We start from the raw sequence: 141,901 nt of genomic DNA, 5'->3' as shown, positions 1-141,901 counted from the left end.
TCCGGCTTTGGGGGCCCCCACGGAGCTCAGGGCGCCCCAGGGGATTAGCAGGGGAGGGGACCTGGCACCTGTTGGCACCTGTTTCTTTGTGGAAGGGACAGGGCAGCCCACTAGGGCTTGGAATTTTTCCAACAAAGGTCGTAGCTTCCCCTCCCCAGCCCCACAGAATACCCTAGGTAAGTTGTCTTCCTCCGATTGGCTCTGGTGCACGAATCAGCTCCCCTGAGTTCCAGCAGCCTTCCTCCTGGTTGCTGCCCCCTCCTGTGACAACCTCTCCCTTTGAAGATCATTTCTTCCAAGTGGAGCAGGCCCTGTAGGAATGAGGTCACTTGAGCCCAGAGGAGTTTTCGTCTCTTCCTCACTAGGAAGGGGATGTGCCCCAGGACAGGGTGTGTTAATCTAGTTTTATAAAATTTGGGGTAAATCTAAACTAGATAAACTTCACACCAAAATGTTAGTGGGCCTGTGGTTTTGGGGAAGCAATAGAAAAAAGGACGTTGAATAAAAATAATCACCCAGCCTTAACTTTGTATTGATGATGAAGAGAAATAACATATAAGGGAAGGAAAGCTCATAAAATTTGTTATATGTATTTCTGTTTACGTTTTAGTGAAACGAGATCTAGAAATTGGTAAGTGTCATTTTCTTCCCTCAGAAGAAATTTTTTGTACACAATTGGATCCCCCTGTAGGAGGGTAATAGAGTCATCGGTGGGTTAGGTAGCCTAGTGGTTAACACACTTAGTGCCCCCACCCTGTGGGCAGGTCTTTCAGTTCTGGCCCTCTTTTAATGAGAGGGGCAGGGAGGTGGGTTTATTTAGTCTGGAGAAGAGAAGACTGCGGGTGGACATGATAACAGTTTTCAAGTATATGCAAAAATTGTTACAAGGAGGAGGGAGGTAAATTGTTGTCATTAACCTCTCAGGATAGGACAAGAAGCAAGGGGCTTAAATTGCAGTGAGGGAGGTTTACGCTGGAAAAACTTCCTAACAGGAAGAGTAGGGAATAAATGGAATAAAGGAGGATGTAGAATCGTCTTCACTGGAGTTTTTTAAGAGGAGGTTAGACAAACACCTGTGGTGGTGGTCTAGATAATATTTAGTCCTGCCACGAGTGCGAGGGATTAGACTTCTATTATTCTAATAGAATCACAGAGTTTATGACCAGAAGAGATGACCAGATCATCGAGTCTGACATCCTTAAGAGGAAGCTGAATAGAAATACTTTCTAAACCTTAATTATATTGATGATCATGAGAAATAAAACAAAAGAAAAGGGAAACTCCTAATATACAATATGTGTATTTCTGTTTAATTTTTAGGCAAACGAGATATAGAAATTGGTAAGTGTCATTTCCCGTCTTCTGACATGTGGGAGTTTGTTTAATTGTTGTGGAATTGTTCACTTTTCAGTTTAACTTTTACACTTCTGTTGCAATATTTAGCCTGATTTTGTTTGTTTACATGTTTGCTTTTTTTATAATTGTTTCTTTTTGGTTGGGGGATTACAGTAACTTGATAAAATATGAGAAAGCACTAAATTGGATAGATTTCACACCAAAGTCTAATTTGAAAAACTGATAAGCAAGAGAGTCACAGAGTTTAAGACCGGAAGGGAGCTGATCCTCTTATCTGATGTCCGGAAGAGGATGTTGATTTCTCTCAGCCTTTACTCTTGTATTGATGATAAAGAGAAATAAAACATAAGAAAATGTAAATGCCTAACAAAAATATATATTTATTTCTCTTTAATTTTTTAGACAAATGAGATAAAGAAATACGTACGTGTGATTGTCCTTCCTCTGATAAGAAATTTTTGTACCAATTTGGATCCTCATGTGGCAGTTTGTTTAATTATGGTGGAGGTGTTTGTTTTCAAATGTAACTTTTAAAATTGTTGCAATATGAAATCTTTTAAGTTTGTTTGCTTCCTTTTTATTATTACTATAATTCTTGTTAGGGTTTATAGGGGTTTGTTTTGAAATGTAATTTTATAAAACGTGGGGAAAGATTAAAATGGATTAATTTCACAGCGAAAGCTCATGTGAAAAATTGATAAGCAATAGAGTCACAGAATCATAGAATCATAGAATATCAGGGTTGGAAGGGACCTCAGGAGGTCATCTAGTCCAACCCCCTGCTCAAAGCAGGACCAATCCCCAACTAAATCATCCCAGCCAGGGCTTTGTCAAGCCTGACCTTAAAAACTTCTAAGGATGGAGATTCCACCACCTCCCTAGGTAACGCATTCCAGTGTTTCACCACCCTCCTAGTGAAACAGTTTTTCCTAATATCCAACCTAAACCTCCCCCACTGCAATTTGAGAACATTACTCCTTGTTCTGTCATCAGCTACCACTGAGAACAGTCTAGATCCATCCTCTTTGGAACCACCTTTCAGGTAGTTGAAAGCAGCTATCAAATCCCCCATCATTCTTCTCTTCCGCAGACTAAACAATCCCAGTTCCCTCAGCCTTTCCTCATAACTCATATGTTCCAGTCCCCTAATCATTTTTGTTGCTCTCCGCTGGACTCTTTCCAATTTTTCCACATCCTTCTTGTAGTGAGGGGCCCAAAACTGGACACAGTACTCCAGATGAGGCCTCACCAATGTCGAATAGAGGGGAACAATCACGTCCCTCGATCTGCTGGCAATGCCCCTACATATACATCCCAAAATGCCTTTGGCCTTCTTGGCAACAAGGGCACACTGTTGACTCATATCCAGCTTCTCGTCCACTGTAACCGCTAGGTCCTTTTCTGCAGAACTGCTGCCTAGCCATTCGGTCCCTAGTCTGTAGCGATGCATGGGATTCTTCCGTCCTAAGTGCAGGACTCTGCACTTGTCCTTGTTGAACCTCATCAGATTTCTTTTGGCCCAATCCTCTAATTTTTCTAGGGCCCTCTGTATCCTATCCCTACCCTCCAGCGTATCTACCTCTCCTCCCAGTTTAGTGTCATCTGCAAACTTGCTGAGGGTGCAATCCACACCATCCTCCAGATCATTTATGAAGATATTGAACAAAACCGGCCCGAGGACCGACCTTTGGGGCACTCCGCTAGATACTGGCTGCCAACTAGACATGGAGCCATTGATCACTACCCGTTGAGCCCGACAATCTAGCCAGCTTTCTATCCACCTTATAGTCCATTCATCCAGCCCATACTTCTTTAACTTGCTGACAAGAATACTGTGGGAGACCGTGTCAAAAGCTTTGCTAAAGTCAAGGAACAACATGTCCACTGCTTTCCCCTCATCCACAGAGCCAGTTATCTCGTCATAGAAGGTAATTAGGTTAGTCAGGTATGACTTGCCCTTGGTGAAACCATGCTGACTGTTCCTGATCACTTTCCTCTCCTCTAAGTGCTTCAGAATTGATTCCTTGAGGACCTGCTCCATGAATTTTCCAGGGACTGAGGTGAGGCTGACCGGCCTGTAGTTCCCAGGATCCTCCTTCTTCCCTTTTTTAAAGATGGGCACTACATTAGCCTTTTTCCAGTCGTCCGGGACTTCCCCGATCGCCATGAGTTTTCAAAGATAATGGCCAATGGCTCTGCAGTCACATCCGCCAACTCCTTTAGCATTCTTGGATGCAGCGCATCTGGCCCCATGGATTGTGCTCGTCCAGCTTTTCTAAATAGTCCCGAACCACTTATTTCTCCACAGAGAGCTGGTCACCTCCTCCCCATGCTGTGCTGCCCAGTGCAGCAGTCTGGGAGCTGACCTTGTTCGTGAAGACAAAGGCAAAAAAAGCATTGAGTACATTAGCTTTTTCCACATCCTCTGTCACTAGGTTGCCTCCCTCATTCAGTAAGGGGCCCACACTTTCCTTGACTTTCTTCTTATTGCTAACATACCTGAAGAAACCCTTCTTGTTATTCTTAACATCTCTTGCTAGCTGCAACTCCAGGTGTGATTTGGCCTTCCTGATTTCACTCCTGCATGCCCGAGCAATATTTTTATACTCTTCCCTGGTCATTTGTCCAATCTTCCACTTCTTGTAAGCTTCTTTTTTGTATTTAAGATCAGCAAGGATTTCACTGTTAAGCCAAGCTGGTTGCCTGCCATACTTACTATTCTTTTTATACATCGGGATGGTTTGCCCCTGCAACCTCAATAAGGATTCTTTAAAATACAGCCAGCTCTCCTGGACTCCTTTCCCCCTCATGTTATTCTCCCAGGGGATCCTGCCCATCAGTTCCCTGAGGGAGTCAAAGTCTGCTTTTCTGAAGTCCAGGGTCCGTATTCTGCTGCTCTCCTTTCTTCCCTGTGTCAGGATCCTGAACTCGACCATCTCATGGTCACTGCCTCCCAGGTTCCCATCCACTTTTCCTTCCCCTACTAATTCTTTCTGGTTTGTGAGCAGCAGGTCAAGAAGAGCTCTGCCCCTAGTTGGTTCCTCCAGCACTTGCACCAGGAAATTGTCCCCTACACTTTCCAAAAACTTCCTGGATTGTCTGTGCACCGCTGTATTGCTCTCCCAGCAGATATCAGGGTGATTGAAGTCTCCCATGAGAACCAGGGCCTGAGATCTAGTAACTTCCGTGAGTTGCTGGAAGAAAACCTCATCAACCTCATCCCCCTGGTCCGGTGGTCTATAGCAGACTCCCACCACGACATCACCCTTGTTGCTCACACTTCTGAACTTAATCCAGAGACTCTCAGGTTTTTCTGCAGTTTCATACCGGAGCTCTGAGCAGTCATACTGCTCCCTTACATACAGTGCAACTCCCCCACCTTTTCTGCCCTGCCTGTCCTTCCTGAACAGTTTATATCCATCCATGACAGTACTCCAGTCATGTGAGTTATCCCACCAAGTCTCTGTTATTCCAATCACATCATAATTCCTTGACTGTGGCAGGACTTCCAGTTCTCCCTGCTTGTTTCCCAGGCTTCTTGCATTTGTGTATAGGTACTTGAGATAACTCGCTGATCATCCCTCTTTCTCAGTATGAGGCAGGAGCCCTGCCTTCTCGCGTGCTCCTGCTCGTGCTTCTTCCCGGTGTCCCACTTCCCCACTTACCTCAGGGCTTTGGTCTCCTTACACCGGTGAACCTAGTTTAAAGCCCTCCTCACTAGGTTAGCCAGCCTGCTCGCAAAGATGCTCTTCCCTCTCTTCGTTAGGTGGAGCCCGTCTCTGCCTAGCACTCCTCCTTCTTGGAACACCATCCCATGGTCAAAGAATCCAAAGCCTTCTCTCCGATACCACCTGCATAGCCATTCGTTGACGTCCACGATTTGACGGTCTCTACCCAGGCCTTTTCCTTCCACGGGGAGGATGGACGAGAAGACCACTTGCACCTCAAACTCCTTTATCCTTCTTCCCAGAGCCATGTAGTCTGCAGTGATCCGCTCAAGGTCATTCTTGGCAGTACCATTGGTGCCCATGTGGAGAAGCAGGAAGGGGTAGCGATCCGAGGGGTTGATGAGTCTCGGCAGTCTCTCCGTCACATCGCGAATCCTAGCTCCTGGCGAGCAGCAGACTTCTCGGTTTTCCTGGTCGTGGCGGCAGATAGATGACTCAGTCCCCCTGAGGAGAGCGTCCCTGACCACCACCACCCGCCTCCTTCTCTTGGGAGCGGTGGTCGTGGAACCCCCAACCCTAGGACAGTGCATCTCATGCCTTCCAATCGGCGGAGTCTCCTTCTGTTCCCTTCCCTCAGATGTCTCATCTAGTCCACTCTCCGCATTAGTACCTGTGGAGAGAACATGAAAACGGTTACTTACCTGTATCTGCGTTGTTGGTACATGGATGCTCCCCTTTCTTCTTCTGGAGGTCACATGCTGCCAAATTTCTTCACCGTCCTCCTGTCCCCGCTGCGCAGCCTGCTCTGAATCATCAGAACATTGTGACTGTAGAATCATATCCTGATGTCTATCCAGGAAATCTTCAGTTTCTCTTATTCAACGCAGGGTCGATACCTGTTGCTCCAGAGCTTGAACCTTCTCTTCCAGTTTAAGACCAGAAGGGATGAATGGATCGTTTAGTCTAACCTCCTTAAGAGGAGATTGAGTAGAAATAATAATCTCTCAGCTGTAATTGTATTGATCATAAAGGGAAATGAAACATAAGACAAGGGAATCTCCTAACAAACAATATGTGTCTGTCTGTTTAATTTTTAGGCAAAAGAGATATAGAAATTGGTAAGTGTCATTATCCTTCCTCTGACAAGAAAATTTTAATACTCATGTGGGAGCTGGCTTAATTGTGGTGGAGGTGTTCGCTCTTAAATTTAAGTTTTAAAATTGTTGCAGTAGAGAATGGTTTCAGAGTAGCAGCCGTGTTAGTCTGTATTCGCAAAAAGAAAAGGAGGCCTTGTGGCACCTTAGAGACTAACAAATTTATTAGCGCATAAGCTTTCGTGAGCTACAGCTCACTTCATTGGACGCATCCGATGTAGCTCATGAAAGCTTATGCTCTAATAAATTTGTTAGTCTCTAAGGTGCCACAAGTCCTCCTTTTCTCTTTGCAGTAGAGAACCTTTTTCATTTGTTTGCTTCAAGCTTTTTATTATAGTTGTTATCATTCTTTTCATGGTGTGTGTGGGGGTTTTAAATGAAAGTTCATGAATTGTGGGGAAAGACTAAACTGGATGAATTTCACACTAGAAGCTAATTTGAAAAATTGATAAGCAATGTAATAATAGAATCACAGAGTTTAAGACCAGAAAGGATGACTGGATCCTCTTGTCCAGTGGTCCAAAAGCTGTGGGGTATGCCCTGCTAGGAGTGAACGAAGGAATGTTTGGGGGAGGAGGCGCGTGGCAGGGCCCAGGCCAGCCCCCATTGGGGGTGGGGAGGTAGTGCCACCCATCCCTGCTCTGCCCCAATTCCACCTCTGATCCCACCCCAGCTTCGCTCGGTCCCCTGCTCCACCCCCAGCCCAGGTCTGGCCCCAGCTGCAGCTCCACTCCCCCCCCCCGCCCTGCCCTAGCCCCTGCCATGCTCAGCCCACTAGCCCAGCTCCTGCCCCAGCCACAGTTCCACTCCGCCCCCTGCCCTGCCTCCAGCCCAACTCTGCCCGCAATCCCTCCTCACCCACAGCACAGCTCCACCTCTACTTCCAGCTCCTCCCTTATCCCCAGCTCTGCTTTCAGCCCAAGCTCCTGAACTCAGCCAACCGTGGTGTAATGGAGGAGGAAGGGGGGGCAGAGACTGACTCCATTACTAGTAAGTGGGGGGTGTGACAGGAAAAGTTTGAGCACCACTGGTCTAGTCTGATCTCCGTAAGAGGAGTTTGAACAGAAATAATCTCTCAGTCTTAACTGTCATATTGATGATAAAGAGAAATAAAACATAAGAAAAGGGAAACTCCTAACCAACAATATGGGTATTTCTCTTTAATTTTTAGGTAAACGAGATATAGAAATTGGTAAGTGTCATTATCCACACTCTGAAAAGGATTTTTTTTTTTTTTTTTTGATAATTGGATCTTCATCTGGGAGTTTGTTTAAATGGTTTGGAGTTGTTTGATATTAAATTTAACTTTTACAATTTTGTTGCAATACGAAACCCTTGTTTGTTTACTTGCTTTTTATTATTATTCTTTCTTGTGGGGTTTAATGTAATTGTATAAAATGTGGGGAAGCGCTAAACTGGGTAGATTTCACACCAAAATCTAATGTGAAAAACTGATAAGCAATAGAGTCACAGAGTTTAAGACCAGAAGAGAGCCCTGGATCCTCTTCTCTGATGTCCTGAAAGGGAGGTTGATTTCTCTCAGCCTTCACTGTCATACTGATGATAAAGAGAAATAAAACATAAGGAAAGGGAAACACCTAACAAAAATATCTATTTATTTCTCTCTAATTTTTAGACAAATGAGATAAAGAAATAAGTGTCGTTGTCCTTCCTATGACAAGAAACTTTTTGTACCAGTTTGGATTCTAACGTGGGAGTTTGTGTAGCAGTGGTGGAGGTGTTTGATTTTAAATTTAACTTAACATTGCTGCAGTAGGAAGCCTTTTTAGTTTGCTTACTTTGCTATTAGTATCAGTCTTTTGGGAAGGTGTGTGTGTGTGGGGGGGGGTCAACTTTAATATAGCTTTATAAAACATGGGGAAAGACTAGAGAGGATGAATTTCACACCAGAAGTTAATTTGAAAAATTGAGAAGCAATACAGTTATAGAGTCATAGTGTTTAAGCCCAGAAGGGATGACTGGATCCTCTAGTTCAGAGGTCTTCAGACTGTGGGGCAGGCCCCTAGGAGGAATGTTCAAGCGGGTGCAGGTCCGCAATTAACTCTTCTGGGGGCCTGGGACTATTAGAGTTTGTGGGGCCCCCTAGGCTCCGGGGTACGGCCAAAAATGAGGGATTCAGAGTGCAGGAGGGGGCTGTGGATTGGGGCAGGGTGTGGGTGTGGAAGGGGGTGAGGGCTCTGACTAGGGTTGTGGACTCTAGGGTGTGGCTGGGGATGAGGGCTTTCAGATGCAGGAGGGGGCTCCAGGCTGGCGCCAAGGAGATTGGAGTGTGGGAGAGGGCTCAGGGCAGGAGGTTGGAAGTGTGGGGTCTGGGAGGGAGTTAGGGTGCAGGAGAGGGCTCAGGGCTGGGCAGGTTGTGGTGCGGGACGCTTACCTGGGACAGCTCCCCTTTGGTGGTGCAGGCCCTGGGGAGGGGGGGCACGTGGCTCCATGCTCTGTCCTGTGCTCGCCTGCAGGCACCACCCCACATAGCTCCCATTGACTGTGATTCCTGGCCAATGGGAGCTGCGGGGACGGTGTCTGCAAGTCAAGGAAGCCTGTGGGACTGAGCTTCCCGGCACGCGCAGCTCCAGCCCAGCGGAGGGGGGAATGACATGCCAGCGTGCAGAGCCACCTCCCCGCCAACGCCAGGCTGGGCCGGAATGCAGGGGCTTCAGTGGCTGCAGCCCACAGCCCTGGGCTAAGGCGGCCCTGCAAAAAGATCTGCATTTTTGGCAGTCTGGAGATCTTTTTGCAGGAGCCCCCCTTTGCCTGCAGCCCTTAAATCCCCTCTCTTAAACCAGCCCTGAACAGGTGCAAGGCAGGGTCCCTGCCAGCCCTCATGGGGAGAGGGGAGGGAGCCCCACCCAGCCCCGCTCTGCCCCCAGCCCAGATCCTATCCCATCTGCAGCTGCTCTCCATCCCCTGCCCCCCCACTAAGCTCCGGCTCCTGCCACAGTTCCAGTCCTCCCCCTGCTCCGCCCCCAGGTCAGTTCCTACCAAATTCCCTCCCCTCCCCCAGGCCACCTCTGCCTCTAGCCCCAGCTCCTCCCCCATCCCCAGTTCCGCCCCCAGCTCCCCCTTCAGCCCAAGCACCTCTGCTGAGTCAACTGTGCAGTAACGGAAGGGGGGGCGCCGACAGATTTCATTACTGCAAGGGGGGAGTGATCGGAAAAGTTTGGGCACCACTGGTCTTGTCTGATTTCCTGAAGAAGAGATTGAATAGAAATAATCCATCTTACCTGTCACAGTGATGATAAAGAGAAATAAACCATAAAAAAAGCAAAACACCTAACAAACATTATGTGTCTGTTTAATTTTTAGGCAAACGAGATATAGAAATCGGTAAGTGTCATTATCCACACTCTGAAAAGGATTTTTTTTTTGGCGGGGGCCGGGAATTGGATCTTCATGTGGGAGTTTGTTTAAATGGTTTGGAGTTATTTGATATTAAATTTAACTTTTACAATTTTGTTGCAATACAAACGCCCTTGTTTGCTTACTTGCTTTTTATTATTATTCTTTCTTGTGGGGTTTAATGTAATTGTATATAATGTGGGGAAGTGCTAAATTGGGTAGATTTCACACCAAAATCTAATTTGAAAAACTGATAAGCAATAGAGTCACTGAGTTTAAGAGCAGAAGAGAGCTCTGGATCCTCTTCTCTGATGTCCTGAAAAGGAGGTTGATTTCTCTCAGCCTTCACTGTCATATTGATGATAAAGAGAAATAAAACATAAGGAAAGGGAAACACCTAACAAAAATATCTATTTATTTCTCTCTCATTTTTAGACAAACGAGATAAAGAAATAAGTAAGTGTCATTATCCTTCCTATGACAAGAAACTTCTTGTACCTCTTTGGATTCTAACGTGGGAATTTGTGTAGCAGTGGTGGAGGTGTTTGATTTTAAATTTAACTTAACATTGCTGCAGTACGAAGCCTTTTAGTTTGCTTACTTGGTTATTATCAGTCTTTTGGGAAGATGTGGGGGGAGGGGGCGGGGGTCAACTTTAATATACTTTATAAAACATGGGGAAAGACTAGAGAGGATGAATTTCACACCAAAAGTTAATTTGAAAAATTGATAAGCAATACAGTTAAAGAGTCTTACTGTTTAAGACCAGAAGGGATGACTGGATCCTCTAGTTCAGAGGTCTTCAGACTGTGGGGCAGGCTCCTAGGGGCACGTGGAGGAAATTCAAGTGGGCACAGGTCCGCAATTAACTCTTCTGGGGGCCTGGGACTATTAGAGTTTGTGGGGCCCCCTAGGCTCTGGGGTAGGGCCAAAAATGAGGGATTCAGAGTGCAGGAGGGGGCTGTGGATTGGGGCAGGGTGAGGGCTCTGACTAGGGTTGTGGACTCTAGGGTGTGGCTGGGGATGAGGGCTTTCAGATTCAGGAGCGGGCTCCAGGCTGGCACCAAGGGGACTGGAGTGTGGGAAGGTGCTCAGGGCAGGAGGTTGGGGGTGTGGGGTCTGGGAGGGAGTTAAGGTGCAGGAGGGGGCTCAGGGCAGGAGGTTGGAGGTGTGGGGTGTGGGAGGGAGTTAGGATGCAGGAGGGGGCTCAGGGCTGGGGTGGGGATGGGGTCTGGGAGGGAGTTAAGGCGTGGGAAGGGGCTCAGGGCAGGAGGTTGCGAGTGTGGGGTCTGGGAGGGAGTTAGGGTGCAGGAGAGGGCTCAGGGCTGGGGCAGGAGGTTGTGGTGCGGGACGCTTACCTGGGACAGCTCCCCTTTGGTGGTGCAGGCCCTGGGGAGGGGGGGCACGTGGCTCCATGCTCTGTCCTGTGCTCGCCTGCAGGCACCACCCCACATAGCTCCCATTGACTGTGATTCCTGGCCAATGGGAGCTGCGGGGACGGTGTCTGCAAGTCAAGGAAGCCTGTGGGACTGAGCTTCCCGGCACGCGCAGCTCCAGCCCAGCGGAGGGGGGAATGACATGCCAGCGTGCAGAGCCACCTCCCCGCCAACGCCAGGCTGGGCCGGAATGCAGGGGCTTCAGTGGCTGCAGCCCACAGCCCTGGGCTAAGGCGGCCCTGAAAAAAGATCTGCACTTTTGGCAATCTGGAGATCTTTTCGCGGGAGCCCCCCTTTGCCTGCAGCCCTTAAATCCCCTCTCTTAAACCAGCCCTGAACAGGTGCAAGGCAGGGTCCCTGCCAGCCCTCATGGGGAGAGGGGAGGGAGCCCCACCCAGCCCCGCTCTGCCCCCAGCCCAGATCCTATCCCATCTGCAGCTGCGCTTCGCCCCGTGCCCCCCACTAAGCTCCGGCTCCTGCCACAGTTCCAGTCCTCCCCCTGCTCCACCCCCAGGTCAGTTCCTACCAAATTCCCTCCCCTCCCCCAGGCCAGCTCTGCCTCTAGCCCCAGCTCCTCCCCCATCCCCAGTTCCGCCCCCAGCTCCCCCTTCAGCCCAAGCACCTCTGCTGAGTCAACTGTGCAGTAACGGAAGGGGGGGCGCAGACAGCTTCCATTACTGCAAGGGGGCAGTGATCGGAAAAGTTTGGGCACCACTGGTCTTGTCTGATTTCCTGAAGAAGAGATTGAATAGAAATAATCCGTCTTACCTGTCACAGTGATGATAAAGAGAAATAAACCATAAAAAAAGCAAAACACCTAACAAACATTATGTGTCTGTTTAATTTTTAGGCAAACGAGATATAGAAATCGGTAAGTGTCATTATCCACACTCTGAAAAGGATTTTTTTTTTTGGCAGGGGCCGGGAATTGGATCTTCATGTGGGAGTTTGTTTAAATGGTTTGGAGTTATTTGATATTAAATTTAACTTTTACAATTTTGTTGCAATACAAACGCCCTTGTTTGCTTACTTGCTTTTTATTATTATTCTTTCTTGTGGGGTTTAATGTAATTGTATATAATGTGGGGAAGTGCTAAATTGGGTAGATTTCACACCAAAATCTAATTTGAAAAACTGATAAGCAATAGAGTCACTGAGTTTAAGAGCAGAAGAGAGCTCTGGATCCTCTTCTCTGATGTCCTGAAAAGGAGGTTGATTTCTCTCAGCCTTCACTGTCATATTGATGATAAAGAGAAATAAAACATAAGGAAAGGGAAACACCTAACAAAAATATCTATTTATTTCTCTCTCATTTTTAGACAAACGAGATAAAGAAATAAGTAAGTGTCATTATCCTTCCTATGACAAGAAACTTCTTGTACCTCTTTGGATTCTAACGTGGGAATTTGTGTAGCAGTGGTGGAGGTGTTTGATTTTAAATTTAACTTAACATTGCTGCAGTACGAAGCCTTTTAGTTTGCTTACTTGGTTATTATTATCAGTCTTTTGGGAAGATGTGGGGGGAGGGGGCGGGGGTCAACTTTAATATACTTTATAAAACATGGGGAAAGACTAGAGAGGATGAATTTCACACCAAAAGTTAATTTGAAAAATTGATAAGCAATACAGTTAAAGAGTCTTACTGTTTAAGACCAGAAGGGATGACTGGATCCTCTAGTTCAGAGGTCTTCAGACTGTGGGGCAGGCTCCTAGGGGCACGTGGAGGAAATTCAAGTGGGCACAGGTCCGCAATTAACTCTTCTGGGGGCCTGGGACTATTAGAGTTTGTGGGGCCCCCTAGGCTCTGGGGTAGGGCCAAAAATGAGGGATTCAGAGTGCAGGAGGGGGCTGTGGATTGGGGCAGGGTGAGGGCTCTGACTAGGGTTGTGGACTCTAGGGTGTGGCTGGGGATGAGGGCTTTCAGATTCAGGAGCGGGCTCCAGGCTGGCACCAAGGGGACTGGAGTGTGGGAAGGTGCTCAGGGCAGGAGGTTGGGGGTGTGGGGTCTGGGAGGGAGTTAAGGTGCAGGAGGGGGCTCAGGGCAGGAGGTTGGGGGTGTGGGGTGTGGGAGGGAGTTAGGATGCAGGAGGGGGCTCAGGGCTGGGGTGGGGATGGGGTCTGGGAGGGAGTTAAGGCGTGGGAAGGGGCTCAGGGCAGGAGGTTGCGAGTGTGGGGTCTGGGAGGGAGTTAGGGTGCAGGAGAGGGCTCAGGGCTGGGGCAGGAGGTTGTGGTGCGGGGCGCTTACCTGGGACAGCTCCCCTTTGGTGGTGCAGGCCCTGGGGAGGGGGGCCACGTGGCTCCATGCTCTGTCCTGTGCTCGCCTGCAGGCACCACCCCACATAGCTCCCATTGACTGTGATTCCTGGCCAATGGGAGCTGCGGGGACGGTGTCTGCAAGTCAAGGAAGCCTGTGGGACTGAGCTTCCCGGCACGCGCAGCTCCAGCCCAGCGGAGGGGGGAATGACATGCCAGCGTGCAGAGCCACCTCCCCGCCAACGCCAGGCTGGGCCGGAATGCAGGGGCTTCAGTGGCTGCAGCCCACAGCCCTGGGCTAAGGCGGCCCTGAAAAAAGATCTGCACTTTTGGCAGTCTGGAGATCTTTTCGCGGGAGCCCCCCTTTGCCTGCAGCCCTTAAATCCCCTCTCTTAAACCAGCCCTGAACAGGTGCAAGGCAGGGTCCCTGCCAGCCCTCATGGGGAGAGGGGAGGGAGCCCCACCCAGCCCCGCTCTGCCCCCAGCCCAGATCCTATCCCATCTGCAGCTGCGCTTCGCCCCGTGCCCCCCACTAAGCTCCGGCTCCTGCCACAGTTCCAGTCCTCCCCCTGCTCCACCCCCAGGTCAGTTCCTACCAAATTCCCTCCCCTCCCCCAGGCCAGCTCTGCCTCTAGCCCCAGCTCCTCCCCCATCCCCAGTTCCGCCCCCAGCTCCCCCTTCAGCCCAAGCACCTCTGCTGAGTCAACTGTGCAGTAACGGAAGGGGGGGGCGCAGACAGATTTCATTACTGCAAGGGGGCAGTGATCGGAAAAGTTTGGGCACCACTGGTCTTGTCTGATTTCCTGAAGAAGAGATTGAATAGAAATAATCCGTCTTACCTGTCACAGTGATGATAAACAGAAATAAACCATAAAAAAAGCAAAACACCTAACAAACATTATGTGTCTGTCTGTTTAATTTTTAGGCAAACGAGATAGAGAAATTGATAAGTGTCATTATCCACACTCTGAAAAGGATTTTTTTTTTGTAATTGGATCTTCATGGGGCAGTTTGTTAAAATGTTGTGGAGTTCACTGTAAAATTTAACTTCTACAATTGTGTTGTAATATGAAACCTTTTTTTGTTTACTTGCTTTTTATTATTATTCTTTTGTGGAACGGTTAGTGTGATTGTATAAAATACGGGGAACCACTAAAGCGGAGAGATTTCATACCAAAAGCTAATTTGAAAAACTGAGATGTAATAGAGTCACATGTGTGTGAGACCAGAAGGGACCACTGGATTCTCTTGTCTGATGTCCTGAAGAAGATGTTGATTTCTCTCAGCCTTTACTGTCCTATCGATGATAAAGAAAAATAAAACATAAGAAAAGGGAAATGCCTAAAAAAATTCGATTTCTTTCTCTTTCCTTTTCAGAGAAACGAGATAACGAGATAAGTAAGTATCATTATCCTTCCTCTGAAATGAAACTTTTTGTACCATTTTAGACTCATGTGGCTGTTTGTTTAATTGTGGTGGGGTTGTTTGCTTTTAAATTTAAATTTTAAAATTGTTGCAATAGGAAACCTTTTTAGTTATTTGTTTGCTTTTTTATCATCATCATCATCATCATCATTCTTTTGGGGTTTGTTTGTTAATGTAACTTTATAAAATGTGGGGAAAGACTAAACTAGATGAATTTCACACCAAAAGCTAATTTGAAAAATTGATAAGCAATACAGTAGTAAAGTAGGTAATGGCCAAAAAACTATGGCCCAGGAGGGATTGTGTGAAGGCCCTGGTGGATTATCAGCACCTGAGATGATTATCTTCCCTCCACACTGCAGAGTAGGCATGTAACCAACCTGAAGTAAAGTGATACCTGGGCTCTAGCTTCTACCCAAAGTCTTGCCAGCTAACCTGGGTGCAAAGCACCATCAAACTTGAGTCAGAGTTTTTGTGCTTGCGCATTAAACAGGTTGGGGCAACGGCCAGGTAAGATTCTGGACTAACTGCAGTGAAGATCCACCCTGGGAGAGACACACTCATGCAGTCTAGTGGAGGTTCTGATGAACTTATAACTTTCTTTTCCCCTCAGTGTATTAGTTTGTACAATATTGGATTATGCAATACGTGTTCAGATCTGCACTCCTCTCTAATTATGTTGCTGGTTTTAGGGTGGAGAAGATTGGTGGCACCTATAGAAGAAGGTAATTGAAGATCATATTTTATCAATGTCCAAATATCTGTTCCCATGAGGCAATGTGCCCCTTTTTCTTTGTATATGGGAGTGGACGTGATAGTTCAGGGCAGACCTCCCCAGCACCCTTCATTTCACGGCGCATCACAAGGTGAGGTGAGGTTTGTGCCTATGTCCTACCACACCATACTGAATCCATCGCATATTGCATCTACGCTTCCTGCCCCTCCACCGCTCGCATGTGCACTGCACCCTGCAGAGATCTGTGCCAGCCGCTGCCACCCCTTGTACGGAACCAGTGGGACAATCACCTCCACAGCCACTTCTCCAGGGGGAGTTTGTTCTGTCTCCCTGTGCTGATGTCTGATCTCCAGTGTCCCTTTGTTTCTTCCTTCATCTTTTCCCCCATGAAGAAAGCCAGGAGCTCTGCAGTGACCCCACACTGACTGGGTGAGCAGGGACTGTGTCTGTGTGAGACCCTTGCTCCTGTCTCAAGCAGAGGACCTGAGCCTTGATCACAGACAGGGGCTCCCCTGGCTCCATTATACAGGTCTGGGAAGCTCCTGTGATCACCGCTGGGAGCTTGTGTCTTTTCTCCTCTCTCCATCCACCATGACCCCAGCATGGTCCCGTCTCTGGTAAACAGGACGTCAAGTCAGCCTTCCCATTACTGGCATGACCCGCCCCCTCTTTCCACCAGCCACCTATTCCGTACCTCCTCCCTAGTGGCGGATTTGCCACTGGGCCAATGTGGCCTATGCCCAGGAGCCCCAGAAAAATGGGCGCCTCTGTGCCCCAACCCGCTCTGCCTGCCCAGTGCTCCTGCCAGAGAGTGGGGTCAGGGCTCGGGGGGCTTGCCCCACTCCATCCGCCCAGAACTCCAGCCAGAGAATGGCGTCGGGGTGCGGGGTCTTGCCCTGCTCTGCAGCTGGAGCACCAGGTGGTCAGAGCAGGGCACGCCCCTGCACCCCGGCCCCATTTCCCCAGCAGGAGTGTGGGGAGTGGGGGTTCTGCAGGCAGAAGGGGTGGGAAGGGGCCTTCACTTGCTGTGGCCCAGGGCCTCACAAAACCTTAATCTGTCCTGGCCCCGCCGACATTCATAGCTTCCACCATGAACCCCCTTCCCTTGTTTAGCCCCCTCACTCCCTGCCCCAGGCTAATGTACTTGGGTGCTGCGACTGCTGCTGAGCAGTGACATTCTGGGCAGGTTCAATTATGGTACCGTGTGGCCTGTTGCTGTCCGAGCTGTGACATTTCAGAGCAGGCCGGGTGCAGTGGGGAGGCCCCACAGCAAAGTCCAGCACAGGGGCAGCTGGGACACAGTGAGAGTGAAGGTGGGGTGGGGGGAAGCGCTGTCAATATTCACTGAGTTGTACCATCTGCTGGGGCTGCCAGAGTCTCTAGTCCCCTCCCCGGGCAGAGGTGGGGGCAGGAGGGGAAAGATTCTGAGTCCCAGGCCTGGCCCAGCTGCTTCTTTCACTGTCACTGACCCGTCTCTGTCAGGGGAGTGACTCTCCCCAGCCCGGTGCTGAGATCAATGGGTAAATCCTGGAGGAAGGAGATTCCCTGAGTCACTCCCCAACTGGGGCAGATTCTGTCACTGACGCCATCAAACCCTCCCCCAGGGCCGAGCTCTGCCCCTCACGCTCTGATTCTCTCTCCCCAGCGAATGTGACTCTGGATCCAGACACGGCTCATCCCCAACTCGTCCTGTCTGAGGATGGGAAAAGTGTGAGAGGGGGAGACACGCGGCAGCAACTGCCCGACAACCCTGGGAGATTTGACACTGAGCGCTATGTGCTGGGCTGTGAGGGATTCACCGCGGGGAGACATTGCTGGGAGGTGGAGGTGGGGGGTGGGCGATTCTGGGCTGTGGGGGTGGCCAGAGAGTCTGTGGGGAGGAAGGGACGGATCAGCTGTAGCCCTGAGGGGGGGATCTGGGCTGTGCAGTGGTGGTGGGATCAGTTCCGGGCTCTCAGCTCCCCTGCGACCCCCCTGCCCCTGAGCCGGGCCCCCAGCAGGATCCGGGTTTGTCTGGACTGTGGCCGGGGGCAGGTGACATTTATCGATGCTGGTGCCGAGGCCCCGATCTTCACTTTCCCGCCGGGCTCCGTCCCTGGGGAGAGAATCCGCCCCTGGCTCTGGGTGGGGTGGGGATCCCGGCTCCGACTGTGTCCCTGAGACCCACAGCAGAGGGGGGAACCGGAAATCAGCCTCTCTAGGCTCACAGACCCCAATCTCTATGACCTTGGAGGACTCCCATCTACCCAGCCCGTGGCGCCTTTTCTCTATGACCCCTGGAAGCTCCTCCCCCTTCTTCCCTGCAGCCCCAGGCACGGGAGGGGGAGGGGAAGGAACCCCTGGGGCTGCAGGAGGGGCAGAGGGGCCCTGAGGGGCAGAGGTGGGGGCTGGGCAGGGGGCAGAACTAACAGCCGGGCTGGGGACAGGCAGAGGTGGGGGCTGGGCAGGGACCCAGCATGAATCAATCAGGGTTTGGGGGGCTGGGGAGAAGCAGCAGCAGCAGGGAGCGGTTTGTGCAGATGTGTCCTTAGATCCCATTGGGGTCTCCCAGCCTGGGCTCAGCAATTGTGGAAGGGATAAAATCAGGGAAAGAAGAGAGCAGCCAAGGGGGATGATCTGTGACAGGGAGGAGAGACACAGGAAAATAACCAGGGCTGCAAAGTGAGGCTAGAACAATAATGAATAGAAAAGGACAGTATGAAAAGAAAGGGAATGTGGGCGGGACGGGGAGATTTATGACGTGTTGCTGAAAGTGAGACTGTCACTCATTAATTCCCTAGATTAATTCCTGGCCATTGGTGCTATTTTAGTGCCATTAAGAAAACTGTTCTCAGTAGCTGGGGATCTCCTGGCCAGGCTCCTGCGGTCATTAAAGCTCCTTCTTAGCTCCTTTTACTTTGCTATTTTGCAGCTACTTACTGTAAATAAACCATTACAAACAATTCTTCTTGTTTGTTCCACTTTAATGTCCGAGCTGCAGTTGCTGGGGGCAGCGTCATGGGATTTGCTTCCCAACTTGGTTGTGTCCTCTCAACCCCGACAGGGAATGTCGCACCTCCTGGAAGAGAGTTCGGATTTTACTGTGTGATGTGTCACTCTCCAGCCTGTGCTGGGTCTCTGTCCTGTGCACACCCGTGTCAATCAGGAATTGCTCAGCTGTGCTCTGCGGAGAGGTGACTGATTACACAGGGGGCAATCCATGAAGGAACTCGAGTGTTGCAATGCTGAGCGTCACAGTGAGTAATTTTTATGCAGTGAGACAATCACAGGAACAGCAGCACTGTGACCCTCAGAGCTGAGTCAAGGGCCTAAACTCCCGAGATAATGCATGGGCAACACAGGCACCTTACAGTGGGATTCAAAAAAGCCAGCTCAGTAGGTGGGGAGCCATGTAAGGTAACCAATGGGAGATGCCGACAAGGGAGGAAGGGGTGTCCTGAGCCACACCCCTCTCATGAATAGGTGCGTAAATCTGGGATGCAGAGGGATGTCTGTCTCTGCTTAGCAACCCACAAACAGGAACCCACCCCCTGACATCCAGGGCCTCCAGTCGCGGCTGCTGCCAATGCCTGGTAGTGCTGGTGGCAGCTGGCTGCCCCGGGCCCTTTGAAATCGCCCCAGCAGGCTGCAGGGCTCCTCGGCGCACGCGCTGGAAGGGTGCAGTGGCACATTAGGGGAAGGAAACACCCCGCGTCAGGAGCCACGCTGGGCGGGGTGGGGGGAAAGAAGAAGTCCATGACCGCAGAAGAAGGTGCAGGGCTGAAGCCCTGACCCCCCTGTATGCGGAGCTGGCCTGAGCCCCTCCCTCTCCCGTGCCCCCTGCAGGGAGCTGCCTGTCACTATCAGGCTGTGGAGAAATTCAGCCCAAATCTACTCACTTTGGTATCTCCATTTCCCCCATCACCACACAGCCATGAAGGGATTCAGCCTAGGAGGCAGGGTCAGCAGTAGCATCATTTGGCAGGTGGGATCTAGGGCACCCAGAGGTGAAGTGACTTTCCCAAGACTAAGCAGGGAGTCAGTGGCAGAGCAGAGAACCAAACCCAGGACACCCCTTGAGCCCCAAGCTTGTGCCTGAACCACTAGGCCACCCTTCCTACCCGAGGAGGGGGAACCTCCTCTGCGGGCACTAGACAGAGCCACCAGGATGTGGGGAGCAGAGAGAGATGGGTAAATGGACATGGATGGGAAGCAAGGAATGGGAAACACCAGGAAGGGGAGGGAGCAAGGACTTAGAGAAGAAATAAGAGGGAGGGAAAGGGGCAGGGAGAGTGATAGGAAGGGAGGGGAGAAAAGAAGAAGGGAGAGGGGAAAGACTCCCCACTGCTTGTGCCTCCCATCCACCTTCTTCCCACAGCCAACAGGGGTGTTACTGAAGACAGCTTGTAACTGAGTGTAAGGATTTTAATACGCTGTAATTCATGATAACGTAATGATGTCGTTCGTTTCTATTTTAATAATGATGACATTGTTAGGATACCAATGATAGACACACATTCAATAACTAGAATATGAAGGAAGTTTGTGTATAAATATGCTGAAAATTGTCAGTTTTGGGGGGAGGCTGGGCCAAACACACACACTTCTCACGCTTAAGGCAAGAGAGGGCAGAAAGGAGTGAGCAGTGTGCAGGAGTCACTCGGGGAAGGGGATCTAGGGGGAGGGGGCAGAGCGGGGGCAGGAAGAGGTGGAGTGGGGCAAAGTGGGGGCTTGGCCTTGGGGAAGGGAGTGGAGCCGGGATGCGGCACTCACCAGCACAACCAAAAGCCAGCACCTATGGTGTGTGGGGTGGTATCGGTTATGGCGAAGGCAGCCGGGTGGGCATGTGGAATCCCTGGCCATGCCGGAAGAGCGCCCCCCGCAGGGCAGCCGGCATCTCGCTGGGCACCAGCCAGCAAAGGTGCAGCACTACCCAAATATCCAGCGGATGGAATCCATGTGGGCGCAGCTTGTGCATGCGGGTACCAGCACCGGCCCATTGACTGTTCTGCCCTGGGGCCCGGAATTGCCTGGGGGGACTGCGCTCATGTCCCGCTTGGGGCCTACAGCCCGGCTCCATGTGCATTCCCATAGCTTGTCCTCTCTGTCCATTTCCCTGTCAGCTCACTGTACTGTTTTAGATAAATGATGGCACTCATTTAGGGGGCTTCCCTTGGGTAACTGATAGAGATTTATGATGTGAATTCTCACTGGCACAGTACTTTAAAAATCTTAAGCAGGCCAGCCCCCCCCCCCCAAATTATGAGATTTAATAATAATAATAATAATAAATAGTAAATATTTGTATTATTTTATTTGCCTTTTGGTGTCTCAGAGGTTTATACTGCACTGGGGTGAAATTTTTAAGTGTTTCTCTGCAACAAAGAAAGCTAGATGCTTCCTTTGTTTAGAAAACAAAAGCCGAGAGTCTCACCTCCTCACATGCTTCCAGGAGCTGGGGCTTCATCAGACATACCAAATATTGCAAGACTCGTGATAAAATCATGAAAGTAGTTGATGCTGCAGCCCCTTTCCACTGAGCCAAAGCAGCATTAGTGTAAATGAGAATTGGGTCTTGAAAACACTGATTCCAGCTTAACCAAGCTTTTAGCCTCTGAGTTTATTATCACAAGGCTTGGAAGGATGAGCTTTTATTCATAAATGTTGGCAAACCTTGCTTTTGCTGTCTACACACAGACCAATGAAAAAATATTTCAATTGATAATAAATGATAATTACAGATATGCAAAGTAAGAACAAGGCTGCTTGAGAACTTATTCGAGTTTGATTGAAGGCGAGTGACTCTGCAAAGATGTGACCATCTGTGTTTTCATGGTTGTAAAGCTTCAACTTTTTGAATCTCGGTGTCTAGGGGCATTAGATCACTGTGCTCTGACTCGCTATTGACGTATCCCTCCATAATTTCCCGCAACTGTGAAAACTGAAATGGAGAACAATTGGAAAGAAATGCTAAAACCGAAATTTTTGTGCAATTGTCAAAATTTAACTCAATAAATAAGGAAAAAAATGCTTAAAACTAGCTGTAATGCTATCCATTAATATTCTATACATATATCTCAGTGATTTCTGCCAAGCCTGACTATCCCTCCTTAGACACTCAGACTCTGGTCCTTCAAGGGCATCGCCCTCGGGGGACGCCCACCCGCCACAGGGCCCGAGGGGCCCATGTCACAGCGACGCCTGCAGGCTGGCATGTTCCCCGTGGGCTGCTCCCCGCCCAGCAGCAGCCGAGTCAGCGCCAGGAAGGGAAACCCCCGGTTCCGGCTGCAGGAGCGGCCCAGGCAGACCCCGGCCGGCCTCACTCGGCTTCTCTCCTGCAGTTCATGTGGCCGGTTCCGTCCTGGGAGGAGCCTGGTGCGTGACCTGGGGCGGGCCCCTGGGGGCGGGGCTTCTGCCTTGTTTGGTGGGTTGGGTTTTAATTTCCCTCCCGAGAGCGCGATTGGCTCCCGGTTCCCCAATCGGCTTTAAAAAAAGCTGTAAAGGCTCGTTACTGCGCCTGTGCGAGGTTTGGTTTCGCTTTCGGGATCCCCCGGGTGCTGCTGATCCCACTTCTCCTGCAGCGCCACGTGGCTGCAGGCGCCGGGCTCGGGTGCAGGGGCCTTGACTTGTTCGTATGGGGGTGGGGGCTACTGGCTGCCTCAATCCTGCGCTCCCCACCCCCACGTGGCTGCGCCTGGCTCACTGCAGGGGGGTTCTTGGTTGGGGGGGGAACAGCAGTAGCTGCAGTGGGGCAGTATCGATTTACCTGCCTTTGCCCTGCTCCCCTGGCAGTTGCAGTGCACCTGGGGGGGACACACAGGCTTTGTGGGGGCGGGAGGACACACAGGCTTTGTGACGGGGGGGGGCAGGCGGAGGTTGCAGCAGGGTTCGGGGGAGTTGGAGGGATTGGCCCAGCTGGGCTGGGGACAGGGTGGGTGGCCACACTGGGCTGGGGAGGGGAGTGGCACCCAGTGTCCTCTGCTAATTGTTGGTCAGTGTTAGGGCGTCTGAGGTGCCCCAGCTGGGGGTGGGGTCTAGTGGGGGTCTGCTCCAGTTGTGAAATGGCTCTCTGTGTGCTAGGTCAGTTCAGAGTGGGGATGCTTTATAAATATGGAAGCAGGAAATCTGTCCCCATAGAGAATATCCTGCCCTAGGAGGAGAGTTTGGGGTTTACTGGGATGTGTCACTCCCCAGCCTGTGCAGCTCCTGGCCACAGGTATCTGGTTAAAGCCACCAGCTGCTCCATCCTGCCCTCAGAGAACGGTGGAAGATGTGGAACAGGAGACAACCTCTCCCCTGCCCAGGAAGAACCATTAATAGAAACCTTCCCACCCCAAGGCAAAGGAAGGAGGAGGTGGCAGCCTTGGAGGTAGAGCCTCTCCCTAAATACAGAAACAGGGAGAAGCATCCAGGAAAGAGCCTCCCTCAGCCCAAGGCAAAGGGATATGACAGCCCTGAGGGGGAGATCTCTTCATTCATATCTTTGAATTTAATATTTCAGACATGTAGAAATATTCACCAGAACCCACATGGTCAGAGTTAAGGATGTTTGGATGCTGGGCCATGAGAAGGTTTCTGTTTACTGGTGTGTGTGTGTGTGTGTGTGTGTGTGTGTATCCCAGACCTGGTTAGGTGCCAGTGGACTGTTGTAAGGGGAATGCAAGCATCTGAGCCCTAGGATCTGCAGAGAAGTCAAGCCTCTGGGACCGGAACAGAGCCCACCCACTGCCCCAATCTTGGGGTCCCTGGGCACATTCTTTAGGGACTCTACCCCTATCTCAGCTGTGAAACCCACTGCCTAATCCCCTGGTGTAGAGCTGACCCTCCAGACTGTCGCATGCTTAAACACGCATCTCCCAAACTCCACGCCAAGGGGAGAGCATGCTGGTTTCAGCTGAACTCTCTCTGGAGGCACGCAGTAGTTGTGAAGCATTTCACACACAGAGACAGACTCTTTGCACAATCTAACACACTATTGCTCTTTCACTTCGCCAGATAAAGCCCAAGAGAGTTCAGATCACATAGCACAAAATAATCAACCTAACTGCAGTGTCCCTCACCAGCTCATCCTTCTCTTAGGAGTCCTGGGGGCCATCTGGGACCAGGAAAGCAGGCAGGGCCCCTGGCCTCATGAGGCTGCTGCATGCTGGAGGACTTTGCTCTCTCCTTATTTGGAGACAAAGAGTGAGATCCGTGAAGGGACTCAGGTATTACAATGCTGAATGTCACTGCGTCTAAACTAGCTGTCTAGAAAATCACTGGAATGACACTGTGAGCCAGAAAGCCTGAGTTATGGGGCGATGTAAGTGTCTTAGAATAGGTTACACAAAAGCCAGCATATTAGGCAGGGAGCTGCCTAAGGTAGCCATTTGGAGATGCTGAGCATAGGGGAATTGCATGGGGAATCTAGGCCCCTCACTCAGCTTTGTGGATTGCAGAGCTGTTCCTGTGACTCTCTGGAGCCCGCTGTCTCTTGATAAATTTTGTTTGTGAGGTAAATTCCCCAAAATACAGAAAATTCAGAAGCCATTTTTCTCTTCTAAGCCCTGGTCTACACTAGGACTTTAGGTCGAATTTAGCAGTGTTAAATGGATGTAAACCTGCACCCGTCCACACGATGAAGCCCTTTTTTCGACTTAAAGGGCTCTTAAAATCGATTTCCTTACTCCACCCCTGACAAGTGGATTAGCGCTTAAATCGGCCTTGCCGGTTCGAATTTGGGGTACTGTGGACACAATTAGATGGTATTGGCCTCCGGGAGCTATCCCAGAGTGCTCCATTGTGACCGCTCTGGACAGCACTCTCAACTCAGATGCACTGGCCAGGTAGACAGGAAAAGGCCCACGAACTTTTGAATCTCATTTCCTGTTTGGCCAGCATGGCAAGCTGCAGATGACCATGCAGAGCTCATCAGCAGAGGTGACCATGATGGAGTCCCAGAATCGCAAAAGAGCTCCAGCCTGGACCGAACGGGAGGTACAGGATCTGATCACTGTATGGGGAGAGGAATCCGTGCTATCAGAACTCCGTTCCAGTTTTCGAAATGCCAAAACCTTTGTCAAAATCTCCCAGGGCATGAAGGACAGAGGCCATAACAGGGACCCGAAGCAGTGCCGCGTGAAACTTAAGGAGCTGAGGCAAGCCTACCAGAAAACCAGAGAGGCGAATGGCCGCTTCGGGTCAGAGCCCCAAATATGCCGCTTCTATGATGAGCTGCATGCCATTTTAGGGGGTTCAGCCACCACTACCCCAGCCGTGTTGTTTGACTCCTTCAATGGAGATGGAGGCAATACGGAAGCAGGTTTTGGGGATGAAGAAGATGATGATGATGAGGTTGTAGATAGCTCACAGCAAGCAAGCGGAGAAACCGGTTTTCCCAACAGCCAGGAACTGTTTCTCATCCTGGACCTGAAGCCAGTACCCCCCGAACCCACCCAAGGCTGCCTCCTGGACCCGGCAGGTGGAGAAGGGACCTCCGGTGAGTGTACCTTTTAAAATACTATACATGGTTTAAAAGCAAGCATGTGTAATGATTAATTTGCCCTGGCATTCGCGGCTCTCCTGGATGTACTCCCAAAGCCTTTGCAAAAGGTTTCTGGGGAGGGCAGCCTTATTCCACCCACCATGGTAGGACACTTTACAACTCCAGGCCAGTAACACGTACTCGGGAATCATTGTAGAACAAAGCATTGCAGTGTATGTTTGCTGGCGTTCAAACAACATCCGTTCTTTATCTCTCTGTGTTATCCTCAGGAGAGTGATATCATTCATGGTCACCTGGTTGAAATAGGGTGCTTTTCTTCAGGGGATACTCAGAGGTGCCCGTTCCTGCTGGGCTGTTTGCCTGTGGCTGAACAGAAATGTTCCCCGCTGTTAGCCACGGGGAGGGGGGAAGGTTGAGGGGGTAGCCACGTGGTGGGGGGAGGCAAAATGCGACCTTGTAACGAAAGCACATGTGCTGTGTATGTAATGTTAACAGCAAGGTTTACCCTGAAAGAGTGTAGCCATTGTTCTATAAAATGTGTCTTTTTAAATACCACTGTCCCTTTTTTTTTCTCCACCAGCTGCATGTGTTTCAATGATCACAGGATCTTCCCCTTCCCAGAGGCTAGCGAAGATTAGAAGGCGAAAAAAACGCACTCACGATGAAATGTTCTCTGAGCTCATGCTGTCCGCCCACACTGACAGAGCACAGACGAATGCGTGGAGGCAAATCATGTCAGAGTGCAGGAAAGCACAAAATGACTGGGAGGAGAGGTGGCGGGCTGAAGAGAGTAAGTGGTGGGCTGAAGAGAGAGCTGAAGCTAAAAGGTGGTGGCAGCATGATGAGAGGAGGCAGGATTCAATGCTGAGGCTGCTGGAGTATCAAAGTAATATGCTCCAGTGTATGGTTGAGCTGCAGCAAAGGCAGCTGGAGCACAGACTGCCACTACAGCCCCTGTGTAACCAACCGCCCTCCTCCCCAAGTTCCATAGCCTCCACACCCAGACGCCCAAAAACGCGGTGTGATAAATGAATAAAGAATGCATGAATGTGAAGCACCAATGCCTTTATTGCCTCTGCAAGTGGTGATCGAAGGGAGGAGGGGAGGGTGGTTTGCTTACAGGGAAGTAGAGTGAACCAAGGGGTGGGGGGTTTCATCAAGGAGAAGCAAACAGAACTTTCACACCGTAGCCTGTCCAGTCATGAAACTGGTTTTCAAAGCTTCTCTGATGCGCACAGCGCCCTCCTGTGCTCTTCTAACCGCCCTGGTGTCTGGCTGCGCGTAACCAGCAGCCAGGTGATTTGCCTCAACCTCCCACCCCGCCATAAACGTCTCCCCCTTACTCTCACAGATATTGTGGATCGCACAGCAAGCAGTAATAACAGTGGGAATATTGGTTTCGCTGAGGTCCAAGCGAGTCAGTAAACTGCGCCAGCACGCCTTTAAACATCCAAATGCACATTCTACCACCATTCTGCACTTGCTCAGCCTGTAGTTGAACAGCTCCTGACTACTGTCCAGGCTGCCTGTGTACGGCTTCATGAGCCATGGCATTAAGAGGTAGGCTGGGTCCCCAAGGATAACTATAGGCATTTCAACATCCCCAACAATTATTTTCTGGTCTGGGAATAAAGTCCCTTCCTGCAGCTTTTGAAACAGACCAGAGTTCCTGAAGATGCGAGCGTCATGTACCTTTCCCAGCCATCCCACGTTGATGTTGGTGAAACGTCCCTTGTGATCCACCAGAGCTTGCAGCACTATTGAAAAGTACCCCTTGCGGTTTATGTACTCACCGGCTTGGTGCTCTGGTGCCAAGATAGGGATATGGGTTCCCTCTATGGCCCCACCACAGTTAGGGAATCCCATTGCAGCAAAGCCATCCACTATGACCTGCACATTTCCCAGGGTCACTACCCTTGATATCTGCAGATCTTTGATTGCGTGGGCTACTTGCATCACAGCAGCCCCCACAGTAGATTTGCCCACTCCAAATTGATTCCCAACTGACCGGTAGCTGTCTGGCATTGCAAGCTTCCACAGGGCTATTGCCACTCGCTTTTCAACTGTGAGGGCTGCTCTCATCTTGGTATTCATGCGCTTCAGGACAGGGGAAAGCAAGTCACAAAGTTCCATGAAAGTGCCCTTACGCATGCGAAAGTTTCACAGCCGCTGGGAATTGTCCCAGACCTGCAACACTATGCGGTCCCACCAGTCTGTGCTTGATTCCCGAGCCCAGAATCGGCGTTCCACCGCATGAGCCTGCCCCATTAGCACCATGATGCATGCATTGGCAGGGCCCATACTTTCAGAGAAGTCTGTGTCCATGTCCTCATCACTCACGTCACGGTGCTGACGTCGCCTACTCGCCCGGTATCGCTCTGCCAGGTTCTGGTGCTGCATATACTGCTGGATAATGCGTGTGGTGTTTAATGTGCTCCTAATTGCCAATGTGATCTGAGAGGCCTCCATGCTTGCCTTGGTATGGGGTCTGCACAGAAAAAAGGCACGGAACGATTGTCTGCTGTTGCTTTAATGGAGGGAGGGGCGACTGATGACATGTCTTACAGGGTTGGCTTACAGGGAATTAAAATCAACAAAGGGGGTGGGTTTGCGAGAAACTGAATGGCCCCCTCAAGGATAGAACTCAGAACCTCAAGGATAGAACTCAAAATTGGGTTTGGCAGGCCATTGATTTCACAGAGGAAGGGAGGGAGGAGAAAATGAATACAAAAAAAATCTGGTCTATTTCTTGTTTTGAGCCACTTCATCTATCTTTATACACCTTGCTGGCAGCAGACTGTGCAGTACGACTGCTAGCCGTCATCATCTCCTGGGTGCTCGGCAGAAAATGGTGCAGTATGACAACTGGCCACTGTCTTCTGCTAGCTGCAGGTTAAAAGACAGTGCACTGCCGGTAGGCCTGAATCGCCACGAGACGAAACAAGGGAAATGACCTGGCTGAGTCAGTCCCATGTCTGCCCAGGCGCCCGGTTAAAAGAGCACCCAGGACTACGTCGATGATGTCTACCAGTCATACTGCACTGTCTGCTGCCACAAGGCAATAATGTGCTGCTGTGTAGCAATGCTGTACCACGTCTGCCAGCACCCAGGAGACATAGGGTGATGGTTACCTGAGCGGGCTCCATGCTTGCCGTGGTATGGCGTCTGCACAGGTAACTCAAGAAAAAAGGCGTGAAACGATTGTCTGCTGCTGCTTTCACGGAGGGAGGGAGGGAACGGGGTCCTGACGCTTTGTACCCAGAACCACCCGCGACAATGTTTTAGCCCCATCAGGCATTGGGATCTCAATCCAGAATTCTAATGGGCAGCGGAGACTGCGGGAACTGTGGGATAGCTACCCACAGTGCAACGCTCCGGAAGTCGACTCTAGCCTCGGTACTGTGGAAGCGCTCTGCCGAGTTAATGCACTTAGAGCATTTTCTGTGGGGACACACACACTCGAATATATAAAACCGATTTCTAAAAAACCGACTTCTATAAATTCAACCTAATTTCGTAGTGTAGACATACCCTATGAGTCATTTCTTACTTTCTAACTGTAATTGAAAAGCGTGTTTCTGGTGCAAACAAAGGTTTGAATTAATCAACCTGAGTGTCTTGGACCCAAATGTCTGGCCTTCTCACCTAACAATTAAATAGAAGCATCATCTAAGTGTGAACCAATTGACCAGCACCATTCTCTTCCCACAGTCTCAGAGGCTTTTCCCAAGTTCCATTCCTAGATCCCTTCTAGGTACCTTTGAACTTCCTCAGAGTCTCCATTAGCACAATAGTTTTCTGGGAGAAATCGCTGACTTGCTCTTCCAGTTCAGGAGGAATCTCCTCTGGCTGCTGGAACTTCCCCTTCTCACACCTAGAGAGAAATAATTTCACGTGATTATATTTCATTGTGTGATTCATGATAAGTTCTGGCTAGCGAGTCGCTGCTCTAATATGCCTGGAGTTCGAATTCCTCGAGTTCTCCCAGCCTCAGAGCAGGTGCAACACAACCCATGGCCGTACAACCTTCCCTTCTAAGGACTCCTTAATATTCTTCAACTCTGGTCTGGTGAGGTCAGCTCTGGGGACAAACGAGGAATTGAGTCTCCATGGCCAATTCACTCCTTGGCCTCCATGCTCTGAGGGACAGGAGGTTCCGATGTAAAGTGCTGTAGAAATCTGTCCACTAGCAACTAAACTGAGACACCAACTCCCCCCTCCCCAGCTCATTCCACACAGGTCTCCAAACAGTCCTCAGGCTGGGAAAGACTCAGGTGGGAAAGACTCTTGACCACTGCTGCTTTGGGCTGAATGGTAACCAGGGCCCCAGTAATGACAAGCCCATATTCCATCCCCACAATCCTGAGGCAGCCACTCCCCCAGGGATGTGACATCTCAAGGAAACACTTGAGGTCAGTCTTTCCCACTGAATGGAGAATTCCAGAGTCTTCTGTACCAGGGTGAGAACCTCAGCATTAAGTTTATCTGAGAGATTTGTATCCAAAATCCCCATACATGTTGCTGTGGAGATGCGTTAAAAACATCATCTCCATGCTCTTTCCCAGCATTGCCAAGTATGTGTGGGAGTGAGAGAGAGCCACGTACGTACTCAAGGTGCTTCTGACATCCTAGAGGGGAGAGAGAGATTAAAAAAAATCTCAGTACCACCTGACACACACTTGGGATTCCAGGAAAGGGATTTTGCGAACAAAGGGAAAATCAGCCCTGTCCTGGCCCCGGGGCCATGGTTTCACTGAGCTAATGGGGCTTTTCCTTCTCTAATATCAATGTGTCTGTGAGTCTGCAAAGAACAATAGTCATTCACATTTCAGCAATGCACACATTGAGTTACACTGAGATCTCTGACTGCTGGACCCCGGTGCCTGTTCTTCAGGAGCTGTCCTGTCCCTGTGTTGGGATTTCGGATGTTTCTAGCTCAGTCTCACTTGCAGGAATTCACTTGCTGGCTTCTGACACTTCCCCTCCATCTCACTGATCAGCTCACTGAGACGGGAAATCCCCTCTGAGAGTTTGGTGATATTTTCATTCTGTATCTTCACAATCTCCTTGTCCAGCTTTTCCAGCTGGGCCACCAGGAGTCGCTCTTGTTCCTCCAGGAGCTGCCGCAGTTGCTGAAATTCAGACACAATCTTCTGCCTCTCGGTTTCTGTCTGTTTCTAGAAGAAATAAGGAAAGGGCTGGTCAGGAACATGGATGGAGCCTGATGACCTTTCATACAGTCTTACAAGAGAGAGTTTCTGAACAATCTCTAACACATCTGTGTAGAGACCAGGCCATGAGCCATCAGGCCTAGTGCTCAGAGCTGCAGTCAGAAGTCAGGAACTACAGCCGAAGTCAGAGCTGGAGTCAAAGTCAGGATCTCACCAAGGGTTGGGGCTACAGTCGAGCTCAGAAGTCGTGCCAAAGGCTGAGCCAGAATCAGTGTTTGGAGTCACACGGGGTATCAGGACTGGAGTCAGAGTCAGGCACCCTCGCGAAGGTTCAAGCCAGAGTCAGACAGCAGTACTGCAGGTCAAACCTGAGTCAGGAACAACACCAGGGCCATGCCAGAGTCAGGGTCCAGTCCAGCAGCAGATCGGGAGTTCACTCAGTTGTTTGGACAACTTCCCGTGACTCCTGCTGGCGTAATTCATGCAGCCGAACGTCTGCTCCAATCAGGAGCTTCGTAGGCAGATCCGCTGGTGGGCCGGAGTTCCACTAGCCCCTCCCCCCCGGCTCTGGAGAGCGGTCGGGTTGTCATGAGAGTCTCTGTGGGCTGAGGTTCCAAACCCACCATTCTTCACATCCTGACACTTGACTCTACACTGTGATCACAAAGGAGAGGATTTTCTTACAGCTTCGCATTTGGGCCCAATCTCTCTGCAAGGGCTGTCTCCGTGTCTACCGGGATATAGTCAGTGCGGTTGGGGAGAAATTTTGTGAAAGCCACAAGGGGTCGTAATTAACTCATTAACTAAACTGCATCTTAGATCCTGCAGAAGACGCTGTTGTCCTTCTCCAGGGAGAGAACATTTGTGATATGCGCACGCCCACGGCCACACACACACACACACAAACACACACAATCTCATGATCATGGAGAAACACACACAAGGCCGCAGAGAAATCTACCAATAAACATCCCTCCCAGCTCCGTGTCCCAGCAGGCGAAGAACAACAGGCACCGACCAGATACTCCCGGCTTCTCTCCTCTCCAGCCACTTTCAATCCCAGCAGCTTTTCTCTCTCTTCCCTCAGAGTCTGCAAATGGGCTTGTATTTTTTCCTGACAGACAGAAATGATTTGGTGGGTTTATTTTCAGGGTTGTAGGGGGTGGATGAGGTGTTTTTCCACCCAAAATTCTACACAATAGTCAGTCTTCCTAGATTGACTAGGTGGGTACGGCAATACCTTCTGCTGGCCCAGCTCCTGTTTGTAAAAGAGTTACACACAACTCAGCTCTGGGGAACACACTCTTTCTCAGGCCTGAAGAAGGGCTCTGTGTAAGCCTGAAAGCTTCTCGTTCACCACAGAAGCTGCCCTTGAGCAGATATTACTTCACCTACCTTGTCTTTCTAATACCCCAGGACCAATACAGTTACAACAATATTGTGTACAACAGTGGGTCTTTCTCGAGGTAGGACATCCGAGACACCAAGGAAATGAAACCTTATTTATGGAAATTGGCCGTGTTTTGTATTCAGATTGTTTGAAGTTATTCCATCCACTTTCTCCATTGAGTCGAACCAGTGGAAAACTGGTGTCCCATGATGGTGAATCTATAAAGCTGTTTTTGAGAAGATTTAGCAAACAGTGATACCAATCCCAGAAGCCGCCGGGGGCAGCCATGTCGGCTGGGATGCTCAAAGGAGTTCAACTCCATTGACTTTCAGCCCTGTACCCGGGGGATGGGACGGGTTGGTCAGCACTGATCTAAGGACTAGGGCAAACCGCATTAGATGTGTTGATTTGTGTTAGGAACAGCTGGGGTTTGCCCTCATGCTGTCCTAGCCCCTTTCCCTGCAATGACCTCTGGGTAGCGACCCCAAAGTCCCTAGCAAAGATCCCAGAAGCGGTGGATTCTGGCAGATTTCAAAGGGCTGCCTGGTGGGACTAACAGACCCACGTTGGCTGGTCCTTGCCCATAAACACACGAGAACAGGTCAGACTGGCACTGGTCCGCACTGCCAAGGGGTTAGTTTTGCTGAAGATAAGTCTGATCCCAGCGGCATGTGGCATGGACCTGCGCTGACTGGAGCCCTTGTGGGTGTGGACTGAAGTGCTCGGGGTCCCACACCATGTTCAGCTTAGGGATCTCCTCTAGTGCAGGCCGGGAGCATCTGAGTTTAACCCCTCGTGGAGCAGGACAGGAGTTCAGAATCACAGTGGGAAACCTCCTCTCCCTGCCGGGCCTACGAACTGTATCAAGGAGTCCTTTCCTCCTACTGTCTGTACTTCATCACTGCTCAGTCCTGCTGAAAGGGGCAGAGTAGCTAGTGGTTAGAGCACTGAAGTGGGCCTTGGAAAAGCAGGTTTTTAAATCCAGCTCTGCCACTGATCTGCTGAGTCACCTTGGACAAGTCACTTCCTCTCACTTTGCCTCAGTTTCCCCTCCCTCCCTTTGTCTGTCTTGTCCAGTTAGACTGTAAATGGCTCGGGGCAGGGATTGTCCCTCACTGGGTTTTGTGCAAGGCCCCCACAATCGAGGTCAGATCTCATCTGGAGTCTCCAGGGGATGCAAATAACAATAAACACTGTGATACAACCAGTAATACCAGCCACAGCTTGTAACTCCCCCATCAGCTTTCATGCAATGAAGGCTACACACAGCTGAATGACAGGGTCACACCATTAAGCTGTAATTAACATCCCAAGTTATTACCCATTAGACTGGACAGCAACTCCCTACCTTGTACTCCTGGGCAGCTTCCTGTATGGGAACCACCCTGTGAGCGCGGTGAGCCCGGGATCTGTCGCACACCACACAGATGGGGGTTTGATCCTCTTCACAGAACAGTTTCAGAGCCTCCTGGTGTTCCCCACACACCCCGCCCCCTCCTGCTCCCTTCGCTGCCTGGAAACTCATCCGCTTGGCGATTTCTACGACATTTGCCAGCTGCCTGTTGGGCCTGAGGTTTCTCTGTTGCACAGTGTCTCTGCACTGAGGGCAGGAGGCGGCTGTGTCGGGTCCCTCCCAGCACTGGGCGATGCAGGCTCGGCAGAGATTGTGCCACACTCCAGAGTGACAGGGTGTGTGAAATACTCCAGACAGACGGGACATGTCGCTTCCTCCTGGAGACTTTCCACGGGGCTCTCTGCAGCCATGGCTCCCTCTGGGCAATGGGACAGGCTTTGTTTCCATTTCCTGAGTTCACACTATGCCCCGCTTGCAGCAGCCGGGGAGGGTTCCCTTGCCTGAAAGTGACTCCTGCTGTTTGCTGGGCAGGAAGAACTGGACCAATTTCACCCCGGGAGGCTTTTGTGAAAAAATGAACAGTCACACCCCTGACAGGTAACTTTCAGTGAAATTAGCCTGTAATTAAAACCCCAAAGGGCTCCCGGCCTCCAATCAGCCCCTGTGCTGGTGGGGAGGGTCACTGAGGCAGCCCCCTGTGAGGATGAACCTGGAGGAGCAGCAGCTGTGTGTCTAAGGAGTGATAGTCAGGCTTGGCAGATATTTTTTATAATATAGAATTGTGACAGATAATGTTTATTTTAAGCAATTTTTATATTTATTGATTTAAACTTTCACCGTTGCACAACAATCTGGGGTTTAAGCCTTTCATTCCAATTTAAATTTTCACAGTTGTGGGAAATTATGGGGCGGATCAGACAATATTTTGGTCAGGCCAGAACTAATTAATGACACTAGACACTGAGATTCAAAAAGTTGAAGCTTTAGAACTGTTAAAATTGTCTGTGAGCAGGTCAGTCTCCTCCCTCCCCCAGCAGCTCCCCCAGGGCAATGACCCGGTGCATCCCCCACCACCACAGGGACCGAGGCTGAGAGTCCATCTGCTGGCGGCTCAGGGGCCTGTGGAATGTGCTGGGATCTCAGTCTGGGCCCTGGGGGCAGGTGACCCTGTCACACAACCACGCCCAGCAAGGCCTGCTCCCATTTTCTCCCAGTTTGTCCGTCCCAGCAGAGAGACCAGAGACTGCAGGGAGACCAAGCTCCTGTCCCCCAGGTGAGGGCTGGGGCCCAATGGCCGAGGGCAGCCGGTGTGAGGGGAGCTCGCACTAGGGGCCTGCAGGGTAGATGGTGTGGGATAAACAGAGACCTCTCAGGCCACTTGCCATTGTGACTGCAGGGGAGGGGATGTGGGGACAGACGGAGGAGGCCTGGGGCAGTCCGGGAAGCCGCCATCGGGGACACGGAGAGGGAATTCAGCTGTGGCGGGGAAGCCGTGCTGCGCAGAGATGCTGCTGCGGATGCAGCTGGTTACCCGGGTCCAGCGCTGCAGCAGGTTAACAACGTGGTTACTAGACGTTGCAGCTCAGCGGAGTGAAGTGCTGCCCTTTTGCTGGTCTCCGTGTGGCTTGAGATTTGCAGGCATCCCTCAAACACCTTTCCCCTGCTGCTGTCTCAGGTACCTGGGTCTTCACTCAGCGTTGCAGAGCAGAGCAGATTCAGTGCTTTGGTACAGGGTTACGGAAAGAAAAGAGACTGGAATGGTACATATAGTACCTGTAATTTCTCTCCCCCGGTTGTCAGATGCACCATGTGCAGCTGGTTACTTAGGTTTCAGAGTAACAGCCGTGTTAGTCTGTATTTGCAAAAAGAAAAGGAGTACTTGTGGCACCTTAGAGACTAACCAATTTATTTGAGCATGAGCTTTCGTGAGCTACAGCTGATGAAGTGAGCTGTAGCTCACGAAAGCTCATGCTCAAATAAATTGGTTAGTCTCTAAGGTGCCACAAGTACTCCTTTTCTTTTTGGTTACTTAGAGACATTCAGTCAGACAGCTGGGGTGGCCTTTTTCTGCTCTGCCCCTTTCGCGGTAAATGGTGGTTGTAACTTTCCCCACTCCGGTCCCTTTGGCATCACTGGGACGCTGAGACCTTTCAGGATCAGGACACTGAATCGTAAGCTTTCCGGGTCTATTTGCTCAGCGTCTGCTCAGATCTCAGCACCATGGGGCCCTTGTCCTCCAGAGACTGTAATGCGAAGAGACACACAGGCATTGTATAGATGGGGAAACTGAGGCAGGGAGAGGGCTGGTTCAATGGGCCCCCTATTCAGTGGCTACAAGGGCCAATGCAGACCTTAGCCAATGAGAAATAATTTCCTGCCTCTAAGCTTCTGTCTTTCCCTGTGGTGGCAGGTCATGGACATGTGGAGACTCATGGGCCATTTCATCACCCTTGTGCTCCCCTAGCACGTACATAGCACTTCTCATCTGTAGAGCATCTCAAGCACTTTACAGTGAAGGTAAGTGATGTTCTCCCCATTTCACAGATGGGAAACTGAGGCACGGTGCAGTGAAGACCCAGATCCCCAGTGGGACTTAGGTGGCTAAAGCCCAGGTTTCAACCCCTGACTCCCAGAATTAGGTGCCACTGAAATCCAGAAAACCTCTGCCTGGCTGCCCCTAACTCTGCAGGGGCCTAAACTCACTCAGCACCAACATTTCAATGGGAAAATTTCCCAAGGTTCCTGAATTTCTGCTTCTGGGCCTGGGCCCTGCTGCCTCCTTCTCAGCGTCCAGACACCTGCCTCACGTCTAAACCCCAGGAGGATACTCCAAGCAGAAGGCCGGCAGTGGAAAGCCTCTCTTGCCTGTGGGGCCCAATCCTGTAGCAGTGCGCTGAGCACCCCTTTTGGATCAGGGCTCAGACAAAACCCAGAGGAGGTGCTGGTAGAGGCTCCTTTATAACATAGAGCCCAGTGGTTAGGACACTCGCCTGGCGTCTGGGAGATACAGGTTCAACTCTCCGCTCTGCCTGATGGGGAGGAAGGGTTTGAACAGAGCTTTGCCACATCTCAGGTAACTGCCCTAACCACAGGGGTCTGGGATATTCTGATGTGAGAATCCCCCTCAATCTTTTTTGATCAAGCTGCTCCACATTGGCTAAATAATTAAATAGCCCCTGGGTCAGAGCAAGAGGGTGACAATGAGTCTATAGCAGGGGTGGGCAACTTTTTGGCCTGAGGGCCACATCAGATACCAAAACTGTATGGAGGGACAGGTAGGGAAGGTCTGGGGGAGGCTGTGCTTCCCCAGCCGGGCGTGACCCGGCCCCTGCCCCCTATCCAAGCCCGCCCCTCTCCCTGCCCCTTGATTGACCCCCAGATCTCCCACCTCCTATCCACTCCCCTTGCCCCTTGACTGCCCCCTGGGACCGCCACCCCCTCCAACCCCCCCGCTCCCTGACTGCCCCCCGGGACCCCCAACCCCATCTAACCCCCCCCCCTCCCTGACCATGCCCTGGGAGCCCTCCCCCATCCAACTATCCACATTTTGTTTCTGGTTTTCATGTTGCAATTTTAGTTTTTCCAATTCCTGTTCCAAATTTTCCTTTTCATATTCAGAGGCATGGTGCTTTTCTGTGAGCTTATTTACAGCCTGAGACATAGCACAGGTGACTCATGCTGCTGTTTGGACTTTCTTGGGGGAATAGCCCTGTTGATTCCCCAACAAGAAGTTGTCCAACCCTTTTGTATGCAGTGTAGAGACTGCAGCAGTTACACATGGATCAGACCCCAAGCTTTTAAACACCTATCTTAACAAGCACTCATCAACCATAGCTGGAGGCCTCAGGGTATCCCCCTTCTTCTCAGGAGTAAACCCGCCTTGCTCACACTTGCAGAACATCATAGACTTGAAGATAGCACGAATTCAACTCCACGTGCCTGTGTATTTCCCTCTCTCCCAATAATCTGTAACCAATCTGATCCCAATCTGATCCAATCCTCAGTTCCCTGACCACTGAGTCTAATATCTTAAGACAAGATTTTAGCTTATCCAACCAGTTCAGAAACAGTTGACTTCGTCACTGGCACGGTCACCATCCTCGGCTACAAAATATTGAAATGGATCTTTAACGGCTCACAGCTGGGCAGAATGTTCCCGGTACCCGTCAACAAGTCAGAATCAGTAGACTCCATGCAAAACAGTTTATTTGAGAAAGAATCACAGACGCAGTATAAGGTTATCTAATGCACATCTCCCTAGTGAGCCTCAATTCCCCAAGCACAAACCCTCAGTATTTATACTGGCCCCACACAGTATTCTGATTGGCTAGCAAAACGGGTATAACTATCAATCTAGATGAGGATTTATCTCTTTCATTGTCTTCTATTCTCAGTCACCTTATCTATCAAGGATTCCCCCGAGGCAGTGGTTTTCAAAGGAGTTACATGCCCTGTGGACAATTTATTACTAATTTTCTCCTAATTAATACTTTGGAAGGGACTGCAGAAGGGGTACCAACCAGACATCACCCCATGTTTGCGCTCTCATCAATCATTCACTCAAGCTGTCAGTGCAATGCCTTCCAAAGGGGTCATTTTGCCCCGGGTCAGCTTGTGCCAAGCTCACTGATCTTGTGTCTATACGTTTTCTTTACCTAGTGAGCTGGCATATTGACTGACAAAGGTCGGTAACAGAACAGATACGCAGAATAGAGAATTTCCACTTTAACCGTTTGAAACTAAGGAGGCCCTGCTCCCAGAATCCTCTAGCAAATTCAAACATGTCAAGCCGTACCACATTCATGTTCACCACATTCATTAATAAGAAGCACAGTAATTCATAATAATTCAGCATCGTCCCAACACCCTGGACAGTGAATCTCCTTGTTTCCACCCCTGTCTCAGTGCGAGGGAGTCGTGCTTCTGCTTCAATGGGTGTCAGTTCCCTGTCACTCCCAGCCTTTTACCTCCCCACAAAAACTCATCAGGGCTCTGCCAGTCCTAACTTTGCCTTGCAGATTAACACTGGGCGCAACCTTGTCTCCAGCCCCCTTGACGTGTCCTTCTGTAGTGGCCACCCCCTCTCCACTGGACACTCAGACATTCCCAGGTAGGCCATCAGGACAACACCAGCTTCTTTGATTCAACTGAGGATCGGCGCCAACAGAACATCACAGCACTGAGATGTATTTTTAGTGAAAACAAACAGGAGTTTATTAGTTAAGATTGAAGAGATAGTGAGCGAAGCAATAAGACCAAAAGGTTACAAACCAATCATCAGGTATAACAGGATTCAGATAGGCCGAGTTTAACTTTAACAGGTAAAATCCATGGCTAAAGCATTCTCCCAGGGCCACCAGCCACCGATGAAATCCCCCTTTTCATGAATGCAAAGCATGCTCTCCTTTTGGCTTCCTGAAGGACTGCAGGGTGCTGTTCTCGTCCCCCAGTTATAGTCCAGTAAACCGCTGAAGTGGTCCCCCCACCATTGTCTGTTCTCCAGTGTGCTCTTTCTGTTGGTCCTATATTCCAGTGGCTCTCAGCCTTTCCCCACCATGGTACCTCTTTCAGGAGTCTGATCTGTCTTGCCTCCTTGGCTCACTGAAAAATGACGTGCTTCCAAAATCCGACAGAAAAAGACAAAAGTGTCACAGCTACTATTAGTGAAAAATTACTTCCTTTCTCTTTTTTATCATATAATTTTAACAAAGAAATCAATTGGAATGAGGGATTTCAAGTGATTAAAAAAATTAATCCTGATTAATCACATGATTATTTGAACTGTTAAACAATAATAGAATACCATTTCTCTAAATATTTTTGGATGTTGTCTCCATTTGCAAATATATTGATTTGAATTACAACACAGAATACAAAGTCTCCAGTGCTCACTTTATTTTTTATTACAAGTATTTGCCTGTAAACCCCCCCAAAAAGAAATAGTATTTTTCAATTCAACCATTACAAGTACTGTAGTGCAATCCCTTTATCATGAAAGTTGAACTTACAAATGTAGAATTATGTAAAAAATACCCGCATTTAGTAAATAAATAAATTAAATAAAACAATGTACAATTTCAGAGTCTGTAAGTCCACTCAGTTCTACTTCTTGTTCAGCCAATCGCTTAGACAAACAAGTTTGTTTCCATTTGCAGGAGGTAATGCGGCAAGTGAGAAGAGGCAATCTGATGACACTGTTGCAGCCGGAGTCACAAGATATTTACATACCAGATACGCTAAAGATTCCTCTGTCCCTTCATGCTTTAACCACCGTTGCTTAACGTCCCTTCCCCTGGCCTGTTATACCTGCTGGGGGAAGACGTGGCCAATCATGTGAAGCAAGCCAAGAGGGTGGGAATGGTCGCCCGCAGCCAGGCTAAACAAGCCATCACACCTAACTCTGTTCCGGAAACTTCTACCAGGACCCGGTCAGAGGTGATGGACCCGGACCCCAGGCCAATGTCTGCAACAGCAGTTGTGGATCCAGTCCCAGAGACCCAAACAGAGCCAGTCCCAGAACCGGAACCGGTGGAACAACCAGCACCAGACCCATTGCCCTCACTGAATCCAGTACTTGCAACCCCAACACCAGAGGGCCCCACCGAACCTGAACCGGCAACAGCCGATAACCCTACACAAGAGGCTCAGCCAGAGCCTGAACCCCAACATGTCAATGGAAACAGCCCCATCCCCTACATCGCTTCCAGAGGGACCAAGCATAGGTCCACAATCCAATGAGGAACTGATGTCTCCAGCATCAAAGGAACAGTTCCAGACTGAACAGGAAGCAGATGAAAGCCTCCAGAGAGCTTGGACGGCGGCACAGAGCAACCCACCGCCTCTCAGCTCTTCTAATCGATCCAGGTTTGTTGTAGAAAGAGGACTTTTATACAAGGAAACTCTTTCTGGTGGACACCAGGAAGACTGGCATCCTCAGAGACAGTTGGTAGTTCCAACTAAATACCGGGCCAAGCTCTTGAGCTTAGCCCACGATCATCCTAGTGGCCATGCTGGGGTGAACAGGACCAAAGACCAGTTGGGGAGGTCATTCCACTGGGAGGGAATGGGCAAGGATGTTTCTACCTATGTCAGGTCTTGTGAGGTATGCCAAAAAATGGGAAAACCCCAAGACCAGGTCAAAGCCCCTCTCCAGCCACTCCCCATCATTGAAGTTCCATTTCAGCGAGTAGCTGTGGATAGTCTGGGTCCTTTTCCAAAAAAAATAACCAGAGGAAAGCAGTACATACTGACTTTCATGGATTTTGCCACCCGATGGCCAGAAGCAGTAGCTCTAAGCAACACCAGGGCTAAAAGTGTGTGCCAGGCACTAGCAGGCATTTTTGCCAGGGTAGGTTGGCCCTCCGACATCCTCACAGATGCAGGGACTAATTTCCTGGCAGGAACTATGGAAAGCCTTTGGGAAGCTCATGGGGTAAATCACTTGGTTGCCACTCCTTACCACCATCAAACAAATGGCATGGTGGAGAAGTTTAATGGAACTTTGGGGGCCATGATACGTAAACTCGTAAATGAGCACTCCAGTGATTGGGACCTAGTGTTACAGCAGTTGCTCTTTGCCTACAGAGCTGTACCACATCCCAGTTTAGGGTTTTCACCATTTGAACTTGTATATGGCCGCGAGGTTAAGGGGCCATTACAGTTGGTGAAGCAGCAATGGGAGGGATTTACACCTTCTCCAGGAACTAACATTCTGGACTTTGTAACCAACCTACAAAACACCCTCCGAACCTCTCTAGCCCTTGCTAAAGAAAACCTGCAGGATGCTCAAAAAGAACAAAAAGCCTGGTATTAATTCTCTAAAGCCCTTTTATTCCAGAGAATTAAAGGTTTGTCAGTTTACAACCCAGGGAGGAGACGACGCTGAGTGGCCTGAAGGTGTCTACTACGAAGGGAAATGTGCTGGTGGTGTGGAAGAGGTGAACCTCTCCATGACCCTTGGGCGTATGCAGCGACAGCAGATCCAGGAGCTGTGCAGTAGCTATGCGCCGACGTTCTCAGCCACCCCAGGACTGACTGAACGGGCGTACCACTGTAGCTCCCGAAAGCTTATGCTCAAATAAATGTGTTAGTCTCTAAGGTGCCACAAGTCCTCCTTTTCTTTTTGTGGCTACAGACTAACACGGCTGCTCCTCTGAAACCTGTCATTACTGCTCACAGAAGCCTGAAAGGCAAAAACATCCAGCGGGAACGTCCCCCCAGGCAAACTCCTGGCCTCTGTTTGCCCGTCCTCTGTTCACCGTTGCTCATTCGCTTCGTAACTGGCTGCTTTTTTTGTAAGGCTGCTGACTTGAAGCAGTTGGCGCAGCTCAGAGCTCAGTAATCCACACAATGGAGAGACCTTGAATCCTGCAAGTGGAGCTAACGCCATGTTAGACATCAGAGCAGGGAAATTCTGACTAGGGCTGGCCATGGTGACAAACCCATTTCCTCATTCCCACACACATCAGGGGCGTTTGGCTCCCAAGGATCCAGCTGCCCATTGCTGGGGTGAGGATCCAGCAGCAGCCGAGCAGCAGCTGGTCAATGATCCTCTGGCTCTGCCTGGTCTAAGTAAACCCCAGGCAGAGGAGGAGAAGCCCCGATCAGCCCCTCCTCCCTGCTGCAGCCCTGGCTGCCGAGCAGGTAGTCCACAGAGGGGAAGGGAGAGAAAGAAACTCTTCCAGCCACTCCCTCTGCCTGGCTGAAGTTCCACCCTCTCCCTTCCCCTCCCAACCAGGATCCCCCAGCCATGGAGATGAGGAGAAGGACACTTGGGCCAGGCCCCACCTTAATTCTACATACCTGTCCCCATCCCCCATCTTCCACCAGCCCCTAGACTGGGCTCCCCCACTTTCCTGGAGCTGTTCCCTACAGGGGGAGTGTCCCTGGGGTCTAGTAACCCCTCCCCTCCCCAAATCCCCCAGGGCGCTGTGTTCTGGGGGATCAAACATTCAGGGACCAGAGTGATGGGTTCTGGGGAGGACACTGGGAACTGAGTTGTTGTGGCTGGTGGAGCTGGGTAGCTGGGTGCTGGGATATCGAGCGTTTGGGGATCATGGGATAAGAGGCGAGGGAGAGCACAGGGGTAGCGAGGTGCTGCCTCTCCTCACTCACCCACTTTGCCCCTTCTCCCTGCCCCCTCTGCATTCAGACAGCACCACTGGGAGGGGCTGATTCCCACAGGGCCCTTTGTGGCAGGCCTGGAGATTCCACCTCTGCCTCCACAGCATCACTTAGCGTCTCTCTATGGTAGGAAACGTGGTCGGGATTAGCCGGCGCATCTCTGTGACCCTGAACCGGATTTCTGAGTATAAACGCACCATGAGCATCTTACGTGTAAGGCTAAGATTTTGTCCTGGATGTTTTTAGTAATATCAGGAACAGCTCACGGGCAATAAAGCTAAATTTGCAGAAGCCTGTGACCTGTCTGTGACATATACTAATGATATCCATGACAAAATGGGGAGGGAGGAGGCTCCAGCACCCATGGCTGCTGTGGCTCTGGGGTCCCATGGTGGCTGGGCAGCTGTGAGGGTCTGGTAGAGAGCTGCAGAGGCCCCGTGCCACCCATGGCTGAGAGCCTCAGAGGCCCCCAACACCGCTTGTGACTGCTAGGAACTGCAAGACCCCTATGGCCTGCAACAGCTCAGAGCTCTGGTGGGCAGCTCTCGGCTGCAGCAGATGGCAGGGGGACCCCGCAGCTCCTACCTGCCATGGTCTGAAGCCACTGAGGTCTCTGGAAGTCACAGATTCCATGGCTTCTGCGAGCTCCATAGAAAAATTGTAGCCTTACTTATGTGTTCTGACCCTCTCTCATTAGCACAGTGATTGCTAGTCCCTGACTTCCCCCTTTGGGGCAGGATTGTCTCATTCTCAGATAGTCTCACATTTTTCCAGGCTATGCTGAAAAGCATTTACTGTTTGTACATTTTTCCCTTTATGGGCCAGCATTAACTAGATGCTAAATAAATGGGGAGCAGGAACAGTAGAATGTGGTGTTCGGGCTTCTGTGCTATTTCAGGTCAATGCGGTGAGTCTAAGGGATTCCCTCGTTCCCCCCTCACCATCATCCTCAACTCCTGACACTGTAACATCTGCCCAAGCGAAGGAGAGATTTATCCCATCCCCGTTCTACCCCCCGCCTCCCAAGATGTAACTTATCACTGGGTCCCTGGTTCTCCATGCTAAAGAATCACAGTTTTGATGTCTAGGATCCTAAGTCGGACTCCAGAGGGCTGGAGAAGAAAGTGTCCCAGACCTGGGAGTGGGTGGGGAAATCCCAATGAACCTCAAAGCACAGTTTGTCCTTTCAGATCTCAGAGCTGTTTCTAGCTGTTGGTAAAATTGTTTCCTCGCTTTTTCTAGGCTTAGTCCAGATCATTTGTAGATGGGAAGGTTTCTCTTTCTTTTCTTTTAATATAATGGTGCTAAACTAATACAACTGAAAAATGAAAGCGGTTTGGTCTCTTCAGAAGAAAATGGGTCTGTTTATTTTCCTGATTTTTTGAGTCTTGAAGGATTCTCTGAGATTACTCTTTATGGATGGGAAAGTGATTTATTGCCCACCCTGGACTGTGGATTTTTTTCTTTTCATGAAGGCTGTTAGGTCACATACTTTGATATTAGTTTAGTTTGGCAGATGTAGCTCAGATTTATTGAGAACTTCATGAGACAAGTGATCATTTGCCAGAATCATCCTTTTTTAGATTTTATTTTATTTCAATCTTTATCTAACTCTTTGTCATGAGATTCTTTTGTGTGGTTTGAACAATGACAGTGATCAGTATCTCTCAGCATGAACATAGATGGTGCAAACTAGATTGAGAGGCAGAGACTGAAACAGAAATGAATTTATTGCCTGATCCCTGCAGTGATGTGAGCTACTGTTGGGAGGAGGAGAAGGTGAAGGGGAACGGAGCTGGGAAACTGTTGGATTTTCTCCGTGGACCCAGACGGCTGAGACTGAGAACTGTGCACTCACTGCACCTGTGCTAGAGAGTGACTAGACTTGGCCTGTGTAGTGTGACGCTGGACCTGAAATCTAAAGGCCCATGAACGACACCCCAAGAGAAATTATGGGGGCAGCATCTCCCTATTGCTAAGATGCTGAGGTTGGGAGCAGGCAAAAAGGGAGCCGGGGATGTTAGGAGACCTGGGCAGCCTTGAAGCCAGGCCGATCCCTCACTGAGGCCAGAGGGAGATGCCCTCCCCATGTACCACCATGTCCTGTGTTGGGATAACAGAGTTTCTTTGCCCCACTCACCCCACACTGCATCCCTCTTGTGACTGACCCCTGCGTCGGGTGTGGATATATTGTGTGCAAAGTGTGCCTGGTGAGGGATCATTGGAAAACTCATGATCTGCTGAATATTGTGCTGTTGAAATGCAAGTAACACCAGTGCATGTAGAATGGTGAGATTTTAATGTATGTTTGTTGCTAGGCTGAACGTATTCCAGGTGCCCCAAAAGAGGACACTGATGGGGGGGGAGTTGGCGGGAGGGTGTAGAGTTAGGGGTGTTGGAGGGGGTACTCACAAGGTGAGGGCAGTGTTGACTGCTGTCACAGTGGCAGGGGGGTGGCAACAGCTGTCCCTCAGCGTTGACCGGTGGGAACCCCTCCCCAGGGCTGGGAACCTGGGCCTGGGTGGGCGGGATCTGGCAGCAGTCAAGCAGCTGTGGATGCAGGAGAACTGGCTAGTTGGGAAGGTGACAAATCAGGGCTGTTTCTATGCTTCAGCGCTTGTGCTCTGCAAACACCCCCGGACATTTCCTGTTATGGGAAAACCCACTTGGCAGCCTCAAAAAAGCGGATCTGTCTGTAAAAATCCAGATATATGTCAAAGTTTTTGTTCCTGAAATATGTCATAGTTCTGGGGATTGTCCCACTCAAACTCCTCAGGGATGACGAAGGACCAACCATTGGTGTTAGAAAACTCTTATCTGGCCGTCCATCACCAACGGGAAGAAGGGGGGAAACAAAGAAATGTATAATTCACCTGAAGGATGCTTTGGAGCTCACATACACCATGAAGATGCCTGACCCCATAACTGTTGGCCCCTTACTGAAACTTAATGGGGGGTTTTTGGTTGGCCCTCTCCCGGTACCAAAAGACAGGAAGGGCCAATGAGAAATGAAAACCCTGCGACTAGTCCCCAGGGCCAAGGGAGAGAGGCCAAGGCTCTAGGTCAGCCTCATTGACAGCACAGGCAGGCCAATGAGGGAGTCAGGAGCCCGTTCTCTGAGTGAGCTGGAGCTGCCTGCCAGAGAAGGGCAGAGCTAAGGGGAGAGGAGCAGCCAGAGCTGGGGTGGAAAAAGAGCAGCACAAGCCCTGAGACAGAGGGAAAGTGCGGCCTGAGCAGTCCAGAGCTGGGTGCGGTGAGAAGCTGGGGAGAGCAAGGGGGGACCCTGGGCAGTGTGGGATGACATCATGTTTTCCTTTCCCATTTCTTCCTGAATTTTTTATTACTTGCTGTTTAATAAATCGTATTTGTTCTAAATACTGTGCACTCCTGAGTGATGACATCAGGGAAGCGTCCGGAGTGAAGAGAGCGCCCCAGACCGGGGATACGACACCCTAGCCTCTGTCCTGAGTGATCGCAACAAGAGTGGGGGTGAAGCCCCCTCAGGAATGCTGGGCCCAGCCTTGTGGGGGGTTTAGGGACTAGAGTGGAAGGGGCATCCTCAAGGTCAGACAGGCCTCTGGGTAAAGGGAGTGGGAGAGCGGACTCCTGTACTTCTGTTATTCGATCCCATCAGGGTGGTGTATAAGCCAGAAAAGTTCCCCACAACAGTAGGACCCTTCCCGCCGCCTACCTCTGTACATATTTATTGGTTTCTCCTAAAGTTAGTGCAGATTATAGGGGAAAGTGTCAGAGCGGCCACCAGTGACACTTGCTGGCCACACTCTGAAGTCACCAAATGTGGCCGTGTGAACCCCTGGGCTCCATGCTCATGAGGGGCCCTTCAGACCTTAGAGCCTGTGAGTGTAACAGAAGCGGGGCACAGGGATGCTGCAGCGCGGTGGGTTGATCGCTAGGACCCAGGAGCGGCTGGGGGGCGGCTCTGGGGGGAGGATCGCGGGGCTCAGGCCCGGCCGCAGGAAGTGACTCGCAGCCGCTGCGGGGACTCTGGCTCCCGGCGAGATCCCCGAGCCCCGGCGGCTGGTGCTGGGAGCCCGGAGCCCGGGCTGCAGCCGGGAGAGGGGAACCTCCAGCCGGGCCCTGCCCGCTGCTCCCCGGGAGCCTCTCCCAGGGCAGAGCCCCCAGCCCGGCCAGGGCCCCTTCCCGGCCCGGCCCCTGCCCCGGGGGGCCCCGCTCGGAGGGAAGTTAAGAGAGACCCGCCGCCCCGGCACCCCCGGGCTGCAGGAGCAGGAAGTGGGGAGGGAGGTTCCCAGCCCCGCCCAGATCCGTTCCCTGCCCCCCCCCCTCCCCCGGGCAGTCCGCTCTGCTGGGAACAAGGGCCGGAGCTGAGAGAGGAAAGGCCCCTTGCTCGCCCTGCTGAGCACCGCACTACGGAGGGAGATGGGGGAGAGCTGGAGGGGGTCACAATACACTGTGGGGCAGTACCCTGAAGTGACTCCTTTGATCTGCTCTTTTTCCAGCGTTTGGCTCGGAGATGCTGCTCTGGGGAGGTTTAGAAGGGACGCGGTGGGTTAGTTCTAAGCGGGGGAGGGGGCGGGGGGGGGGGCTGGCCGGGGAGGTAATGAACTAACTGGGTTTGTTCCCAGCATGGCAGAGTCATAGAATCAGAGCGTCTGTCTGCAGGGAGAGAGCCTGGGGGGAATCGGGGAGTGACATGGACTCCAGCCCCTTATGAAACCTGCCCAATCTCCCATCTCCTCCTACAGGCTGAGGAATCGCGTCCACGTTTCGCTCCAGACCGTCCCGTCTTGCAGGGGACAGGGCAGGGAAATGGCTGTGACGGAGCCAGCTCAGGTAGGGGATTTTCAGGGAGCTTGTGGTGGTGGGGGAGGGGTAGTGTAGAGGGGTTAAACACACAGGGTGGGACGGGGTGCGATAAACCTGCTGGAACCTGATCAACCTGGGCCTGGTTTTCTGAACAGGCCCATTGGAGGATTGGGGGGAGCGGAAACATTCCCCAATTTCTGACCAGGAAACACCCCGCTGGGCAGGGCTAGGAAGACGGACCAGACTCCCAGTGCTGAAGCCTCACCCCACTGGCCAGAGGCTGCTGTGAAATACGAAGGGAAGCTGTCGGGATTCCTGTCCCCGTCCCCGGCTCAGAGCTCTGCTTCCCGTGTCAGCCTGTGGCTGGCAGGCATGTAGGAAATGAGAAGACCCTGCCCTGCTCCGTGTGCTGGGGGGACAAGGAGCTCTCACCTTCTCCCACCCCCTGGAGCCTCCTGGCTGCTCTGAGCAGGGTGCGGGGAGGATTCTGCTTCTCTCTCCGTCCTACCCCATGACTAGTGGGATTGTGGCTGGGGCAGCAGGTGCTGAGTGGGGGATTCTTGTTTCAGATGCCAGTGACCTTCGAGGAGGTGGCTGTGTATTTCACCCAGGGGCAGGGGGCTCTGCTGGACCCTGCTCAGAGAGCCCTCTACAGGGATGTCATGCAGGAGAACTACGAGACAGTGACCTCGCTGGGTAAGGGATTCCTGGTCCCTTGGTTATTGGAAGCTGGGGGGGTCTGCGTGTCTGACACCAGTCAGGTTCTTCCCTCATCACGCTCCAATGAGAAGAGGGTGTCAAAACATAAGGCACATACTAAATCATCCCCACCCAACCCCCCTAGCTTGCACGGTGGAGAAGCCGTGCATTGTCCTGTCTGTGTTGTTTCTCGGTCGTACACAGAATCCCTCTTCTCCCTCCTCCTTGGCAACAGCTCCAGCCATGTGGAGGGCTCTGGGCTCCACAGGTTTAGAAATAGGCAGGGGTTTAACACGAGAGCTGGGTGTGCATCACAATTGCCCTCACCTCCTCAGACGTCTGCCTCCCCCGAGGGGGCTCAGTGACCATGTTCCCGTCCTCTTAGATTCCACTTTCCCCAGCACAGCAAAGGGACAGGTGCCACCTACGGAATGTCCTTTCTGACAGACGATCTCTCAATCCTCCACAAACCCTGATCTGGTCTGATTTCACTCCCTGCACAGGATTTCCCCTTCCCAAACCTGACCTGATCACCCGGCTGGAACAAGGGGAAGAGCCGTGGGTGCCCGATCTCCAGGCCTGTGAGGAAAGAGAGATCCCAAGAGGCTCCCACACAGGTGAGGACTGATACAGAAGCCATCAGGTGAATGAAGGAAAAAGTTGAGAATCCCCAAAATGACGTATTAGTAAGTGCCCTCAGTTCCTTTCTCATCTCATCCAGGGCAGGGCTGCATGCAGCAGATATCACTGACATCACTTCCCATGTGTCCTGTTCACTGCAGGAGTTTCCTTCCCAACTGGGAAGTGGAGGCAGAATCCAATTGCTCCATCTCTGCAGCTTTAGTATGTTGGGTTTTCCCTCGGTTCTATTCCTCTTAATTTCTCCTCAGCAGAATGACTCCTGTCTGCATTGTCTCTCTCCCAGCAGGTGATGAGAGAGTGAGTGAGAAGAAGGAGGGGAATCAACATCAGGAAATTCCTGGGCACGGGGAACCACAGGGGATTTTTGTGGGAAGAGCTGAAGGGAATTTTTCCCAGTGCTTGGCACAGGGAGAAGCCTGGGGAAATTGGCAGAGGTCAAAGAGGCTGCTGGGAAACCACTCAAGGGAGCAACTGGATGGATCTATTATATGTGGGGAAGGACACAGGGATCCCACAGCCTGGCAGACAACCCCCAAGGAAGACAAACGCTATGAATGCCTTGGTTATGGGAAAGGATTCATTCTGAGACCGGCGCTTCTTACGCTTCAGGCAATAAATACTGGAGAGAAAACACTTCAATGCTTGGACTGTGGGGAAAACCTCAATAACGACTTAGATCCTACTAACCATGGGAGAAGCCACATGGGAGAGAAACCCTCTGGGTGCCTTGAGAGCAGGAATTGTTTGAATTGGAATTCAGCACTGATTACACATCAGAAAATCCACACAGGAGAGAGATCCCATCAGTGCTTAGACTGTGGGAAAAGTTTCACAGAAAGGCCAACCCTTCTTAAACATCAGGTAATCCACACAGGAGGGAGACCCCATAAGTGCTTGGCCTGTGGGAAAAGTTTCACGAGGAGATCAGTCCTGGTTACACATCAGAGAATACATACTGGAGAGAGACCCCATAAGTGCTTAGACTGTGGGAAAAGTTTCAGAGAAAGGCCAACCCTTCTTAAACATCAGCTAATCCACACTGGAGAGAGACCCCACGAGTGCTTAGACTGTGGGAAAAAATTCGTACGGAGGTCAGGCCTAATTAAACATCAGAAAATCCACACAGGAGAGAGACCCCATCAGTGCTTAGACTGTGGGAAAAGTTTCATACAGAGGTCAGACCTTGTTAAACATCAAGCAGTCCACACCGGAGAGAAGCCCCATAAGTGCTTAGACTGTGGAAAAAGTTTCACAGAAAGGCCAACCCTTCTTAAACATCAGGTAATCCACACAGGAGAGAGACCCCATAAGTGCTTGGACTGTGGGAAAAGTTTCACATGGAGATCAGCCCTGGTTACACATCAGAGATTACACACAGGAGAGAGACCCCATAAGTGCTTAGAGTGTGGGAAAAGTTTCATACAGAGGTCAAACCTACTTAATCATCAGGCAACCCACACTGGAGAGAGACCTCATAAGTGCTTAGACTGTGGAAAAAGTTTCACATGGAGATCAGCTCTGATTACACATCAGAGAATACACACAGGAGAGAAATCCCACAAGTGCTTAGACTGTGGGAAAAAATTCGTACGGAGGTCAGGCCTAATTAAACATCAGAAAATCCACACAGGAGAGAGACCCCATCAGTGCTTAGATTGTGGGAAAAGTTTCATACAGAGGTCAGACCTTGTTAAACATCAAGCAGTCCACACCGGAGAGAAGCCCCATAAGTGCTTAGACTGTGGAAAAAGTTTCACAGAAAGGCCAACCCTTCTTAAACATCAGAAAATCCACACAGGAGAGAGACCCCATAAGTGCTTGGACTGTGGGAAAAGTTTCACATGGAAATCAGCCCTGGTTACACATCAGAGAATACACACAGGAGAGAGACCCCATAAGTGCTTAGAGTGTGGGAAAAGTTTCATACAGAGGTCAAACCTACTTAATCATCAGGCATCCCACACAGGAGAGAGACCTCATAAGTGTTTAGACTGTGGAAAAAGTTTCACAGAAAGGCCAACCCTTCTTAAACATCAGCTAATGCACACAGGAGAGAGACCCCACAAGTGCTTAGACTGTGGGAAAAAATTCGTACAGATGTTTGGCCTAATTAAACATCAGAAAATCCACACAGGAGAGACACCCCACCAGTGCTTAGACTGTGGGAAAAGTTTCATACATAGGTCCCACCTTGTTAAACATCAAGCAGTCCATACAAGAGGGAGACCATAAGACTCTTGGAAAGGTTTCAGAAACAGATTAGCCCTTCTAAAGATCAGGCAATCCACACACGCGAGAGAACCCCGTAAGTGCTTAGACTATGGAAAAATGTTTCAAATAGATGTCATCCCTTGTTTTACATCAAAGAATCCACACACAGGAGTAACCGCATAACTGCTTAGCCTGTGAAAGACCTTGTAAATGGAGGTCAGAACTTGTTTCAAATAAAGCAGTTCACACAGGAGGGACCCCATAAGTGTTTGGACCATGTGAAAAGTTTCACACAAAGATCAAATCTTATAACACTCAGAAGATCCACACAGGAGAGAGACCGCATCAGCACTCAGACTGGAAGAAGATAGCAGTGCTGTTGATTAACTGCTGTTAACTCGTGTGTTTAACTCAAAAAAATCCATTGTGGTTAGAAAAATTAATCTCAGTGAATCACATTGTTAAACAATAGAATACCAGTTGAAATTTGTTAAATGTTTTTGGATGTTTTTCTGTGTTTTCACATCTATTGATTTCTCTCACAACAAAGAATAGAAAGTGTACAGTGCTCACTTTATATTATTTTTGATTTCAAATATTTGTACTGTAAACATGCAAAACAAAAATAGCATTTTTCAGTTCCCCTCATACAAGTGCTGTCGTGCAATCTCTTTATCAGGAAAAAGAAAAGGAGTACTTGTGGCACCTTAGAGACTAACCAATTTATTTTAGCATGAGCTTTCGTGAGCTACAGCTCACTTCATCAGATACTTCATCAGATGAAGTGAGCTGTAGCTCACGAAAGCTCATGCTAAAATAAATTGGTTAGTCTCTAAGGTGCCACAAGTACTCCTTTTCTTTTTGCGAATACAGACTAACACGGCTGTTACTCTGAAATTTATCAGGAAAGTGTAACTTAGAAACATAGATGATTTTAATTATATAAGTGCACTGAAAAATAAAGCAATTAAAAAGTTTAGAGCCTCGAAGTCAACTCATTGCTACTTCTTCATCATCTGGACCCATGGAAAAGAAGCCCTTGAGGAATTTCACCATGATTTCAACAATTTCCATCCCACCATCAACCTCAGCCTGGATCAATCCACACAAGAGATCCACTTCCTGGACTCTATGGTGCTAATAAGCGATGGTCACATAAACACCACCCTATACCGGAAACCTACTGACCGCCTTTCCTACCTACATGCCTCCAGCTTTCACCCAGACCACACCACACGATCCATTGTCTACAGCCAAGCTCTACGATACAACCGTATTTGCTCCAACCCCTCAGACAGAGACAAATACCTACAAGATCTCTCTCAAGCATTCTTACAACTACAATGCTCACCTGGTGAAGTGAAGAAACAGATTGACAGAGCCAGAAGAGTACCCAGAAGTCACCTTCTACAGGACAGGCCCAACAAAGAAAATAACAGAACGCCACAAGCCATCACCTTCAGCCCCCAACTGAAACCTCTCCAACGCATCATCAGGAATCTACAACCTATCCTGAAGGACGATCCCTCACTCTCACAGATCTTGGGAGACAGGCCAGTCCTTGCTTACAGACAGCCCCCCAACCTGAAGCAAATACTCACCAGCAACCACACAACAGAACCACTAACCCAGGAACCTATCCTTGCAACAAAGCCCGTTGCCAACCGTGTCCCCACATCTATTCAGGGGCACCATCATAGGGCCTAATCACATCGGCCACACTATCAGAGGCTCCTTCACCTGCACATCCACCAATGTAATATATGCCATCATGTGCCAGCAATGCCCCTCTGCCATGTACATTGGCCAAACTGGACAGTTTCTACGTAAAAGAATAAATGGACACAAATCAGACGTCAAGAATTATAACATTCAAAAACCAGTCAGAGAACACTTCAGTCTCTTTGGTCACTCGATTACAGACCTAAAAGTGGCAATTCTTCAACAAAAAAACTTCAAAAACAGACTCCAATGAGAGACTGCTGAATTGGAATTAATTTGCAAACTGGATACAGTTAACTTAGGCTTGAATAGAAACTGGGAGTGGATGGGTCATTACACAAAGTAAAACTATTTCCCCATGTTTATTCCCCCCCCCCCCCCACACACTGTTCCTCCACTGTCAACTGCTGGAAATGGCCCACCTTGATTATCACTACAAAAGGTTTTCTCCCCCCCCCCCCCCCAGCTCTCCTGCTGGTAGTAGCTCATCTTAAGTGATCACTCTCCTTACCGTGTGTATGGTAACACCCATTGTTTCATGTTCTCTATGTATATAAATCTCCCCACTGTATTTTCCACTGAATGCATCCGATGAAGTGAGCTGTAGCTCAGGAAAGCTTATGCTCAAATAAATTTGTTAGTCTCTAAGGTGCCACAAGTCCTTTTCTTTTTACTTCTTTTTCTGCCACTCGCTAAGACAAACAAGTTTGTTTACATTTTCGAGAGAGAATGCTGCCTGCTTCTAATTCATGATGTCACCTGAAAATGTGAGAAGGTGTTCGCATGGCATGTTTGTAGCTGGCAGCACAGGTATTTATGTGCAAGATATGCTAAACATGCCTATTGTCCCTTCATGCTTCGGCCACCATTCCAGTGGAGGATGCTCATTTAAAAAAAAATAATGCATTAATTACATTTTTGACTGAACTCCTTGAAGGAGACTTGTATGTCCCCTGTCCTGTTTTACACACATTCTGCCAAATATGTCGTCATATCGAAGTCCCGGAGAATGACCTAGCACATGGGGGGACACTTTCACTGCAGATTTGATAAAACGCAAATAAAGTAACTATCTGAGATTTTGAAAGATAGCTACAGCATTCGGCCCAAGGTTTAAGAATCTGAAGTATCTTCCAAAATCTGAGAGGGACGAGGTGTGGAGCTTGCTTCCAGAAGTCTTAAAAGAGGAACACGCTGATTGGGAAACTACAGAACCCAAACCACCAAAATAGAAAATCAACCTTCTGCTGGTGGCATCTGACTCAGTTGAAGAAAATGAGCATGTGTCGGTCCGGTCTGCTTCGGATCGTTATCAGTTAGAACCCGTCATTAGCATGGAGGCATGTCCTCTGGAATGGTGGTTCCAGCGGGAAGGGACCTAGGACCCTTTAGAGCATCTGGCACGTAAATATCTTGCAACGCCGGCTGCAACAGTGCCATGAGAATGCCTGTTCTCACTTTCAGGTGACCTTGTAAACAAGAAGCGGGCAGCATGATCTCCTGCACATTGTAACCAAACTTGTTCTTCTGAGTGACTGGCCGAACAAGCAGTAGGACTGAGTGGAGTTGTAGGCTCCAAAGTTTTACATTGTTTTATTTTTGAATGCAGGTATTTTTTGTACATAATTCTACATTTGTAAGTTCAACTTTCATGATAAAGAGATTGCATACGGTACTAGCAGTTGGTGGATTGAAAAATACTGTTTCCTTTGTTTTTTACAGTGCCAGTATTTGTAATAAAAAATATAAAGTGATCACTGTACGCTTTGTATTCTGTAAAAACAACAAGGAGTCCTTGTGGAACCTTAGAGACCAACAAATTTATTTGGGCATAAACTTTTGTGGGCTATAACCCACTTCATCAGATGCATGGAGTATATTCTGTGTTGCAATTGAAATCAATATATTGAAAATGTATAAAACATCCAAAATATTTAAATAAATGGTATTCTATTATTGTTTAAGAGCACGATTAAATCACAATTAATTTTTTTAATTGCTTGACAGCTCTAGAACATAGTAATTGTAGTAGTCTATGTTAATCTGTAATGAGATATAGATTAACAATATAACCAAAGAGTTCCTGTCTAGAACTGTATTTTGTTAATTCCGAAGTCAAAAGGAAATATTAACATTTAAATGAAACTTGGGTGTAATAATGTCATAGTATATATTTCTCTTTTTAAAGTTTGTGGTAAACTGTCTGTGAATGGCTTTATGGATAATTACCTTATGTTAATCCGTGTAGTTTTATTACCTGTGATGTTTGGGAAATAGGAGGTTACTTCCAAAACCTATTGTTCACCCAAGGACTGCCTGCTGTCGAGAGGCTGCAAAAACGTCTATATAAATTCTTGGGACCTGATCCTTTTATCTCAGATCTTCTTAAGCTTTCTTCAGGGGGAGTTCGAGTTGTAAGACTGAGATCTCCAGTCCTCTCTGGACCTCCCAGATATTGGACATTGGACTAGAACGTGATGAAATGATTCTGAAAAGGACTCTTTTCAATTTAATGTGCCATCTCGATGGTGAAACTGACCTATGGACTCTATTCGCATTTGTATGTCTAATGACCTTTTAGCCAATACTGTCTTTTCTTCTTTTAATAAATCCTAGTTTAGTTAACAAGAATTGGCTGTAAGCATGTATTTGGGTCAGAACTGAAGTATTCATTAATTTGGTGGGTAACATGTCTGATCCTTTGGGTTTGGTAAAATTCTTTATATGATGAAGATTTTCAGGAATCCCCATCAGAATCTCAGAGGACATTTTCCTGTATCAGGTATCGTTAAAGACTTGCCTCTGTTGCCACTCTGTCAAATCATTTATTTTGTTACAGCATTTCCCATACCATGAAGGGTTTACAGAGCTGAATGATGCCTCATGTCTGTGCCAGGTAACTTTCAGTGAAATTAGCCTGTAATTAAAATCCAAAGTTAATTCCCATTAAACTTGACAGCAGTTCCCTCCCTTGTACTCCTGGGCAGCCTCCTCTGGGAACCACCGTGTGAGCTCGATGAGGCCGGGACAGATGGCAAACCAGACAGATCGAAGTTTGATGCTCTTCACAGAAGTTTTGGAGCCTCCTGGTGTTCCCCACACACCCTGTCTCCTCCTGCTCCTTTTGCTGCCTGTAAACTCAGCCGCTTGGTGATTTCTACCATGTTTGCCAGCTGCCTGTTCAGCCTGATGTTTCTGTGTTGCTCAGTTCCTGAGGGCAGGAGACGGCTGTATCGGATCCCTCCCAGCACTGGCTGATGTGCCTACACGCCAGAGTGACAGCTTCTGTGAACTACTCCAGACAGACGGGACATGGAGCTTCCTCCTGGAGACTTTCCAGGGGGTTCTCTGTGGCCATGGCTCCCTCTGGACCATTTAGTGAAAAATGTACCACTAGGGCTCTGGTCTTGCAATGAGAGGCATCCCCCTGTGAGGATGAGCTCTGGAAGGGGTTACCTAGGGAGGTGGTGGAATCTCCTTCCTTAGAGCTTTTTAAGGTCAGGCTTGACAAAGCCCTGGCTGGGATGACTTAGTTGGGGATTGGTCCTGCTTTGAGCAGGGGGTTGGACGAGATGACCTCCTGAGGTCCCTTCCAACCCTGATCTTCTACGATTCTATGAGCCTGCAGGAGCAGGATTTGTGTGTCTAAGGCGGGATAGTCAGGCTTGGTAGAATTCTTTTTTTTTTTTTAATATATATTTTTAAGCAATTTTATATTTATTGATTTAAACATTCACAGTTGCACAAAAATCTGGGTTTTTAGCATTTCATTCCAATTGTCCTCCATTTAAATGTTCACAGTGGTGGGAGATTTAGGGCGGGCTTAGACAATATTTGGGTCAGACAATAACTGTGTAATGACAGTAGAGACAGATTCCAAAAGTTAAAGCGTCACAACCATTAAAATAGAGAATGTCAACATCACATGTCCAAATACATGGCTTCTCCACCTTGCAAGCGAGGGGGGTCGGGTGGGGATGATTTAGTATGTGCCTTGCGGGGGAGGGATAGCTTAGTGGTTTGAGCATTGGCCTGCTAAACCCAGGGTTGTGAGCTCAGTCCTTGAGGGGGCCATTTAGGGATATGGGGAAAAAAATCTGTTGGATGATTTAGTTGGGGATTGGTCCTGCTTTGAGCAGGGGGTTGGACTAGATGATCTCCTGAGGTCCCTTCCAACCCTGAGATTCTATGACTAGGTTTTGATACCCTGGTCTCATTGCAGGGTGATAAGGGAAAAACCTAACCAGTGTCAGACATGAAAACAACGCCGGCCCTCCAGCTTCCAATAACCAAGGAGCCAGGAATCCCTTATCCAGCGAGGTCACAGTCTTGTAGTTCTCCTGCATGACCTCCCTGTAGAGGGCTCTCTGAGCGGGGACCACCAGAGCTCTCTGCCTCTTGGTGAAATACACAGCCACCTCCTCGAAGGTCACCGGCATCTGAAACAAAAGTCCCCCACTCAGCACCTTCTGCCCGAGCCACAATCCCGCTAGTCATGGGGGAGGAGGGCTAGAGAAGCAGAATCCTCCCCACACCCTGCTCAGAGCAGCCAGAACTTCAGGGGTGACCTCCTTGTCCCCCCAGCACACGGAGCAGGGCAGGGTCCTCTCATTTCCCACATGCCTGCCAGCCACAGGCTGACACGGGAAGCAGAGCTCTGAACCGGGGACGAGGACAGGAATCCCGACAGCTTCCCTTCGTATTTCACAGCAGCCTCTGGCCAGTGGGTTCAGGCTCCAGCACTGGGAGTCTGGTCAGTTTTCCCAGCCCTGCCCAGGAGGCTGTTTCCTGGTTCAGAAATGGGAGAATGTTTCCCTTCCCTACACCACCAATGGGCCTGTTCAGAAAATCAGGCCCAGGCTGATCATGTTCCAGCAAGTTTATCACACCCCGTCCCACACCCCGTCCCTCTACACTACCCCTCCCCCACCACCAAAAGCTCCCTGAAAATCTCCTACCTGAGCTGGCTCCATCAGAGCCATTTCCCTGCCCTGTCCCCTGCAAGACGGGACGATCTGGAGCGAAACGTGGACGCGATTCCGCAGCCTGTCGGAGGAGCAGGGAGATTGGGCAGGTTTCATAAGGGGCTGGAGTCCATGTCACTCCCCGAGTCCCCCAAGGCTCCCTCCCTGCAGACAGACGCTCTGATTCTATGACTCTGCCATGCTGGGAACAAACCCAGTTAGTTCATTAACTCCCCGGCCAGCCCCCCCCCCCCCGCCCCCTCCCCCGCTTAGAACTAACCCACCACCTCCCTTCTAAACCTCCCCAGAGCAGCATCTCTGAGCCAAACGCTGGAAAAAGAGCAGATCAAAGGAGTCACTTCAGGGTACTGCCCCACAGTGTATTGTGACCCCCTCTAGCTCTCCCCCGTCTCCCTCCGTAGTGCGGTGCTCAGCAGAGCGAGCAACTGGCCTTTCCTCTCTCAGCTCCTGCCCTTGTTCCCAGGAGAGTGGACTGCCCCGGGGGTGCAGGGAATGGATCTGGGCAGGGCTGGGAGCTGGGAACCTCCCTCCCCACTTCTTGCTGCTGCTGCCCTTCAAGTCTCTCTGCTCTCCCTTTTTATCATCTTCCCTCTTTGTGGGCGAACGGGTGACTGTCCCATTGCCATGGGCCTCTGCTCTCATTAGGCAGCTCAGCCACTGACACTGGTAACGGGGGTTGAACCCGGCTGTGACATGGAGGGCAGCAGCTCTGGGACTCGCAGATACAGGGAATCCCCTCCCCACGTAGGCCAAACTCCCCAACCAGTCCCTGAAAGGGGCCCTTTGTGCAGCACCACTTTCCTGTTCAGCCCCAGCCCCTTCCCCAGGTTTCTCCATCACCTGCAGGCTCAGGCTCAGGGGCTGGTATGGGCAGAGTGGTTCCAGCCACTGGAGAAAGTGCCCCTGGGCTGGTCTCAGAGGGGTGTGACGAAGCAGGAATGTTCTTAATGTTTTTTCTGAATACTGTGTGTGTGCCTCAGTTTCCCCATGTGTTACACAAGTATCAAGCTGGTGGGATACAGGGGTGTGATCATTGCAGAGACCTCTAGAGGGCAGGCGTGATGGCAGAGTGGCTGCTGGGCGTAGAGAATGGCCAAAATTCTCTATCCTGGCAAGTGATGGCCAGAGCCCGTCCTCTGCAGGGAGCCAGCCGAAGATGTTGGAGAACAAAGAGAGAGGGGGAGGCCAGGTGACCTGTTTTCCTGGGAAAGAGAGAAAGTACAGGAGAGGGGCAGCTGGGTGTCAGTGAGGATGGGGGGCTGGAAGCGGCTCAGTCTCCTGGTTTGGGACTCAGCGGGGAGAGCCCAGGACTCAAGACTCTGGATTCCCTCCAAGCCAGACTTTGCTGAATGCTCCTGATTTCTGTGCTAACAAGCTCTGTTCTGTGCCGCCTTCCCAGCGACCAATAAACCCTTCTGTTTTCCAAGCTGGCTGAGAGTCACAGTTGACTGCGGAGGTGGGGTGCACGGCCCCTGTGAGGAGCATGTCAGGCTTCTCCTTCGGCTGCCCCTGGGGTTCAGACTGGGGCTATGCGCCCTCCATGGGCTCTGGGGCTGGAGAGGCTGGGGCCACATGCTCAGTGGGGGGGATGTTGGGGGTGCTCAGGGGTTGGGGTCCTGTCCCTACAATGCGAGGAGGGCTCACCCCCCACCAGCTGTACCCATTGTTATCCCCAGCTCCTAGTCCCAAGCAGGGGGCCTGAAACAATCTGTACCAGGGCGGGGTGTGGGGGGAGCACTGAGAGCCATTGAACCAAACTGTAAAGCCTGGATAGGATGGAAACCCCTTCAAGCCAGGGGGTGCGGCAGGGCCCCGCTGGCCGAGATCCAGAGCCTGTGCTGCCCCCCCCCTCCCCCCGATTGTGCCCCTGGGCCCCGCTCCTTCCCTGGCCCAGGATGGGGCACCCCACCCTGCATTCAGTTTGGCCTCAGCCCACCTTCTGCCCCTCCGATCTCCCTGAGCTGCAGCCTCCATCCACACCAGCCCAGCCAGGGGCAGGGAAACAAAGCAGCACATGGGGTGGGGGCGATCCCCAATGCCCGCAGAGATTGCATTCCCCCCCACTCATGCGGAATAGGGAGCTTCAAAAGTTTTCCTCCCTGCACCTTGTGCTGGGGAGCTGAGGACAGATTCCTGAGCAGGATTCCCAACCCCATGGCCTCTGGAAAGGTTTAAGGGGGATTCCCTCCCATCCGCAGGGCCTGAGGAGCCGCAGGAATTCCCCCAAAGCCCTGAGTGGAACTGGGGAGCAACAGAGGATTCCCCCCCCAACTCTGGGGACTGGGGAGCCATTTCCTCCCTGCCCCCAAGGGAAATTCCCAAACATTCCCAAGCTCTGGGGAGCTACTCAGGATTTCCCCCTTTATCCATGGGCCCTTGGGAACTCCAGAGGTCCCAGACACACATGGCAACTGGGGAACTGAGGGGGATCCCACGATGCCCACGGGTAGTGGGGAACCACAGGGCATTCCCCAGTGCCCAGGAGGAGTGGGGAGCTGTGGGCCAGCGAGGACTGGGGACCATTGGTGGACGCCCCCACTCCGTTGGTGGCGGCTTGCGAGCCCTGGTCTACACTACGAGTTTAGGTCGAATTTAGCAGCGTTAGGTCGATTTAATGCTCTATCTGTCCACACGACCAACCTTGTTTTGTCGACTTAAAGGGGTCTCAAAATCGACTTCTGTACTCCTCTCCGGCGAGGGGATTAGTGCAAAAATCAACCTTGCTGGGTCGAATTTGGGGAAGTGTAGATGCAATTCGACGATATTGGCCTCTGGCAGCTATCCCAGAGTGCTCCATTGTGACCACTCTAGACAGCACTTTCAACTCAGATGCACTAGCCAGGTACACAGGAAAAGCCCCGGGAACTTTTGAATTTCATTTCCTGTTTGATCAGCGTGGCGAGCTCCGCAGCACAGGTGACCATGCAGTCCCAGAATCGCAAAAGAGCTCCAGCATGGACCAAACGGGAGACACTGGATCTGATTGCTGTATGGGGAGAAACATCTGTGCAGGCAGAACGCCGATCAAAAAGACAAAATGCTAATATATATGCCAAAATTGCACAGGGCATGGTGGACAGAGGCTAGACCAGGGACGCACAGCAGTGCCGCGTGAAAATTAAGGAGCTCAGGCAAGCCGACCAAAAACAAAGGAGGTAAACGGTCACTCCGGGTCAGAACCTCAGGCATGCTGCTCCTAAGATCAGCTGCATGAAATTCTAGGGAGGGGCCCACTACCCCACTACTGTCCGTGGACACCTGCAAGGGGGGAGTCTCACGCAAGAGGGAGGAGGATTTTGTGGATGAGGAAGAGGAGGAGGAGAGTACACAGCAGGCAAGCGGAGAAATCATTCTCCCCAGCAGCCTAGAACTTTTCACCTCACTGGAGCCAATACCCCCCCAAGACGTGCTCCCGGACCATGAAGCCGGAGAAGGCACCCCTGAATAACCGCCTGCCCTCCTCTCCAAGTTCCATATCCTCCTCACCCAGATGCCCAAGAACGCCAGGGGAAGGGGAGGCTCCAGGAACCCAGCCACTCCACCCCAGAGGATTGCCCAAGCAACAGCAGTCTGGCATAAAATTTGATTTGTCGTGTGGCCTTGTCCTTCCCTCCTCCCCCACCCCACCCGGGCTACCTTGTGAGGTATCTCCCTATTTTTTAAATTAATTAATAAAGAATACATGGTTTTGAAACGATAGTGACTTTATTTCCTTTGCAAGCTCTGATTGAAGAGGGGAGGGTGGTTGGCTTACAGAGAATTAGAGTCAACCAAGGGGGTGGGTTTGCATCAAGGAGAAACAAACACAACTGTCACTCCGTAGCCTGGCCAATCATGAAACTGGTTTTCAAAGCTTCTCTGATGTGCAGTACGCCCGGCTGTGCTCTTCTAATTGCCCTGGTGTCTGGCTGCGGAAAATCGACTGGCAGGCGATCTGCCTCAACCTCCCACCCCGCCATAAATGTCTCCCTCTTACTCTCACAGATATTGTGGAGCACACAGCAAGCAGCAATAACAATTGGAATATTAGTTTCACTGAGGTCTAACCTAGTAAGCAAACAGCTCCAGCAAGCTTTTAAAGGTCCAAATGCACATTCTACCACCATTCTGCACTTGCTCAGCCTATAGTTGAACTGCTCCTTACTACTGTCCAGGCTGCCTGTGTACAGCTGCATGAGCCATGGGAGCAAGGGGTAGGCTGAGTCTCCAAGGATAACTATGGGCATTTCAACATCTCCAACAATAATTTTCTGATCTGGGAAGTCCCTTCCTGCAGCTGTTCAAACAGCCCCGAGTTCCTGAAGATGCGAGCATCATGCACCTTTCCTGGCCATCCCACGTTGATGTCAGTGAAACGTCCCTTGTGATCCACCATTGCTTGCAGCACCATTGAAAAGTATCCTTTGTGGTTTACATACTGGCTGCCAAGGTGGTCCGGTGCCAAGATAGCAATATGCGTTCCGTCTATTGCCTTACCACAGTTAGGGAATCCCATTGCAGCAAAGCCATCCACTATGACCTGCACATTTCCCAGAGTCACTACCCTTGATAGCAGAAGGTTAGTGATTGCATTGACTACTTGGACCACAGCAGGCCCTACAGTAGATTTGCCACTCCAAATTGATTCCCGACTGACTGGTAGCAGTCAGGTGTTGCAAGCTTCCACAGGGCTATTGCCACTTGCTTCTCAACTGTGAGGGCTGCTCTCATCTTGGTATTCTTGCGCTTCAGGGCAGGGGAAAGCAAGTCAGAACATTCCATGAAAGTGGCCCTACGCATGCAAAAGTTTCACAGCCACTAGGAATCATCCCATACCTGCAACACTATGCAGTCCCACCACTCTGTGCTTGTTTGCCGGGCCCAGAATCGGCGTTCCAGGGTATGAACGTGCCCCAATGCCACCATGATGTCCCAATTCCCACATCCCATGCTTTGAGGGAAGTCTGTGTCCATGTCCTCATCACTATCGTCATCGTGCTGGTGTCACCTCCTCTCCAGGTTCTGCACATACTGCAGGATAATGCGTGAGGTGTTTACAATGCTCACAGCTGCTGCGGTGATCTCAACGGGCTCCATGCTTACAATGCTATGGCGTCTGCGTGGGTTATCCGTGAAAAAAGGCGAAAAATGATTCTCTGCAGTTGCTTTTATGGAGGGAGGGAGGGGAGACTGATGACATGTACCCAAAACCACCCACAACAATGTTTTTGCCCCATCAGGCACTGGGAGCTTAACCCAGAATTCCAGTGGGTGGCGGAGACTGCGGGAACTGTGGGATAACTACCCACAGTGCACCGCTCTGACAGTCGATGCTAGCCACGGTACTGTGGATGCACTCCGCCAATTTAATGCGCTTAGTGGGGACACACACAATCGACTGTATAAAATCGCTTCTGAAAAATCGACCTAATTTCGTAGTATAGACTTACCCTTAGATTCACCAGGCCAGCAACAAGACAACTTCTACAATACCGTACTGCTACACAGAAACCAAAGCACAGCTCCCTTAAAGCAACCCCGCCTTGGGCTCCCTCCCAGACAGCCCACTTCAACATGATGGGGACTGCTGAAAATCTTATTCATCACATTAAAAAGTTCCACCAATCCCAAAGGATCCTATACATTATCCACCAAGTTAAGGAATACTTCAGTTCTTACCCAAATACACGCTTACAGCCAATTCTTATTAACTCAACTAAGATTTATTAAAAGAAGAAAAGAAAGAGTGTGCTGGTGAAAAGATCATTATACACAGAGACATGCATAGAGTCCTTAGCTCAGTTTCATTGTACAGCTGATGCTTTAGAATTGCAAAGAATCCTTTACAGAATCGTTTCATCAAGTTCTAGTCCAATTTCAATGTCAGGGCAGTCCAGATAGGACTGGAGATCTCCATCTTCTGACTCACACTCCCCTCGGTATAAAGGTTCGGCAGATCAAAAAAGAAAGGATCATTTTTGCAGCGTCACGACAGCACACAGTCCTTGGCTGAACAATAGGCTTTTGAAGTAACCTTCTATTTCCTAAAGATCACTGGTAATTAATTACATGGATTATCATAGGGTGATTCTCCATAAAGCAGTTCATAGACAGTTTACGACAAACTTTCAGAAAACAAACAATGACATTATTACAAGCAAGTTTTATCTAAATGTTAATATTCCCTTTTGATCTCTGAATACAGCCCTAGACAGGAACCGTTTATTTCCATTGTTAACCACTAACAAGCTATAGCTAAACAAAGACTACTTCAGGTACCATCTTCTTCCATGTCTTTAACAATACACGTTTACCTTTCGAAGCTCTAGTTTATCTAACGAGGACACACTTTTCGAACATGTCTCTAAAGGCTGTATCTTGGTCAATTACATGCAATTTCCTTAACACCTTCTGTCCCTGTGACAGAGAATTTTAGATCCTGTGTGGATTCTCTCATGTTTAATGCAGTGTGATCTCTGTGTGAAATTTCCTCACAGTCCAGGCACTTGTGGGGTCTCTCTCCTGTGTGGATTGACTCATGTCTAACAAGGTTTGACCTCCATATGAAACCTTTTCCACAGTCTGAGCACTTGTGGGGTCTCTCTCCTGTGTGGATTCTCTGATGTTTAAGAAGGTCTGAGCCCCATGTGAAACTTTTCCCACAGTCTAAACACTTATGGGGTCTCTCTCCTGTGTGGATTCTCTGATGATTAACAAGGACTGACCTCCGTGTGAAACTTTTCCCACAGTGTAAACACTTATGGGGTCTCTCTCCTGTGTGGGTTCTCTGATGTTTAACAAGGTCTGACCTCCATATGAAAGTTTTTCCACAGTCTAAACACTTATGGGGTCTCTCTCCTGTGTGGAATGCGTGATGTTTAAAAAGAGCTGACCGCCGACTAAAACTTTTCCCACAGTCCAAGCACTTGTGAGGTCTCTCTCCTGTGTGGATTCTCTGATGTTTAAGAAGGTCTGACCTCTGAATGAAACTTTTCCCACAGTTCAAGCACTTATGTGGTCTCTCCCCTGTGTGGGTTCTCTGATGAATAACAAGGACTGACCTCCGACTGAAACTTTTCCCACACTCCACACACTTATGGGGTCTCTCTCCTGTGTGGATTGCCTGATGATTAAAAAGGTCTGACCTCTGTTTGAAACTTTTCCCACAATCAAAGCACTTATGGGGTCTCTCTCCTGTGTGGCTTAACTGATGTCTAATTAGTTCTGACTTCCAAATGAAACATTTCCCGCAGTCGAGGCATTGAGGGGGTTTCTCTCTTCTGTGGCTTCTCCCATGGTTATTCAGGGCTGAGCGATTATTGAAGCTTTCCCCACAGTCCAAGCACTGAAGTGGTTTCTCTCCAGTATGGATTGTCTGATGTGATCTCAGAATGAATCTTTCCCCATAACCGAGGCATACATAGCGTATGTCTTCTTTGGAATTTGTCTGCTGGGTTGTGGGATCCTTGTCCCCTCCCCCACATTTAATAGATTCATGCACTTTCTTCCTTGGGTGGTTTCCCTGCATCTTCTCTGACCTGTGCCAATTTTCCCAGGCTTCTCTCTGTTTCCAACACTGGGAAATTTCAGCTCTTCCCACAAAGGTCCCCTGTGATTCCACTTCCCCAAAAACTTCCCGATGGTGATTCCCCTCCACGCTCTCACTCACTCGCTCAGCACCTGCTTGGAGAGAGAGACAATCCAGACAGGAGTCATTGTGCTGGGGAGAAAAAGAAATAACACCGAGGGAAAACCCAACGCAAAGACTGAGCTATTCGATTCTGCCTCCACTTCCCACCCAAAAACTCACAGGGAAGGAGAGATGGGAAGGAAACTCCTGCAGCTAACAAGACGGGTGTAGAGCAGTGAGCAATGTCTGCTCACTACAGCCCTGCTCTGGAAGAGGTGAGGAAGAACTGAGGGCACTTACTGATACCACACTTTTGGGATTCTCAACTTTTTCCTTCATTCCCCAGATGGTTTCTTTGTCCGTTCTCACCTGTGTGGGCCCCTCTCAGGCTCTCTCTTTCCTCGCAGGCCTGGAGATCCGGGACCCACGGCTCTTCCCCTCGTTCCAGGCGGGCGATCAGGTCAGGTTTGGGAATGGGAAATCCTGCGCAGGGGGTGAAATCAGACCAGATCAGGGTGCATAGAGGATTGAGAGCGCATCTGTGACAAAAGACATTCTGTGAGCGGAACCTGTCCCTGTGCTCTGCTGGGGAACGTGGAACCCAAGAGGACGGGAACATGGTCGCTGAGCCCCCTTGGGAGAAGCAGACATCTCGGGAGGTGATGGGAATTTTTACACCCTCACTAGGAGTTCCTAGGATCTGAACAGTCTAGGGGCCTTGGTGACACACACAGCTCTGGCATTAAACCCATGCCTCTTTGTAAGCCTTCCCAATGGCTGGAGCTATTCCCAAGAAGGCAGGTAAATAAGGATTGTGTATGTGAATGGGAATCAATACAGACAGGACAATGAATGAATTCTGCCTCTTTGAAAGCTGGAGGGGTGGGGATGAGCTAGCATGTCCATTAAGTTTTGACACCGTGTCTCACTGGAGAGGGCATGGAGATGCAAGTCTCTCTCACGGCAGCCGTGCATTATGGAACCCGTTCGCCTCTGATCTAACGGACGATGGAAGAACCTGACCAGAGTCAGACATGCAGACTACACGGCCTCTAATAACCAAAGGGACGGGAATCCCTTACCCAGCGAGGTCACCGTCTCATAGTTCTCCTGCATGACGTCCCTGTAGAGGGCTCTCTGAGCGGGGTCCAACAGAGCCCCCTGCCCCCGGGTGAAATACACAGCCACCTCCTCGAAGGTCACCGGCATCTGAAACAACAAGAGTCCCCCGCTCAGCACCTGCTGCCCCAGCCACAATCCCACTATTCACAGGAAAGGGGGGAAAACTCAAAGCTCTGGGAGGGCCAGAGTAGCAGAAACTGACTCCTATCGTTCAGAGCAGCCAGGAGGCTTCAGGGGGTTGGGAGAAGGTGAGAGCTCCTTGTCCGCCCCAGCACACGGAGCAGAGCAGGTTCTTCTCATTTCCCACATGCCTGCCAGCCACAGGCTGATACGGGAAGCGGAGATCTGAGCCGGAGGCAGGGACAGGAATCCCGACAGCTTCCCTTCGTATTTCACAGCAGGCTCTGGCCAGTGGGTTCAGGCTCCAGCACTGGGAGTCTGGAAAATGTTCCCAACCCTGCCCAGGGGGTTATATCCTGTTTGAGAAATGGGGGAATGTCCCCTCTCCCCTAACTTGCCACCAATGGGCCTACTCAGAAAATCAGCAGGTTTATCACACCCTGTCTCCTCCCTGCCTCTCCCTCCCCCCACCCAGCAACTCCCTGAAATCCCCTACCTGAGCTGGCTATGTGGACGTGATTCCTCAGCCTGTCGGGGTGATGGGGGAGGTTACAGAAGGGGCTGGAGTCCATGTCACCCCCTGATTTCCCCCAGGCTCTTTAGACCCCCCAGTAACAGCATCTCTGAGCCAACCGCTAGAAAAAGAGCAGAATCAAAGGGGCCACTTTGGCAGATTTCCCCCCATTGCAGTGTAAACCCCTCTCCCCCTTAGCCATAGCCGGAGCCCTCTGGTGGCAACACCTGAAGAATGAGCTGCCCTCGACTCCCACAGCAGCCCCCAGGGACAGGCAGGCGGAGGCTGATCCCATTGGCCCATCCGCACTCCCCCCTGCCAGAGCGAGCAGTGACTCTGGTCTGACTCCGGTGTGGGTGAAATCTAAAACCTGTCTGGAAATCAGACCAAGACCTAGGGAAGCCCTGAACACTCAAGAATCAGAGCCCCAAAGATCATGAGTTTGTCTCTTTTAAAAAAAAATCCAATGTAAACTGGGAGCAGTGTGTGCGGGAAGGGAGGGGGTTGCCTGTGGATATTTGCCTTGTAACTAGGCTCTGCCAGGGAAATGTAACTTGGAGAGAAAGCATTGTCTGTTACCCCTGTTGTACATGAGGATGGTCATGTCGGTGAGTCTGTGACTGCGATGCTCACAAAGGTGTGAGGCACAGTCTGGCAGGTGTAACAAAAATATACTAAGCTCACTTCACGCATTGTCATGCTGTGTCTCAGCACAGGGCTGATCTTGCTCCAAAGCATCCAGAAGTAGGGAGGGGCAGTTACCAGACATGCTCTGTATTTGTTTCCAAAGCTGCATTGGATGTTTTCACTGGGCACATGCCACCTGGCCCGGCTGCTCCCTCTTTATTCACCTGAGAGCTGAGGCCATCAGAGCATGGACAGGAGACAGGTGTTTAGGACAGTCACCATCTCCATGCTCTGGAACGGCTCTGAATGAAGCCAGGCAGGACTCTGGTGCAGTGTCTACCCCTCAGGGCACATTCTCACCAGGGCAAGAGACCAAAGGAGTCTTTATAGTTCACTCCCATGGGACAAGAGTGCCGCCATTTGGGCTATGTTCCTTACAAAGGGGATCACCGAGCAGCCAGGCCAACACCCTCTGTGCGCACAGCAGGATCTGCCTGACACTATCCTGCCTTCGCCCTCCTGCTCACGAAGCATGTCCTGTCCTTTGCAGGAGGCAGCAGAGGAGCGAGATCACCTTACACATTTCCACCTCAACCCATCTACTGACATTCTGTTGGACCAAAGCTGTGAAATATCTTAATGGCGTTTCTACTCAAGGCAACAGTCAGGGAAGAGGAGATGAGCGCCCCACTGTTTCGCTCCTTCTCTTTAGACTTGAAACATCGCATGTGGGTTACACCTGGACTATCCAAAACTTAAAAATGTTCAAGAAGTGATCAAAGACCTGAAGATTTATAATGTTTGGGGGAAGGTCTCCTGCCCTGGTCTGTGGCTGTCCTGACTGCCACTGTCTAAATTAAGGCCACCTGACTTCTGAACGAGAGCGTCCACACAGGGGTTTAAAGCCCTGGAATTCATGTGGATTAACGTCACACCTTTAACATCAGACCACCAGACAAGACCTGAAGAAGCAAAGGGAAGGGAATGAGAGAAATTGGTGAGAGGGTCTGTGTGTGTGGGGGGAGGTCTCTGCTAATTCCTTTAGTTTTAAATGTTTTAATTTCTGTTCCATGACGCCCGCATAACTGGGTGCAGACATTCAGAGGCAGTATCTGGCACAGGAGCAGAATTAGGAGACACACACTCAGTATCAGAGTTTTCAGCCCATGAACAATAACGGGTCATTTAACATCGGAGTCAGCAGCTTAGTCTGTGTCTATAAGAAAGTGGGTGTTTTTCCCATGGGGTAACTCACCTGCATTAGCTAGCCCGCCGCAAAAACAGAGCAGAGGCAAAGTACCTTAATCTCACCAAAAGGTAAACAGGGTGAGGTCACCATGGTGTCCCCCGGCCTGACCAATGCCAAGGAGAAACTGTTAATATTTCCCGTGATGATTTGCCGTTAAACATAGGAATACCAGGGCACCGTGACGACCCTCCGCACACGGCTAATGAAGTTTAGGATGAAGCGCTCAGAGTAAGAAGAATATTTTTTTAAAGAACGAATGTAAAGGAGTGAAACTGCCCAGACTGGATTCCAAGGGGAGTCAAACTCAGAGGGACAGGGACAGGGGCTAGGACACATGGATGAAGCGCTGGGCGGCTTTACACAGACACAGGAACTGAGACCCGGATTCTTTTAAAGGCTCAAAGCAGGTGTGACAGTGAGATCTGGGGGAGGGGAGGGGGGTGTCTGTCAATAGTTCACTGGATCAAGTCCCCTCTAGCACCTCAGTAACATCTTATACAGGAGGGGAGAGGGGCCCTGTCCGGGCATTGCGATGAACTGGGAAATGGGAGCTAAAATCCTAGGAAAGGGGGAAGGAAAAGCCCCACTCCCCCCTATTTTTGCAGCCACTGCAGCTGGCTCGACCTATCTGGGGGGAATTTTTATTCCCTCTGCTCACCTCATTCCTGGGTTTCCCCCTCCGCCCTGCCTGCCAGGGCCTGTGCCCGGGCTCCCCCCCCGCACACACCGGGAGCTGCGGCAGCTTTCCCGGGCCCGGGGCAGGGAATCGCAGCCGGCTCCGCGGGGAGCAGCCCGGGGCCAAACCCGCCCCCTGCAGCCCGGGGGTGACGGGGGGGGGCGGGTCTCTCTTACCTTCCCTCCGAGCGGGGCCCCCCGGGGCAGGGGCCGGGCCGGGAAGGGGCCCTGGCCGGGCTGGGGGCTCTGCCCTGGGAGAGGCTCCCGGGGAGCAGCGGGCAGGGCCCGGCTGGAGGTTCCCCTCTCCCGGCTGCAGCCCGGGCTCCGGGCTCCCAGCACCAGCCGCCGGGGCTCGGGGATCTCGCCGGGAGCCAGAGTCCCCGCAGCGGCTGCGAGTCACTTCCTGGGCCGGGCTGAGCCCCGCGATCGCTCCCCCCAGAGCCGCCCCCCAGCCGCTCCTGGGTCCTAGCGATCAACTCACCAAAGGATCAGCAGCCCTGTGCCCGGCTCCTGTTACCCTCACAGGCTCTAAGGTCAGAAGGGCCCGTCCTGAGCATCTAGCCCAGGGGTTCTCCCAAACAAAGTTTTGGTGGCCTCAGAGTGAGGCCAGCAACTCTCGCTGGTGGCCGCTCTGACACTTTTCCCTAAAATATTTAATGAACTTTAGGGGAAGCCAGTAAACATGCATGGAGGTAAGCGGGGAAATGGTCCCGCTATTGTGGGGAACTTTCCTAACTTAGACACCCCCTGGGTGGAATCGAACAGCAGAAGGATCTGAGTCCTCGCTCCCTCTTCCTTCACCCAGAGCCTGCCTCACCCTGAGGGCTCCCCTTCCACTCTCCTGTGTAGCAAAGTCCTTATAACCCCGACAAGGCTGGGCCCAGGCTTCCTGAGGGGCTTGGCCCCCAACCTTGGTGTGACCACTCAGGACACGGGCTGGAGCATCCCCACTCCAGGGTATTTTCTCCGCTCTGGATGCTTCCCTGACCTCCTCCCTGACCATTGTCTATACTCCAGAACAAATGCAATTTACTAAACAGCAGCTAATAAAAAAAAAATCACTAAACAATGAGAAAGGAGAAAGGAAATACTTAGCCCCACTCTGTTGGCACGGGGGCAGTTCACAGTCCGTCCCTCCCACGTCCCAGGCCTCCTGTCCAGGTCCTGGCTGTGCTGCAGGGATGCCGTGGGTCAGACACGTGCTCTGGCGGTGGCCACACACCCTCAGCCGCTAGGTGACAGGACCTTTCTTCCCAGTGTCCCCAGAAAGGTGCAAATCCAGAGGACAAACAAAAAGCATCCAAATTTGGTTATCTCTGTAACTGATTGGGGGTAGGGGGGTAGGGGGTTGGACTCGTGATCTTTGAGCACTTCTGGCTGCTGACCTAGTTCTGTCCCTGCCCTCCCCCTGGGTTCCACGGGACGGAGGCCTTGATCTGGAACACCGCCGGGGGGCAGGGGAAATGCCAGTATGATGGGGATGACTTCATCAGCTTCCACGTCCAGCATCGGGCCTCTTACCCCTGTCTGTGTCCCAAGTCCAACCCTCCCAGAGCCATGGCCCTGCTCCCGGCCCCACGTCAAAGGGGTGGGGGGCACAGACAGGGACAAGGGGGGCACCACACCCCTACTCTAAAATCGTTCCACTGGGCCCAGAGCAATTCTAGCTGTTCTGTGTGTGCTTTGCCAGGCTAAACCTGTCATGGCGGCAGCCGGGATGCTGGGCAGATGCCCATGTTGTGAACTCCTTAACGTGTTACCAGTAGAATTGTAATAGTTGAAAGGGTTACTTTTTACATGCTATTTTCATCCCTAATCTGGATACCTGCCTTGTAACTTCTGAGCCCTTAGGTGGAAGCCTCCACAAACCCCCAAAGCTTCCTTAACTATTTGCAGTAAAAGAATTCTCCTTTGGCTGCTGGGTGGGGCAGCCCCTACCCCTCTCTTGCCCCGTGGGGTGGGAGAGCTGCTTTTGTATTCCGCCCTCTCCTTCTCCCTGACCCCCACCCTCTTTCCCTCCCTTCCCCAGCCAGTCTGTTCTTGCTCTCAAAGCCTCCCCTCCCCATGTCCCCCCTTTCCTTCTCAGTGACCCCCCCCACTGATAGTGTCCCTCTATTGAAGTCCTGATTCCATCTGGCCCCTAAGTCTTCCCTGATTCCCCTGCATCACCCCATCCCCACTTCAGCCATTCCCTGCCTCCTGCATCTGCCCCAGACCAGAAGACCCTAGAAGAGTCTGAAAAGCTGAAGAATGATCAGCTCTGGTCTGAGCATCGGCAGCAGGTATAACAGGCCAGGGGAAGGGATATTAAGCAATCGTGGTTGAAGCATGAAGGGACAGAGGAATCTTTAGTGCATCTGGCATGTAAGTATCTTGCGACTCCCGGCTGCAACAGTGTCATCAGATTGCCTCGTCTCACTTGCAGCATTACCTCCTGCAAATGGAAACAAACTTGTTTGTCGAAGCCAGGGATGAGCAAACTTTTGGGCCCCAAGGGCGACATCGGGGCTGTGAAACTGTATGGAGGGCCAGGTAGGGAAGGTTGTGCCTCCCCAAACAGCCTGGCCCCCACCCCCTATCCACTCCCTCCCACTTCCCGACCCCTGACTGCCCCCCTCAGAATCTCCAACCCATCCAACCCCCCCGGCCCCTTGTCCCCTGACTGCCCTTACCCCTATCTACACCCCTGCCCCTTGGCAGGCTCCCCAGGACTCCCACACCTATCCAAACACTCCCTGTCCCCTGACTGCCCTGATGCATATCCACCCGCACCTAACCACCCCCCCAGACCCCACCCCCATCCCTCCCCTGCTCCCCCTCCCCTGACTGCCCCATCCAACCGCTTCCTGCTCCCTGTCCCCTGACGGCCCCCTGGGATCCCCGGCCCCTTATCCAACCCCTCCCTGGCTCCATAGCCGGGAGCTCAGGGGCTAGGCAATCGCCAAGCGGCTGAGTTTACAAGCAGCAAAGGGAGCAGGAGGGGGCGGGGTGTGTGTGGAACATCTGGAGGCTCTGAAACAGTTCTGTGAAGAGGATCAAACCCCCAACTGTGCGATCTGCAGAGAGTCCCGGGCTCATCGCGCTCACACGGTGGTTCCCATACAGGAGACTACCCAGGAGTACAAGGTAGGGAATTGCTGTCAGATTTAATGGGTTAACTTTTGAGTTTTAATTACAGGCTAATTTCACTGAAAGTTCCCTCTCATAGATGTAACTGCAGCATTCAGCTCTGCAAAGCCTTCACTGTTTGGGAGATGTCATGACAAAATAAATTATCTGGCAGTGTGGCAACAAAGGCAAAAAATGGAGTCTTCAAAGATATCTGATGAGGGAAAATGATTGGAGATGCTGAATGCTTTTCAAACCCAGCTTCCACTGGTGAAATAAGGGAACATTTTACTGAGTGGAAGCTGTTAACACCAGTGACGTTTAAATCACATGAGCTGAGACCCAATCTGTGAGAGTGCTACCTTCACATTGCAGGAGAGGAAGGTACAAGTTGGTTTGTTTAATAGAATTTATTATTACTTCTATTTCCATCACAAGAGCCCTTACAGACCACATATGAGATCTGAGCCCTGCACAAAACCCAGCCAGGGGCAATCCCTGCCCTGAGCAGGTTACAGCCTAACTAGGGTGGGAGGGAAACTGAGGCACAGAGAAGAGCAATTACTGGCCCAGGATCACCAGCACAGACGGGACTCGAACCCAGAACTCCCCAGTCCCACTCCACTGTGCTAAGCATTACACCCTGCTGCCACCTCAACATCAACCTCCCATGAAGAAGTGTGTCTATCGGAAGGGAAAGACAACTTGATAAAGGCCCCAGGCTCAGCAGGGAGAGGAGGTTTCCCACTGGGATTCTGAACTCCTGTGCTGTTCCATGAGGGGTTAAACTCTGACTCCCGTCTGCATGAGAGGAGATCACTGGGCTAAACACTGTGTGGGACCCCGAGCACCTTGAGTCCACCCACAACAGGACTCCAGACAGCGCAGATCCATGCCGAGTCCCACTGGGATTACACTGGAGTGTAGCCAACCCAACCCCAGGCTGGAGCTGACCGGTGCCAGTCTGACCTGTTCTGCGGTGTACGTGGGCAAGGCCCAGCCACAGTGGTTCCGTAAGTCCCACCAGGCAGCCTTTTGAAATCTCCCAGCTAGAGAGCTGCAGGGCAGGTGCTCCAGAGCCGAGTAGCCTCCATAGCTGCAGGAGACCAGCCCCTCTGAGAACCAGGCCCAGGTGCCTAAAGGTCGGCACCCAAAATCTAGACCCTAAATTAAAGGCCAATTGTTACAAGTGGATCCAGCCCATCACTGGGCTCTGGTCCCGTACGGCAGCTAGTCTGGGCCAAATGGGCTGCAGGGACGGAGAAAGCCCCTCCCCCATAGTGAGGGATCCCTCCAGCACAGAACCCCCTGGTGCCTCCTCCCCAGCAGCTGCAGACACAAGGTGGGCTCCTGAGAGGGCTGGGAAGGGGGTGAGGGTGGTGGCGGCGGGTGGAAGAGGGAGGGGAGTGGAGCAGGGACAGAGGGACGTGGACAGTGTAAAGCTGGGCCTCGCACTCTCTGCTCCCTTGCCAAGACACACGGAGGCCATTGTAACAGGGAGGTAGCTCTGGCTGGGATCAGAACTTCCTCAACCTGGGCCAAGGTCTGCACCGGCCCCTGCAGCCACTGAACAGAGTCACAGATGGCAGGAGCGGATGGCGTGCGTGGGGAACACCAGGAGTTTCCGAAACTTCTGTGAAGAGCATCAAACTTTGATCTGTGTGGTTTGCCATCTGTCCCGGGCTCACAGAGCTCACTCGGTGGTTCCCATAGAGGAGGCTGCCCAGGAGTACAAGGTACGGAATTGCTGTCCAGTTTAATGGGTAACAACTTTGGATTTTAATTACAGGCTAATTTCACTGGAAGTTACCTGGCACAGGCATGAGGCATCATTTAGCTCTGTAAACCCTTCATGGTATGGGAAATGCTGTAACAAAATAAATGATTTGACAGAGTGGCAACAGAGGCAAGTCTTTAACGATACCTGATACGGGAAAATGTCCTCTGAGATTCTGATGGGGATTCCTGAAAATCTTCATCATATAAAGAATTCTACCAAACCCAAAGGATGAGACATGTTACCCACCAAGTTAATGAATACTTCAGTTCTTACCCAAATACATGCTTACAGCCCATTCTTGTTAACTAAACTAGGATTTATTAAAAAAAGAAAAGACGGTATAGGCTAAAAGATCATTAGACGTACAAACGCGAATAGAGTCCTTAGGTCAGTTTCACCATAGAGATGGTGCTTTAGAATTGAGAAAAGTGTTTTTCAGAATCATTTCATAAGGTTCTAGTCCAATATCCAAATGTTCAATATCAGGGCAGTCCAGATGGGGACTGGAGATCTCAGTCTTACGACTCGAACTCCCCCTGAAGAAAGCTTAAGAAGATCTGAGATAAAAGGATCAGGTCCCAAGAATTTATATAGACGTTTTTGCAGCCTCTCGACAGCAGGCAGTCCTTGGGTGAACAATAGGTTCTGGAAGTAACCTCCTATTTCCCAAACATCACAGGTAATAAAACTACACGGATTAACAAAAGGTAATTATCTATAAAGCAGTTCATAGACAGTTTACTACAAACTTTAAAGAGAAAGATATATACACAATGACATTATTACCCCAAGTTTCATCAAAATGTTTATATTTCCTTTTAACTTCTGAATTAACAAAATACAGTCCTAGACAGGAACCCTTTGGTTACATCGTTAATCTGTAACAAGATATAGCTAAACATAGACTACTACAATTACTATCTTCTACTATTACTAAGGCTAATGTAGTGCCAATCTTTAAAAAAGGGAAGAAGGAGGATCCTGGGAACTACAGGCCGGTCAGCCTCACCTCAGTCCCCGGAAAAATCATGGAGCAAGGTCCTCAAGGAATCAATTCTGAAGCACTTAGACGAGAGGAAAGTGATCAGGAACAGTCAGCATGGATTCACCAAGGGAAAGTCATGCCTGACTAATCTAATTGCCTTCTATGATGAGATAACTGGTTCTGTGGATGAAGGGAAAGCAGTGGACGTGTTATTCCTTGACTTTAGCAAAGCTTTTGACACGGTCTCCCACAGTATTCTTGTCAGCAAGTTAAAGAAGTATGGGCTGGATGGATGCACTACAAGGTGGGTAGAAAGTTGGCTAGATTGTTGGGCTCAACGGGTAGTGATCAATGGCTCCATGTCTAGTTGGCAGCCGGTATCTAGCGGAGTGCCCCAAGGGTCGGTCCTGGGGCCAGTTTTGTTCAATATCTTCATTAATGATCTGGAGGATGGTGTGGATTGCACCCTCAGCAAGTTTGCGGATGATACTAAACTGGGAGGAGTGGTAGATACGCTAGAGGGTAGGGATAGGATACAGAGAGACCTAGACAATTGGAGGATTGGGCCAAAAGAAATCTGATGAGGTTCAACAAGGACAAGTGCAGAGTCCTGCACTTAGGACGGAAGAATCCAATGCACCGCGACAGACTAGGGACCGAATGGCTAGGCAGCAGTTCTGCAGAAAAGGACCTAGGGTTGACAGTGGATGAGAAGCTGGATATGAGTCAACAGTGCGCCCTTGTTGCCAAGAAGGCCAATGGCATTTTGGGATGCATATGTAGGGGCATTGCCAGCAGATCGAGGGATGTGATCGTTCCCCTCTATTCGACACTGGTGAGGCCTCATCTGGAGTACTGTGTCCAGTTTTGGGCCCCACACTACAAGAAGGATGTGGAGAAATTGGAGAGAGTCCAGCGAAGGGCAACAAAAATGATTAGGGGTCTGGAACACATGACTTATGAGGAGAGGCTGACGGAACTGGGATTGTTTAGTCTACGGAAGAGAAGAATGACGAGGGATTTGATAGCTGCTTTTAACTACTTGAAAGGCGGATCCAGAGAGGATGGATCTAGACTATTCTCAGTGATAGCAGATGACAGGACAAGGAGTAATGGTCTCAAGTTGCAGTGGGGGAGATTTAGGTTGGATATTAGGAAAAACTTTTTCACTAGGAGGGTGGTGAAACACTGGAATGCATTACCTAGGGAGGTGGTGGAATCCCCTTCCTTAGAAGTTTTTAAGGTCAGGCTTGACAAAGCCCTGGCTGGGATGATTTAGTTGGGATTGGTCCTGCTCTGGGCAGGGGGTTTGACTAGATGGCCTCCAGAGGTCCCTTCCAACTCTGTTATTCAATGATTCCAGGGCAGTCAAACAATTAAAAAAAGTTAATTGTGATTAATCATGCTGTTAAAAATAATAGAATGCCATTTATTTAAATATTTTGGATGTTTTATACATTTTCAAATATATAGATTTCAATTGCAACACAGAATACATTCCACGCATCCAATGAAGTGGGTTCTAGCCCACGAAAGTTTATGCCCAAATAAATTTGTTAGTCTCTAAGGTGCCACAAGGACTCCTCCTTGTTTTTACAGAATACGACGTATACAGCGAGCACTTTATATTTTTTATTATAAATTATTGTAAAAAACAAAAGAAACAGTATTTTTCAATTCACCAACTGCTAGTACCGTATGCAATCTCTTTATCATGAAAGTTGAACTTACAAATGTAGAATTATGTACAAAAAATACCTGCATTCAAAAATAAAACAATGTAAAACTTTGGAGCCTACAACTCCACTCAGTCCTACTTCTTGTACAGCCAGTCACTGAGAAAAACAAGTTTGGTTACAATGTGCAGGAGATCATGCTGCCCGCTTCTTGTTTACAAGGTCACCTGAAAGTGAGAACAGGCATTCTCATGGCACTGTTGCAGCCGGCGTCACAAGATATTTACGTGCCAGATGCTCTAAAGGGTCCTAGGTCCCTTCCCGCTGGACCACCATTCCAGAGGACATGCCTCCATGCTAATGACGGGTTCTAATCGGTAACGATCTGAAGCAGACCAGACCGACACATGCTCATTTTCTTCAACTGAGTCAGATGCCACCAGCAGAAGGTTGATTTTCTATTTTGGTGGTTCGGGTTCTGTAGTTTCCCAATCAGTGTCTTCCTCTTTTAAGACTTCTGGAAGCATGCTCCACACCTCGTCCCTCTCAGATTTTGGAAGACACTTCAGATTCTTAAACCTTGGGCCGAGTGCTGTAGCTATCTTTCGAAATCTCAGATAGTTACTTTCTTTGCGTTTTGTCAAATCTGCAGTGAAAGTGTCCCCCCATGTGCTAGGTCATTCTCTGGGACTTCGATATGATGACATATTTGGCAGAAGGTGTGTAAAACAGGACAGGGGACATACAAGTCTCCTTCAAGGAGTTCAGTCACAAATGGAATTAATGCATTATTTTTTTTAAATGAGCATCCTCCACTGGAATGGTGGCCGAAGCATGAAGGGACATAGGCATGTTTAGCATATCTTGCACTTAAATACCTGCGCTGCCAGCTACAAACATGCCATGGGAACGCCTTCTCACACTTTCCGGTGACATCATAAATTAGAAGCAGGCAGCATTCGCTCCCGTAAATGTAAACAAACTTGTTTGTCTTAGCGAGTGGCAGAAAAAGAAGTAGCACTGAGTGGACTTCTAGGCTTTAAATTTTTTAATTGCTTTATTTTTCAGTGCACTTATATAATTAAAATCATCTATGTTTCTAAGTTACACTTTCCTGATAAAGAGATTGCACGACAGCACTTGTATGAGGGGAACTGAAAAATACTATTTTTGTTTTGCATGTTTGCAGTACAAATATTTGAAATCAAAAATAATAGAAAGTGAGCACTGTGCACTTTCTATTCTTTGTTGTGAGAGAAATCAATAGATATGAAAACATAGAAAAACATTTTAAGCATATATAACATTATAAACATAAGCACTTATGGGGTTTCTCTCCGGTGTGGATTGCTTGATGTTGAACAAGGTCTGACCTCTGTATGAAACTTTTCCCACATTCTCAGCACTTATGGGGTCTCTCTCCTGTGTGGATTTTGTGATGTTTAATTAGGCCTGACCTCCGTACAAATTTTTTCCCACAGTCTAAGCACTTGTGGGGTCTCTCTCCTGTGTGTATTCTTTGATGTGTCACCAGGGCTGATTTCCATGTGAAACTTTTCCCACAGTCAAAGCACTTATGGGGTCTCTCTCCTGTGTGGATTATCTCATGTTTAAGAAGGGTTGGCCTTTCTGTGAAACTTTTTCCACATTCTAAGCACTTATGGGGTTTCTCTCCAGTGTGGACTGTTTGATGTTTAACAAGGTCTGACCTCTGTATGAAACTTTTCCCACATTCTAAGCACTTGTGGGGTCTCTCTCCTGTGTGGATTTTCTGATGTTTAATTAGGCCTGACCTCCATACAAATTTTTTCCCACAGTCTAAGCACTTGTGGGGTCTCTCTCCTGTGTGGATTACCTGATGTCTAAGAAGGGTTGGCCTTTCTGTGAAACTTTTTCCACAGTCTAAGCACTTTTGGGGTTTCTCTCTGGTGTGGATTGCTGGATGTTTAACAAGGTCTGACCTCTGTATGAAACTTTTCCCACAGTCTAAGCACTTACGGGGTCTCTCTCCTGTGTGGATTTTCTGATGTTTAATTAGGCCTGACCTCCGTACAAATTTTTTCCCACAGTCTAAGCACTTATGGGGTCTCTCTCCTGTGTGGATTATCTGATGTTTAAGAAGGGCTGGCCTTTCTGTGAAACTTTTTCCACAGTCTAAGCACTTATGAGGTCTCTCTCTTGTGTGGGTTGCCTGATGATTAAGTAGGTTTGACCTCCGTACAAATTTTTTCCCACAGTCTAAGCACTTGTGGGGTCTCTCTCCTGTGTGGATTGCCTGATGTTTAAGAAGGGTTGGCCTTTCTGTGAAACTTTTTCCACAGTCTAAGCACTTGTGGGGTCTCTCTCCTGTGTGTATTCTCTGATGTGTAACCAGGGCTGATCTCCATGTGAAACTTTTCCCACAGTCCAAGCACTTATGGCGTCTCTCTCCTGTATGGATTACCTGATGTTTAAGAAGGGTTGACCTTTCTGTGAAACTTTTTCCACAGTCTAAGCACTTATGGGGTCTCTCTCCCGTGTGTACTCTCTGATGTGTAACCAGGGCTGATCGCCATATGAAACTTTTCCCACAGTCCAAGCACTTATGGGGACTCTCTCCTGTGTGGATTAGCTGATGTTTAAGAAGGGATGGCCTTTCTGTGAAACTTTTTCCACAGTCTAAGCACTTATGGGGTCTCTCTCCGGTGTGGACTGCTTGATGTTTAACAAGGTCTGACCTGTGTATGAAAGTTTTCCCACAGTCTAAACACTGATGGGGTCTCTCTCCTGTGTGGATTTTCTGATGTTTAGTTAGGCCTGACCTCCGTACAAATTTTTTCCCACAGTCTAAGCACTTGTGGGATTTCTCTCCTGTGTGGATTGCCTGATGTTTAAGAAGGGTTGGCCTTTCTGTGAAACTTTTTCCACAGTCTAAGCACTTATGAGGTCTCTCTCCAGGGTGGATTGCCTGATGATTAAGTAGGTTTGACCTCTGTATGAAACTTTTCCCACAGTCTAAGCACTTATGGGGTCTCTCTCCCGTGTGTATTCTCTGATGTGTAACCAGGGCTGATCGCCACGTGAAACTTTTCCCACAGTCCAAGCACTTATAGGGTCTCTCTCCTGTGTGGATTACCTGATGTTTAAGAAGGGTTGGCCTTTGTGTGAAACTTTTTCCACAGTCGAAGCACTTATGGGGTCTCTCTCCGGTGTGGACTGCTTGATGTTTAACAAGGTCTGACCTGTGTATGAAAGTTTTCCCACAGTCTAAACACTGATGGGGTCTCTCTCCAGTGTGGATTTTCTGATGTTTAATTAGGCCTGACCTTCGTACGAATTTTTTCCCACAGTCTAAGCACTGATGGGATCTCTCTCCTGTGTGGTTTAGCTGATGTGTAATCAGTGCTGACTTCCAATTCAAACAATTCCTGCTCTCAAGGCACCCAGAGGGTTTCTCTCCCGTGTGGCTTCTCCCATGATTAGTAAGATCTGAGCGCTTATTGAGGTTTTCCCCACAGTCCAAGCATTGAAGTGTTTTCTCTCCAGTATTTATTGCCTGAAGCGTAAGAAGCGCCGGTCTCAGAATGAATCCTTTCCCATAACCGAGGCATTCATAGCGTTTGTCTTCCTTGGGGGTTGTCTGCCGGTCTGTGGGATCCCTGTGTCCTTCCCCACATATAATAGATCCATCCAGTTGCTCCCTTGAGTGGTTTCCCAGCAGCCTCTTTGACCTCTGACAATTTCCCCAGGCTTCTCCCTGTGCCAAGCACTGGGAAAAATTCCCTTCAGCTCTTCCCACAAAAATCCCCTGTGGTTCCCCGTGCCCAGGAATTTCCTGACGTTGATTCCCCTCCTTCTTCTCACTCACTCTCTCATCACCTGCTGGGAGAGAGACAATGCAGACAGGAGTCATTCTGCTGAGGAGAAATTAAGAGGAATAGAACCGAGGGAAAACCCAACATACTAAAGCTGCAGAGATGGAGCAATTGGATTCTGCCTCCACTTCCCAGTTGGGAGGGAAACTCCTGCAGTGAACAGGACACATGGGAAGCGATGTCAGTGATATCTGCTGCCTGCAGCCCTGCTCTGGGTGAGATGAGGAAGGAACTGAGGGCACTTACTAATATGTCATTTTTGGGATTCTCAACTTTTTCTTTCATTCACCAGATGATTTGTATGTCAGCGCTCACCTGTGTGGGCACCTCTTGGGATCTCTCTTTCCTCACAGGCCTGGAGATCGGGCACCCACGGCTCTTCCCCTCGTTCCAGCCGGGTGATCAGGCCAGGTTTGGGAAGGGGAAATCCTGTGCAGGGAGTGATATCAGACCAGATCAGGGTTTGTGGAGGATTGAGAGAGCATCTGTCAGAAAGGACATTCCGTGGGTGGCACCTGTCCCAGTGCTGTGCTGGGGAATGTGGAATCTAAGAGGACAGGAACGTGGTCACTTAACCCCCTTGCGGGAGGCAGATGTCTGGGGAGGTGAGGGCAATTGTGATTCACACCCAGCTCTCGTGTTAAACCCCTGCCTATTTCTAAACCTGCGAAGCCCAGAGCCCTCCACATGACTGGAGCTGTTCCCAAGGAGGAGAGAGAAGAGGGATTCTGTGTGCGACCGAGAAACAACACAGACAGGACAATGCACGGCTTCTCCATCGTGCAAGCTAGGGGGGTTGGGTGGGGATGATTTAGTATGTGCCTTATGTTTTGACACCCTCTTCTCATTGGAGCATGATGAGGGAAGAACCTGACCGGTGTCAGACACACAGACCTCCCCAGTTTCCAATAACCAAGGGGCCAGGAATCCCTTACCCAGCGAGGTCACTGTCTCGTAGTTCTCCTGCATGACATCCCTGTAGAAGGCTCTCTGAGCAGGGTCCAGCAAAGCCCCCTGCCCCTGGGTAAAATACACAGCCACCTCCTCGAAGGTCACTGGCATCTGAAACAACAAAAATCCCCCACTCAGCACCTGCTGCCCCAGCCACAATCCCACTAGTCATGGGGTAGGACGGAGAGAGAAGCAGAATCCTCCGCGCACCCTGCTCAGAGTAGCTGGGAGGCTTCAGGGGGTGGGAGAAGGTGAGAGCATCTTGTCCTCCCCAGCACATGGAGCAGGGCAGGGTCGTCTCATTTCCCACATGCCTGCCAGCCATAGGCTGAGACGGGAAGCAGAGCTCTGAGCCACGGACAGGGACAGGAACCTTGACAGCTTCCCTTTGTATTTCACAGCAGCCTCTGGCCAGTGGGTCAGGCTCCAGCACTGGGAGTCTGGTCCGTTTTCCCAGCCCTGCCCAGGGGGGTGTTTCCTGGTTCAGAAATGGGGGATTGTTTCCCCTCCCTCCCCCCGTCAATGGGCCTTTTCAGAAAATCAGACCCAGGTTGATCACGTTCCAGCAGGTTTATCGCACCCCGTCCCACCCCGGGTGATTAACCCCTTTACACTACCCCTCCCCCACCACCAAAAGCCCCCTGAAAATCCCCTACCTGAGCTGGCTCCATCACAGCCATTTCCCTGCCCTGTCCCCTGCAAGATGGGACAATCTGAAGCAAAATGTGGACGCGATTCCTCAGCCTGTAAGAGGAGATGAGAGATTGGGCAGGTTTCATAAGGGGCTGGAGTCCATGTCACTCCCCAATTCCCCCCAGGCTCTCTCCCTGCAGACAGGTGCTCTGATTCTATGACTCTGCCATGCTGGGAACAAACCCAGTTAGTTCATTACCTCCCCGGCCAGCCCCCCCCGCCCCCTCCCCCGCTTAGAACTAACCCACCACCTCCCTTCTAAACCTCCCCACAGCAGCATCTCCGAGCCAAATGCTGGAAAAAGAGCAGATCAAAGGAGTCACTTCAGGGTACTGCCCCACAGTGTATTGTGACCCCCTCCAGCTCTCCCCCATCTCCCTCCGTAGTGCGGTGCTCAGCAGAGCGAGCAACTGGCTTTTCCTCTCTCAGCCCCTGCTCTTGTTCCCAGGAGAGCGGACTGCCCGGGGGTGCAGGGAATGGATCTGGGCAGGGCTGGGAGCTGGGAACCTCCCTCCCCACTTCTTGCTGCTGCTGCCCTTCAAGTCTCTCCGCTCTCCCTTTTTATCTTCTTCCCTCAACCTGGGAGAACGGGTGACTGTCCCATTGCCATGGGCCTCTGCTCTCATTAGGCAGCTCAGCCACTGACACTGGTAACGGGGGTTTGAACCTGGCTATGTCACTGAGGGCAGGAGCTCTGGGACTCACAGACACAGCCTGTATCCTGAGGTCTCTGAGGATGCGGGGCTGGAAGTGGGTCAGTCTCCTGATTTGGGACTCAGCGGGGAGAAACCAGGGCTCGGGACTCTGGATTCCCCCCAAGATGGACTTTGCTGAATGCTCCTGATTTCTGTGCTAAGAAGCTCTGTTCCACACGGTTTTCTCAGCGACCAATGAACCCTTCTGTTTTCCAAGCTGGCTGAGAGTCACAGCGGACTGCGGAGGTGGGGTGCACGGCCCCTGTGAGGAGCATGTCAGGCTTCTCCTTAGGCTGCCCCCGGGGGTTCAGGCTGGGGTCATGTGCCCTCCCTGGGCCCCAGGACCGGGAAGGCTGGGGCCACATGCTCAGCAGGTCGGGGGAGATGTTGGGGGTGCTCAGGGTCTGGGGTCCTGCCCCTGCAGTGGGAGGGGGACTTGCCTCCCCCAGCCCTCGGTTCATCCCCCACCAGCTGTATCTCGTTCTTCTTCCCAGCTCCTAGTCCCAGGCAGGGGGGCTGAAACAATCTGTACAGTGGGGTGTCAAGGTTCCTTCCCCACTCTGAACTCTAGGGTACAGAAGTGGGGACCCACAGGAAAGACCCCCTAAGCTTATTCTTACCAGCTTAGGTTAAAAACTTCCCCAAGGTACCAACTTTGCCTTGTGCTTGAACAGTATGCTGGCACCACCAAATGTTTTAAACAAAGAACAGGGAAAGAGACCACTTGGAGACGTCTTCCCCCCAAAATAGCCCCCCAAACCCTACACACCCCCTTTCCTGGGGAGGCTTGAGAATAATATCCTAACCAATTGGTTACAAAATCATCAAAGACCCAAACCCCTGGATCTTGAAAGAATGGGAAAATCAGTCAGGTTCTTAAAAGAAGGATTTTATTAAAAAAAAAAAAGTGAGAGAGGTAAAACATCTCTGTAAAATCAGGATGGAAAATACTTTACAGGGCATTCAGATTCAAAACACAGAGGATCCCCCTCTGGGCAAAACCTTAAAGTTACAGAAAACAGGAATAAACCCCCCTCTTAACACAGGGAAAATTCACATAAAATAAAAGATAAACGAATCTGCCTTGCCTGGGTTACCTATACTGGTTGCAAAATTGGAGACTTGGATTAGGATGGGTTGGAGAAGATGGATTTCTGTCTGGCCTCTCTCAGTCCCAAGAGAGAACAACCACGTAAACAAAGAGCACAAACAAAAGCCTTCCCCCCGCCCCCCCGCAAGATTTGAAAGTATCTTGTCCCCTTATTGGTCCTTTGGGTCAGGTGCCAGCCAGGTTAGCTGAGCTTCTGAACCCTTCACAGGTAACAGGATGTTGCCTTTGGCCAGGAGGGATTTTATAGCACTGTGTACAGAAAGGTGGTTTCCCTTCCCTTTATATTTATAACAGGGGGGCTGAGAGCCATTGAACCAAACTGTAAAGCCTGGATAGGATGGAAACCCCTTCAAGCCAGGGGGTGCAGCAGGGCCCTGCCAGCCCAGATCCAGAGCCTGTGCTGCCCCCCCCCCGATTGTGCCCCTGGGCCCCGCTCCCTCCCCGACCCCCAGCTGGGGCCCCCCATCCTGCATCCAGTTTAGCCCCTGCCAACCTTCTGCCCCTCCCTATTTGCCCCCCTCAGATCTCCCTGATCTGCAGCCCCCGTCCACACCAGCCCGGCTAGGGGCAGGGAAACAAAGCAGCAGATTGGGGAGGGGGGGTAACGTGATCCTGCCCCCGCCCCGCACACGCCGGAGCTGCGGCAGCTTTCCCGGGCCCGGGGCAGGGAATCGCAGCCGGCTCCGCGGGGAGCAGCCCGGGGCCAAACCCGCCCCCTGCAGCCCGGGGGTGACGGGGGGGGCGGGTCTCTCTTACCTTCCCTCCGAGCGGGGCCCCCCGGAGCAGGGGCCGGGCCGGGAAGGGGCCCTGGCCGGGCTGGGGGCTCTGCCCTGGGAGAGGCTCCCGGGGAGCAGCGGGAAGGGCCCGGCTGGAGGTTCCCTTCTCCCGGCTGCAGCCCGGGCTCCGGGCTCCCAGCACCAGCCGCCGGGGCGCGGGGATCTCGCCGGGAGCCTGAGTCCCCGCAGCGGCTGCGAGTCACTTCCTGGGCCGGGCCTGAGCCCCGCGATCCTCCCCCCAGAGCCGCCCCCCAGCCGCTCCTGGGTCCTAGCGATCAACCCGTCAAGCTGCGCCTCCCCTCTCTGTGTCAGGTGTCGTGTTTTCAAGTGCTCCGCCTAGGAATGTGCTACCGGGAGCGGTTACCGATACCTAGTGGAGGGTAAGAAACTGCTAGTGTAGTAAACTGCTACCTGATGTAGCAAATGCCTACGGGCAGCAGCTTCTTCCACTGCAGTGTAGGTGAAATTGCTACGCGTAGAAATGTGCTCGCTCGCTCTCTCCCTCTCCCTCTCGCTCCCTGTAGCAGTTATTTCTATGTGTAGATTGTAAGAAACAGCTTTTGTAAACAGAGGCTCCTTCCCGCACAGGTCATGTTTGCTAAACCTTAATTTTTTTTCTCTTCTCTGGCCTCTCTCCAATTTTTACTCCAGCTGAGAGCTCATCAGCCCAGAGGAGAGCCGATATCCCAGAGTGACCGTCTGTTTTCTTGCATAGGTCCCTTTCCACAGTACTCGGATTCAGCTTGTGGTCCACTATGACCCTCCGATCCCTTTCCGCAGGACTCCTTCCTAGGAAGTCATTTCCCATTTTGTATGCTTCCAGCTTGTTATCATTCACAAAAGTTTATAATTGTACTCTCTATGCCATTATCTCAATCATTCATTCAGATTTTGAATAGAAGCTTATCCAGAACTGATCCCTGCAGAACCCCACTGGTTATGCCCTTTCAACCTGACTCAGCCCTTTCAGCCTCTGAGTCACTTGCACCCATCTTATTTTAGCTCCATCTAGGTGGCATTTCCATAGTTTGTTTATGAGAAGGTCATGGGAGACCTGCAACACTGTAATCTGATGAAGCTAATTCCTCCAGATAGCAGTTTCTCAACACTGTAGGTAGCTGAGACTGCTCTCTGCAGCAATTAGCTACATCAGATGGCCTTTGTTAGCATCGTAGGACCTGTTGCTGCTGCAGGTAGCCTGGTCCTACAGATAGCATTTTCACACCCATATACGGGTCAGAAATTGCAATCTGCAGGGATGTGCTATCTGTAACACTGCAATCTGATGAAGTTACTTCCTACAGATAGCAGTCTCACGTACCTGTGGTGTGAGAAACTGCTCTCTGTAGGAATTAGCTACATCAGATTGTGGCGGTTCAATGACAAGACAGCACAGAGCTTTTAGCAAGCAAGCGGCTGGTCTGCTAATGGGCTTCTGCCTGTCAGCTTTCCACCTTCCCCTTTATTCTTTCTCTCCCCCCGCGCATTACATTCTCCAACAGATAAAAGGAATACACTGGCTTTGTTCAACATTCTTATTTACCAGTTTCTATCTACCGCATTCCTTGCTCTCGGGCCTTGAGCCCAGTCCTGGGAGGCTTCCCACGGTTCATGTCATCTGGGCGAGATTCCAAGGTTGATGCCCTTGAAAGGTGCTGTGTGTGCACAGGTCCAGCACAACAATCCAGGTGTGCCCTGAATGTTGCCAAGCGCATAAACCTTGTATGAATCCTACATCCCCTCCTTTTTTGTTTATTTGTGCTCGGCCATCTCATGGTAGCCATCAATTTGCTTTTGCAAGCCAATTAACTGCCGGACAGACGAGGTCATAACTCGTGGAGCCTGCCAGGGCGGTTCTCGACAAAGCCTTAACAAAAAGGAGATACATTGCACACAGCAACAGCAAAAAATGAGCTTAAGAAGGTAAAGTGTAATTGGCCGGGCCCCAATTAGCCATGCTAGAGTACTGGGAAGAGAGGTTCGCGTAAGCAGCGAGCATCATCTCATTTCCGATTTCCTCAGGGTGATGACATACTGGAATAAGATACGTACCTAACAATTCTTCAGCTGCTACAAAATCAAATAAACAAAAGTGGGTAACATTTGCTATTGTAGCCAATCTTTCCCATAGGTTATATGTCATTCGGGCTCGTAACGGAGAAAGCGCTCCCGAGCCAACCCCTACAGGAAATAGCAGGCACAAAAGGCATACAATCAATACAGAATTAGCAGTAATTTGGGCAAGAATTGCCACAAACAAAGTCTCAGAAGTCTCTGGCTGTTGGTTTGCTGCCAGTCTTCGTTGAGCCGCGGCGACCAATGCTTTTACTGCTCCCCATGTCACGGGCTGGCTTGGGACGCTACGCCTCCTCCGTTTCCGTCCTGCCGTTGTCGACCCAGGAGGCACCGCGTTCTACTCCGAGGTCAGCTAAAACTCCGGTATGGGGTTCGACAGCCTCTGGTGCCACGCCATGCTGTTTCAGTGCCGGTCGCACACACCGGGCCGGAACCCACAACAGTCCTGCAGGGAGAGACACAGCAGCATATCCCCAACCCCAAGTAATTAGAGGCACTGGGCCCAACCATTGCGGATCGGGCAGCTGATGGTAATAGACACGCGGTCTTTCCAGTACCTCGGATTTGTGAAAATGCCGATCCGTGGGGGTCTGCTGATCTGCGTTCAGCGTTAAATTATTTAAAGTGAACAAAAGGATACGCAATTGTTGCTGAATGTCTCCTAAGGTTCGGAGACGCAGCTCCCCTTGTTTTAATTGTTTGTCGAGCAAGGTTTTTAGCGTGTGATTTGCACATTCAACAATGGCTTGGCCCATGGAATTATAAGGGATCCTGTGTGTGAGATGGACGTCCCATTGGACACAAAAGGAGGAAAGGGCTGTGGAGCAGTAGGCTGGGGCATTATCTATATTTTCTGGCTCGGGCGACCCATAACAGCAAAACAGGCTAGCAAATGGTGCATAACTTTGGGAGTGGCTTCCCCACGCTGTGGGGTCACCCAGAGGAATCCTGAATAGGTATCAATGGAAACATGTAAAAACGAATAGGGACGGAATTGTGGCACGTGAGTAACATCCATTTGCCACAGCTGATTCGCTGCGGTGCCTCTGGGGTTAACGGCATAAAAAAAGGTAGGGGCAGCAGCGGCATGGTGGGGGCAAGAACGAACAATAGAACGTGCATGGTCAGCAGGAATATGAAACTGCCGGGCCAAAACAGAGGCAGACTGATGAAAAAAGGCATGGCTTTCAATGGGGTCAGAAAAAAGGGAATTTACCTGACCACGTAACGCGCGATCGGCGCGCGCATTGCCTTCAGTAAGTAGCCCAGGCAGAGGGGTATGACTGCGAATATGAGCAACAAAATAAGGGAAATTACGAGTGGTCAGGAGATACTGTAAGGACAAAAACAGGCGAAGAAGGTCTGCATCGACCTGAGGGGTAATGAGGGCAAGGGGTAAATGATCAATTACCTGATAAACATAATGCGTGTCCACGATCAAATTAAAGGGACAATCAGCAAAAAGTTAAAAGGCCAAAGTAGCAGCAGCTAATTCCAAGGACTAGTAAAGCTCTCCAAGCGCTGTGCATGCAAATATTATTGTACAAGTGAATGAAGCGCTTTCAGCTTTTCTAGGGGGAGGGGCCACTGGTCAATCCGTATGGGCTCTAAGGATTGCCATACTAATGGTACTGCGGATGGCAAGGTGGGTGAGGGAGGATTTCGGGCCATTATATATTAATATCGAGGGTGGTGTCCAGCTTTGTAAGTAAGTCAGGGCCCCAAATATTGAGGTGGACAGGGAGTACAAAAAGGCGGATTGTAGCAAGGGCACGGCCTCCTGGTTTGGAGACCGTGACCCAAGACAAACTTTGGCGCCCGGGTTTGCTACCCCCGATCCCCCACAACTCTTTAGAAGGAACTGTTGGCCAACCGACCGGCCACTCCGGATCACGAATCACCGTAACGTCAGCTCCAATGTCCACCAGCCCTGTAAAAGGAACATTATTTAAGAGAAGTGTTAACTGAGGTTTCGAGGGGTGGACCGACATTGTTAGAGCAACAAGTGGAGAGGACGTGTTGTGAGATGGCGACTGAGCCAGCGTCGATCCAAAGCCGCCTCCGCCCCGGGCTCGATCCTCTGCAGCTGGCACCTGATAGGGGACTAAAATCAATTGCGCAATTGACTGTCCATGCGGGAGCGACTGCGGAAGATGGGTCCACACCTGAACCTTAATAACGCCGTTGTAATCGCCATCAATGACCCCTGGGATGACAAAAAAGCCCTGTTTCCCAGCGTGTGAGCAAGGGAGAACAAGACCCACAAATCCGGCAGGGAGAGGTCCCGTCACCTGGGTAGGTATGGCACAAACCTCCCCCGGCAACTGAAAATCAGCGTCCTCCTGCATAATCAAATCAAGCCCTGCACTTCCGGCAGTCGCCGCCTTCATGGAGTCTATGGGTTTTAAAGCAGAGGAACAGTTGTCTGAGTGGGAAACACCCCTGTTTGGCCCTGGGTTCGGGGGGAACCCGTCATGCGGTTTCCCGACCCGCTACGACACTGATTAGCCCAGTGATAGCCCTTCCAACACTTGGGGCACTTCTTTGAGGGGTGGGCAGGCGCTGTCGATGAGCGGCACTCCCGCTGAAAGTGACCCTCCTTACCACAGCGGTAACAACGCTTCCCCTCCTTCCCGCTTTTCCGCAGGGCGGCGGCCATAACCCCAGCTTTATGTGCTTGTGTGCCGATGTTTTGGCACACCCGCAGCATGTCCGACAGCTCTAGAATGCCAGCGGCTTGTGCCACCTGGAGAGCACGGCGGCAATCCTCGTTCGCATTTTCAACCGCCATTTTTAACAGGATCTCCTGAGCTGCCGCAGGGTTATCCACCTGTTGGAGGATAGCCTCCTGCAATCTGTTGGTAAAATCCGTAAAGGACTCTGATGCACCTTGACGGATACTGGCAAAGCTTTTGGTAGGCTTGCCTGAATCCAGGACCTTCCGGAAAGCATGCTGGGCACAGGTAGGAATAATGGGGAAGACGGCCTGAGGGAGTTGAGACTGCATTTGAACAGTAGCAAACAGGCCCTCCTCTGCCAAATGCTCATAAATGACACCTTGCTCTCTATATACCTGGGCTTGGCGTTCCGCCATCTTCCAATACTCACTAAGCCAAATAACATACTGACTGGGCGTCAGCATCATGCGCAACAGTGCCTTCCAATCTTCAGGGATCAGGGTGTACCCAGTACCTAGCCCTTCAATGAGACCACTTACATACGTGCTAGTGAGGCCGAACTCGCGAATCGCTTTCTTTACGTCTCTGACCACCGAGTAGGGCAAACTGACCCAGTTTGCAACCTGGTTGCTCTGGCCATCATCCTGCCAGGTCACCGGACAAACTGAGACCAGATCAGCCAGCTCCTCTGCTGTAAGATCTGAGCGAGTCTTCGCTGCGTGAACCATTTGTTGCACCAGCGAAAGCCGCTGAGCAGTCACGGACGACCCCACGGGGGGCTCCGGAGCACGGGGCCCCACGGCGGGAGGGTGATCACACACCGGCTCCGGTGGGGAAGGCCAGGGAGGTGGTGGTAATAGAGGCACTGGGGGCGAAGCAGGGGGAGGGATGGCTGCAGGAGCGGACGGGGTGGCGGGATCGGCAGCCCCTCTGTTGGTGCGGGAGTGGGCCTTTCCGAGGCGACACGCTGTGTCGCATTGCCAGGAGGGGGGATGGCTGCAGGAGCGGACGGGCGTGGCGAGAGCACCAGCCTCGCGAGGGAGGGCCTGTCCGAGGCGACACGCTGTATCGCGTCGCGGCAGAGATGCCAGGCATGTAGAGCCTGCGCGGGCGCCCGAGGCTCTTTGTGCAATGTCTGGCCCAACCGCTCCCAGTCCGCTAGCTTAAGGGTTCCAGCTTCAGGGTACCACGGGCATTGGGCACTCACCTCCTGTAGCAGGAGAGTGAGTTCTCGAGTGGGACAGTCATGCTGAGCCTTACGCAGCAAATGCTGTAGCTCACTGCGGTGTTGCACTTGCAAAGCAGAGAGGGAGCTTCCCATGCCTACCACAACGAAAAATACTCACCGGGATCCGCGAAGCGGATGAGTGACGCGTCTGAAACCCTTGCCGGGCAAGGTGAGTGCTGAGGGCCCCACGTTGGGCGCCAGTTGTGGCAGTTCAATGACAAGACAGCACAGAGCTTTTAGAAAGCAAGCGGCTGGTCTGCTAACGGGCTTCTGCCTGTCAGCATTTCACCTTCCCCTTTATTCTTTCTCTCCCCCTGCGCATTACATTCTCCAACAGATAAAAGAAATACACTGGCTTTGTTTAACATTCTTATTTACCAGTTTCTATCTACCGCATTCCTTGCTCTCGGGCCTTGAGCCCAGTCCTGGGAGGCTTCCCACGGTTCATGTCATCTGGGCGAGATTCCAAGGTTGATGCCCTTGAAAGGAGCTGTGTGTGCACAGGTCCAGCACAACAATCCAGGTGTGCCCTGAATGTTGCCAAGCGCATAAACCTTGTATGAATCCTACATCAGATGGCCTCTTTTAGCAAAGTAGGACCTATCGCAGCTGCATATGTTTCTGGATGGTACAAGGCCCTGTACGGTACAAGGCCCTGTATACACATTAACCCTCATGGGGCACATCACTATCACTCTCACAAGACAGGATACTAGATTAGGCGGACTATTGGTCTGACCCATGATGGCAGTCATTACAATAGATTTTTTTCCAGGGAGAAAGACATTATATGAGCTAATATACTGCCTTTATTCAATATTTGAGAATCAAGTTGTACACAGTGGCACGAGGAAAAACACTCAGGGCTAGACTGAGAGGCAAAATAACAGTTGCAACAATGCAATCCCCATTGGTGGCTGGACTCCAAAAGTTTTGACACTAGGCCAGAAATTCAGTGAGCTCTAAACTGAGAAGAAAAAAAATTAAATTTAAAAATTCAGGGAATTCAGGGAATCCCAGCAACAGACAAGACAACTGCGAGGAGACTCTATGCAATCAGATACAGTGATAAGGGATTCTTTGTTTCTGAGGGGATATATGTAAAATGTTTCACTGAATTAAGTCTCAGGGATTATTTACACTGACAAATTAAAGTGCTCTAACTTGCTGGCTCAGGAGGGTGAAAATCACCCCCCTGAGCGCAGCAAGTGTGAGCTCTTTAAAGCGCTCGTGTGGACAGGCTCGGCTCCCGGTGCTCGGAGCTAATCCCCTCGTCGAGGTGGATTACCAGGAGCACTGGCACCCACGGCAGCGCTTTGAACTTTCTCGTGTAGACATAGACTCAGTGGGTTAGATCAGACCAAGAGGAGCGGCACTGACTAGGCATTGGGATGCCTGTGCCTTTAAGAACCCAGCCCCGGGAAGCCCATGCTGAGAGGTGCTGTCTGTGGGAGGGGAAATTAAAAAGCCCCTTTGCCTCCCAACATTTTTGCAAGCACTGGTGTCTCAGTCCCACTGGGGTAACTGTTACCCCCCGTGCCCCCGCCTGTGCCGAGTTTTGCCCTCTGTCACCCTCTGCCAGCACCTCACCCCAAGCTTAACTCCTGCTCCACCCCCCCAGCCCTGATTTTGCCTTTTAGCCCCTCTCCTAATGCTGCCTCCAGCTGCTTGACCCCCCATCAGTCAATTTCCACCCCCTGCTCAGACCCTGGCCACCCCCCTGCTCCATTTTGCCCCCTTTGCCCCTTTTTAACCCCTGTAAATAGCAGTCAGCAGATTTTTACTGCTAATAAGGGCAGGGTGAAGGGCAGTGGCTTCAGCAGATGTACTGAGGACAGAAGGGAGGGACCTTCTTCCATCTAGTGTGGGGAATGGGTGACACATTTTTCTAAAATACTGAATGAACTTTAGGGGAAACCACTAAACATGCGCAGAGGTAAGTGGGGAAATGGTCCCGCTATTGTGGGGAACTTTCCTAACTTAAACACCTCCTGGGTGGAATCGAATAGCAGAAGGATCTGAGTCCTCGCTCCCACTCCCTTCACCCAGAGCCTGCCTCACCTTGAGGGCTCCTATCAAGGTTCCTTCCCCACTCTGAACTCTAGGGTACAGATGTGGGGACCTGCATGAAAAACCCCCTAAGCTTATTTTTACCAGCTGAGGTTAAAACTTCCCCAAAGTACAAACTATTTTACCTTTTGCCCTTGGACTTTATTGCTGCCACCACCAAGCATTTAACAAATATATAACCGGGAAAGAGCCCGCTTGGAAACGTCTTTCCCCCCAATCCTTCCAAGCCCTATGCTCCCTTTCCTGGGGAAGGCTTGATAAAAATCCTCACCAATTTGCATAGGTGACCACAGACCCAAACCCTTGGATCTTAAGAACAATGAAAAAGCAATCAGGTTCTTAAAAGAAGAATTTTAATTGAAGAAAAAAAGTAAAAGAATCACCTCTGTAAAATCAGGATGGTAAATACCTTACAGGGTAATCAGATTCAAAACATAGAGAATCCCTTTAGGCAAAACCTTAAGTTACAAAAAGACTCAAAAACAGGAGTATACATTCCATTCAGCACAACTTATTTTATCAGCCATTTAAACAAAACACAATCTAAGGCATATCTAACTAGATTGCTTATTAACTCTTTACAGGAGATCTGACTTGCATTCCTGCTCTGGTCTGGGCAAAAGCAACACACAGACAGAGAGAAACTTTGTTTCTCCCCCCCTCCAGCTTTGAAAGTACCTTGTCTCCTCATTGGTCATTTTGGTCAGGTGCCAGCGAGGTGATCCTAGCTTCTTAACCCTTTACAGGTGAAAGGGTTTTTCCTCTGGCCAGGAGGGATTTTAAAGGTGTTTACCCTTCCCTTTATATTTATGACACTCCCCTTCCACTCTCCTGTGCGGCAAAGTCCTTATAACCCCGACCAGGCAGGGCCCAGGCTTCCTGAAGGGCTCGGCCCCCTGACCTGGTTATGACCACTCAGGACACAGGTTAGAGCAAACCCACTCTGGGTACTTTCTCCGCTCTGGATGCTTCCCTGATCTCTTCCCTGACCATTGTCTATGCCCCAGAACAAGTGCAATTTACTAACCAGCAAGTAATTTAAAACAATCAGGAAGCAATGAGAAAGGTGAAAGGAAAACACTTAGCCCCACTCTATGGGCTCTGGGGAAGCACAAACAGCATCTCTGGGATGCCCGGACAGTTCACAGTCTGTCCCTCCCACGTCCCAGGCCTGCAGCCCAGGCCCTGGCTGTGCTGCAGGGATGCTGCGGGTCAGACAGGTGCTCTGGTGGTGGCCACACGCCCTCAGGCTCTCGGTGACAGGACTTTTCTTCCCAGTGTCCCCGGAAAGGTGCAAACCAGAGGACAAATAAAAAGCCCCCCCCCACTTGGTAATCTCTGTAAACTGATGGGGGGGGGGAAGTGGGGCAGACTCGTGATCTTTCAGCACTTCTGGCTGCTGACCAAGTTCTGTCCCTGCCCCCCAGGGTTCCATGGGGTGCAGGCCATGGACTGGGACACCCACGAGGGGCGGGGGAAATGCCAGTATGACGGGGATAACTTCATCATCTTCCACATTCAGCCTCAGGCCCCTTACCCCTGTCTGCATCCCGACGCCCCCCTCCTGAAGCCGTGGCCCTGCTTCTGGCCCCACCGCAATGGGATTCGGGGGCGGGGCACCGCACCCCTACTCTAAAATCATTCCAAATAGTCAGGGAAGCTTTGGGGGTTTGTGGAGGCTTCTGCCTGAGGGCTCAGAAGCTGCAAGGCAGGTGTCCAGACTAGGGATGAAAATAGCATGTAAAAAGTAACCCTTTCACCTGTTACAATTCTACTGGTAACCTGTTAAGGAGTTCACAACATGGGCATCTGCCCAGCATCCCGGCTGCCATCATGACGGGTTTATCCCGGCAAAGCACAGGTGGAGAGGCTGGAATTGCTCTGGGCCCAGTGGAGCGATTTTTAGAGCTACACTGCCTCCCCCTTATCCCTCTCTGTGCCCTTCTACCCCCTCGAGGTGGGGCCGGGAGCCGGGCCATGGCTCCGGGAGGGTGGGAGATGGGATACAGACAGGGATAAGAGACCCAAAGCTGGACGTGGAAGCTGATGAAGTCATCCCCATCGTACTGGCATTTCCCCTGCCCCCCGGCGGTGTTCCAGTGTTGGATCATATTAAAGAAGTTCTGTATTAAAATCACAAATGAGTTTGATTCCCCATAGTTTAAATTCCAGGGTATTACTAATTAAGAGGTCTCTTGGTTTTTGGTACTGTTTCTCTCCCTCTATGTGTGAAACTTGCAAGCTGCTAATTGCGTTAGTACATTCTAAGACAGAGTCTGTTCTCAAAGCAATTCACAGAGAGAGAGACTCAAAGCAATACTCTGTAACAACAGAAACAGCACCCAGAGACTCCCCGCCCTTTTGTTGTATTAACAATTGTGATTAAAATAGAGATAGAGGATGTATGTGGATGGATGCTTGGTGTGGATAATAACTGAATGATCAGGGCGGTGCCAGCCTAAGAATCCAATGTCCATCGGCTGAAGAAGGCGTCAAGTGGAAATAACCAGAGGACCCCCGGAGGGCAGACTGGAATCCACCCAACAGCCTCAAGAATGGGAGAACCAAAGAACAAGATAACATCTAGCAGCAGGGAGCCGTCAGGAATGTGCTATCTGCTGATTGATTCAGCAACAGCATGATGAAGCAATTCCAATAGACTGGCATAGGAAGAAATTCCTATGAATATAGACTCTAAAAAGTGAGAACTTTGGCGTCTGATTCTGCAAACCAACTTCCAGGAGCATCAGATGAGCATCTGACAAGGCCCTGCTCCCTCCTCATGTCCAGGCCACCTGGCCAGTGGCTTGGCATGAGCAACTCTAAGGCTGGTAACTATGATAACAACCTTGCAGAACCTGTGTGTGTGTTTGTATGAATGAATGTGTGAATAAATATGAGACTGAATGGAATGTTATAGCTATAACTAACTGCTTACTATGATTCTTTCTGTATTCACAATAAATGTGGTATTTTGCCTTTTTCCCTTTAATAAGATCCTGTTGGTTTTTATTTTATTGGTATAACACCAGATCAAGGCCTCCGTCCCGTGGAACCCAGCGGGAGGGCAGGGACAGAACTAGGTCAGCAGCCAGAAGTGCTCAAAGATCATGAGTCCAACCCCCTGCTCCCCTCCCCCCAATCAGTTACAGAGATTACCAAGTGTGGGGGCTTTTTATTTGTCCTCTGGATTTGCACCTTTCCGGGGACACCGGGAAAAAGGTCCTGTCACCTAGAGCCTGAGGGCGTGTGGCCACTGCCAGAGCACGTGGCTGACCCGCGGCATCCCTGCAGCACAGCCAGGGCCTGGGCAGGAGGCCTGGGACGTGGGAGGGACGGACTGTGAACTGCCCCCGTGCCCACAGAGTGGGGCTAAGTGTTTTCCTTTCGCCTTTCTCATTGTTTCCTGATTATTTTTTTAATTAGTTGCTGTTTAGTAAATTGCATTTGTTCTGGAGTATAGACAATGGTCAGGGAGGAGGTCAGGAAAGCGTCCAGAGCAGAGAAAGTACCCTGGAGTGGGCACGCTCCAGCGCGTGTCCTGCATGGTCACACCAAGGTTGGGGGCCGAGCCCCCCAGGAAGCCTGGGCCCAGCCTTGTCGGGGTTATAAGGACTTTACCACACAGGAGAGTGGAAGGGGAGCCCTCAAGGTGAGGCAGGCTCTGGGTGAGGGAAGAGGGAGCGAGGACTCAGATCCTTCTGCTGTTTGATTCCACAGCAGTGGGGGGTAAAGTCAGGAAAGTTCCCCACAGTAATGGGACCATTTCCCCACTTACCTCCCTGCATGTTTACTGGCTTCCCCTAAAGTTCATTCAATATTTTAGGGAAAAGTGTCAGAGCTGGCCACACTCTGAGGCCACCAAAAATGTGGCCGTGAGAACCCCTGGGCTCGATGCTCATGAGGGGCCCTTCTGACCTTAGAGCCTGTGAGTGTAACAGAAGCGGGGCACAGAGATGCTGCATTGCCGTGGGTTGATCGCTAGGACCCAGGAGCGGCTGGGGGGCGGCTCTGGGGGGAGGATCGCGGGGCTCAGGCCCGGCCCAGGAAGTGACTCGCAGCCGCTGCGTGGACTCTGGCTCCCGGCGAGATCCCCGCGCCCCGGCGGCTGGTGCTGGGAGCCCGGAGCCCGGGCTGCAGCCGGGAGAGGGGAACCTCCAGCCGGGCCCTGCCCGCTGCTCCCCGGGAGCCTCTCCCAGGGCAGAGCCCCCAGCCCGGCCAGGGCCCCTTCCCGGCCCGGCTCCTGCCCCGGGGGCCCCGCTCGGAGGGAAGGTAAGAGAGACCCGCCCCCCCCGTCACCCCCGGGCTGCAGGGGGCGGGTTTGGCCCCGGGCTGCTCCCCGCGGAGCCGGCTGCGATTCCCTGCCCCGGGCCCGGGAAAGCTGCCGCAGCTCCCGGCGTGTGCTGGGCGGGGGCAGGATCACGCCCCCCCCCCCCACTTGCTGCTTTGTTTCCCTGCCCCTGGCCGGGCTGGTGCGGACGGAGGCTGCAGCTCAGGGAGTTGTGAGGGGGGCAAATAGGGAGGGGCAGAAGGTGGGCCGGGGCCAAACTGGATGCAGGGTGGGTGCCCGATCCTGGGCCAGGGAAGGAGGGGGGCCCAGGGGCACAATCGGGGCGGGGGGGGGGGCAGCACAGGCTCTGGATCTAGGCTAGCGGGGCCCTGCCGCACCCCCTGGCTTGAAGGGGTTTCCATCCTATCCAGGCTTTACAGTTTGGTTCAATGGCTCTCAGTGCTTCCCCCTCCCTACAGATTGTTTCAGGCCCCCTGCCTGGGACTAGGAGCTGGGGATAACAATGGGTACAGCTGGTGGGGGGTGAGCCCTCCTCGCATTGTAGGGACAGGACCCTAACCCCTGAGCACCCCCAACATCCCCCCCACTGAGCATGTGGCCCCAGCCTCTCCAGCCCCAGAGCCCATGGAGGGCGCATAGCCCCAGTCTGAACCCCAGGGGCAGCCGAAGGAGAAGCCTGACATGCTCCTCACAGGGGCCGTGCACCCCACCTCCGCAGTCAACTGTGACTCTCAGCCAGCTTGGAAAACAGAAGGGTTTATTGGTCGCTGGGAAGGCGGCACAGAACAGAGCTTGTTAGCACAGAAATCAAGAGCGTTCGGCAACGTCTGGCTTGGGGGGAATCCAGAGTCTTGAGTCCTGGGCTCTCCCCGCTGAGTCCCAAACCAGGAGACTGAGCCGCTTCCAGCCCCCCATCCTCACTGACACCCAGCTGCCCCTCCCCCATGCTTTCTCTCTTTCCCAGGAAAACAGGTCACCTGGCCTCCCCCTCTCTCTTTGTTCTCCAACATCTTCGGCTGGCTCCTTGCAGAGGATGAGCTCTGGCCATCACTTGCCAGGATAGAGAATTTTGGCCATTCTCTATGCCCAGCAGCCACTCTGCCATCACGCCTGCCCTCTAGAGGTCTCTGCAATGATCACACCCCTGTATCCCACCAGCTTGGTACTTGTGTAACACATGGGGAAACTGAGGCACACACACAGTATTCAGAGAAAACATTAAGAACAATCCCGCTTCATCAACCCCTCTGAGACCAGCCCAGGGGCACTTTCTCCAGTGGCTGGAACCACTTTGACCATACCAGCCCCTGAACCTGAGCCTGCAGATGATGGAGAGACCCAAGACAATGGGGCAGCCGCCAGTTCTCCCAGGGCGAGGGAAGAAGACAAAAAGGGAGAGTGGAGAGACTTGAAGGGGCAGCAGGAGCAGGAAGTGGGGAGGGAGGTTCCCAGCTCTGCCCAGATTCATTCCCTGCACCCCCGCGGCAGTCAGCTCTCCTGGGAACAAGGGCAGGAGCTGAGAGAGGAAAAGCCAGTTGCTCACTCTGCTGAGCACCGCACCACTTAGGGAGACGGGGGAGAGCTAGAGGGGGTCACAATACACTGTGGGGCAGTACCCTGAAGTGACTCCTTTGATTCTGCTCTTTTTCCAGTGTTTGGCTCAGAGATGCTGCTCTGGGGAGGTTTAGAAGGGACGTGGTGGGTTAGTTCTAAGCAGGGGGGGAGGGAGGGTGAGGCTGGTGGTGTGGCCGGGGAGGTAATGAGCTAACTGGGTTTGTTCCCAGCATGGCAGTCATAGAATCAGAGCGTCTGTCTGCAGGGAGAGAGCCTGGGGGGAATCGGGGAGTGACATGGACTCCAGCCCCTTATGAAACCTGCCCAATCTCCCTGCTCCTCCGACAGGCTGAGGAATCGCGTCCACGTTTCGCTCCAGATTGTCCCATCTTGCAGGGGACAGGGCAGGGAAATGGCTGTGATGGAGCCAGCTGAGGTAGGGGATTTTCAGGGAGCTTTTGGTGGTGGGGGAGGGGCATCGTAGAGGGGTTAATCACCCGGGGTGGGACGGGGTGTGATAAACTTGCTGGAACATGATCGACCTGGGCCTGATTCTCTGAACAGGCCCACTGGTGGGTAGGGGGGAAGGGGGAAACATTCCCCCATTTCTGAAACAGGGAACAGCCCCCCTGGGCAGGGCTGGGAAAATGGACCAGACTCCCAGTGCTGGAGCCTGACCCACTGGCCAGAGGCTGCTGTGAAATTCAAAGGGAAGCTGTCGGGATTCCTGTCCCTGTCCCCAGCTCCGGCTCAGAGCTCTGCCTCCCATCTCAGCCTGTTGCTGGCAGGTATGTGGGAAATGTGAAGAGCCTGCCCTGCTCCATCTGCTGGAGGGTGGGGATAAGAAGTTCTCACCTTCTCCCCACCCCCTGGAGCCTCCTGGCTGCTCTGAGCAGGGTGGGGGGAGGAATCTGCTTCTCTCACCCTTCTCCCCCGTAACTAGTGGGATTGTGGCTGGGGCAGCAGATGCTTAGTGGGCAACTCTTGTTCCAGATGCTGGTGACCTTCGAGGAGGTGGCTGTGTATTTCACCCAGGGGCAGGGGGCTCTGCTGGATCCCGCTCAGAGAGCCCTCTACAGGGACGTCATGCGGGAGAATTACGAGACAGTGACCTCGCTGGGTAAGGGATTCGTGGCTCCTTGGTTATTGGAAGCTGCGGAGTGTGGGGAGGGTTTGTGTGTCTGGCACCGCTGAGGTTCTTCCCTCATCACACTCCAATGAGACCAGGGTGTCATAACCTAAGGCACATACTAAATCATCCCCACCAGAGCCCCGTAGCTTGCAAGGTGAAGAACTCTTGTATTGTCCTGTCTGTGTTGTTTCTCGGTCACTCACAGAATCCCTCTTCTCTCTCCTCCTTGGGAACAGCTCCAGTCATGTGGAGGGCTCTGGGCTTCGCAGGTTTAGAAATAGGCAGGGGTTTAACACGAGAGCTGGGTGTGCATCACAATTCCCCTCACCTCCCCAGACATCTGCCTCCCCCGAGGGGGCTCAGTGACCTCGTTCCCGTCCCTTTGGATTCCACGTTCTCCCAGCACAGCACGGGGACAGGTGCCACCCACGGAATGTCCTTTCTGACAGACGCTCTCTCAGTCCTCCATACCCTCCTCTGATCTGAATTGACCACCTGTACAGGATTCCCCCTTCCCAAACCTGACCTGATCGCCCAACTGGAACGAGGGGAAGAGCCGTGGGTGCCCGATCTCCAGGCCGGTGAGGAAAGAGAGATCCCGAGAGTCACCCACACAGGTGAGGACTGACACAGAAACCATCTGGGGAATGAAGGAAAAAATTGAGAATCCCAGAAATGTGGTATCAGTAAGTTCCCTCAGTTCCTTCCTCATCTCACCCAGGGCAGGGCTGCAGTCAGGAGCTATCACTGACATTGTTTCCCACGTGTCCTGTTACTTGCAGGTGTTTCCTTCCCAACGTTCCTTCTCTGTGAAAGTTTGGGTGGGATTTGGAGGCAGAATCCAATTGCTCCATCTGTGCAGCTTTACTATGTTGGGTTTTCCCTCGGTGCTATTCCTCTTAATTTTTCCCTAGCAAAATGACTCCTGTCTGGATTGTCTCTCTGTCCCAGCAGGTGATGAGAGAGTGAGTGAAAACGAGGAGGGGAATCAACAGCAGGAGATTCCTGGGTACAGGGAATCACAGGGCACCTTTGTGGGAAGACCCCATAAGTGCTTAAACTGTGGAAAAAGTTTCATATGGAGGTCACAACTTGTTTTACATCATCGAATCCACACAGGAAAGAGACCCCACAAGTGCTTAGACTGTGGGAAAAGTTTCATACGGAGGTCAAACCTTCTTATACATCAGGCAATCCACACCGGAGAGAGACCCCATAAGTGCTTAGACTGTGGGAGAAGTTTCACACGGAGGTCAGACCTTGTTAAACATCAAGCAGTCCACACTGGAGAGAGACCTCATAAGTGCTTAGATTGTGGAAAAAGTTTCATACGGAGGTCACACCTTGTTAGACATCAGGCAATCCACAAAGGAGAGAGACCCTATAAGTGCTTAGACTGTGGGAGAAGTTTCACACGGAGGTCAGACCTTGTTATACATCAAGCAGTCCACACTGGAGAGAGACCTCATAAGTGCTTAGACTGTGGGAAAAGTTTCATACGGAGGTCAGACCTTGTTAAACATCAAGCAGTCCACACTGGAGAGAGACCTCATAAGTGCTTAGATTGTGGAAAAAGTTTTATACAGCGATCAACCCTACTTGATCATCAGGCAATCCACACTGGAGAGAGAGCCCAAAAATGCTTAATCTGTGGAAAAAGTTTCATACGGAGGTCAGATCTTGTTAAACATCAAGCAGTCCACACTGGAGAGAGACCTCATAAATGCTTAGATTGTGGAAAAAGTTTCATACAGAGTTCAGTCCTCGCAAAACATCAGCTAATCCACACAGGAAAGAAATCCCATAAATGTTTGGACTGTGGGAAAAGTTTTATACGGAGGTCAGACCTTCTTAAACATCAGGCAATCCACACAGGAGAGAGACCTCATAAGTGCTTAGACTGTGGGAAAAGTTTCATACAGAGATCCTGCCTTGTTAGACATCAGGCAATCCACACAGGAGAGAGACCTCATCAGTGCTTAGACTGTGGGAAAAGTTTCATACAGAGGTCCCACCTTGTTAAACATCAGGCAATCCACACTGGAGAGAGACCTCATCAGTGCTTAGACTGTGGGAAAAGTTTCATACAGAGGTCCCACCTTGTTAAACATCAGGCAATCCACACTGGAGAGAGACCTCATAAATGTTTAATCTGTGAAAAAAGTTACATAGAGAGGTCCCGCCTTGTTAGACACCAGGCAATCCACACTGGGAGAGAGCCCATAAGTGCTTAGACTGTGGAAAAAGTTTCATAATGCTGTCAACCGTACTTGACCATCAGGCAATCCACACTGGAGAGAGACCCCATAAATGTTTAATCTGTGAAAAAAGTTACATAGAGAGGTCCCGCCTTGTTAGACACCAGGCAATCCACACTGGGGAGAGAGCCCATAAGTGCTTAATCTGTGGAAAAAGTTTCATATGGAGGTCTGACCTTGTTAAACATCAGGCAATCCACACTGGAGAGAGACCTCATAAGTGCTTGGACTGTGGGAAAAGTTTCATACGGCGGTCAAACCTTCTTACACATCAGGCAATCCACACCAGAGAGAGCCCCCAAAGTGCTTAGACTGTGGGGAAAGTTTCATACATAGGTCCCACCTTGTTAAACATCAAGCAATCCATACAAGAGGGAGACCATAAGACTCTTGGAAAGGTTTCAGAAACAGATTAGCCCTTCTAAAGATCAGGCTATCCACACACACGAGAGAACCCCGTAAGTGCTTAGACTATGGAAAAATGTTTCAAATAGATGTCATCCCTTGTTTTACATCAGAGAATTCACACAGAGGAGTGACCCCATAACAGCTTAGCCTGTGAAAGACCTTTTAAATGGAGGTCAGAACTTGTTTCAAATTAGGCAATTCACACAGGAGAGAGACCCTATAAGTGTTTGGACCATGTGAAAAGTTTCACACAAAGATCGAATCTTATAACACTCAGAAGATCCACACAGGAGAGAGACTGCATCAGTGCTCAGACTGGAAAAAGTTTCCTACATAGGTCAGACCTTGTTAAACATCAGCTAATCCACAGAGAAGAGAGATCCCTTAAGAGCTTAGGCTGTGGGTAAAGTTTTATAAGGAGCTCAGCTCATGTTTTAGATCAGAGAATCCACACAGGAGACCCCATAAGTGCTCAGACTATGGAGAAACTTTCATACCGTGGTCAAGGCTTCTTAATTATCAGGCAGTCCTCAAAAGAGGGAGACTCCGTAAGTGCTTAGACTGTGGAAAAAGTTTCATACAGAGGTCAGACTTTGTTAAACATCAGACAATCCACACTGAAGAGAGGTCCGATAAGTGCTTAGACCAGGGGTGGGCAAACTTTTTGGCCCGAGGACCACATCGGGGTTGAAAACTTGTATGGAGGGCTGCGTCAGGAAGGCTGTGCCTCCCCAAACAACCTGGACCCGCCTCCATCTGACCCCCTCCCACTTCCTGCCTTCTGACTGCCCCCCTCAGTATCCCTGATCCATCCAATCCCTCCTGCTTCTTGTCCCCTGACCGCCCCCTCCAGAGACCCCCCACCCACCCCTAACCACCCCCCAGGACCTTATCCCCTATCTAAACCCCCTGACTGCCCCCTCCAGGGGCCCCTGCCCCAAACCACCCCCCCAGAACCCCACCCCCTTCCCAATCCCCCATTCTCCCTGTCCCCTGACTGCCCCAACCCCTATCCACACCCCTGCCCCCTGACAGGCCCCCGGGACTCCCACACCTATCCAATCCCCCCCATGTACCCCATCCCCTGACCGCCCCCCCCCAACAGCCCCCGTCCCCTTACTCCCCCCTGGGACTCCCTGCCCCTTATCCAACCCTCCGGCCCCGGCCCCCTTACCACGCTGCTGGTGGCCCGGCAGGAGCCAGACACGCTGCACCACTCTCCCGGAGGAGCACGCAGCCCCACCCCTCAGAGCGCTGCCCACACGGTGCGCTGAGGCTCCGGGAGAGTGGGGAAGGTAGGGGATGGGCTGGGAGCAGCCTCCCCCACCGGGCGCTCAGGCAGGCCGGATGTGGCCCGCAGCCCGTAGTTTGGCCACCCCTGGCTTAGACTGTGGGATACATTTCAGAAACTGATGAGTCCTTGTTCTACATCAAGGAATCCACAAGACTCCATAAGTGCTTGGACTGAGCAAAAGTTGTACACAGAGATCACACCTCATTAAACACGGGAAAATTCACACACGATCTAAACTTCTGTGACACCTGGCCCAAAAGAGTTAAGAACCTTGCAGGCTAATTGACCCAGATTCAACCTTTAGAGACATGTTAGAAAAGTGTGTAAATGGTATTTGGGGCCACTCCAAGTAATATAGAGTAGAACTTTGAAATGTAAACTGGTGTTGTTAAAATATTGGAAGAAGATAGTAGGGCTGTTGATTAATTGCAGTTAACTCGCGTGATTAACTCAAAAAAATTCATCGGGGTTAGAAAAATTAATCTCAATGAATCACATTGTAAAACAATAGAATACCAGTTGGAATTTGTTAAATGTTTTTGGATATTTTTCTGCGTTTTCTCATATGTTGATTTCTCACAACAAAGAATAGAAAGTGTAGAGTGCTCACTTTATATTATTTTTTATTACAAATATTTGTACTATAAACATTCAAAAACAAAAATAGTATTTTTCAATTCACCTCATACAAGTACTGTAGTGAAATCTCTTTATCAGGAAAGTGTAACTTAGAAACATGGATGATTTTAATTATATAAGTGCACTCAAAAATAAAGCAATTAAGACCTTTAGAGACTAGAAGTCCACTCAGTGCTACTTCTTTTTCTGCCAATCGCTAAGGCTTGGTCTATGCTACGAGTTTATGTTGGATTTAGCAGCGTTAAATCGAATTAACCCTGCACCCGTCCACACAATGAAGCCATTTTTTCAACATAAAAAAAGGGCTCTTAAAACCGATTTCTGTACTCCTCCCCAATGAGGGGATTAGCGCTGAAATCGACATCGCTGTTTCGAATTAGGGTTAGTGTGGACGCAATTCAAAGGTAGTGGCCTCTGGGAGCTATCCCACAGTGCACCATTGTGACCGCTCTGGACAGCACTCTGAACTCGGATGCACTGGCCAGGTGTACAGGAAAAGCCCCAGGAACTTTTGTAACTCATTTCCTGTTCGCCCCAGGCGAGTTCATCAGCACAGGTGACCATGCAGTCTCAGAATTGAAAAAGAGCTCCAGCATGGACCAAACAGGACGTACTCGATCTGATCGCTGTATGGGGAGAGGAATCCGTGCTATCAGAACAACGTTCCAAAAGACGAAATGCCAAAACATTTCAAAAAATCTCCGAGGCCATGAGGGACACAGGCTACAGCAGGGACGCAACACAGTGCCGCGTGAAACTTAAGGAGCTCAGACAAGCGTACCAGAAAACCAAAGAATCAAACGGACGCTCCGGGACAGAGCCCCAGACATGCTGCTTCTACGCTGAGCTGCATGCCATTCTAGGGGGGGCCGCCACCACTACCCCATTCCTGTCCGTGGACTCCGAGGATGGGATACTCTCCTCCATGCCTGAGGATTTTGCAGATGGGGAAAATGAGGAGGAGGAGGATGAGCTTAAGGAGAGCACACAGCACACCGTTCTCCCCGACAGCCAGGATCTTTTTATCACCCTGACTGAAATACCCTCCCAACCCAACCAAGCCAGAGAAGGGACCTCTGGTGAGTTTACCCTTTTAAATATAATACATGTTATAAAAGCAAGCTTTTTTTGATGATTAAGTAGCCCTGAGGACGGGGGATGCATTCGTGGCCAGTATTGCTCCTGGAAAAGTCTGTTAACGTGTCTGGGGTTGGAGTGGAAATCCTCCAGAGACGTCTCCATGAAGCTCTCCTGGAGGTACTCTAAAAGCCTTTGCAGAAGGTTTCTGGGGAGAGCAGCCTTATTCCGTCCTCCATGGTAGGACACTTTACCACGCCATGCTAGTAGCAAGTAATCTGGTATCATTGCATGACAAAGCCTGGCAGCGTATGGTCCCAGTGTTTGCTGGCATTCAAGCAACATCCATTCTTTATCTCTCTGTGTTATCCTCAGGAGAGTGATATCATTCATGGTAACCTAGTTGAAATAGGGGAATTTAATTAAGGCGACATTGAGAGGTGGCCATTCCTACTGGGCTGTTTGCCTGTGGCTGAAAGGAAATCCTCCCCACAGCTAGCCACGCGGTGGAGGTAGAGGGGAGCTTTGGCGCTGAGCTGTTCATGTTTGGCTAGCAGGGATCTTCCCTGATACCAGCCACACAGTGTGGGGAGAGATAAAGCAATCATCCCAGAAAATTGAATGGCGGGGCGGGTTAGTTTGGTTTTTGCTGCTGCATGTTAACAGGAAAACCGCAGCACTAAATGGCCAACTCAACCTGCTTTGCTTGGTATAGGAGAGGAGGGCGCTGCTGTTATGAAGGTGTTAGCCGACGGCCAAGGATGTTTGGTGAGGTGCCAGCTATGCCCGTTTATACCATCTGTGACTTTAACCGCTAGGACGCACTGTCCCTTCGCGGCGGGCAGCCCGGGCTAGGCTGACGGATGCCCCAAGGTCCTAACCACCCGTGACTTTAACTGCTAGAGCTCAGAGCTCCTTCGCAGCGGGCAGTCAATACTGACTGACAGGTGCCCCAATGGCAGCACTAAGAGCCTCTCCACACCCGTGACTTTAACTGCTAGAGCTCACAGCTCCTTCGCAGCGGGCAGCCAGGATTGACTGACAGGTGCCCCAAGAGTTTGCCCCGTGGAGGCGGCACAACTCAACGCTAGGCTCTTAGTACTCTCACCTAATGGCCAGGCTTTAGAGCCAAAACGGCTGAGGTTCTTTAATTGTGTTGGCTGCTTTACAGTAAACCAGAGAAAACAAGTCAGGCTTATGCATAAATGGTTACCAAAATTTATTAAGCTAGATTCTAATCATGTGGTTACAAAATTGCTAGTGCCTACTTATTTAAATGTAGAGATGTTACACACACAAACAAGTTCCAAAACTGAAGCCACAATCCCAAAGAAAGAAAACAAAGTATAGAGCTCTATTTCAAAATATGTGTACACTAAAGAGAGGAGATCAGGTGTGGGTGCTTCTTACCCTGCTTGCATCTCTCGATTCCAGCGGTGCCAAGCCAGGATCGGTCACTCAATTCCGCGGAAAGACGAATAAGAGACAAGGCGTAGGGACCCTCTTAGCTGCAGAAGCCTTGGGAGGCTGTCACTTATCTGACCAGCAGATAGATAGTGAAAAGCACTCAAAAATCATGGTGCTGTAGGTCCCCTACTTATACCTCTGTACTCCTTTATTCTCTTTCTCCTTTCTTATGCCAAATTGAGGCTGGTCTGTCTGGGTGACGCCAGCTTTCGCAAGAGTAGTTTACACTTGCAAGGGAGAGAAACAATAAGTGTTGACTACTGGACATTTCTTTTATCAGGGTAAATATTTTCCCAACTAGGATGTTGGTGTGTGTGCATCACGCTAGTTAGTAGGGGCTAAAAGCCATGTCTGTCACAGGGCCTCTGCCTGCTGTGAGCTTAATCGTTGTATCTGCCCCCAGAGGCACACCTGTGCTTTCACAGCTTCAAAGGCTGTGCTGGAGTATATGTTAAGTGCCCTGTTCCGGCTTCCTCCTGTGTTTCCAGCAATGCTGGTCTGAGGGGGGGGGGGGGCTGGCTGTCTGGCTACAGAAGGTTGCAGAAGCCGAAAAACTATGGCTTACCGTGGCCGCCTGCAAGCCGAGTTCTGCTGCCCGGCGCGGCGTGTGTGATCTCTCACCCCAAAGCCGCAGGCACTCAATAGAAGATGCAAAATGCGACCTCGTACCAAAATCACATGTGCTCTGTAATGTGAATCGTTCAGTTCACCGTGGAAGAGTATAGCCATTGTTCTGTAAAATGTATCTTTTAAAATACTTCACTCCCTTTTTTTCCCTCCAGCAGCTGCCAATGTTTCAAGCCTCCCTCCTCCGTCCCAAAGGCTATCTCAGATAAGGCGGCGAAGAAAACGCACGCGCAATGAAATGTTCTCTGAGCTCATGCAGTCGTCTGGCACTGACAGAGCTCAGCAGAATGTGTGGAGGGACACAATAGCAGAGTACAGGAAAGTGGCCGATGAACGTGAGGAGAGGTGGTGGCAGGAAGATCAGAGGAGACATGAGGCAATGCTGGGGCTACTGCAGGATCAAACGGACATGCTCCAGCGTCTGGTGGAGGTTCATGAACGTCAGCAGGATCACAGACTGCTGCTGCAGCCGCTGTTTAATTGCCCTCCCTCCTCCCCAAGTTCCATAGCCTCCTCACCCAGATGCCCAAGAACATGGGGGGAGGGAGGTGGGGAGGCTCCGGGCACCCAACCACTTCACCCCAGTGGACAGCCCAAGCAACAGAAGGCTGTCATTCAAGAAGTTTTAAAGTGGCCTTTTCCTTCCCTCCTGCCTTCTTCCCACACCTCACCTGGGCTACCTTGTGAGTTATCTCCCTATTTTTATAATCAATTAATAAAGAATACATGTTTTTTAAATGATAGTGACTTTATTTCCCTTGCAAGCAAGCTGTGATCGAAGGGGGAAGGGTGGGTGGCTAACAGGGAATTTAGAGGCAACCAAGGGGGCGGGTTTTCATCAAGGAGAAACAAACAGAAGTGTCACACGGTACCCTGGCCAGTCATGAAACTGGTTTTCAAAGCTTCTCTCATGTGCACCACTTCCTGCTGTGCTCTTCTAACCTCCCTGGTGTCTGGCTGCGCGTATTCAGTGGCCAGGCGATTGGCCTCAACCTCCCACCCTGCCATAAACGTCTCCCCCTTTACTCTCACAGAGATTGTGGAGCACACAGCAAGCAGCAATAACAATGGGAATATTGGTTTCGCTGAGGTCTGAGCGAGTCAGTAAACTGCGCCAGCGACCCTTTAAACATCCAAATGCACACTCTACCACCATTCTGCACTTGCTCAGCCTATAGTTGAACAGCTCCTGACTACTGTCCAAGGTGCCTGTGTACGGTTTCAGGAGCCAGGGCATTAAGGGGTAGGCTGGGTCCCCAGGGATAACTGTAGGCATTTCAACATCCCCAACAGTTATTTTCTGGTGTGGGACGTAAATCCCTTCCTGCAGCCATTGAAACAGATCAGAGTTCCTGAAGACATGAGCATCATGAACCTTTCCTGGCCATCCCACGTTGATGTTAGTGAAATGTCCCTTGTGATCCACCAGTGCTTGCAGAACCATTGAAAAGTACCCCTTGCGGTTTATGTACTGGCTGCCCTGGTGGTCCGGTTCCAAGATAGGGATATGCATTCCGTATATAGCCCCACCACAGTTAGGGAATCCCATTGCAGCAGAGCCATCTCGTGTGACCTGCACATTTCCCAGAGTCACTACCTTTGATAGCAGCAGCTCAATGATTATGTTGGCTACTTGCATCTCAGCAACCCCCACAGTAGATTTGCCCACTCCAAATTGATTCCCGACGTACTGGTAGCTGTCTGGCATTGCAACATTCATTCATAAAATCGGTTACCCCAGTAACTGGTTAATTGAGTTTCACTTTCAATCCAATTGCTGCTTAAATCACTGAAACTTGAACTGTTTCAACATTGTAACTTCTGCTCACTGTTTGCCATTTCTTACACTTGTCCATATTGTAACTCAAACTCCATTTTAATTTGTCCCAAACTCCATTTTAAAAATGCTTACTCCATTTTGCAAAAGCCTAATGTAATCTTATTAGTTTAGTTTAGATGTGTGAATGAGGTATGTATGGATGATGGAATCAACCTCTAGCCCCAGCCTGTCCTGATAAAATAAAGTGTAAACACCCAGTGTCTGAAGATGCGGACAACAGCCCTGACAAAGTAAGAGGAGTCCACCCTCAAAAGAAAAGAACAAAAGTACAATTGAAGAAACATCAAAGCCAGGTCCTAGGCTGAAAGTCATGTCTGCAATTGACGGGTGATCAATCACACCGAACCTAGAGGCAGCGTGACACAGCAAGACCTATAGACTCTAGATTGAAACTAAAGCCTACAAAAAAGGATGGATGAGATGGAAGACTTTGGAGGGTACCATTCTGCAGCCAACATGGAAGGGCATCGGTGCATGCCCAATAGAGACCCAGCTCTTCCTTGTGCCCGGCTTTCCTGGCCAGTTAGCCATCACAGGCATCGAACCCAAGATATTAGTTATTGGTTATAAATCAAATTGTGTTATTATAATAAACGTGGCATTTTCTTGTCTTGTCCCCTGAAATGATCCTGTGTAGTTTTCTTGGCATAACAACCTTGAGAGATCATCAAGTCCAGTCCCCTGCCCTCACAGCAGGATCAAGCACCATCTAGATTATCCCTGGTAGATGTCTATCCAACCTGTTCTTAAATATCTCCAGTGATGGGGATTCCAGAACCTCCCTAGGCAATTTATTCCAGTGTTTCACCACCCTGACAGTTAGGAAGTTTTCCTAATGTCCAACCTAAACCTCCCTTGCTGCAATTTAAGTCCATTGCTTCTTGTCCTATCATCAGAGCTCAAGGAGAACAATTTTTCTCCCTTCTCCCTGTAACACCCTTTTAGATACTTGAAAACTGCTATCATGTCCCCCCTCAGTCTTCTCTTTTCTAAACTAAACAAGCCCAATTCTTTCAGTCTTCCCTCATAGCTCATGTTTTCTAGGCCTTTTATCGTTTTTGTTGCTCTTCTCTGGACCTTCTCCAATTTTTCCACATCTTTCTTGAAATGTGGTGCCCAGAACTGGAGACAATACTCCAGTTGATGCCTAATCAATACAGAGTAGAACGGTAGAATGGCCTCTTGTATCTTGCTCACAACACTCCTGTTAATGCATCCCAGAATCATGTTTGCTTTTTTTGCAACAGTGTCACACTGTTCACTCATATTTAGCTTGTAGTCCACTATGACCCCTAGATCCCTTTCTGCAATACTTATAATTACTTAGTCAATAATCCAAATAGTTTTCTTTAAAACCATAGGCACCAACTTTTCCCGGCGCTGGTGGGTGCTCAACCCCCATTCCCCGCCCTGACTCCACCCCTGCCCCACCCCCATTCCAACCCCTTCCCCAAAGTCCCTCCCCAACTCCACCTCCTCCCTGCACCTATTGGACCCCTTCCCCAAATCCCTGTCCCGGCCCCGCCTCTTCCCCAAGGGCGCCGCGTTCCCCCTCCTCTCCCTCCCTCCCAGCACTTGCCTCCGCGAAACAGCTGTTTTGCAGCGGGAAGCGCTGGGAGCTAGGGGGAGAAGCGGGGAAGGGACGCTCAGGGGAGGAGGCAGAGTAGAGGTGGAGGTGAGCTGGGGCGGGGAGCTGCCAGTGGGTGCAGAGCACTCACTAATTTTTTCCCCTGAGTGAGTGATCCAGCCCCGGAGCACCCATGGAGTCGGCACCTATGCTTAAAACATGAACAATTTGAACAATCTCTATTAGAGATCTCTATTCCTCCATAGCTAAAGCCCTCCATAATTACAGCTAGCTGACATTTTTCACACAGAAATGTTTCTCATCTGAAAGTGTGGCTTCAGGAAAATCAGGGTTTCCCTGGAAATGTTGCTTTTTATGACAATAGGCTAGATTCTGATCAGGAGAATCAACATGTAATTGCAAATTGTGGAATCATTTCAATTGCAGTCGAAAATGTCTGTCCACATTTTCTGTTTCCACATTTCTGCAGGGAAACATTAGAGAATATTTCGTTCCGGAAAACATCTTAACCCCTGTAGCTCAGCATCAGCTCATTTATATTAAGGGTGAAAGATCAAGTTACAACACATAATGTGAAAATGTTCAGTCCATGACGAAACAGAAAGATCTCCAAAAATATCATGTCCAAGAATAATCTAGAGATCATGTAGCCACTGTGCTGGCCCTGTATATGATGGAAACCACTTCAAGCCAGGGGGTGCTGCATCCCCAGTACCCCTATTTCCAGCACTTAAAACTTATTTTTAAAGGCTCTGTATCTGACTGAAAATATTTCTTAGACCAAGAGTCCTGGTCAGCGTTTGAAACCCAAACATTGGAGCATTAGGACATTGAAAGTGAAATGAATTAAAGTTGTAGAACTGCTTTCTTTCCAGTGTCTTGTGGTGTTTAGATGTTGCTTGTAATGATTAGAATTGGGAGCACTGGCTGCTGGGAGTCTGAAAGGACAGGAAACAGGAAGGAGGGGGAGGAGTTGAAGAGGCTGAAGGAGAGCTACTGGGGTGATATTTAAAAGTTTTTCTCTGCAAGGAAGAGAGCTAGAAACATCCTTTGTTTAGAAAACAGAAGCCGAGCGCCTCACCTCATCACCTGCATCCAGGAGGTGGGGCTTCAACAAACACAACAAATATTGCAAGACTCATGATAAAATCATGAAAGTTGGTGACGCTGCAGCCCCTTTACGCTGAGCCAGAGCAGCCCTTATTGTAAATGAGAATCAGGTCTTGAAAACATGGATTTCAGCTTAACCAAGCTTTTAGCCTGTGAGTTTAATATCACTGGGGTGGAAGGATTAGCTTTTTACTGATATAGCTGTATACACACAAACCAATGGCAAAATATTTCAATTGATAATAAATGAAAATTACAGATATGGAAATTAAGGACAACGCTGCTTGAAAACTTATTCAGGTTTGACTTAAGGAGAGTTACTTTGCATATTTTGACAGGGGATGTTGACAGTCTGTGTTTTCATGGTTATAAAGCCCTCACTTTTTGAATCTCAGCATCTACTGTCATTAAAGAATTGTCGACTGACTCACTGTTGTCGTATCCCCCCATAATTTCCCACAACTGAACATTTAAATTAATAAAAATTGGGGGGGAAATGCTGAAACCCAGATTTTTGTGCAACTGTGAAAATGTAACTTAATAAATATTGAAAAAATACTGTAAAATATATATATATAATTCTTTCAAGCCTAAATATCGCTCCAGACACACAGCCCCTGCTCATGCAAGCTCTTTATGACAGGGGGATCCTGGGTATATTTCTGAGCTCAGGAAAGTGAAGCCAACCCTGTTACACTGCCCAGAGGGAACCATGGCCTCAGAGAACCCTGTGGAATGTCTCCAGGATGAAGTTGCTTGTCCCATTTGTCTGGAGTATTTTAAGGACCCAGTGATTATAGACTGGGCACAATTTCTGCCCAGCCTACATCAGCCAGTGCTGGGAGGGATCCAATACAGCCGCCTCTTGCCCTCAGTGCAGAGAAACTGTGCAACAGAGAAACCTCAGGCCCAACAAGCAGCTGGCAAACATGGTAGAAATCGCCAAGCGGCTGAGTTTCCAGGCAGCAAAGGGAGCAGGAGGTGGTGGGGTGTGTGGGGAACACCAGGAGGCTCTGAAACTGTTCTGTGAAGAGGATCAAACCCCCACCTGTGTGGTGTGCGACAGATCCCAGGCTCACCGCGCTCCTAAGGTGTTTCCCATGGAGGAGGCTGCCCAGGAGTCCTGTCAAGTTGCTGTGAAGTTTAATGGGCAATAACTTTAGATTTTAATGACAGGTTAATTTCACTGCAAGTTGCCGTCACAAGTGTATCTGTATCATGCAGCTCTGCAAAGCCTACACTGTATGGGAGCTGCTATTATAAATAAATAATAATAAAGAAAAATAAATGATCTGGCAGAGTGGCAAGAAAGGCAAAAAAATAAAGTCTTTAAAGATACCTGACATGGGAAACCTTTAACTGAGAAGTTGAATCCTTGTCAAACCCAACTTCCACTGGTGAAACAAGGGAACTTTTTACAGAACAGAAGCTGTTCAATGATCAGTGCAGCTTAAAACACAAGAGCTGCAGGCCTGTCTATATTTGCGTGTTGGGAGTTTGCCCTAACGCTTAGTCCCGCTCTGTCACACCAGTGCAGTCCCCAGGGCTTCAGAGCTGAAATTCAGCTGGGAGTTGGGCTCCTTGGAGAATCCCAGCTCATATTTGGAGCCCGGTTGGTTTCTGGGATTAGTATCACTTCTGTAATCTGAAAACCACCTTAATTGATTTACCACCATGTGACTCCAGTTTCCTGTTATGTGCTGTGCTACTAATTAGTGAATGAATAAATACCAGTCAAACTCAGATAATTGAGGTCTCTCTCTAATGTATAAAAAGACTGAATTGGAAACAAGTTGGAATATGACACTCTCCCTATTTCCGTTGTTTGGTTTCATTCCCTTGGTGGCCCTGATGTCATAAACCTATTAGGAAAAACAGTCACCTTGGGTTTGGGTGGAAAAACATCCCGCTACCCACCCTTCTGAACCCTCAGAATGAAACCTCCCCAATAATTTCTCTTTCTACAGGAAAAAATTCAGGCCCATTGCAAGCCTTTGAGGGAAGAGAGAGAAAAACTGCAGGGATTTCAAGTGACTGGAGAGGGGAAAAGCTGGGAGTATCTGGTAGGTGCCTGTTGTTTCTGACCTGCAGAGACTTGTGGTGAGAGGTCTGTTTTTAAGCAGATTCCTCTGTGGGCTTGGTGAATGTGGGCATCAGTACGTTTCTCCATGATCCTAGATTTTCTGTGTTAGGTTCATGTGCAGAATCTAAGCTCTTGTGTCAGTGAATGAGTTAATTTCTAGCCCTTGTGACTTTCCCTGTGTCTGCGTCATTTCTTGGGTTGGTGAATTCTTTGATTTCTTTTTTCCCTTGGAACTTCTGTCAGTGTAATGCTGAGTACGGCCTCCTGCTGCTCTGGATCTCCATTCTCAGAGGCCATTGATAACACAACGTCCTAAGCACGTCAGACATGGAAACATCCCTTTCCAGATACACTGGGGAGAAATGAAAGAGGTGTAAGAGAATCCTCTCCCAAGTAACCACAGGGTAGAATCAAGTGCCAGAAATCTTAGGTTTGCAAAGAAATTCTCCCTCCTGCACACTCAGCACTCCATAAAAGACCCCAGGCTGCTTCATTGTCCCTGACCAGCCCTTTCCCTGTTGCTTTACAGAAACAGATACAAGAGGAGAGGCAGAAAATTGTTTCTGAATTTCAGCAACTGAGGCAGTTCCTGGAGCAACAAGAGTGACTCCTGCTGGCCCAGCTGGAAAAGCTGGACAAGGAGATAGTGAAGATACGGAAAGAAAATGACACCATATTCTCGGAGGAGATTTCCCGTCTCAGTGAGCTGTTGAGTGAGCTGGAGGGGAAGTATCAGAAGCCAGCGAGTGAATTCCTGCAGGTGAGACTGAGTTAGAAACATTGGAGATCCCCACACAGGGAAGGGAAGGCTCCAGAATCATAAGCACGGGGGTCCAGCAGTCAGAGATCTCACTGTAACTTGGCGTGTACATTGCTGACATGTGAATGACAACTGGTCATTGCAGAATTAAAGACACAGAGATATGAGAGAAGGGAGAGCCCCATTAGCTCAGGGAATCCAATGGCCTCTGTTCCCTATATTTGCAAAATCCCTTCCCTGGGAACCACTGCCTCTGTCAAGTGGGACTGACATTCTCTCTCTCTCTCTCTCTCTCTCTCTCTCTCTTTCTTCTCTAGGATGTCAGATGCACCTTGAGCAGGTACATGGCTCTCTCTCACTCCCCCTCACACTTCACAATGCTGGGAAAGAGCTTGGTGATGGTGGTGGTGGTGATGATGTTAGCACCGCATCTCCCAAGGGCTCTCCAGCAAAATGTGTAGGGAAGGTCACATTTTGGATACAAATCTTTCTGATCTGTTTAATCCTGAGGTTCTCACCATATTACAGAAGACTCTGGAATTCTCCATTCAGTGGGAAAGACTGACCCAGTATTTTCTAGAGATGTCACATCGCTCGGGGAGTGGCTGCCTCAAGATTGTGGGGATGGAATATGGGCCTATCATTGCTGGGGTACTGGACACCATTCAGCCCAGGGCAGCAGCGATCAAGAGTCTTTCCCACGTGAGGGCTGTTTGAAGCCCTGTGTGGAATGAGCTGGGGAGTGGGGAGCTAGTGTCTCAGTCTAGTTCCTAGAGGACAGATTTCTACAACACTTCACCTGGGAACCTCCTGTCCCTCAGAGCATGGAGGCCAAGGAGTGAATTGGCCACGGAGACTCAATTGCCTCCTTTTGTCCCCAGAGCTGGTCTCTCCAGGACAGAGTTGAAGAATATTAATGAGACCTTTGGGGGAAGATTTCACGACCACAGCCTGTGCTCCACCTGCTCTGACTCCAGGCCCATTAGAGCAGCAGCTTTCACTAACAACAAATTATAACGTGTCACTAAATGAAATGTACAAACGTGAAGTTTTCTCTCCAGGTGGGAGAAGGGGAAGTTCCAGCAGCCAGTGGAGATTTCTCCTGAACTAGAAGCGAGACTCAACAATTTCTCCCAGGAAACTGTTGCCCTAATGGAGATTCTGAGGAAATGCAAAGGTGCTGAGAAGGGATCTAGGTGGGGAAAGTGGGATGAGCCCCTGAGACTGTGGGAGGGGATGGGCTCTGGCCACGTGGGTCATATCTATTGAATGACAGGAAAGCAATTGAGCGGGTGTAACAGGTGCCCAGGTGTCAGGACGTCTCACATTCATTCATGAGTTAACAAAGGTCACAACATTGAGGCCCAAATTTAGCAAAATGGCCTAATTTTGAGTCCCTGATTTTCTCTCCCAACTGGCAAAGCCCGTGGGGGTCACAGACACAGGGATGCTACTCTGGCTGCATCTCAGGACTTGCCTTGCCTGTGCCAAGGTCTGCACGGGCCTCTGGAGCCACTGACTGGGGGAGTCGCAAACTGCCCGCTCTATTTCTCTGCCAATTAGGGTGAATTTGGCCCATTGAGCCAACACTCTCCCAGCTCCAATCTCAACACTTATTAAACAATTTTATTATTCTTTGGAGGACGAGGGCCCCATTGTGCTGAGCTCTGTAGAGATGCTGAGTGAATAAACCCAAGGGACCTACAACTACGAGCCCTGAGCCTGCAAACTCTTAACATCCCATTAATGTCAAAGGGACCAAATTTCAGAGTAACAGCCGTGTTAGTCTGTATTTGCAAAAAGAAAAGGAGTACTTGTGGCACCTTAGCGACTAACCAATTTATTTGAGCATAAGCTTTCGTTAGTACAGCTCACTTCATCGGATGCAACAAAGGGACCAAAGTCTGCTAAAGTCTTTGCAGGATCTGGGTCTCGGGTCTGAGAAAAGGCAATAGGCGAATGAGACAAACCAGCTGGAGTCTGGAGGTTGGGAGGGGCTGATGAGAGGAAAGGAAATCTCTCTGACAGATTGTATCTCCTAGGGTGGTTGTGAGACCTAATGGCTGTTGCTTTCATTGCTGTGAGATGCCTGAATGAGAGAGGTAAAAGAAGGTTTCAGATTTGTTTATATTTATATTAAAGATCTGAGTATGTCCCTGTCCCTCTCTGTTTCTCTGTCAAAATTCAAACCAAGTTAGGTCAGTTAAGAGTGGGGATATTGTTACAAACATGAAAGCAAGAAATCTCGCCTCTTTTCGCCTTTCCCCCTCCAGACACTCTGCCATTTGCACTGGGGACAAAAAGAGGGGAAACCCTAGGAGCACAAAGACAGGGTGAGGTTGCAGGTGGAAACGGTCTTTAAATTATAAGAAAATTCCCATGAAAACACATTGCACCTAAAGTTACCAACCAAACCAACACCAGTCATGACACACCCAGCACTACAGTGAAGCCATGAAATCCAGAGGAGATCCCGAGCTGAAGTCACACAAAAGATCCTGACACCAACCTTAGTGCTGAGTTCATGCCTATGCTGATGAACAGAAACACTCTCCCTGAGCAGCATCCAAACACCCTTAACTCTGACCATGGGGTTCTCATGGACATTCACAGAACCTTTAATACTAAATTGAGAGCTCTCTGCCCTGAGGGCTGACACATCCCCCTCCTTTACCCCAGTTTCTCTGCTGCTGGGAATGGAGAAGGCCCAGCAGGGGAAGCTGGGAGCTGAAGCTTCTTCAAGCAAATGAGAAACAGAGTGGGGAACTGCAGTGACATCTCTGCTCAGTCTCAGGTGCCCAGCACAGAGGCAGCTCCCTGGGATCCAGGCCCGTCCCAGCCAGAACAGGGCTGCTGGGGAGAGTGAAAAATGGTCCCAGCCTCCCCCAGGGCTGAGCTCTGCCACAAATGCTCTGATTCTCTCTCCCCCACAGCGAATGTGACTCTGGATCCAGACACGGCTCATCCCAACCTTGTGCTGTCTGAGGATTTGAAAAGTGGGAAGTGGGAAGAAATGCAGCAGCATCTGCCCGACAACCCTGAGAGATTTCACACTGAGCCCTCTATGCTGGGCTGTGAGGGATTCATCTCGGGGAGACATTGCTGGGAGGTGGAGGTGGGGGATGAGGGATCCTGGGTTGTGGGGGTGGCCAGAGAGTCTGTGAGAAGGAAGGGAGAGATATGCCCCAAAGAGGGGATCTGGGCTGTGGGGTATGCGCTGGATCAGTTCTGGGCTCTCACCTCCCCTGTGACCACTCTGCCCCTGAGTTGGGACCCCAGCAGGATCCGGGTTTGTCTGGACTGTGAACAGGGGCAGGTGACATTTATTGATGCTGGTGACGAGGCCCCGATCTTCACTTTCCTGCCGGGCTCCGTCCCTGGGGCGAGAATCTGACCCTGTCTCTGGGTGGTGGGGGTAATTCCCGGCTCAGACTGTGTCCCTGAGACACGGGGGAAGAGGGGCAGGGCCAACCCGAAGGGGGTGTGGGGCCTGGGACAACTCCCCCTCAGCCCCAGCCCTGCCCCCACTCCACCCCTTCCCCTAAGTCTCCGCCCCACTTCTTCCTGCCCCTGCTCTGTCCCCTCCCCACTCCCATTCCACCTCTTCCCCTGCGCCCCTGCCTGCCCCTCGCCTCTTTCTGACTTCCACCCCCTCCCCTGGGGGCCCTGAGATCAGCCTCTCTGGCCTTAGACCATAGGCTCTATGACCTCCTCCTGTGGACTTTCTGTCATGCTTTCTCTATGACCCTGGAAGTTGCATCAGGTCTCAGCTCTGTGCACTCTCTGGACTATCAAACCATAGAGAGCATTGAGTGAGGGAGGCAGAGAGGTCAATTTCACTGCCCCCGGGACTGTGCAGACTCTTTGCCACTGTCCTCTGTGATCCAAGGGGACTCTGAGGATCCTGGGTCAGCCACTGCCACTGAGGCATGAGGGGGAACAGCCCCATGGGAATGCAAAAATGGGCTTCTCTAGCCCCAGTCCTCCTAGCGCCTATGACCTGAACCATTCCCATCTACCCAGCCTTCTAGCTCATCTCTGTGCCCCTGGAGGACCCCTGTCTACCCAAAGCCGGATACCTCATCTCTATGGCCCCTGGAAGCTCCTCCCTCTCCCTCCCTGCCACCCCAGGGATGGGAGGGGGAAGAACTTTAATTTCCACCTGTGATGTTTGAATTTTGAAGGCAGATGTGGGATTTTTTTCCCTTAAATTGGTTGTGTGAACCCAACACCAGTGAGGAGAGCCGTGTAGGTCACTATGATGCTAGCCTGGACCTTACAGTAGTATGTTACTATCCAGCCTGCACACAGGGCCTTGTGCTTTGTGTCAGCATGTATGTCCAGGGCCAGCCCTAGGGGAAATGATGCCCTGGGTGAACTTGTATTTTGGCGCCGTTGGCCCCCGTGGGCTCCCCGCACCGAGCCCCCTTCATGCCAATCCCTGTAACCCCCCCCTCTCCTCCCGGCACCCACCTGCAGAACCTGATCTGGATGCATGGTGCAGCTGGCATTGCTGCTCACACCCCCTCTCAAACACTGCTTCTCCACGCACCCCTAGGGGCTGTGGAAGTGTCTGATGCCTCTCTGGTGTGGGGGTGTGGTTTTTCATTAGCGATAAGGGTTGTGAAGTGCATGGAAATATAAAGAACAAAAAGGAGAGGTGTATTTAACCACAAGGCTTCTAGCTCCTGCTTTGTTGCATCATTGCTACCGACTATTTCCTGGCAGAAGAGTTTCTCACGGGTTCAAATGTAGGGGCAGGCGATCCAGGTGACTGCCTGGGATGCCGGACTTGGGTGGCGCTGAGCTCGGGGTACTGTTTGTGACAAAAGTTTAACAAATGGCGGGGGGCACCAAAGACGCAGTTTTACTTTATGTTAACAAAGTTTTGCTTCTGAATTTATGTTCACGTTATCAGTAGAAAATATGGTCCAGGTCTACACAGGTAGTTGAGCACCTAAACCCCAGATTTAGGCCTCTAATTTCCAGTTTTAGGTTATCGTCATGCCTCATCTGGATGCCTGTCTCTCATGTAAGCTCCAGCATGATCCACACACCAGGGGAAGGTATGCACAACTCCCCTGCCTGTAACCCCTGTGAGGACAGATCTGGTATGCATGCTCTGAGCACCTCTCCTGGAAGAGGTGCCATTAAAATCAAGGAGGACCTGGTGGGGAAGATGCCCATATTATAGTTTTCAGCCCACTGATTAAAGCAGTCACCCAGGATGTCAGAGACCTGCATTCAATACCCCCTCTGCCTGGGGAGGAGAAAAGATTTGGACATGGGCCTCCCACATCTCTCAAGAGCATGCCCTACCCATGGGCTATTCTCAGGTGGGGCTCCCTCACTCTCTCCTGTTGAAGCTGTTCCATTGAGAATAAATACTTGAAGAGTCATCGAATTCGGGGGAGCGAGAATGAGAATTGTTCTGTTGCCTAAAACATGCACCTGGAAAATCCCTGCTCACATGCTTTCCCATCTTCAGAAGATGGGGGAATTGAACCTAGCACTCCTACATCACAGCGGAGTGCACTAATCACTGGGTTACAAGGTAAGCAGCACCAGCTCCCCTTCTGGTCACTTTGTAAGGTGTGGGCAGGCACCTGCGCTGTTCTGAGGCCCTTGGAATTGCAAGCTCTTGCTTCAAGAGCATAGGTGAGGAGGGGTTCTTTGGTCCTGCTGCTGTCGAGAGGCTGCAAAAACTTCTATATAAACTCTTGGGACCTGATCCTTTTATCTCAGATCTTCTTAAGCTTTATTATTATTTATTTTTATTATTTTATTTAGGTGCCACAAGGATTCCTTGTTGTTTTTACAGAATACAAAGTGTACAGTGATCACTTTATATTTTTTATTACAAATACCTGCACTGTAAAAAACAAAAGAAATAGTATTTTTCAATTCACCAACTGCAAGTACCGTATGCAATCTCTTTATCATGAAAGTTGAACTTACAAATGTAGAATTATGTACAAAAAATACCTGCATTCAAAAATAAAACAATGTAAAACTTTGGAGCCTACAACTCCACTCAGTCCTACTGCTTGTTGGGCCAATCACTCAGAAGAACAAGTTTGGTTACAATGTGCAGGAGATCATGCTGCCCGCTTCTTGTTTACAAGGTCACCTGAAAGTGAGAACAGGCGTTCGCATGGCAGTGTTGCAGCCGGCGTCGCAAGATATTTACGTGCCAGATGCTCTAAAGGGTCCTAGGTCCCTTCCCACTGGAACCACCATTCCAGAGGACATGCCTCCATGCTAATGACGGGTATCTAATCAATAACCGACACATGCTCATTTTCTTCAACTGAGTCAGATGCCACCAGCAGAAAGTTGATTTTCTATTTTGGTGGTTCGGGTTCTGTAGTTTCCCAATCAGTGTCTTCCTCTTTTAAGACTTCTGGAAGCATGCTCCATATCTCATCCCTCTCAGATTTTGGAAGACACTTCAGATTCTTAAACCTTGGGCCGAGTGCTGTAGCTATCTTTCGAAATCTCAGATAGTTACTTTCTTTGCGTTTTGTCAAATCTGCAGTGAAAGTGTCCCCCCATGTGCTAGGTCATTCTCCGGGACTTCGATATGATGACATATTTGGCAGAAGGTGTGTAAAACAGGACAGGGGACATACAAGTCTCCTTCAAGGAGTTCAGTCACAAATGGAATTAATGCATTATTTTTTTTAAATGAGCATCCTCCACTGGAATGGTGGCCGAAGCATGAAGGGACATAGGCATGTTTAGCATATCTTCCACTTAAATACCTGCGCTGCCAGCTACAAACATGCCATGGGAACGCCTTCTCACACTTTCCGGTGACATCATAAATTAGAAGCAGGCAGCATTCGCTCCCGTAAATGTAAACAAACTTGTTTGTCTTAGCGAGTGGCAGAAAAAGAAGTAGCACTGAGTGGACTTCTAGGCTCTAAAGTTTTTAATTGCTTTATTTTTCAGTGCACTTATATAATTAAAATCATCTATGTTTCTAAGTTACACTTTCCTGATAAAGAGATTGCACGACAGCACTTGTATGAGGGGAACTGAAAAATACTATTTTTGTTTTGCATGTTTGCAGTACAAATATTTGAAATCAAAAATAATAGAAAGTGAGCACTGTGCACTTTCTATTCTTTGTTGTGAGAGAAATCAATAGATATGAAAACACAGAAAAACATTCTAAGCATATATAACATTATAAACATAAGCACTCATGGGGTTTCTCTCCGGTATGGATTGCTTGATGTTTAACAAGGTCTGACCTCTGAATGAAACTTTTCCCACATTCTCAGCACTTATGGGGTCTCTCTCCTGTGTGGATTTTGTGATGTTTAATTAGGCCTGACCTCCGTACAAATTTTTTCCCACAGTCTAAGCACTTGTGGGGTCTCTCTCCTGTGTGTATTCTCTGATGTGTCACCAGGGCTGATTTCCATGTGAAACTTTTCCCACAATCAAAGCACTTATGGGGTCTCTCTCCTGTGTGGATTATCTGATGTTTAAGAAGGGTTGGCCTTTCTGTGAAACTTTTTCCACATTCTAAGCACTTATGGGGTTTCTCTCCGGTGTGGACTGCTTGATGTTTAACAAGGTCTGACCTCTGTATGAAACTTTTCCCACATTCTAAGCACTTGTGGGGTCTCTCTCCTGTGTGGATTTTCTGATGTTTAATTAGGCCTGACCTCCGTACAAATTTTTTCCCACAGTCTAAGCACTTGTGGGGTCTCTCTCCCGTGTGTATTCTCTGATGTGTAACCAGGGCTGATCGCCATGTGAAACTTTTCCCACAGTCCAAGCACTTATGGGGTCTCTCTCCTGTGTGGATTACCTGATGTCTAAGAAGGGTTGGCCTTTCTGTGAAACTTTTTCCACAGTCTAAGCACTTTTGGGGTTTCTCTCCGGTGTGGATTGCTGGATGTTTAACAAGGTCTGACCTCTGTATGTGTAACCAGGGCTGTATGTGTATTCTCTGATGTGTAACCAGGGCTGATCGCCATGTGAAACTTTTCCCACAGTCTAAGCACTTGTGGGGTCTCTCTCCTGTGTGGATTGCCTGATGTTTAAGAAGGGTTGGCCTTTCTGTGAAACTTTTTCCACAGTCTAAGCACTTATGGGGTCTCTCTCTTTTGTGTATTCTCTGATGTGTAACCAGGGCTGATCTCCATGTGAAACTTTTCCCACAGTCCAAGCACTTATGGGGTCTCTCTCCTGTGTGGATTACCTGATGTTTAAGAAGGGTTGACCTTTCTGTGAAACTTTTTCCACAGTCTAAGCACTTATGGGGTCTCTCTCCCGTGTGTATTCTCTGATGTGTAACCAGGGCTGATCGCCATGTGAAACTTTTCCCACAGTCCAAGCACTTATGGGGACTCTCTCCTGTGTGGATTAGCTGATGTTTAAGAAGGGATGGCCTTTCTGTGAAACTTTTTCCACAGTCTAAGCACTTATGGGGTCTCTCTCCAGTGTGGACTGCTTGATGTTTAACAAGGTCTGACCTGTGTATGAAAGTTTTCCCACAGTCTAAACACTGATGGGGTCTCTCTCCTGTGTGGATTTTCTGATGTTTAGTTAGGCCTGACCTCCGTACAAATTTTTTCCCACAGTCTAAGCACTTGTGCGGTCTCTCTCCTGTGTGGATTGCCTGATGTTTAAGAAGGGTTGGCCTTTCTGTGAAACTTTTTCCACAGTCTAAACACTTATGAGGTCTCTCTCCAGGGTGGATTGCCTGATGATTAAGTAGGTTTGACCTCTGTATGAAACTTTTCCCACAGTCTAAGCACTTATGGGGTCTCTCTCCCGTGTGTATTCTCTGATGTGTAACCAGGGCAGATCGCCATGTGAAACTTTTCCCACAGTCCAAGCACTTATAGGGTCTCTCTCCTGTGTGGATTACCTGATGTTTAAGAAGGGTTGGCCTTTGTGTGAAACTTTTTCCACAGTCGAAGCACTTATGGGGTCTCTCTCCGGTGTGGACTGCTTGATGTTTAACAAGGTCTGACCTGTGTATGAAAGTTTTCCCACAGTCTAAACACTGATGGGGTCTCTCTCCTGTGTGGATTTTCTGATGTTTAATTAGGCCTGACCTTCGTACGAATTTTTTCCCACAGTCTAAGCACTTGTGGGGTCTCTCTCCTGTGTGGATTAGCTGATGTGTAATCAGTGCTGACTTCCAATTCAAACAATTCCTGCTCTCAAGGCACCCAGAGGGTTTCTCTCCCATGTGGCTTCTCCCATGATTAGTAAGATCTGAGCGCTTATTGAGGTTTTCCCCACAGTCCAAGCATTGAAGTGTTTTCTCTCCAGTATTTATTGCCTGAAGCGTAAGAAGCGCCGGTCTCAGAATGAATCCTTTCCCATAACCGAGGCATTCATAGCGTTTGTCTTCCTTGGGGGTTGTCTGCCGGGCTGTGGGATCCCTGTGTCCTTCCCCACATATAATAGATCCATCCAGTTGCTCCCTTGAGTGGTTTCCCAGCAGCCTCTTTGACCTCTGCCAATTTCCCCAGGCTTCTCCCTGTGCCAAGCACTGGGAAAAATTCCCTTCAGCTCTTCCCACAAAAATCCCCTGTGGTTCCCCGTGCCCAGGAATTTCCTGATGTTGATTCCCCTCCTTCTTCTCACTCACTCTCTCATCACCTGCTGGGAGAGAGACAATGCAGACAGGAGTCATTCTGCTGAGGAGAAATTAAGAGGAATAGAACCGAGGGAAAACCCAACATACTAAAGGTTGGAGAGATGGAGCAATTGGATTCTGCCTCCACTTCCCAGTTCGGAAGGAAACTCCTGCAGTGAACAGGACACATGGGAAGCGATGTCAGTGATATCTGCTGCCTGCAGCCCTGCTCTGGGTGAGATGAGGAAGGAACCGAGGGCACTTACTAATATGTCATTTTTGGGATTCTCAACTTTTTCTTTCATTCACTAGATGATTTGTATGTCAGCGCTCACCTGTGTGGGCACCTCTTGGGATCTCTCTTTCTTCACAGGCCTGGAGATCGGGCACCCACGGCTCTTCCCCTCGTTCCAGCCGGGTGATCAGGTCAGGTTTGGGAAGGGGAAATCCTGTGCAGGGAGTGATATCAGACCAGATCAGGGTTTGTGGAGGATTGAGAGAGCATCTGTCAGAAAGGACATTCCGTGGGTGGCACCTGTCCCAGTGCTGTGCTGGGGAATGTGGAATCTAAGAGGACAGGAACGTGGTCACTTAACCCCCTTGCGGGAGGCAGACGTCTGGGGAGGTGAGGGCAATTGTGATGCACACCCAGCTCTCGTGTTAAACCCCTGCCTATTTCTAAACCTGCGAAGTCCAGAGCCCTCCACATGACTGGAGCTGTTCCCAAGGAGGAGAGAGAAGAGGGATTCTGTGTGCGACCGAGAAACAACACAGACAGGACAATGCACGGCTTCTCCACCGTGCAAGCTAGGGGGGTTGGGTGGGGATGATTTAGTATGTGCCTTATGTTTTGACACCCTCTTCTCATTGGAGCATGATGAGGGAAGAACCTGACCGGTGTCAGACACGCAGACCTCCCCAGTTTCCAATAACCAAGGGGCCAAGAATCCCTTACCCAGCGAGGTCACTGTCTCGTAGTTCTCCTGCATGACATCCCTGTAGAGGGCTCTCTGAGCAGGGTCCAGCAAAGCCCCCTGCCCCTGGGTGAAATACACAGCCACCTCCTCGAAGGTCACCGGCATCTGAAACAACAAGAGTCCCCCGCTCAGCACCTGCTGCCCCAGCCACAATCCCACTAGTCATGGGGTAGGACGGAGAGAGAAGCAGAATCCTCCGCGCACCCTGCTCAGAGTAGCTGGGAGGCTTGAGGGGGTGGGAGAAGGTGAGAGCTCCTTGTCCTCCCCAGCACATGGAGCAGGGCAGGGTCTTCTCATTTCCCACATGCCTGCCAGCCATAGGCTGAGACGGGAAGCAGAGCTCTGAGCCGGGGACAGGGACAGGAACCTTGACAGCTTCCCTTCGTATTTCACAGCAGCCTCTGGTCAGTGGGTCAGGCTCCAGCACTGGGAGTCTGGTCCATTTTCCCAGCCCTGCCCAGGGGGGTGTTTTCTGGTTCAGAAATGGGGGATTGTTTCCCCTCCCCCGCACCCATCAATGGGCCTGTTCAGAAAATCAGGCCCAGGTTGATCACGTTCCAGCAGGTTTATCGCATCCCGTTCCACCCCGGGTGATTAACCCCTCTACACTACCCCTCCCCCACCACCAAAAGCTCCCTGAAAATCCCCTACCTCAGCTGGCTCCATCACAGCCATTTCCCTGCCCTGTCCCCTGCAAGATGGGACAATCTGAAGCAAAATGTGGACGCGATTCCTCAGCCTGTAGGAGGAGATGGGAGATTGGGCAGGTTTCATAAGGGGCTGGAGTCCATGTCACTCCCCAATTCCCCCCAGGCTCTCTCCCTGCAGACAGATGCTCTGATTCTATGACTCTGCCATGCTGGGAACAAACCCAGTTAGTTCATTACCTCCCCGGCCACACCACCAGCCTCACCCTCCCTCCCCCCCCGCTTAGAACTAACCCACCACGTCCCTTCTAAACCTCCCCACAGCAGCATCTCCGAGCCAAATGCTGGAAAAAGAGCAGATCAAAGGAGTCACTTCAGGGTACTGCCCCACAGTGTATTGTGACCCCCTCCAGCTCTCCCCCATCTCCCTCCGTAGTGCGGTGCTCAGCAGAGCGAGCAACTGGCTTTTCCTCTCTCAGCCCCTGCTCTTGTTCCCAGGAGAGCGGACTGCCCCGGGGGTGCAGGGAATGGATCTGGGCAGGGCTGGGAGCTGGGAACCTCCCTCCCCACTTCTTGCTGCTGCTGCCCTTCAAGTGTCTCCGCTCTCCTTTTTTATCTTCTTCCCTCAACCTGGGAGAACGGGTGACTGCCCCATTGCCATGGGCCTCTGCTCTCATTAGGCAGCTCAGCCACTCACACTGGTAACAGGGGTTTGAACCTGGCTGTGTCACTGAGGGCAGGAGCTCTGGGACTCACAGACACAGCCTGTATCCTGAGGTCTCTGAGGATGCGGGGCTGGAAGTGGGTCAGTCTCCTGATTTGGGACTCAGCGGGGAGAGCCCAGGGCTCGGGACTCTGGATTCCCCCCAAGATGGACTTTGCTGAATGCTCCTGATTTCTGTGCTAACGAGCTCTGTTCCACACGGTTTTCTCAGCAACCAATGAACCCTTCTGTTTTCCAAGCTGGCTGAGAGTCACAGCGGACTGCGGAGGTGGGGTGCACGGCCCCTGTGAGGAGCCTGTCAGGCTTCTCCTTAGGCTGCCCCCGGGGGTTCAGGCTGGGGTCATGTGCCCTCCCTGGGCCCCAGGACCGGGAAGGCTGGGGCCACATGCTCAGCAGGTCGGGGAAGATGTTGGGGGTGCTCAGGGTCTGGGGTCCTGCCCCTGCAGTGGGAGGTGGACTTGCCTCCCCCAGCCCTCGGTTCATCCCCCACCAGCTGTATCTCGTTCTTCTTCCCAGCTCCTAGTCCCAGGCAGGGGGGCTGAAACAATCTGTACAGTGGGGTGTCAAGGTTCCTTCCCCACTCTGAACTCTAGGGTACAGAAGTGGGGACCCACATGAAAGACCCCCTAAGCTTATTCTTACCAGCTTAGGTTAAAAACTTCCCCAAGGTACCAACTTTGCCTTGTGCTTGAACAGTATGCTGGCACCACCAAATGTTTTAAACAAAGAACAGGGAAAGAGACCACTTGGAGACGTCTTCCCCCCAAAATAGCCCCCCAAACCCTACACACCCCCTTTCCTGGGGAGGCTTGAGAATAATATCCTAACCAATTGGTTACAAAATCATCAAAGACCCAAACCCCTGGATCTTGAAAGAATGGGAAAATCAGTCAGGTTCTTAAAAGAAGGATTTTATTAAAAAAAAAAAAGTGAGAGAGGTAAAACTCATCTCTGTAAAATCAGGATGGAAAATACTTTACAGGGCATTCAGATTCAAAACACAGAGGATCCCCCTCTGGGCAAAACCTTAAAGTTACAGAAAACAGGAATAAACCCCCCTCTTAACACAGGGAAAATTCACATAAAATAAAAGATAAACGAATCTGCCTTGCCTGGCTTACCTATACTGGTTGCAAAATTGGAGACTTGGATTAGGATGGGTTGGAGAAGATGGATTTCTGTCTGGCCTCTCTCAGTCCCAAGAGAGAACAACCACGTAAACAAAGAGCACAAACAAAAGCCTTCCCCCCCACCACAAGATTTGAAAGTATCTTGTCCCCTTATTGGTCCTTTGGGTCAGGTGCCAGCAGGTAAGCTGAGCTTCTGAACCCTTCACAGGTAACAGGATGTTGCCTTTGGCCAGGAGGGATTTTATAGCACTGTGTACAGAAAGGTGGTTTCCCTTCCCTTTATATTTATAACAGGGGGGCTGAGAGCCATTGAACCAAACTGTAAAGCCTGGATAGGATGGAAATCCCTTCAAGCCAGGGGGTGCAGCAGGGCCCCGCCAGCCCAGATCCAGAGCCTGTGCTGCCCCCCCCCCCCGATTGTGCCCCTGGGCCCCGCTCCCTCCCCGACCCCCAGCTGCATCCAGGGGTCCCCATCCTGCATCCAGTTTAGCCCCTGCCAACCTTCTGCCCCTCCCTATTTGCCCCCCTCCCATCTCCCTGATCTGCAGCCCCCGTCCACACCAGCCGGGCCAGGGGCAGGGAAACAAAGCAGCAGATTGGGGGGGGAGGGGTAACGTGATCCTGCCCCCGCCCCGCACACGCCGGGAGCTGCGGCAGCTTTCCCGGGCCCGGGGCAGGGAATCGCAGCCGGCTCCGCGGGGAGCAGCCCGGGGCCAAACCCTCCCCCTGCAGCCCGGGGGTGACGGGGGATGGGCGGGTCTCTCTTACCTTCCCCCCGAGCGGGGCCCCCCGGGGCAGGGGCCGGGCCGGGAAGGGGCCCTGGCCGGGCTGGGGGCTCTGCCCTGGGAGAGGCTCCCGGGGAGCAGCGGGCAGGGCCCGGCTGGAGGTTCCCCTCTCCCGGCTGCAGCCCGGGCTCCGGGCTCCCAGCACCAGCCGCCGGGGCTCGGGGATCTCGCCGGGAGCCAGAGTCCCCGCAGCGGCTGCGAGTCACTTCCTGCGGCCGGGCCTGAGCCCCGCGATCCTCCCCCCAGAGCCGCCCCCCAGCCGCTCCTGGGTCCTAGCGATAAACCCGTCAAGCTGCGCCTCCCCTCTCTGTGTCAGGTGTCGTGTTTTCAAGTGCTCCGCCTAGGAATGTGCTACCGGGAGCGGTTACCGATACCTAGTGGAGGGTAAGAAACTGCTAGTGTAGTAAACTGCTACCTGATGTAGCAAATGCCTACGGGCAGCAGCTTCTTCCACTGCAGTGTAGGTGAAATTGCTGCACGTAGAAATGTGCTCGCTCGCTCTCTCCCTCTCCCTCTCGCTCCCTGTAGCAGTTATTTCTATGTGTAGATTGTAAGAAACAGCTTTTGTAAACAGAGGCTCCTTCCCGCACAGGTCATGTTTGCTAAACCTTAATTTTTTTTCTCTTCTCTGGCCTCTCTCCAATTTTTACTCCAGCTGAGAGCTCATCAGCCCAGAGGAGAGCCGATATCCCAGAGTGACGGTCTGTTTTCTTGCATAGGTCCCTTTCCACAGTACTCGGATTCAGCTTGTGGTCCACTATGACCCTCCGATCCCTTTCCGCAGGACTCCTTCCTAGGAAGTCATTTCCCATTTTGTATGCTTCCAGCTTGTTATCATTCACAAAAGTTTATAATTGTACTCTCTATGCCATTATCTCAATCATTCATTCAGATTTTGAATAGAAGCTTATCCAGAACTGATCCCTGCAGAACCCCACTGGTTATGCCCTTTCAGCCTGACTCAGCCCTTTCAGCCTGTGAATCACTTGCACCCATCTTATTTTAGCTCCATCTAGGTGGCATTTCCATAGTTTGTTTATGAGAAGGTCATGGGAGACCTGCAACACTGCAATCTGATGAAGCTAATTCCTCCAGATAGCAGTTTCTCAACACTGTAGGTAGGTGAGACTGCTCTCTGCAGCAATTAGCTACATCAGATGGCCTTTGTTAGCATCGTAGGACCTGTTGCTGCTGCAGGTAGCCTGGTCCTACAGATAGCATTTTCACACCCATATACGGGTCAGAAATTGCAATCTGCAGGGATGTGCTATCTGTAACACTGCAATCTGATGAAGTTACTTCCTACAGATAGCAGTCTCACGTACCTGTGGTGTGAGAAACTGCTCTCTGTAGGAATTAGCTACATCAGATTGTGGCGGTTCAATGACAAGACAGCACAGAGCTTTTAGCAAGCAAGCGGCTGGTCTGCTAATGGGCTTCTGCCTGTCAGCTTTCCACCTTCCCCTTTATTCTTTCTCTCCCCCCGCGCATTACATTCTCCAACAGATAAAAGGAATACACTGGCTTTGTTCAACATTCTTATTTACCAGTTTCTATCTACCGCATTCCTTGCTCTCGGGCCTTGAGCCCAGTCCTGGGAGGCTTCCCACGGTTCATGTCATCTGGGCGAGATTCCAAGGTTGATGCCCTTGAAAGGTGCTGTGTGTGCACAGGTCCAGCACAACAATCCAGGTGTGCCCTGAATGTTGCCAAGCGCATAAACCTTGTATGAATCCTACATCCCCTCCTTTTTTGTTTATTTGTGCTCGGCCATCTCATGGTAGCCATCAATTTGCTTTTGCAAGCCAATTAACTGCCGGACAGACGAGGTCATAACTCGTGGAGCCTGCCAGGGCGGTTCTCGACAAAGCCTTAACAAAAAGGAGATACATTGCACACAGCAACAGCAAAAAATGAGCTTAAGAAGGTAAAGTGTAATTGGCCGAGCCCCAATTAGCCATGCTAGAGTACTGGGAAGAGAGGTTCGCGTAAGCAGCGAGCATCATCTCATTTCCGATTTCCTCAGGGTGATGACATACTGGAATAAGATACGTACCTAACAATTCTTCAGCTGCTACAAAATCAAATAAACAAAAGTGGGTAACATTTGCTATTGTAGCCAATCTTTCCCATAGGTTATATGTCATTCGGGCTCGTAACGGAGAAAGCGCTCCCGAGCCAACCCCTACAGGAAATAGCAGGCACAAAAGGCATACAATCAATACAGAATTAGCAGTAATTTGGGCAAGAATTGCCACAAACAAAGTCTCAGAAGTCTCTGGCTGTTGGTTTGCTGCCAGTCTTCGTTGAGCCGCGGCGACCAATGCTTTTACTGCTCCCCATGTCACGGGCTGGCTTGGGACGCTACGCCTCCTCCGTTTCCGTCCTGCCGTTGTCGACCCAGGAGGCACCGCGTTCTACTCCGAGGTCAGCTAAAACTCCGGTATGGGGTTCGACAGCCTCTGGTGCCACGCCATGCTGTTTCAGTGCCGGTCGCACACACCGGGCCGGAACCCACAACGGTCCTGCAGGGAGAGACACAGCAGCATATCCCCAACCCCAAGTAATTAGAGGCACTGGGCCCAACCATTGCGGATCGGGCAGCTGATGGTAATAGACACGCGGTCTTTCCAGTACCTCGGATTTGTGAAAATGCCGATCCGTGGGGGTCTGCTGATCTGCGTTCAGCGTTAAATTATTTAAAGTGAACAAAAGGATACGCAATTGTTGCTGAATGTCTCCTAAGGTTCGGAGATGCAGCTCCCCTTGTTTTAATTGTTTGTCGAGCAAGGTTTTTAGCGTGTGATTTGCACATTCAACAATGGCTTGGCCCATGGAATTATAAGGGATCCTGTGTGTGAGATGGACGTCCCATTGGACACAAAAGGAGGAAAGGGCTGTGGAGCAGTAGGCTGGGGCATTATCTATATTTTCTGGCTCGGGCGACCCATAACAGCAAAACAGGCTAGCAAATGGTGCATAACTTTGGGAGTGGCTTCCCCACGCTGTGGGGTCACCCAGAGGAATCCTGAATAGGTATCAATGGAAACATGTAAAAACGAATAGGGACGGAATTGTGGCACGTGAGTAACATCCATTTGCCACAGCTGATTCGCTGCGGTGCCTCTGGGGTTAACGGCATAAAAAAAGGTAGGGGCAGCAGCGGCATGGTGGGGGCAAGAACGAACAATAGAACGTGCATGATCAGCAGGAATATGAAACTGCCGGGCCAAAACAGAGGCAGACTGATGAAAAAAGGCATGGCTTTCAATGGGGTCAGAAAAAAGGGAATTTACCTGACCACGTAACGCGCGATCGGCGCGCGCATTGCCTTCAGTAAGTAGCCCAGGCAGAGGGGTATGACTGCGAATATGAGCAACAAAATAAGGGAAATTACGAGTGGTCAGGAGATACTGTAAGGACAAAAACAGGCGAAGAAGGTCTGCATCGACCTGAGGGGTAATGAGGGCAAGGGGTAAATGATCAATTACCTGATAAACATAATGCGTGTCCACGATCAAATTAAAGGGACAATCAGCAAAAAGTTAAAAGGCCAAAGTAACAGCAGCTAATTCCAAGGACTAGTAAAGCTCTCCAAGCGCTGTGCATGCAAATATTATTGTACAAGTGAATGAAGCGCTTTCAGCTTTTCTAGGGGGAGGGGCCACTGGTCAATCCATACAGGCTCTAAGGATTGCCATACTAATGGTACTGCGGATGGCAAGGTGGGTGAGGGAGGATTTCGGGCCATTATATATTAATATCGAGGGTGGTGTCCAGCTTTGTAAGTAAGTCACGGCCCCAAATATTGAGGTGGACAGGGAGTACAAAAAGGCGGATTGTAGCAAGGGCACGGCCTCCTGGTTTGGAGACCGTGACCCAAGACAAACTTTGGCGCCCGGGTTTGCTACCCCCGATCCCCCACAACTCTTTAGAAGGAACTGTTGGCCAACCGACCGGCCACTCCGGATCACGAATCACCGTAACGTCAGCTCCAATGTCCACCAGCCCTGTAAAAGGAACATTATTTAAGAGAAGTGTTAACTGAGGTTTCGAGGGGTGGACCGACATTGTTAGAGCAACAAGTGGAGAGGACGTGTTGTGAGATGGCGACTGAGCCAGCGTCGATCCAAAGCCGCCTCCGCCCCGGGCTCGATCCTCTGCAGCTGGCACCTGATAGGGGACTAAAATCAATTGCGCAATTGACCGTCCATGCGGGAGCGACTGCGGAAGATGGGTCCACACCTGAACCTTAATAACGCCGTTGTAATCGCCATCAATGACCCCTGGGATGACAAAAAAGCCCTGTTTCCCAGCGTGTGAGCAAGGGAGAACAAGACCCACAAATCCGGCAGGGAGAGGTCCCGTCACCTGGGTAGGTATGGCACAAACCTCCCCCGGCAACTGAAAATCAGCGTCCTCCTGCATAATCAAATCAAGCCCTGCACTTCCGGCAGTCGCCGCCTTCATGGAGTCTATGGGTTTTAAAGCAGAGGAACAGTTGTCTGAGTGGGAAACACCCCTGTTTGGCCCTGGGTTCGGGGGGAACCCGTCATGCGGTTTCCCGACCCGCTACGACACTGATCAGCCCAGTGATAGCCCTTCCAACACTTGGGGCACTTCTTTGAGGGGTGGGCAGGCGCTGTCGATGAGCGGCACTCCCGCTGAAAGTGACCCTCCTTACCACAGCGGTAACAACGCTTCCCCTCCTTCCCGCTTTTCCGCAGGGCGGCGGCCATAACCCCAGCTTTATGTGCTTGTGTGCCGATGTTTTGGCACGCCCGCAGCATGTCCGACAGCTCTAGAATGCCAGCGGCTTGTGCCACCTGGAGAGCACGGCGGCAATCCTCGTTCGCATTTTCAACCGCCATTTTTAACAGGATCTCCTGAGCTGCCGCAGGGTTATCCACCTGTTGGAGGATAGCCTCCTGCAATCTGTTGGTAAAATCCGTAAAGGACTCTGATGCACCTTGACGGATACTGGCAAAGCTTTTGGTAGGCTTGCCTGAATCCGGGACCTTCCGGAAAGCATGCTGGGCACAGGTAGGAATAATGGGGAAGACGGCCTGAGGGAGTTGAGACTGCATTTGAACAGTAGCAAACAGGCCCTCCTCTGCCAAATGCTCATAAATGACACCTTGCTCTCTATATACCTGGGCTTGGCGTTCCGCCATCTTCCAATACTCACTAAGCCAAATAACATACTGACTGGGCGTCAGCATCATGCGCAACAGTGCCTTCCAATCTTCAGGGATCAGGGTGTACCCAGTACCTAGCCCTTCAATGAGACCACTTACATACGTGCTAGTGAGGCCGAACTCGCGAATCGCTTTCTTTACGTCTCTGACCACCGAGTAGGGCAAACTGACCCAGTTTGCAACCTGGTTGCTCTGGCCATCATCCTGCCAGGTCACCGGACAAACTGAGACCAGATCAGCCAGCTCCTCTGCTGTAAGATCTGAGCGAGTCTTCGCTGCGTGAACCATTTGTTGCACCAGCGAAAGCCGCATGGGTCCCCACGGGGGGAGGGTGATCACACACCGGCTCTGGTGGGGAAGGCCAGGGAGGTGGTGGTAATAGAGGCACTGGGGGCGAAGCAGGGGGAGGGATGGCTGCAGGAGCGGACGGGGTGGCGGGATCGGCAGCCCCTCTGTTGGTGCGGGAGTGGGCCTTTCCGAGGCGACACGCTGTGTCGCATTGCCAGGAGGGGGGATGGCTGCAGGAGCGGACGGGCGTGGCGAGAGCACCAGCCTCGCGAGGGAGGGCCTGTCCGAGGCGACACGCTGTATCGCGTCGCGGCAGAGATGCCAGGCATGTAGAGCCTGCACAGGCGCCCGAGGCTCTTTGTGCAATGTCTGGCCCAACCGCTCCCAGTCCGCTAGCTTAAGGCTTCCAGCTTCAGGGTACCACGGGCATTGGGCACTCACCTCCTGTAGCAGGAGAGTGAGTTCTCGAGTGGGGCAGTCATGCTGAGCCTTACGCAGCAAATGCTGTAGCTCACTGCGGTGTTGCACTTGCAAAGCAGAGAGGGAGCTTCCCATGCCTACCACAACGAAAAATACTTACCGGGATCCGCGAAGCGGATGAGTGACGCGTCTGAAACCCTTGCCGGGCGAGGTGAGTGCTGAGGGCCCCACGTTGGGCGCCAGTTGTGGCGGTTCAATGACAAGACAGCACAGAGCTTTTAGAAAGCAAGCGGCTGGTCTGCTAACGGGTTTCTGCCTGTCAGCATTTCACCTTCCCCTTTATTCTTTCTCTCCCCCTGCGCATTACATTCTCCAACAGATAAAAGAAATACACTGGCTTCGTTTAACATTCTTATTTACCAGTTTCTATCTACCGCATTCCTTGCTCTCGGGCCTTGAGCCCAGTCCTGGGAGGCTTCCCACGGTTCATGTCATCTGGGCGAGATTCCAAGGTTGATGCCCTTGAAAGGAGCTGTGTGTGCACAGATCCAGCACAACAATCCAGGTGTGCCCTGAATGTTGCCAAGCGCATAAACCTTGTATGAATCCTACATCAGATGGCCTCTTTTAGCAAAGTAGGACCTATCGCAGCTGCATATGTTTCTGGATGGTACAAGGCCCTGTACGGTACAAGGCCCTGTATACACATTAACCCTCATGGGGCACATCACTATCACTCTCACAAGACAGGATACTAGATTAGGCGGACTATTGGTCTGACCCATGATGGCAGTCATTACAATAGATTTTTTTCCAGGGAGAAAGACATTATATGAGCTAATATACTGCCTTTATTCAATATTTGAGAATCAAGTTGTACACAGTGGCACGAGGAAAAACACTCAGGGCTAGACTGAGAGGCAAAATAACAGTTGCAACAATGCAATGCCCATTGGTGGCTGGACTCCAAAAGTTTTGACACTAGGCCAGAAATTCAGTGAGCTCTAAACTGAGAAGAAAAAAAATTAAATTTAAAAATTCAGGGAATTCAGGGAATCCCAGCAACAGACAAGACAACTGCGAGGAGACTCTATGCAATCAGATACAGTGATAAGGGATTCTTTGTTTCTGAGGGGATATATGTAAAATGTTTCACTGAATTAAGTCTCAGGGATTATTTACACTGACAAATTAAAGTGCTCTAACTTGCTGGCTCAGGAGGGTGAAAATCACCCCCCTGAGCGCAGCAAGTGTGAGCTCTTTAAAGCGCTCGTGTGGACAGGCTCGGCTCCCGGTGCTCGGAGCTAATCCCCTCGTCGAGGTGGATTACCAGGAGCACTGGCACCCACGGCAGCGCTTTGAACTTTCTCGTGTAGATGTAGCCTCAGTGGGTTAGATCAGACCAAGAGGAGCGGCACTGACTAGGCATTGGGATGCCTGTGCCTTTAAGAACCCAGCCCTGGGAAGCCCATGCTGAGAGGTGCTGTCTGTGGGAGGGGAAATTAAAAAGCCCCTTTGCCCCCCACCATTTTTGCAAGCACTGGTGTCTCAGTCCCACTGGGGTAACTGTTACTCCCCGTGCCCCCGTCTGTGCCGGGTTTTGCCCTCTGTCACCCTCTGCCAGCACCTCACCCCAAGCTTAACTCCTGCTCCACCCCCCCAGCCCTGATTTTGCCTTTTAGCCCCTCTCCTAATGCTGCCTCCAGCTGCTTGACCCCCCATCAGTCAATTTCCACCCCCTGCTCAGACCCTGGCCACCCCCCTGCTCCATTTTGCCCCCTTTGCCCCTTTTTAACCCCTGTAAATAGCAGTCAGCAGATTTTTACTGCTAATAAGGGCAGGGTGAAGGGCAGTGGCTTCAGCAGTTGTACTGAGGACAGAAGGGAGGGACCGTCTTCCATCTAGTGTGGGGAATGGGTGACACATTTTTCTAAAATACTGAATGAACTTTAGGGGAAACCACTAAACATGCGCAGAGGTAAGTGGGGAAATGGTCCCGCTATTGTGGGGAACTTTCCTAACTTAAACACCTCCTGGGTGGAATCGAATAGCAGAAGGATCTGAGTCCTCGCTCCCACTCCCTTCACCCAGAGCCTGCCTCACCTTGAGGGCTCCTATCAAGGTTCCTTCCCCACTCTGAACTCTAGGGTACAGATGTGGGGACCTGCATGAAAAACCCCCTAAGCTTATTTTTACCAGCTGAGGTTAAAACTTCCCCAAAGTACAAACTATTTTACCTTTTGCCCTTGGACTTTATTGCTGCCACCACCAAGCATTTAACAAATATATAACCGGGAAAGAGCCCGCTTGGAAACGTCTTTCCCCCCAATCCTTCCAAGCCCTATGCTCCCTTTCCTGGGGAAGGCTTGATAAAAATCCTCACCAATTTGCATAGGTGACCACAGACCCAAACCCTTGGATCTTAAGAACAATGAAAAAGCAATCAGGTTCTTAAAAGAAGAATTTTAATTGAAGAAAAAAAGTAAAAGAATCACCTCTGTAAAATCAGGATGGTAAATACCTTACAGGGTAATCAGATTCAAAACATAGAGAATCCCTTTAGGCAAAACCTTAAGTTACAAAAAGACGCAAAAACAGGAGTATACGTTCCATTCAGCACAACTTATTTTATCAGCCATTTAAACAAAACACAATCTAAGGCATATCTAACTAGATTGCTTATTAACTCTTTACAGGAGATCTGACTTGCATTTCTGCTCTGGTCTGGGCAAAAGCAACACACAGACAGAGAGAAACTTTGTTTCTCCCCCCCTCCAGCTTTGAAAGTATCTTGTCTCCTCATTGGTCATTGTGGTCAGGTGCCAGCGAGGTTATCCTAGCTTCTTAACCCTTTACAGGTGAAAGGGTTTTTCCTCTGGCCAGGAGGGATTTTAAAGGTGTTTACCCTTCCCTTTATATTTATGACACTCCCCTTCCACTCTCCTGTGTGGCAAAGTCCTTATAACCCCGACCAGGCAGGGCCCAGGCTTCCTGAAGGGCTCGGCCCCCTGACCTGGTTATGACCACTCAGGACACAGGTTAGAGCAAACCCACTCTGGGTACTTTCTCCACTCTGGATGCTTCCCTGATCTCTTCCCTGACCATTGTCTATGCCCCAGAACAAGTGCAATTTACTAACCAGCAAGTAATTTAAAACAATCAGGAAGCAATGAGAAAGGTGAAAGGAAAACACTTAGCCCCACTCTATGGGCTCTGGGGAAGCACAAACAGCATCTCTGGGATGCCCGGACAGTTCACAGTCTGTCCCTCCCACGTCCCAGGCCTCCAGCCCAGGCCCTGGCTGTGCTGCAGGGATGCTGCGGGTCAGACAGGTGCTCTGGTGGTGGCCACACGCCCTCAGGCTCTCGGTGACAGGACTTTTCTTCCCAGTGTCCCCGGAAAGGTGCAAACCAGAGGACAAATAAAAAGCCCCCCCCACTTGGTAATCTCTGTAAACTGATGGGGGGGGGAAGTGGGGCAGACTCGTGATCTTTCAGCACTTCTGGCTGCTGACCAAGTTCTGTCCCTGCCCCCCAGGGTTCCATGGGGTGCAGGCCATGGACTGGGACACCCACGAGGGGTGGGGGAAATGCCAGTATGACGGGGATAACTTCATCATCTTCCACATTCAGCCTCAGGCCCCTTACCCCTGTCTGCATCCCGACGCCCCCCTCCTGAAGCCGTGGCCCTGCTTCTGGCCCCACCTCAATGGGATTCGGGGGCGGGGCACCACACCCCTACTCTAAAATCATTCCAAATAGTCAGGGAAGCTTTGGGGGTTTGTGGAGGCTTCTGCCTGAGGGCTCAGAAGCTGCAAGGCAGGTGTCCAGACTAGGGATGAAAATAGCATGTAAAAAGTAACCCTTTCACCTATTACAATTCTACTGGTAACCTGTTAAGGAGTTCACAACATGGGCATCTGCCCAGCATCCCGGCTGCCATCATGACGGGTTTATCCCGGCAAAGCACAGGTGGAGAGGCTGGAATTGCTCTGGGCCCAGTGGAGCGATTTTTAGAGCTACACTGCCTCCCCCTTATCCCTCTCTGTGCCCTTCTACCCCCTCGAGGTGGGGCCGGGAGCCGGGCCATGGCTCCGGGAGGGTGGGAGATGGGACACAGACAGGGATAAGAGACCCAAAGCTGGACGTGGAAGCTGATGAAGTCATCCCCATCGTACTGGCATTTCCCCTGCCCCCCGGCGATGTTCCAGTGTTGGATCATATTAAAGAAGTTCTGTATTAAAATCACAAATGAGTTTGATTCCCCATAGTTTAAATTCCAGGGTATTACTAATTAAGAGGTCTCTTGGTTTTTGGTACTGTTTCTCTCCCTCTATGCGTGAAACTTGCAAGCTGCTAATTGCGTTAGTACATTCTAAGACAGAGTCTGTTCTCAAAGCAATTCACAGAGAGAGAGACTCAAAGCAATACTCTGTAACAACAGAAACAGCACCCAGAGACTCCCCGCCCTTTTGTTGTATTAACAATTGTGATTAAAATAGAGATAGAGGATGTATGTGGATGGATGCTTGGTGTGGATAATAACTGAATGATCAGGGTGGTGCCAGCCTAAGAATCCAATGTCCATCGGCTGAAGAAGGCGTCAAGTGGAAATAACCAGAGGACCCCCGGAGGGCAGACTGGAATCCACCCAACAGCCTCAAGAATGGGAGAACCAAAGAACAAGATAACATCTAGCAGCAGGGAGCCGTCAGGAATGTGCTATCTGCTGATTGATTCAGCAACAGCATGATGAAGCAATTCCAATAGACTGGCATAGGAAGAAATTCCTATAAATATAGACTCTAAAAAGTGAGAACTTTGGGGTCTGATTCTGCAAACCAACTTCCAGGAGCATCAGATGAGCATCTGACAAGGCCCTGCTCCCTCCTCATGTCCAGGCCACCTGGCCAGTGGCTTGGCATGAGCAACTCTAAGGCTGGTAACTATGATAACAACCTTGCAGAACCTGGGTGTGTGTTTGTATGAATGAATGTGTGAATAAATATGAGAATGGAATGGAATGTTATAGCTATAACTAACTGCTTACTATGATTCTTTCTGTATTCCCAATAAATGTGGTATTTTGCCTTTTTCCCTTTAATAAGATCCTGTTGGTTTTTATTTTATTGGTATAACACCAGATCAAGGCCTCCGTCCCGTGGAACCCAGCGGGAGGGCAGGGACAGAACTAGGTCAGCAGCCAGAAGTGCTCAAAGATCATGAGTCCAACCCCCTGCTCCCCTCCCCCCAATCAGTTACAGAGATTACCAAGTGTGGGGGCTTTTTATTTGTCCTCTGGATTTGCACCTTTCCGGGGACACCGGGAAAAAGGTCCTGTCACCTAGAGCCTGAGGGCGTGTGGCCACTGCCAGAGCACATGTCTGACCTGCGGCATCCCTGCAGCACAGCCAGGGCCTGGGCAGGAGGCCTGGGACGTGGGAGGGATGGACTGTGAACTGCCCCCGTGCCCACAGAGTGGGGCTAAGTGTTTTCCTTTCGCCTTTCTCATTGTTTCCTGATTATTTTTTTAATTAGTTGCTGTTTAGTAAATTGCATTTGTTCTGGAGTATAGACAATGGTCAGGGAGGAGGTCAGGAAAGCGTCCAGAGCAGAGAAAGTACCCTGGAGTGGGCACGCTGCAGCACGTGTCCTGCATGGTCACACCAAGGTTGGGGGCCAAGCCCCCCAGGAAGCCTGGGCCCAGCCTTGTCGGGGTTATAAGGACTTTACCACACAAGAGAGTGGAAGGGGAGCCCTCAAGGTGAGGCAGGCTCTGGGTGAGGGAAGAGGGAGCGAGGACTCAGATCCTTCTGCTGTTTGATTCCACAGCAGTGGGGGGTAAAGTCAGGAAAGTTCCCCACAGTAATGGGACCATTTCCCCGCTTACCTCCCTGCATGTTTACTGGTTTCCCCTAAAGTTCATTCAATATTTTAGGGAAAAGTGTCAGAGCTGGCCACACTCTGAGGCCACCAAAAATGTGGCCGTGAGAACCCCTGGGCTCGATGCTCATGAGGGGCCCTTCTGACCTTAGAGCCTGTGAGTGTAACAGAAGCGGGGCACAGGGATGCTGATCCTTTGGTGGGTTGACCGCTAGGACCCAGGAGCGGCTGGGGGGCGGCTCTGGGGGGAGGATCGCGGGGCTCAGGCCCGGCCGCAGGAAGTGACTCGCAGCCGCTGCGGGGACTCTGGCTCCCAGGCTCCCGGCGAGATCCCCGCGCCCCGGCGGCTGGTGCTGGGAGCCCGGAGCCCGGGCTGCAGCCGGGAGAGGGGAACCTCCAGCCGGGCCCTGCCCGCTGCTCCCCGGGAGCCTCTCCCAGGGCAGAGCCCCCAGCCCGGCCAGGGCCCCTTCCCGGCCCGGGCCCTGCCCCGGGGGCCCCGCTCCGAGGGAAGGTAAGAGAGACCCGCCGCCCCGTCACCCCCGGGCTGCAGGGGGCGGGTTTGGCCCCGGGCTGCTCCCCGCGGAGCCGGCTGCGATTCCCTGCCCCGGGCCCGGGAAAGCTGCTGCAGCTCCCGGCGTGTGCGGGGCGGGGGCAGGATCACGTTACCCCCCGCTCCCCCCACTTGCTGCTTTGTTTCCCTGCCCCGGCCGGGCTGGTGCGGACGGAGGCTGCAGCTCAGGGAGTTGTGAGGGGGGCAAATAGGGAGGGGCAGACGGTGGGCCGGGGCCAAACTGGATGCAGGGTGGGTGCCCCATCCTGGGCCAGGGAAGGAGCGGGGCCCAGGGGCACAGTCAGGGTGGGTGGGGGGGGGGGGCAGCACAGGCTCTGGATCTAGGCTAGCGGGGCCCTGCCGCACCCCCTGGCTTGAAGGGGTTTCCATCCTATCCAGGCTTTACAGTTTGGTTCAATGGCTCTCAGTGCTTCCCCCTCCGTACAGATTGTTTCAGGCCCCCTGCCTGGGACTAGGAGCTGGGGATAACAATGGGTACAGCTGGTGGGGGGTGAGCCCTCCTCGCATTGTAGGGACAGGACCCTAACCCCTGAGCACCCCCAACATCCCCCCCCACTGAGCATGTGGCCCCAGCCTCTCCAGCCCCAGAGCCCATGGAGGGCGCATAGCCCCAGTCTGAACCCCAGGGGCAGCCGAAGGAGAAGCCTGACATGCTCCTCACAGGGGCCGTGCACCCCACCTCCGCAGTCAACTGTGACTCTCAGCCAGCTTGGAAAACAGAAGGGTTTATTGGTCGCTGGGAAGGCGGCACAGAACAGAGCTTGTTAGCACAGAAATCAAGAGCGTTCGGCAACGTCTGGCTTGGGGGGAATCCAGAGTCTTGAGTCCTGGGCTCTCCCCGCTGAGTCCCAAACCAGGAGACTGAGCCGCTTCCAGCCCCCCATCCTCACTGACACCCAGCTGCCCCTCCCCCATGCTTTCTCTCTTTCCCAGGAAAACAGGTCACCTGGCCTCCCCCTCTCTCTTTGTTCTCCAACATCTTCGGCTGGCTCCTTGCAGAGGATGAGCTCTGGC

The 141,901-nt window shown here is 50.6% G+C and overlaps 5 protein-coding genes and 1 pseudogene across 6 annotated transcripts in view; 4 read left to right on the top strand and 2 right to left on the bottom strand.

The window, feature by feature from the left end:
• The window catches only part of LOC144275150 (butyrophilin subfamily 1 member A1-like), a 24,379-nt gene extending 6,670 nt beyond the window's left edge, over nt 1–17,709 (top strand). The window contains exons 5-7 of the mRNA XM_077834296.1: nt 14,602–14,622; nt 15,342–15,374; nt 17,031–17,709. Of these exons, the coding sequence (XP_077690422.1) occupies nt 14,602–14,622; nt 15,342–15,374; nt 17,031–17,545 (569 nt within the window). The 3' untranslated portion in view covers nt 17,546–17,709. The remainder of the gene's footprint in view (nt 1–14,601; nt 14,623–15,341; nt 15,375–17,030) is intronic.
• Nucleotides 17,710–46,465: 28,756 nt separating this feature from the next.
• Nucleotides 46,466–50,937, top strand: LOC144274726 (uncharacterized). Its single transcript, XM_077833774.1, has 4 exons — nt 46,466–46,698; nt 47,241–47,367; nt 47,874–47,987; nt 48,296–50,937. The coding sequence occupies exons 1-4, from the start codon at nt 46,576–46,578 to the stop codon at nt 50,242–50,244; spliced, it is 2,313 nt and encodes a 770-aa protein (XP_077689900.1). The 5' UTR covers nt 46,466–46,575; the 3' UTR covers nt 50,245–50,937.
• A 9,702-nt stretch (nt 50,938–60,639) lies between these two features.
• LOC144275174 (uncharacterized) lies at nt 60,640–81,979 on the bottom strand. The gene is given in 5 exon segments (XM_077834325.1): nt 60,640–64,100; nt 77,710–80,256; nt 80,565–80,678; nt 81,185–81,311; nt 81,857–81,979. Coding segments are annotated over 5 exon segments (3,720 nt in total). The 3' UTR covers nt 60,640–63,291.
• Nucleotides 77,787–126,031, bottom strand: LOC144275169 (uncharacterized). Of its 2 annotated transcripts, XM_077834320.1 has the most exons (5): nt 125,894–126,031; nt 125,221–125,347; nt 124,601–124,714; nt 121,915–124,291; nt 77,787–77,852 (listed from the first exon to the last, which is right to left on the bottom strand). In XM_077834320.1, exons 1-4 carry the CDS (start codon nt 126,014–126,016, stop codon nt 121,941–121,943), a joined length of 2,715 nt encoding a protein of 904 aa, XP_077690446.1. In that variant the 5' UTR covers nt 126,017–126,031; the 3' UTR covers nt 77,787–77,852; nt 121,915–121,940. The 2 variants fall into 2 exon arrangements, with proteins under 2 accessions (XP_077690446.1, XP_077690444.1); XM_077834318.1 differs by lacking the exon at nt 77,787–77,852 and having other exon boundaries at nt 121,582–124,291.
• Nucleotides 98,594–102,691, top strand: LOC144274640 (uncharacterized). Its single transcript, XM_077833624.1, is given in 6 exon segments — nt 98,594–98,808; nt 99,366–99,492; nt 100,008–100,121; nt 100,456–101,715; nt 101,718–102,047; nt 102,050–102,691. Coding segments are annotated over 6 exon segments (2,052 nt in total). The 5' UTR covers nt 98,594–98,685; the 3' UTR covers nt 102,148–102,691.
• On the top strand, nt 112,525–118,099 carry LOC144274641 (zinc finger protein RFP-like; annotated as a pseudogene).
• Nucleotides 126,032–141,901: the final 15,870 nt, after the last annotated feature.

The sequence above is a fragment of the Eretmochelys imbricata genome, chromosome 14 (genome assembly GCF_965152235.1).
Source record: "Eretmochelys imbricata isolate rEreImb1 chromosome 14, rEreImb1.hap1, whole genome shotgun sequence".
NCBI lineage: Eukaryota > Metazoa > Chordata > Testudines > Cheloniidae > Eretmochelys > Eretmochelys imbricata.
Note: the sequence above shows the minus strand (reverse complement) of the source record. Positions and strands in the feature narration are given on the sequence as shown.

Coding starts and splice junctions, on each gene's coding strand:
- LOC144274726 (XM_077833774.1), top strand. CDS start 46,576: ATGAAACCTGCCCAATCTCCCATCTCCTCCTACAGGCTGAGGAATCGC. Junction 47,368..47,873: donor CGAGACAGTGACCTCGCTGG/GTAAGGGATTCC, acceptor CTCCCTGCACAG/GATTTCCCCTTCCCAAACCT. Junction 47,988..48,295: donor CCCAAGAGGCTCCCACACAG/GTGAGGACTGAT, acceptor TCTCTCTCCCAG/CAGGTGATGAGAGAGTGAGT.
- LOC144275169 (XM_077834320.1), bottom strand. CDS start 126,016: ATGAAACCTGCCCAATCTCCCATCTCCTCCTACAGGCTGAGGAATCGC. Junction 125,348..125,893: donor CTGTGATGGAGCCAGCTGAG/GTAGGGGATTTT, acceptor TTGTTGTTTCAG/ATGCCGGTGACCTTCGAGGA. Junction 124,715..125,220: donor CGAGACAGTGACCTCGCTGG/GTAAGGGATTCT, acceptor CTCCCTGCACAG/GATTTCCCCTTCCCAAACCT.